Raw genomic sequence first — 114456 nt, 5'->3', positions numbered from 1 at the left:
TGTGTGAAGTTTGAATGTAATCAGGACATTTACCATGTTGTCATTGTCATGTGACCTAACCAGCGTCAATTGCGTCGCTTCACTGGCATTCACAAATCCTTTCCCGTGGCCTGATGGGATAGTAAAGTGTCCATCATATGCACACTTCAGAATCTTGCCTGAAGAAGTAGGTCATCCGGATACTTTGAGTACTGTGAATTCGGACATACTTCTTTTGTCACATACTGTTTTTCACCTACTATATAGTAAGGAAGTATGCGATTTCGGATGCAGCCATTAAGTAAAAACGTTTGTATTGGTCACACGACAAAGGTGGTCTGCAGTTTGTGACTCGGCTTATAAAATGCATAAAAAATACTCTCTTTTTTTGTGTGCATAATACATGCATTTTGTGTTGCATGTTTAATGTTTGATGTATGTGGGTTTGCATGTTTCCCCTGCCCTGTTTGCTTTGAATACATTAAAATGTGTTGCATTTATTTTGCAGCTGCAGCCCAGTGGTCTACATATAACCTGCTTTTCTATCACACACACACTATAAAAAATTTTAAACTGCCAACTTGTCAAGTCGGGTTTTCAGTCCAACAATGCTTATGGTATTACATGCCACTGCGGCATATATTAAAACATTTTTCTACTGATTTTATTGCTTTTCTTCCCTCCGGCAGAAACACACAGGCAGGTTTGCTTTTTAATGTTTATTAGCTTGAAATCCTCTTATAATTGATTCAAACTGTCAGTGCTTTTTTTTTTTTTTTTTTTTTTTTTTTACCACATCTCTCTCCCTCATTTAAAAAAAGCCTACCATCACCCATGTCAAGACACATACATCCAGTCCGATCCTGAAAGAGCTTCAATTTAAACAATAGAGCACACTCTCATTCCAGAGAGCTCACAGCTGCAGTCAGTCCTGTCATCAGCGCGTGTGAACCAACGGACTGCAATGAACGAGATGGATTGATTATGTGACCCCCTTCTGACCGGTGCTCAGTCATGTCTTTCTTCACCTTCTATATCATGGTCCCCCCTAACAAGCATATATATTATTCTGTCTATGTTTGTCTGTTTGTGCAAAAAACTGTAACAATAGCATGTCATAATGACATGCCTGGCAAAAATGCAATACATGATTGTGATTATGAGTCATAATGCCCAATTTTAATGAGCTCTATAGTGCTTACGCTTGCACAAGAATGCATTCATTAAGACTGAAGGCCTGGCTTCAAGTTGTAGAACCACAGCCTTGGTAAGAAGGTTAGCAGTTCTCCAAGGCACACTTTGATTGCCAATATAAACCAGGGCCGTAAGTAACCACCATAGACGCATCCCCCCACCCAAAACATTCACATTTACGGTCGATCAATACAGGTTTTTGATCAACTGATCTTGGTCCCCTAAATACATTTAACTTGGTCCCCTTAAAAGTGTTTTAAATGTTTTCTTTAACATTTGGCTTTCAGTCAGTGTGTGGGACTCTCATTCAGCTCATTCACTGTGTAACGCATCTGTAGTTCTAGAAGGCAGGGACGGAAAAATAACTACCATTGTGCCATTTTTTGCATATATTTCAGCACTGAAATTCACAGTTCAAAGCTGAAATCAAACAGCAGGATCGTTTGATAGCCTCTCTGATATAATGGCTGTGGCTCAGAACATAGCCATTTGGGCACTCATCTAACATATACACTCGTTTGGTGCCATTTATATGCAGCTCTATAGGTTTTGAGACACAGCTCAGCTAAAAACTCAGAAAGAGAGTCTCTCTCTCTCTCTCTCTCTCACTCTCTCTCTCTCTCTCTCTCTCTCTGCGCTCGGAGTTTGATCTTCAGTCAATGAAATCTGACTCTTCATTCACTCGTGTTCTAACCCTCGGAGGGAACAAATGTCAATACGAGATTATGGAGCAGATGGAGAACTTTCAATAGCGCTTTAATTTAATTTCAAGCTTTATCTGACGTCCTGATTGACAGTTTGGCACTTGGCGGTGTTGCGCGCGCGGCTTGCATGTACAGACGTTACACTCTCATTTTTGACTGTTTTAAGAGTCTTTAACGTGTTGAACTGATATGAAAACAGGACGTCTTTCCTCCGTCGGCAACCTCAGAATATAAAAGAGACAGCTTCGCGACATTTCGAGCCAGTTCTCTTCAGATACGCGCAGAAATGGATCTTGTGGGAATCTACCTGCTTCATCTCAGCTTTGCCGGTAGGTGATGTGCTGCATGCGCGTTTTATATTCTGTACTTACCAACATCAAAGTTCCGCCACAGAAAAGCTGATACAATGCTGAGAGTTTATTTACTTATTTTTTTATTATTTTATTTATTTTATTGGCTGTTCATTGATGTGCACTATCGTTTAGCACCGGCTTCATAGCAGTAGACTTTCGTTTGATTAATGAGAATTAATTGAACTGAATAAATATGAGCACGATAACCTGCTGTCTTCTCATTTGGATTTATGAATACATTATGCCTTATTAGTCAGCTAATGAAGTGTTTGCTCAGGTGTGAAAGGTTACTGCTTTTTGGCATTTGTCCTAACAGTCAAACATTACTCATAATAATATGATTTATAAATGGCCTGTTTTAATTTCAACCCACTAAAGCTATAACTTTTAATTGCTGCCATAGTAAAATCAAAGTAGTGGCAAAGTCACAACCTGTGGGCTACTAATAAGTTCATTGCACTTTTTAGACCGCGTTGAATTTAAGGAAATAAGTAGTTGTGTGAAGTTAAATAGATGAGAACAAAGATATTATGTTATCATAAAATGATAATTAATGCATATGAACATGTCACACTTAAGAGAGCACAGTCACTCTCTTACATCCAATAGAACATTGATATGTGTTCCTTTATAAAGGATGCAATGTGTTGTCAGGGAACTCAAATGTGTAGCCTCAGTTGATTGAATAGCCCGTGTGTTTTAGCAGATTGGATGTGTGCAACGAATGTCTCTGTGTTGCTGTTAATATAATTAGATTTTCAGGTAGACTGTCTTTTGTGTATGCGTGTGTCTGTGCGTGTGTGTGATATGAATGAGAGGATGTGTGGCATTATAACAAGTGCATTTGCATGTTTTGAAAAATTGATTCACAGATGAAAGCTTTGAAAAATGAATTCACAGATGAAACCACATGAAACATGGCCATGGCTTTGAAACAATTTTATTGTCCTTTAATATGGCAGTGTGAAACCTGACAAAAATAGGGTATTTTTCTGACTGGACTGGATTGCTGATCATTGGGTGATTATATTATAGATTTGAACACTGATTTAAGAGTTCATAGAAGAGCATATAACATAAAAAAAAAAAAAAAAAAAAAAAAAACATTTCTATTAGCTTTTTTTTTTTTTTTTTTTTTTGCATCTATTTTATATAAACCTTCTGATTTGTCTATTATCAATTATTCAATATCCCTCTGTCATTCCAAAGTCTATCTACAGTAAAACATGCCAGGCTGTTGTTAAATTCCTTAAGTTCCTAATAAATATTAAGAAATAGTGTTTTGAAATTATATAGAACGCTCTTGACTCAATTTTAAAGGACCATTTATGACTTTCATGTTTATTTCCATTTTAAACATAAAGTATGTTTATGAATTGTTTAATTCATCAAATGTAATTAAACTAAATGACTTAAAACAAAATTAATTATAAATAAATTCATAAAATTATCCCATGATGGGAACCCATAAAAGGTTCTTTATCCTCCTGGGACCCAGGAATAGACTTTTGTTCACTGTAGTGGACATTATATTTTAGTGAATTTCTCTGACATCATACATGTCACATGTCACTTGGGTGTCCTGTAAAGAGCACATTCAGGGCTTTTCAGAGATACCAAATGTTTGGAGGTTTCACCATGAAAACAACTTATCCTTGATCTTTAAAAATGTCTGACATTAATTTAGTGATCAAATGTAGCACTCTTATGGAAATATGATACTATATTGTAATTATAATTTAAATCAGACTACTTTTCAAATTGTATTTCATAAACCAACATCTCAGGAAAACATTTTGGGGTTTCAAATCAAAAAATTACTTTCTGTTACATAACAGGGCATTGATTTCATACATGTCCACTAGAGCACACCAGGACTTAAATCATGTTTATCAGGCGTTTTGGGAGACACAACAAGGGAATAAGGAAATAAGTTATACATCAATTTTCCTATGAAATATTAGATATTATAATAAAAATGTTGCTGATTATTACTCCAATTATTATACTTCTTTTTTCATTAAATGTTGCTCCAAGAACACATTACTGTGCACATTAGATACAGATACATTGCATTGAATGGGAATATTAATTTATGGCCATTTTACCCACATATTGCATAAAGTAAAATGCTGTATCAGTTCATTCCGTTATATCTTTCATAACATAGTTGGGAATCATCTTTATACAAATTTTTGTTAAAATAAATCCTGAAACCCTAACATTTATTGGTGATTGAAAAAAACAATTCCATTGTTTTTGTCTATACATATAATTTCATGTCATTTTAGTTTTTAAACAACTGAGTCCTGGTGTCCAATACAGAGGACATAACATAGCGTATGAATAAAATATAATTTTTCAAAAATGTGTTTTTTTTTTTTTTACCATTAGTTTCTTATGCTCTAATCAATGTGATGACATGAAAAGAAACTAAATTCAAAAACTATTTTCTTTCTGGGTCTCAGGAGGATATGAAGTGCCTGATGTAAACCCTTTAAGTTTCTAAAGAGAACTTTTTCTTTGAAGAGTGATACTTTTATAAGCAGCATTGGTTCTGGAAATATTCCTATTCATTTTCACTGCATTTCAGGTAATTGTTCAGTAAATAATTCTAAACCTTGAGCCAACCCGACCAGCTCTGAATCACATTATAACATTTGATTTGAAACATAAAAGTATTTAAATATCAGGAAAAAAGCCAATACTGTATAATTATGTAACATTTTACTGCTCATCATTGTGAATGATACAACTTACACAAGTAATAGTCATTAATTATTCACTATTCATTATTTTTTATAATATTGCGAAAACCCCCCATATAGATAGATAGATAGATAGATAGATAGATAGATAGATAGATAGATAGATAGATAGATAGATAGATAGATAGATAGATAGATTTATCTTTAGATTTTACTTTACTGTAATGTGACATGCCAAAATGCAATACGATATTCAATGAAATTTTCCTGGATTTATCGTTAAAAAAAGGGTATTTTTACTTCCCGAAGCCAACTGTTACGCTCTATTAATCCAGCATCCATCCTCCGTCCAAAGTTCGTTTTTATTTTCCATAGTTCCATTGAGCTTGAGTCAAGTCCCAAATCTGATTCCCTATTTTGAACATCAATCAAGACCTGTCTACCTTTTTCAAATCCTACATATACATTATGTGAACTTGTGAATAGAGGACTTAGCTCCAGTTTCGTATAGTAATTCCACTGTCACTCAAGGGAAGTGAAAGGCAGCAGTTTAGCCAAGGTGAAGATCGATTCATGCTCAGAGAGCTTGTAAATTAGGAACTCTATCAATGTCCATTAGCTCAGGCAATGACTGACATATGCTAATTCTGACCTTGTTGTTAACAGAATAATGCCATTATCAGCATTGACATGGACCTAGACCTGCAATTGAGCATTTATGGTTCAGGTTTTCATAGCTTCATAGCTCAGGCTTACTGAAATATACAGTTTAAAGCCATAATCAAACTGTAGAATTGTAGCCGACAGCTTAAAGTTTAGCCTTTCTCACCAGCCGACTGTTTCTCACTGTTACGCTCAGTGCCTCTCTCACTGTCTGACACCACATGCATAATCTGCACTCACACAGAAATATGATTCTTAATAAAGTGGCTTGCATAAACTTTTAGGCTTAAACAATGCCTTAGAGGAACCATTTTAGGGTCCCTAAAGAACCAGTTAACAGTTCTTAAAAGATCAACTTCTCTTAGTGTAAAGAACCTTTTAATCATTTAAATACCTCCTATAAAGACCTTTTGTGCAATGGAAAGGTTCTATGGATTTTTAAGGTTCTTCATGGAACCATAGATGCCAATAAAGAACCTTTATTTTTAAGAACCAAAATATTAAACTTATATATCATCCAATCAATGTGCTATTGACAAGGTTATTATTATATATATTTTTTTAAAGTTTAAACCATATTGATTAGTGGCTTCTAAAAGCACATCCCATCACTTCACTAACCACGTTTGGTCTGAGATTAGCTATGTGCCACCACTGATGTTGTCAAACTAAACTATTAAACTATATGCCTGCACATTTCCTTGCTGATTAGAATGCAGAACTTCAGAGACTTGAATCCCTGGTTGGTTGCAGTGTTAAAGTGTAAAGTCTAATGGAATACGGTAACACAGCTGTGTGATAGCAAAGTTGCATAGGGAGTGATGGCAGAGCATGGTATGCATTGATTTTATCTATATGACAAATGTGTAGGCCATTCAATGTGACAGACTAATGCTGCAAACTGCATAGAACTTGCACAGTGTATGTCTCTCTATTTTATTTTATTTAACAATATTTCACAGGAAAAACATTCACGAGTTCATTGTCATTGGTGGTGAAGAAGCTGTTCCAAGTTGAACTGTCAAGAAATGGCTCTGAATATTAATGGTTGATTTTCTCTGGTGAATAGATAGCCCTGACATGCAATTTCTATGAAAATTAGTAATTATTTAAAGTTGGCTTTGAACAAACCCTTAACCCACGTAACTCCCTCCCCTATTTGTGCTGCAGATATGAATGAATTGTGGGGCTTGTTGAGGAGACGAATGCTATTACTTTTCTGAGAGTAATGAGAATTATGCCTGATGGATGATAAAACTGATGGAAAAATCACCATAAGCTCATTTGAAAAACGTGCTTCTACCTACATTTCTGCAAATTCCCAAAACATAAATATACACACAATTCAATGCAGTTACCAGCTGAAATGAACACTAGAGGCGGTAAAACACCATACACTTTTATTCCTTTTCATGCAAATTATGATTACAGGGGCAGATTATTGATTTATAAAGACTTATTTTTGCATGGTTCCTTGGGCAATACTATATTATGACACCAAAACACTTTTGCCATTGTCTATGAGGTAAAGAACTACTTTTTGACATTTGCATCCCATAGCAAGCTCCATATGAATGACTTTTCTGACGTAGTAAACTTGCTTGGTAGCTCACCTGGTACAACATTGCACTTGTGATGCTAAGAGCCGAGTCCCGATGAAACAGCTCAAAGACTTGTAGAAGTAGCTAAAATGACATGGATGCTTCAGAAAATGTGTTTCTATCTCACAATAGCTTTTGTTAACAACACTATCGGTTAGGTTCAAGTTTGGGTTTAGTGTAGGTCAGGGGTGGCAAACTCAGTTCCTGGAGGGCCACAACCCTGCAGAGTTTAGCTCCAACTCTAATTAAACACACCTGATCCAGCTAATCAAGGTCTTCAGGATTACTAGAAACTTCCAGGCAGGTGTTTTTGGAGCTGGTTGGAGCTAAACTCTGCAGGACAGTGGCCCTCCAGGAACTGAGTTTGACACCCCTGGTGTAGGTGCTATATTACTTTCAAACACAATAGAACATTAACCTTTTAGCGCCACTCACCAGACATTTAATTTCCGGACTGCCGTGGTATATACAACTACCAATGTATTAAAACCTTACCAGATTCATTTTCATCTGTTATAAAACTGAACTTTTAGCAAAACTGAACATTTCACTTCGAAAGTGTCATGAAATGTGCAAGAAGCAAAGTAATATAATTTTGCAGAAATTTCGCCTCAGTTATGTTTTTCCAATGAGCTTGGGTTGCAAAAAAAATCCTAGATTTACATTGAAGAAGAGGGACCAGAGTCAAATCTAGAGACCAGAGTATCATAAGGTTAGGCTTATGACTTTATCAAATAGCCAAGCACCCAACCAACACCCCAAACACCTTAGCCTTTGCATGGGAAAGACTTCGTCCTTGTCCACACTAATACTTTTTCATTTGAAAACGCATCTTTTTCTTTCCGTTCTGGCCTTCCGTCCACACTGAGATGGCATTTTTATTCATGAAAACAAAGCTTTTTGAAAACGCTCTCCAAAGTGGATAAAGTTGTAGTGTGGACTGACAAAACTGAAGTATTTAAAACCGATGACGTAAGTTTAGTCGTGCGTGACACATATTGTACCAATAGATATTCATGTTTATACCGGTATGTGCCGGTATAACATATGTTATGTGCTATTCACACCGTTGCTAAAATATTTTACTTTGCACACTCTTCATATCACAGTCCTGCAAAGATGACAGAAAATTTACTCACATTTGCTGTCCTGCGGCAATACATGAGAGCAGTTGCGTTTTAGACCAAACATATGGTGACTAAGTGCGTCCTGGACGCATCAGTGAATGGTGAGATATATAATAAAATTATCCTGTCAGAAGAATTGTACGATAACTTTATTATTTATTTTTCCGTATCATCTCAGTGAGCCTTTGTGAATTTAGGGGAATTTAGCGTTTTCAGGCGTTTTCCAAAAGTTTCTCATCCACACTGAAATGTCGGAAAACGCCTTAAAACGCTAGTGTGGACGGAGAGCGTTTTTAAACGAAGACGCAACCGACATCTTCAAATGTATGCGGTTTAAAGTAGACGTAGCCTTTGTCACACTGTCTCCAGAAATTCATTTGATGGCTTTGGGATTTATCGATATACATATGTAAGCTGTAGGACATTAGGACCCAGTAGGAAAAAAGTAAGCTGTAGGACATTAGGACCTTCGTTGCTCAGCCGGCTATATAGTGTGGCCAGGTTTGCTGTAGGGTAAAGGAAAAACAGTGGCTGGCAAGGAGGATTGGAGAAGCAGCACAAGACCAACTGGACTTTAACCTCAAGACAATTGTTGTGTTTTTTTTTTTTTTGACCTGTTTTGTTTCTGGGCTCTGACCGAGCAGCTCTAGCAGCTACAAGCTTTTAATACCAGGCTTCAACAGGAAGCAGCAGCGCAACCGAATGCTGCGGCAGGACAGGGAGGGGTAACCAGTAGTCAGCAAGAAAGTTTAGTAAACCCAAGGTATGTCATTTTCCCACAAGGTTTTCAGGTAACAATAGTACTGGATGTCTGGGGGTTGAGGAGTGGGTAGAAGAAGTAGATGTTTAAATTCTAAACATATGACTTCTACTGAGCAGGCACTGTTTCTGTATGACCATCTTGATGAGGAGGCTAAGTCAGAGATCCGATTTCGTCCCACTGCAGATAGAAATTACCCTGATCGAATCCTGGCTATTTTGCTTGAAGCATTTGGTTGCCCTCAATCTTATATTGAAGCACAGAAAAAAAACTTTTCTTTACGTGAATTTTCTCATGCTGTAATGTCTTTAATGGAGGTAGTTGAGCTTAAGAATCCAGGAGGAATTCCTGATTCTGATTGTGTAATCCGTGATCATTTCGCTGAGTATGTTCGAGATAATATGCTTCGCAGAGAGTTAAAACGTCTCATAAGATCACAACCTAGTATGTCCTTTATCGATGTTCGCAGTGAAGCTCTGTGTTGGGCAGATGATGGATGATTGTGCGTATGCAGTGCATATTTTTTTCCGCACCCATGTTAACAGGTCAGAGCTTTCACACTGCACGCGGATGCAGTCCGGCGATCCGTTCCAGGTGCGGTGCGTATACAGCAGTGCAGCGATCGTTTCCGCACCGAGTCTAATTTTGCTGTGCTGCACGTGATGAATTAAAGTGACAGCGCATGTTTCGTGGTCAAAATGAACACAGATTGACCTGAAAATGTAGTAATTTCACCATAAATGCGTTTAATTAAATAAAATGTAGTAATCTCACCATAAATGTATTTAATTAAATACTACTTTTTTCACAGTCATCTTTTTACTTTAAGAACGGGGTAAAGCAAGGAAAACTACAATTTACCTCAACAAGGCGACATAATGAACAACACTTGTCTCATTCAAGGAGGTGGAAAAACAAGTTCTTTGTGACATGCAAGATTTATTGTATTAAAATTTAAATGCAAAAGAAAAGCATGAGAGTCGGCTGTTTTTGTCAATTTTAAGTTTTAATTTAAAATGTTTGCGATTTTAATATAAGTATGGTTAAATATTTGACCACTTGCTTGAGCAACTTAATATAAGTAGAAGTAATGCATGGAATAATAGGCCTACGTTGTTTAAATTGGGTTTAAACGTGCATACATCCATTAAAGAGTGTATATGTGTACAAAGAGAATCACAATGCTGACAAAACTTTTTTTTAATAAAAGTTGCTGTATAACTTCTGGATTTGAAATAAAAATAGCAAGTAGGTTTTTGTTGTACAGCCGCGGATCAGTTACGCACTGCAAACGCAGCATATGTGAAAGCACTATAGCGCGTGCTGCTCCTGCGCCGCACACGCACCGCAACACGCACCGCATACGCACTGCACACGGAGTATGTGTGAAACGGGCATTAGACGCAATTTTGCAACGTTTGTCCAACCCAGTTTGGCATGCTGCACCCAGTGGCCCTAGCACCCAGCCTCGGCGCTATCGGTTTGATTCAGAAGGCCAACCTATCTGTATGTGGTGTGGGCAGCCAGGTCATAAAGCTAGGCGCTGTCATAATCGGGAGGGGGCCATCAAGCAGCTGCGGCAGGGGAGGTTCAGAATGGGGCTGAGGGTCGGGGAGGAAATACTTATGCCATGGGGCCCTCGGGAAACTAGCTTCATCTAGTGCTCAGAGCCAGGCTCTAGATGGTGGATTGGGTGGCTCCTTTTTAACATCGACTGTACCTTCACATTCTGCGCTCATTGGCCAGTGTCCAGTAATGAAGGTTGTAATGGCAGGTATAGCTGTGCCATGTCTTGTTGATACAGGCTCAATGGTGTCAACTATTACAGAGGACCTCCTCGTTGTGACTGATGTGTTTTCCAAGTTTGCACAGGCATATCCTACATCAGACCATAGAGCTGAAACGGTCTTTCGCATTCTTACAGAACGATGGTTTTACACCTATGGTGTTCCAAAACGGATTCATTCAGACCAAGGATGAAATTTTGAGGGAGAGTTACTGAAACGCCTTTGTCAGTTGTATGGAATCGAGAAGTCATGTACTAGCCCTTACCATCCAGAAGGTAATGGGCAATGTGAACGGTTCAACCGGACATTGCACGATTTGTTGTGCACTCTACCCCCAGAACAGAAAAAGAGATGGCCTCAACATTTGCCTCAGTTATTGTTTGCTTATAACACCTCAGTGCATAGCTCTACAGGATTTTCTCCTTATGAGTTGATGAGTGGTGTGTGCACCGCTGAATCCACATGATTCAGAAGGGCAGAGAAATGTTGCTGCCCCGTTGGTATCCGGGCAGGGGGGTTGGGGTGGGATATTGCTGTGTATCACGTGTACTGGATTTAACTGTGGTTATTTTACCTGTGGTATTCTTCTCAACTTTATTTATTAAGAGTGCCGTGTGGTGTGATTAAATTCTGACACGTATCGGGAGGGTAACTCGGTACATGCTCTTAAACATTTGGTGTTTTGATTGAGGGAAGTTTCATGGGGTATTACATGTGTCTTTTTAATTGTTTATATTATTGAACTATTGTGAAATAAATGTATACTTTTGATACACCAGCTTCCATCTGCGTGCTTTAATTAGGGTGGCTTGCGTGAAACCAGACAGGCCTTTTGAGCTGACTATTTAATGGTATAAGCATTGGTTCTGGATATATTTAATTAGTAGTTTAGGGTGTGTAAAACGACCCCTGGTGGCCACACATATAATATAGATCTATGTTAAAATGTTGTGAAAAAGGCACTATCTCCAGAATCAATACCAATGTCCCTTGTCACATTATTCATAGAGTGGATAACAATTTTTACTGGCTGCACAGAGTAATAAGCCATACAGACATATTTATTGTTGCTGAAAGTGTATATATCACAGCCAGGGCCGCTGCTGGCCAAATGGGTGTCCTAAGCAGAATTGCTTTGTTGTATACCCCCTCCCCCATCTCCTCCAAAAGTTATGTAGGTTAAAATGCACACACACACACAAACACACACACACACACACACACACACACACACACACACACACACACACACACACACACACACACACACACACACACACACACACACACACACACACACACACACACACACAAAGTTAAGAGTCTATGATTGGATCATTATTGCAATGATTATTATGTTTCTAGCATGTTATATGTTTGGCAACAGTTCTTCTTCAGGCTCAAAGTGTGAAAGAATGGCTGGGAGGGAGCATGAAGAATCATTTTCACACATGAATTCTCCACCTCTGAGTCCAGACCTTAAATTCATTGAAAGGGTTGCATGTTGCATGTTCTACTGTTATGGTGCCTATATAATGAATTACACAACCAAGCAATGAAAAAAAGCTTGTAATTTAGACTGTAACATTGACTTACCTGTCAAGAAGAAAGTTACAGGCAACTTCAGCGTCCCTTTCAAAGTCTTTCAACTTCATTAGCTCTTTCCACCTGGGAAAAGCTAACCCGATATTTACCCTCGTTTTTTTAATTTGTTGGTCACGTTTCCTTTTAAATTACCGTGCAGTGCAGCCTTTCAAATTTGCCAGGCCAGGGACAAGCACCTCTCACTGATCTCCTTGTCCGTTTCAGCTGGTTTCAGTCACCACTGAACGAACACCGCTGGCTCTGAACGAAAACGTGTTGTGGAAACGCGTTGAGGTATGCTAGTGCTTTTTGTCCCTCTCTGCTATTATAGTTTTTCAAAATGGCGGAACGACATGGAAGCCTCTGTGGAACATGGACATGGAAGTAAATAAAGATAATAAATTCTTCGCTTACGAGGATAAGTCAGATCATTGGCAGAGGTAATTTTACACCAATGAGGACATATTTATGAATAAAGACATTGATTTTAGCTAATAAAATACTTAAAAAACCTTTAATTATTGGTACCTTTAATTATACTAATGTCTAATTAAAACGTCTACAAATGTATAAAACTGATCAGAGATCAGGTAAAACCCACAGACACTTGTTCATTGGTTCTCAGTGACTCCTCATGATTCATGGGTTGACAGAGATCATCGCCCCCAGCGGTGAAACATTGAAATTTCTAAGTGTTTCGAAACGTTTTGAAACAGTCATGACGTAATGAAGCCTCGTTTACTGAAATCACGTGACTCTGGCAGTTTGATACACGCTCCGAACCACTGATTCGGAACAAAAGATTCGTAAAGGTTTCAAAGCTTCATGAAGCAGTGTTTTGAAATTGCCATCACTACTTATTATTACAACTTATCTCATGCCTATGATGAGTCACGCAGGTGCTGGTCTACTCTGCAATGCTTGGACAACCCGAACTAGTCTAATATAGTCAGAATATGAACACTTATGTGTACCATAGCGATTCAGGATAAGACAAAATCACGGTTTGGAAAATGGATTCATGATGTACTCATATAATTTTTTTGTACATTTTGAACACACAAAAAGTTACGGACTACAGCTTTAAATAAAAACTAACTTTTGGTGATCAAGTAACCAGTAGATTATTTTGACAATTAATCGAGTAATCAGATTTTGGTAACAATTTATTTTAGAGTGTCATTGTTACACGTTACATGTAGTTATGACTAATGACTAAATGTAGTTAATGTAGTAATAACTATAAATTATGCATAATTACATGCAATTAAACCTAAACCAAACACTCATCCTAAACCTAACCCTGTAGTTAGTGCATGTAGTTAATTATTATTACTCAGTTCTTGAATGTATAATAACATTGTAACACAGACACCTTAAAATAAAGTGTAACTGATTTTCTTTTTTGTGGTAATAAAAATAGACCTAAGTGAACCTTAGCCTTTAAAGGGATAGTTCACCCAAAAATGAAAATTAGCCCATGATTTATTCACCCTGAAGTCATCCTAGGTGTATATGACATTCTTCTTTCAGACGAATACAATCGGAGTTATATTAAAAAATGTCCTGGCTCTTCCAAGTTTTATAATGGGAGTGAATGGATGTATGTCTTTGGAAGTCCATCAAAGCGCATCCATTCATGATTAAAGTGCTCCATGCGTCTCTGGGGGTTAATAAAGGCCTTCTGAAGCGAAGCGATGTGTTTGTATAAGAAAAATATCCATATTTAAAACTTTATCGACTAAAATAACTAGCTTCCGGCAGACGGCCGTACGCATCGATTTATGCCAAAAGAGTAACCCTTGAACTTGACGCACAACATAATGACGAACGCGGTTGCCCAGCCCTGTTTTTTTGAACCACGAGAAGTGTCAAAGCTTACACTACTCCTACATCCTACGTTATACATCGTCAAGTGTTACTCTTTTAGCATAAGTCGACTTGCGTGGGCCGTCTGCCGGAAGCTAGTTATTTAACCCTTATTTGCCTCTGGGGATTAGCCCTTGGACTAAATTCCCTGGTTCTGAGCCACAGCTGAAACTGTCTCATGTGCAGAAGGCCCAAAGGTACACCGTGGACACAGCTGCCATAAGACCTAGAAGAAGTGATGGAAAGTAATTTCCTGACCTAGCCTGATATCGCTCAGGATGTTTAAGATGGACTTGACACGTGCAGGGGACAGCTGTGCCCGTACCCCTAAATACATTGTCCTCTGGGCAGGAGAGAGAGCGCTTTTCTTGGCATTGAGTCTCAACCCCAGAGATACTAGATGAGCCAGGACCACATCCGATGGCGCAAGCTCTTAAGGCTGGGTCAACGGAGCCCAGGATGCCCTGGAATCGCAAAGGAGCCAGAGCTACATCCATGGATTTTGTGTATGTGTTGGGTAACAAGTCTAGGCCGAACAGAAGAACCTGATATTGGTAAGCTTCGCCCCCGAAAGCAAACCACAGGAATTTCCTTTGCTGTCGCTTTTTGAACAATCTCTCAATTTTGAACTTGAATGTTCTGAGAAAACATTTCAGACCGCGAAGGTCTAGGATAGGATGCAATCCCCCTTCTTTTTTTCTTTTTTTGGGAGCCAGAAAATAGTGGCTGTAATAACCTGACTGTCTGTCTGGGAGGGGAACATGTTCTATGGCCCCTTTGTTCAGCAGAGTTTCCAAGGAAGTATGTTTGGCAGTAGTTTCCACGCTGCTAAATTCTTCAAAAGGGGCACTAATTCTGATGCAATGTCTTTTGACGCAATGTCTTGTGACACAGCGTCTTAATGGGGGAATGTTAAATATCCTTTGTCCTGGGGAATGGCAGGAAGCAGCTGAATATAATTTTTTTTTCTGGAAATAGCTGCCCCCCAAAACACCAAAGGTGTCATGAGGGTATCGGGAAAGAGCTACTTAATATATTTTACGTGCCCCGTCCTCGGGGGGCATTTTTGTTCTTCTTTCTTTTTCAGCAGGTAAGCCTGGTACGCCTTCTATAGCATGCAGTGCAGCGCCAGCATGACCCACAGACTGAAATGCCTTCCCTACCAGCATGAATGTTGTTCTGCCCGGCTTGGTGGGGAGTTCTGACTTTTTAAGTGACAATGAGTTCCCAGGAGAGATAGCCCATGAGTGTCTCTTCCAACTGGGGCATCATTGTATAACCACGTGCCCTTGCTCCCACGATAGTCGAATAAGTCGATGTTGAGGTCACAAAGACACATGAAGAATAAGGTTTCCCACAATAAACAAGTTAAGTCGTCATAAAGGTCCAGAGAGACCATCGCTGAGGCCCCGCCTCCTGGCCCCCGGACACAAATCTGCTCTAGATTCAAGTGCTTGCTCATTCTCCACTTGTGCTCAAAAGATATGCGGAATGATTGAAAAAGACATGCTGCCCCTTGACTCGGAGCTGTCATTTTCTTAAATGAGCCGCCGCAATGTTTCAAATGAGCTTCTAATGCTAAACAAACGCCTTTATTTTCAACGCGATCACCTTGTACCCAAACCATTTCGAAACTAAGGAGCCATTTGTCCTCCGATTACATACAAGCTCCTCGGCGCCGCGTTTGCGGGACTCATGTTTAGCGCTGTAGGGGATTTTAAAAAAGTGACGTGAGTGGAAGGGCGGCGCCGGGAGAGTGTGTTTGTGAGCGGGAGGCAGAGCGGCAGAGAGATGCGACAGAGTTGCGAAATTGCAGGCGCGGCTCGAAATGGCTGTTATTTCAAATAGCGTAGCATATTTTAAACTAATCGGTTAACCGGTTTCAACCGGCTAATGAGGCTCAGTGGTCGGTCAAGAAAATTTTTTGTTTTCGCCATCCCTACTCCAGATGGCTATTTCGCCATTTAATTCCACAACTCACAGTGCTTTCACTCACCATGATTCTCTCTTTTTTTTAACTCTGTTCTGTTCGTTGTAGAGAAAGAGAAAGAGAGTGAGAAAGGCTTTATTCCTGCCTGACAAAACTCCTAACAAAAGGGATAGTTTTCAGAAAGAAGTAGCACACACGGTACAACTCTTTACCATGGTTCAAAACGCAATGCATAGCACATTAAAATAATTGAAATTATATGACATAAATTGCATTAGTATCAATCAGATACATTGGTGGTGGTCAAATTATTAACGACATTAAGCACGTTTAATTAACCTCACCCATTAACTTCAATAGCCAAAAATATAAAGTTTCACATGTTTGTGAACATATCTGAAAGTGATTCACGGGGTTCATCTTGGGCTTTATTTCTTTTTCGCTTCTCAGCGCCAGACAGTGGTTGTGTTTTCCCGAGCATAGTTGGGGTGCAAACATGAGGTGGGGGCGGATGCGTGTATGGCATGTCACGTGTGCTTACTGCTATCACCATAAAATGCATTTTTTTTATTATGTGTAACTGGTCCTTCTCCGGCGAACAGGTGCGCTAACAAGGACACTAAAGTCGCTAGTGCGCCTCTTGAGGCCAGGTGAGTGAGGTTTACTTGCACAGCTCTCACTAGCTACTGTAGCTTCTGTTACGTATGTTTATATTTATTTAAATTTAAATTTTTATATTTATTTTTATGTTTACGTACCACCCCTGGGAGTTGGTGTTCTACGCAAACTGCGTACTCAGAGTGTAGGGAGCACGGTACTGTGCACAGCCCTGCTAATACCTATACATGTACAACAACCTTTATTTATTTAGCATCCATACGATCAACAGCATTATGTGCTGCTATTATATATCTCATCTCATAATAATCAATCAAGCGTTTTCGCTGTCGGGCACTCCTCACTCACTGTGATGGCCCAATAGCCGATTGATTGCGATACTTATTGGACTTGATCCGAATGAATCATTTGGTTTCAAAATTGCCTTTTCACTTTCTGGGACACATTTTTTGTATTTTAGCAGCAGGGGTGGCTTTCAGATTTAACAGCGTATCATTTGCTCTGGCAGACAGGGGTTTTAAAAGTCAGAATGGGTTGTTACATGGGCTACCTATATACTGCCACCTCTATTCTGCTCTTATACTCAAACCTTTAAAACGGTTCTTATGTTTAATTATAGATGCTTTAGACCCCGCAGTTAAGCGGCCACTCTGCCATTCATCTAACGTCAGTCAGTTTGATGGTTTTGACCTTTCATGCTGACATTGTTCAATTCTTCACATTATCATCTGCCTACAATATTAAACTGTAATAGCTCCAAACAGTACATAATATAAGGAGTCAGATGGCACAGTTGAGAAATATAAGGTTCCCTGGTTAGGATTAATCTTTGTGGCAGGTCATTTAAAATGGTTGCTGAGCAGTGGAATGGAAATTAGCCCGCAGCCTGAAACACTGTATGTAGTGGGATATTTTCTTGGAATAAAAGGTTAGATCACTTTCCCCACCAGTCCTGTTAAGAAATTCAGGAGATGGCTCCAGGGTTAGATGACTACGGTGTCCTCTGAGGGCCAAAGAGAGGCTCATTAGTTGAGTGATTGTTGACAGGTTCCCTGGCATAGAGAGATTGACGGATAGAGTGCTCTCCTGGCGGACATATACGATGACTATGTTTGCATAGACTGCCATAATTTGGGCCATTTAAACAATTTTCACAAGACAAAATTGACATGTAGACATTTAATTGGACATGAAAGAGTAGTAAACATCCAATGAATTAAGATGGCACACAATGTAACTGACTTTCTAATGGCAGTGGGCATTTTGTTTCATTTTGACTACTCCAGATATGTTAGCTCAAAATGGACTCAAAATTATTTTATTTTTATTTTTATGGAATATTGCAGTATATACATCACAATAGGGAAAATGCCAACTTTACACTGTCCATGAGTGTTTCTTATATAGCAGCTAAGAGAGTTATGACAAATTTGGCATCTTTCACACTTCTAACCAACGTAATCTTACTTAATATTTAAATATTTTTTATAATATTTTTTCCTCTTTTGTACAGTCATAGAAACGCTGTCATGGATTTTTTATTTTGCTATTGGAGCAAATGGGAACGCAAAAATATATTTTTTGTAGTTTCCATTCACCAGAAATGTTCAGATTTTCACTCTTAGAACCCTGTAAATATGAAAAGAGTCCATTGGTCACTAATTCACATGAATTTGTACGATTTCATTAATACGTTTTCGTACGATTTTCTTATGGCCCACTGACTTAGGGTTAGTTCTACCAGAAAGACTCGGGAGGCAAGTATTGTAACAAGTATACATTTATTGACAGCCCAGCAAGCAAATGTTATGATATAAAGTTCTTTGGCGTAGGCCCCGTCCGTAGCTCGTCATCCGAGGGTACGGAATCTGTATTTCCTGCCTGAAGACGAAGGAAGGGGCGCAGCTGACCCCCTGGGAGGTATGGGAAGGGACCATCCTGGTGGTGGTGGGGAGGGACAAGATTTTAGGGACAAGTTATGGCAAGGGTTAGGTTTAGGGGTAGGGATTGGGTTAGGATTACATTTTCAGACAGGAATGTTGTTCCAGGATAAATAAAATATGTTGACCCAGGAACACGTCTAACTCAACAACATCAGGACGTACTAAGCTTTTACTGGAGCTTCAAGCCTACTTTTTTTTGTAAAAATCATGTGTTTCCATATAAATCACATTGAATACAAATTCCTACGAAATCACCACTTTGTAAAATAGTTACGTTTTCTCATGAGATAGAGTTGGTCTAATAGCATGAAATCAAGCATAGTGTTAGTTCTGGCAAGTCACATCAGTCAAGCTCACGTTAGCTGACTATAGGAAACCGAAGCCTATCTCAGCATCCCTATACGTATAAGGTCTATTCCGTATTATCAGCAGCTTCATTGCATTGCAGGAGCTAAGTACCTTCCTCCATCCCCAGCTCTTCCTCTTGTCCACAGTCAGGACTTGACCTTCTGATATCTTGATTTATGTTGTTACATTAAATTATTGTCATTAAGAACATTAATGATATCTGCATTAATGTTGGTTCTGTTCTGTTTACCCTAAGGGGGTTATCCCTGCTCTCCCTGCTCTTATCCATGCTAGGCTGCATGGATGGGCAAGGAGTTCTTGTCCAGAACAGAACCATACCGCCAATCCAAACTGTATGCTAAATGTCAGTCGTCTTTGACAGAATGTTGTTTAAATTGCAAGTCAAGTTTAAGATAGTTAAATGCATCTCAAGACTCCAGTATTGTGTTCCATTCAGTTTGTTGGCCCTACAGAGGATAAAGTGAGTACAGAAGATATGGATGCAGAGGCCTATAATAATGGCACCTAATATTATATTCAACACATAAATAAATGAAATATCTTTAACCTTTTATTGCACAAAACTATCAATCTCGTAGGCTCCAATAAATATCAGCACAAAACTAGAATGATGTGCCTCAGTGTAACCTGAGCACTTAGACCCACAAGGCTCTCTCTGCTCCCATGTTCGAAAGTTTATAATTAGATCAAAAATGTTGTGACTGTGAAATGTCTAGTTCACGACATCCAACTGTTTAGACCTTTTGTGCTGCAATTATTTATTGAAGCATTCATCTGACTGCTATGTTCTGACAGACGCCCGGGAGCGAGCAATAAACAGCAAGTCATAAAACAAAATCTCTCAGCAACACCTCACTAATAAACCTGTGGATTGTGCATAATAACAGGAACATTGATCACAGCAGGCGATTTGATGCCTGTCATTGTCTTTCCATTTAAAGGAGGTGAATTTGTACAAAGGCACTGCTTTGATGGTCATGGTGGTAGTGCTTTAAATGAGATCAATTAACAGACTAAGTTTCCTTAGAGTGTTTTACCATGCTGACTATTAGTACAACCCATTACCAGTGTGCAAACACGCTTTAAAGTCAGGATGATATGAAAATTCACCTAATCTGTTTTCTAAGTGCATGTTACTGAACATGTTGTAATCTCACTCATTTGATTAATCAACCATCCTGGCCCATCTCGACTTTCTATCCTAGTTTGTCTAGCATGGCACATACAGCAATCAGAGTATTTGGTAGAGCATCTTTGGTGTCAGTAATACTGCCGGATGCAGTCTGTTCCATGTAAATGCAAATATGAATGGAATGAAATAGGAACTTGAACTGTAATACACAAACAGCTCAGTTAGAAAAGGCCAGAAGTCTGAATATTGCACTGCATGTAAACGTAGCCGGCTTCTCTGTAACTTCAAATAGAGGGCTTTTGCTGTTTGACAGTGTAAGTGCCAGTTTAAGGCGAACAAACAACCGTAGCCGGAGTCTTTGCTGAAGCCTTATAGTACAGTGAACACCGGGGGGCTTATTTATTTTCAGCAGGATCTTTGGGATTCTGCCTAGTTCCAACTGCTGCTACGAAGTATTTGGAATACGAATTCAAAATAGTATTATATATTTTTTTTACGGATGGCCACAGTGGTGGGATCTTTAGATTTGGAAAAATATGTGATTGTTTTGATCTTTTCTGATCTTTTTTAAATTTTATTTAATATATATATTAAATATATATCATATAATATATTAAATAATATATTATTAAACTTATTGCAAGTCCTTCCTCAAGGTCGGCATCATCCACAGACAGGTCTTCTATTGTCAGCCATTGACCAGGAAGGGGAGCTTTTGTCTTTGGCTGGATCCTGAGGGAAATAATCTCTTGAATTAGATGTCAGGTCATTTTCTCAACAAGAGCCAGTCGATATTTCGGTAAAGGGGGCTCAGAGTCCGAAGGTCTTTTCTACATGTTTTCTTTTCTTTCTTTCTCTGTTTGGTGTGTGCGTTTGTCACCGCAGGTTAAATCCATTGACTGATTCTTGCCTTTTAGTTTTTCTCATGAAGAGCTGTTGTCTTCTTAGCTTCTATGGAGACCGTCTCCTGCATAGACTCCAACACAATCTTCAGCACATTCAAATTTTTCTAGGACACACTCTGACAATTTTTTTTTTTTTACATGAAACTATTTTAATGGCATCTCAGTAGGGCAGGCCTTTTATTTATAATATTTTATAGAGAAAAACACCCAATCATTTATACACAATCATTTTGTTTTGAGAGCAAAAAACATAGTGTTTCACCGCTGAGTTGGACTCAGCACAAGTCACAGAGGATCCATTTGCTTGCATGACACACAAATCAGTTTTTGGTTTACATTGTGATGTCTGATACATTTAATTTTTTTCCTCATATTTTTACCTTGGTGAATTAATATCAGGAATATTCAACATGCTACATGGTGTTCTGGAGTTTTTTAAGCATTAGATAAACTTGGTGGCAGTTAATTTTAGTTGTAGGTATAGGTTATTTGTATGCCTTTGATTAGAATCTCATATGTCATTTACATCAGCAAGGGCCAGATTTATAATTCAGTCTATTATTTGTATAATTATTTTAAAATTAATCATTTTAAAACATGACCAGTTTGAATCATGTGATTTGTTATTTACTCACCAGTGCCTATTTTACTAGCATTTGCTGCGAGGCAAGTGTCATTATTTTTACTCTGATTTCAACATTTATTAAAGAAATATTAAAATAACACATACAATTTTTATAAAAAACAAACAAATGCAATTTGCATCAATAATACATACATACAAACTCAAATTAAAATTAAATTATTAAAATATCTGATATAATCACAATATTCCTCTCTTTTCATTTTCACTTCCATGCAGATGCTTATCCTGGTTGTCAACCATGGTTCTAAAACAAAATATTTCTTATTTTTGGATATCAGCGAGAGAGAGAGAGAGAGAGAGAGAGAGAGAGAGAGAGAGAGCTGTAAGTGAGCTGGATAGCAGTGTAAGGAACTATGAGGACGTCAGTGGTAGAACAGTGATGGATGCGGTTGTCTGATCTCATTGTAGTCGCAACACAGCGTTTATGACAGCCAGAATGAATGAGCTCCTCGTGCTGAACAGCTCTTATACAGTACTCACACACTGTGAATGCATTATTTTCCTTTTAATCACTTACTTTCATAAGCATAAATTCAGGTTCAATACCTATGGCATTTAATTAATAACAGGCCACTCAGATGTTTACCCATATTTGAGGAGATGTAAATTACAGAACAGTAGCTTATCTGAAAGTGCAGGTACAATACAGTATGCAATTCTACTGCACAGCTGGGCTATACCACATGATATAGTTTCTAATGTCATATGAAGATTTTAGTTTTAAATTGGCCAATGTTAAATTGGAAATTTAATGAAGTAATCAATCTGCAGTGGTGTGGGACAGTGGTTAATAATCTAATAATAATAAGGTTGTACTGTAGGTTCAAACACAACAAGAGGTGAATCTATCACCAGTGTGCACTTGAGCAAGACACTTCACCTCAGTTAAAGGTGTAGTCATGTTTAACCACTGTTCACATTTTTTTGTCATTTTTATAGGATAGTGAATTTCTTGTGAAGGCAGATTTCTGCATTCAGATTTCGCAATGGGTTCAAATTAGTCATGTGTAATTTGCAGATTCGCCACGTTGACCGACAAAAAAGCTTCTTGATTTGAAAGTGACTTCTGTGAGTGTTGCTTCATACATCACGATTGACAATAGACCATTTTTTTATTTTTGCTAATGTGAAAAGGTCTGAGGAATGTACACACTGCTGTTTTCCATACAGCGGAACATCCAGGTTACTAATGTAACAATGTTCCCTGAAGGAGATGTTACGTCAGAAGTGAACTGACGAATTGGGCTCTCAGGTGAGATCCCAATTCGTCAGTTCACTTCTGACGTAACGTTGAACATGACAGACTGATAGGGAACAACGTAGTATAGCATATAGTCTGAAGCCACACGTTACATCTTGGGTGGATTTAGTTGGCAATAGTTTGTTTTCTTTAAACAAGACAGGCACATGAAAGGTCAGTGAACAAAATTTATGAATTGTGTCTACATGTTCATTCAATAGAATCTTAGCTTGGAGATAATTGTGGCCAAATTAAAGATTGTGTGGGAATCTGGGGAATCTGAAACCTGTGTGGTGCATGTAGAGTTTAACAGGTCACACAAACCTTTTAAATACATTTGTCCTCGGGTTAAAGAAAACTGTAGAATGTTTTGGATGGCTACCTCTCAGTTTTGTGCTTTGAAAATCAATAATTGAACACATGTAAAGGCGAATGCAGTTGTAAGGGAAAAGGAAGATTGTGTTGGCATCGACTAAACAGCAATAGCAGGAAACACCCCAGTATTTGAAGAGTGAGGAGACAGAATTTTTTCCTACAGTGCATTGACACTAGTAATAATGTAACTTCAATACATTGATGATTCAATTCAATACAAGATGAAGCGGCTGTAAGAGAATGAATTTGCATTTTCATTCAGCCCGTTGCGGTTTTTCTGTAGACCAAAGTAAAAATAGACTCACATTTTTATGCAGCATAAAGTACACACAGTATTGTAAATGTTGACCGATGTATCGAAAAGACTGGTGCATTCTAAAACTCGAAATAATAAAATAATTCGGGGGTAAAATACTGTTATACAAAAGCATTATTCACTTTGGATCTTTGGAGAGTTGGCACTTTGGAGAAAAAAACTATCCTTGAAGAGTTCTTATCTCAATTGCTCGGATGTTGAGGCAAGCCCGATATCCATTGAATCATGAATTCAGAGAGCTTATATATAACACACTAAATATATTTAACCCTATATAGCTCCCTTCGGTTTTACTCATTGATCTTAGGACACGGGGTCATTATGATTTTCGAGAAATAGACTTTTGAGCCTAATCTTGGGTTCAATGGAAATGTCACAGTACCTCATATTGCGGCAATGATAAAGGTCTGAGGAAGTGCATGCAGTCTTATTGTCCAATGTTCCAGGAATGGAAACAAACCATTACCAGTGCAGTTGACGGAAACCGGCTGGAGGGCACCTGCCTCGCCGAGATGCTGCTGGATTTACAGCATCTGCTCGAGTCAGGAAAAGGCTGCCACCTCTTCCCGCCATGTCATGATTAATATACCGTCTAGCTGTGCTCGCTAACACGCTGTACACAACAATATTCTTCAGTCATTGTTATGGTATGATGCTTCATTTTCTAAATCACACTTCAGTTTAGTCAACTATTTTATTGTCTTGCACTCTAAGAGAGTTTCCGTTCAAGGTCATCACACATAGAACTCTCATTTTGACGGTTATAAAAATGATTAGATTTTCTCAACATAACATTTGCACATTCATTGATGGCAGGTGCATCATCTCTGAGTTCTCGTGCCATTCTCCATGAGTGTTTGAGGGTTTCATTTGTTTGGAATTATTTATCCATATCACTGGAAAGCATGTTAGTCCATTATTGTGTCTCCTCCACTTTGTCACAATATAACTGTTCTTGTTGTACATTATAATTTTGTATCTCTTGTAATTAAAGACCCAATACCTTGCCTTGTACCATGGCGTGTTGAAGCTAAATTAGCTGGAGAAAGAGTATGTCAGTAAGCATTTGACAGTTCAGTGTGAACAACAGTGTTTAAAACTAGAGGCTCAGAGCCTAAGACTTGACTTGTTTGCTCCATATTAGAACAATTTACACACTCTGTCAATGGGAATTAGCTTTAACTTGAACTTAAACAGTCAAATGAAGCTAAGGCCATTTCTGACATCCCTATGTAGCCAACCTTAAAGACAGCTTGAAATAATAAATTCACCCTGCTAAGCTTCTTAATAGATGTATCAACTGTAAATAAAAATTACAAATGAGATCTTTCTAATAACTCAGTTCTTTTTCCTAGACAGTAATGAGATTAAATGGAGGGCTAATGGAGCAAATGCACATTTGTCTTCACTGGAGTTAAAGAAGATAGCTTTACATCACAAAACTATGCTCAGATTTGGCCAAACCCTGTAATCTAGTCAGATTTTATATAAATGTATAAAGTTATATAAACATTTTTAAATCAGCTTCTTCCAAAACCAATCTGAGCTATCCAAATTGTTTATTTTTGTAATTGTATATTCTTACTGATGTTTCTCTGAAACATCTGATACAAAGTTAATACATAGGCCTAGATGATGAAACTCATGAAGTCTCCATTAAAAATAAAAAGGTTTTCATAATCTATCATCAATATATCAAAACTCTCTCCGACTTTCTGCTGATGTAATCAAGGCCATGTGGGCAAAGTCAAAAACACTTCAATATCCAATTAAATTAAGACATTTTAAAATTCAGTCTGGGCCCATTGGAAAAATGTGCTTCTACCTATACATATAATTCAATGCACACTTGGTACAACATTGCACTTGTGATGCGTAGCGGCGGTTACGAGTCCTGTGAAGCAAGAGTCATAGGCCCTGTTTATACCTGGTATGATGCGTTTTGATCAATCGTATCACAAGTAGACAAGGGAGAAAATGACCCATTTTTAACTGGTATTTTAATCTGTCTTTTCTGTCCACTTTCAACCATTTCTTAATTTCTTCAGTCCTGATTTCTTCAGGGGAGGGTCTATGGGCAGGCCCTTTTTTTTTATTTTTATATCTTTCGATCTTATGGACAAAATAAGCTTGTGCAATTTACATATAAACATAGCCAGAAACGACGGAAAAGCAAACGGAGAGCATCAGCTTTTGTTTCTGCGCTGACAGCCGCGAGACCAGCCGGACGCTGTGAGTGTTTGTTAGAAATCAGGAATGGTGAGAGAACATCATGCTTGGTATGTATTTCGTGGGTCTTCAGCTGGCAATGTTTAAATCCTGTCTGGCTCGAAAGTGGACAAGTGGACAAGGTTTTAGACCATGTTTACTCCAACATTTAGCGTTGTCCATTAGTGATCTGATCAACCAAAATGCATCTTAATACCAGGTATGTCATGGTTGCTTCAGCAAATGTGTTTTTATCTCACATGTGCTTTTGCTTTAGAGAGTATCATTTGAATAAAACATTGACAGATTCACGTTCATCTGTTTAGGGTTAAACTGAACGCGCCTTTATCATCACTCACTGGATATTTCACTTTGAAAGTGTCCCGAAATGTGCAAGAAGGAACGTAATATCTTTATGCAGAATTTTTTTGTTGTTGCAGAAAACGTTTTTCCAATGAGCCTGGGTTTGCTACAATCAAGTCCTGCCCTGCATGGTTATTGTTTCACTCAAAAAATATATCACAATGTTATATATATATATATGATATGAAATATATATGAATGTTAAATATTGCGAATGCTGTTTCATGTGCTAATGAAGTTTCTCAGACTCACTTGCTATCAACATCTTATATCACATAACAGCTTAAACCTTAATACTGAGCAGCTTTATTTCAATTAATCAGCAAAACATTAGAGGGACATACACATAAATATAACTTTGATCAAAAGTCTCAGTACTTGTCATGTTTGTTAATCCTTTGACAGCCTTATCATGCAGCACAGTGAGGGGTGATGAGACTCATTGGCAGTCGACTTGGCATCCTTGCGCTGAAAAATGCATATGAAATGCGTGAAAACTTTATCTCCAGTATAACACGTAGCTGCAGAGGAGTGATGCCAGTGCCATATGTTTCAAAGAGTTAGAGAGGCATTTTATAAAGTAGCATATGCACCTGCTAATGCACATTACCTGCTGTGGCAGAGAGATACAGATGCTCTGTGGGCACCAAATGTGAAGTGGCAAAGAATCTCAGTAGATGTTCAGCTGGAGTGAAGAGTCAACATATGGTGCGATGTTTCCATCACACTGCCAGAAGACTGTGGGATCATTTTCACTCTGCTTTAGATACTCTCTAAACTTCCTCGTAATGAAATCGTCATTCTCTTCGAGAGTGAAATGCACTCTCTGTAGGCGTCAGTCTATACAGGACCCAACTGTCCTTTTACTGTCTCTAATGTGAAAGTTGGCAGATGAATCATATTTTTTTCCAGTCTGAAATTACAACAACATCTTTTAGCAACCATGTCTACTCTCTTCTCTCCACTGCGTATGTTCCATTAATTCAGAAATGGATTTTATCATCAAGAGATGAGCAATAGGTCTTAAACACTCTAGCTGGATGTGAGAGCTCATTTAAAATGTAACTGTACAAATCAGTCTCTTTCATACTTTGCATTATGGCAATACAGTACAGTGATTCATCAAGAGACACTCTTTTCTAGTTGCACCACATGACATTTAACAACCTGAACTAACCTGTCATAAAAATTATCTGATATTTTAAAAGACTTAGGTACATTGACACACCATTTACAAGGGTCCTCTCTATGACACTTTCCTGTTTGGCTATTATAATTTGATTATACCACATGACTGAAGACAAATGTTTTTTATCATAAGGAGTGAAGCAGTTAATTTTTTTCTAAGAAATAATTATATTACCCCTTAAATGCATGAATGTTTCGTCAATCATTACATATTCTGGTCTTTAGCGACCCAGATCTATATCTAACACAGATGGATCTCTACCTGTCGCAATAATATAAAACTCTCCTGATATTAGATGGACAATTACAGAAGAATAAAATAAAGCATATTTTGTTACCTTTTTGAGCAGGGAAGAGTTCAGTTTCAGGGCTCACAAAATTTCTAAATCGCTGGTAGCCCTTCGGGCAGGCACTCTCCAGATTTTGGTAGCCTGAAATGAATATTACTAGCCCATATAAAAAGACTACATTTTTAATGTAGAATATTGGTTAGGAGTCAACACAATGAATCAAAAACTTTTTCAAAACACAAGTATCAACAAATATGCATCTGGTTCTAACTGAACTGAAATGTGTGTGACCAGTATGGAACATGAATCAGTCTGTGTCGGTGGCTCAGCCCCCAATGAGGGTATGATAAAAAAATAATAATAAGTAACTCTTTAGTTTAGGGTTTAATGCTCACTATTAACTTGTTTCATTAACATGCAGATGGCAGGGTTTTTTCATCACTGAGGTCCCGAATGTGAGATATGCTAGTTAGGGGGGTTCGGGGGCACCCCGAGAAAATTTTGATTTCTCTGATCTACATATGTGCATTTTAAGATGTTTTGAAGGCCAAAAAAAACGCCCCTCCCTCTTCCTGGACTCCCTGTGAGTTCCCTGAGTGATTGTGCACTATATGTACCCCGGGCTTTCGCCCTTGGGTCTTTGGTGTCAGATCTCAGCATGCACGGCGTTTTGCATTGGGTCCCCTAGCGTAAGATATCTTACGCAGTACGAGAGACCTCTCGTAAGAGAACGTACTCGGTTAACCTCGGTTCTCTCTAGAAGAGGGAACGAGTACTGCGTATCTTGCCGTGCATGCACACGCTCTGGTTGCTTCGATGATGAAAAACCAGATAATAGCTGCCTGCGAGCGGTATTTATAGGCCTAGACCACGCCCATTTCGGCGGGACGTGACGCAGCGGGCGCGAAGTGCCCTGATTGGGTCTGGCGTCACGCCAGGCCTCGCTCGATAGGCTGCTGCAGTTGCCGCAGAGCAGCCAATAGGCGCGCGAGCTGTCTCGCCTATGTCTGCATGCTGCCGCAACGCGTTTTGCATTATTACAAAATTAAGGATAATTTTTGGCTTCAATATCTCGCGGAAAAAGGATTTTCCCCTAGCGTAAGATATCTTATGCAGTACTCGTTCCCTCTTCTAGAGAGAACCGAGGTTACGTTAGTAACCGAGTACGATTTATGAATAATTTTCTCAGATGCATTAATTTACTGAAAGCTACTAGGAAAGCTAGGTAGCCTAACTAAGTTTATTGAATTCATTCACAATATGTACACATTCATTATTGATCTTATTCCTAATACAGGGCCGTAGACAGGGCTTTATAATCAAAGAGGTCATACATTTAAGGTTATTAGGGGGTTTAAATTTTGTATTTCTCGGATATGTCCATTTCAAGACGTTTGAAGGCCAAAAAAGGATAAGAAATAGCTTTAAAACCATGTCAGCAGGCAGTAGATGATACCTGCTCTCACTTCTTATCCATCACTCTTTCTTTTTCTCTCAGTCTCCTCATCTTGCCATCTCTTCTCCCTACCTAAAGCTGAACTTTTTTAATTTACTGAAGGCTACAAATTGTATATTAATTCTCAACATGTACACATTCATTATTAATCTTGTGCCTATGATGAAAACGGCTTTGTTAATGCTAATGTCCCCTCACAATGACAGTAATTATTAGTCACATTACATAGGCCTATTTTCAGTTCCAAATGGCGAAATTCGACAAAAGTATATTCATTTGCCTGATTATTTTTGTCATTTGTTTCACATTTATGACCTAAAAAAGCTGTCAAATATGAAATGTTTAGTTTAGCTACTTACATCTTATCTCTCACTTGACCGTAAACTGAAGCGTCGAGTCGCTCTGCTCAAATTCACGCTCAGCAGCTTCTTGTGAACATAAAGCCCGCCTACTTTGATTTGATTGGTCATCTCAATATTCTGACATTGACGAGCACCACAGACCAATGAGACCCAGATGAACACACACACACCCTGTCCTCTCTGTTTCTGACGTGCTCGGCGCCGCTTCGGATTGAAGATGAAGAACGCGCTGAATCTGATTATAACAAGACTGAAGCGAACACTATTTCAGATAGCCCGTCGGGCAGGCTGGTTATGCATTTTGGTAGCCCGACTGGAAAACACAATAGCCCCGGGACGTCGGGCAGGCGATTTTGCGAGCTCTGAGTTTGAGCATATGTTTTATACCATCATCACTGTCCTCGTCAGAGCTCATTTCCCAGTACATTCAGCATCTGGCTCATATTCGCCATCTCAAACATATTCTCAAAACTATCATTTTCAACATCAATATTTTGATAGCTGACAGCTTCTTCACCAGATCCACCATCAAGTGACAGTGACACTAATATTTGATTGCATTCAAATATTAAAGGTATAGTGGAGGATTTTCTTTTTCCGGGTGGATCATCAAGACTATTGGTCCTCCTAGTTGTCAATCATTCTGGTGATATGTTTACGTAAGGCCGTCGTACGTGCTCGTCCCTAGATAGTTTTCGCTTTCTGCGCATGCGCACTTTCAGGTGTATATGTGTGGTGGGCTACGGTTTCAGCCATTCATTGAAGCTCGCCGTTCTCACTGGGTTTTTTCAAAATGTCTGAGGGTCGCAAGAGAAAAAGTGTCTACGAATTGTATGACAAGAAGAGAAATGTCTCTGAAGAAAGAAACAAGACCAGAGTGTTTTTGGGAGAATATTTCACACGCTGGCGTGCGCTAAAAGCACAGGTTGGGCTTCCCACTGATGCCTCAGTCGCGAAGTTTCTACTCGACAGGTAAAGTTTGGCATGCTATTTGGAGAAATCCATTTAAAATCACTGCTAGTAAAAGGTAATGTAAGCTATGATTAGCAATGCTAGCCCTGGCACAAGTCACGCACCGACAGCAACTTGTAAACAGAGCGTGCTCTCTCGTGCACACGTTTAATAGGCGTTCCCTCTCGGGAGCAGGTAGAGTGTTGCGCATGTGCATTTTTTTTAAAAAGTGGAGAGGGCGGTTCTTTTCTAAAATTCGGGAAAATCCTCCACAATACCTTTAATATTTTATTATTTAATTTACAATATACAAAAAAAAAAAAAAAGGGGGAAAACAGGCATTATTTATATATATATATGTTTTTCTTGTTATATTGTTTATAATGAATTGATTGAGGAATACTAAGAAGGTTGATGTCTAACTTTAAAAAAATAATGAGGAGGAGGGTAGTGAATAATGTCCCGGGTCACTAAAGACCCGAGGTATGCGTTTAAGGGTTAATAAAAAGCAATAATTTTTTTTTTCTTCAAGATTTTCATTCTTATAATGAGGCTTTTTTTTTTCTTCATTATGATATCAGGACAATTGTAAAATCTTAAATGTATTAATACATTTTGACAAAAGTAAAAACACTATGCTATTGCACACAACCTGGAAAAAAACACCTCTCTCTGTTGTATTTCCAAATAAAGGAAGAAGGATGAAACTTGGAGAGGTCATCCTTCTTTGGCTGGCACATATTTAATTAATGTAATTAACAAACTGATACATTTGTTGTTCATTTATATGTAAGGAAGAAACAAGTCTATCTTTAGGGAATAGTGATAGGATGCAGGTGATGAATGGCTGATGTTGAAAGAGACTGTGATGCAGAGTCGATAATCAGTGGGGCCAAATTTGGGCTAAAAATATCTGCATTCTGATGAAATAAAAGGTTTGAGGTCACTCTTATGTGACACTGATTTAATTTACATTCATCCTATGTCTTCAGTCTATCAGTGTTCTTCTTAGTGTCCTTTTGCCACTGCTGAAAGCAGGCTTTTCCTGTTTTCAAGCATTAGACAGCACTGTTCCCTTGTATACTCCTACAAAATGAACAATTCTCTCCAGATAATGCAAAGAAGGAGTCATGCCTCACTGATGGCGTGAAATGACATGACATTCTCACGTATGCTCAGTGTTCAGCAGATTTACACAGCCATAAGCACAGCAAGGCCGATCCTAGCCATCTCTTGACATCATGAGAAAAATGAGATGGCCTTGTCGGTCTTCATGACGAGACGCCATGAAATTACCTATTCTTAAATCATTACAGTAGCTGTAAATTAAAGCCCAGTAAGGACAGATGAAGAACATTTACGGTATTTAACAATATAAAGGAGTGCGTCAAAACTGTTGCTTTCCATAGTTAAAGTAATTATTGCTGAAAAAACAAAAAGTGCAATGGTGCAGTGATGGTAATGACTGTATTACGTTTTCATATATCATTGTATATGACGCACAAACACACACATACACACACACACACACACACACACACACACACACACACACACACACACACACAAACAAATGTTGTTTTTCCATGTTTAATGGCGACTTTTCATAGACACAATGGTTTGTATACTGTACAAACTGTATATTCTATCCTCTTACACCAACCCTAGCCCTAAACCTACCCATCACAGAAAACTTTCTGCATTTTTACATCTTCAAAAAACATCACTTAGTATGATATACAAGCTGTTTTCCTCATGGGGATCAAATAACGTCCCCACAAGGACAAGGATTTCAGATATTGCCATCTTTGTGGTGACATTTTGTCCCCATAATGTAGGGGTTTACCAGGACACACACACACACGCATAGGAATATGACTTGAGAAACCAAGACAGGAGTGCATTTAATTAGTTTCAGACCTCAGCTTCATTACTACGAGTGCTAAAGATTTTTGGGTTATATCTCTGGGTTTTTTTTCTGCATAAGTGCACAATTTTAGGCTTTGACTTCCAACAGAAATGCCCGAAAAAGGTTCAAAGAAATGGACAGACACAGATAGGTTGTATAGTTACGTTGTTCATATGCCCTGAATACCTGAAAGACACAGATGGAGATGGGTCTTGACATACTTTGCCCATCGCATAACAATCTCAAAACCTCTTTCCAGTGAAACACGCACATCATGCAAAGTGACCTACAGATGACCTGAGTCAGTCAGTTAGTGTAGATCAGACAAAGGAAAAAAGAGTCAGTAATGAGGGAGCACTCAAGTGCCTGCTGACAGTCTGAGCACCGTTCATTTAGCTTGTCATATTTTTCAATGCCAAACAAACTGCGTTCTCACATCGGCACAATGTTACTCTATAATTAGCTTGAATAGATGTTTTTGGATGTCTCACTACAACCTTCATAAAACTCAACCAAAGTGCTTTGAATCCTTTCATTTTTCATAATTAAACTTTCTGAAATATGATTAAAAGCTCATTGATGAACGTGGCTGAGTGCTTTAAATGTTAACCCTTAAAATAATGCAATGCATGTGCAGTAATGCTACTACAAACGGCTTATTATATGCATGCAATATAAGCTACTTTTGAACATAATGATACTGCTATTTCCTGAGCACAATGGATGTAAAAACTCACTTGATCAGTGCATATTTATATAGTCATGCCTGAATTCAGTGGAGAATCTAACCAGATGTAATCATGGACTGTTTATTCTCTCATTTCCTTCAGATTATCCTATTTAATTCGACAAGAATGTTGTCAGAAGTAATGAAGCGACACTATTTGGACATGATGTCACTCCTGAAGAATATTTGACCATTTGTTATGAGGTTTTTTTTCTCTGAAAGGCTTGTTAATTACATAGGATAACATTATCTCACCGCATATATGTGGCGTTATGCTGATGCACTCTCACGGCATGTATGAAGTGTATGCGAAAAATATAAACATTGTAGTTGCTGCTTATATTTTTCTTCTTATTTTCGTATATATTTCAACTTTTATAGCGACCCCTCGTTTTAACTCATTTTTTAAATCCGGTGAGAACAAATTCAGTAGCTTTTCCCTTCCACCCTCTTTCATTATTTTTTTTTATTAACTTCAAGAGCAGGAAATTATTCTTGATCATAATTTCCCCCTGGGAAGATGATTAAAAAGTGATTAAAAAGTTACTCTTACTTTCTGACCTGGCATTGATTACTACATTGCCTCTACATTGCCTCATTGATATGTAATGATTCATGTACAGTCAGATGTTCTTTGTCTATGTGCCATAAAATCAACCCAGTGACTAAATGGTCATCTTCACATTGTTTCTCTTAGTAGGATGAAATAATCTATTATTTAAACAGTGATTAAATTATAAATAGAAAGCGATCAAAGAACACTGCCTTTGCAATCGCTGGAGCTGTCAATTAAACAGCGCGAGTTTATCAGTGACTGAGTTCTGGACTCTTGCCAAAACTCTCGTTATAATCAACGACAAATCTCTTATTTACATCGTATTTGCACTGTTAGTAATGATGAAAGCATTCGCTAGTGTGCAGAAGTTGAGTTGCAATGATGAGATCACTGCATTCATGCGCTCAACATGTCTGTGATTGACTACAATGCTCATCAATGCAACCTTTCATGCCACAATCTAAATATGATGCTATAGATCAAAATATAATGCTATAATCAGTACTTTTCACGATTATTTAACCTTGAGAGCTGTAATAATAAAAACGTGCTAAAAGTTTTCAATAGAGTTCCACATGTAATATTTAGCTATTTCATTTGCAAAGATGTTAGCCAATCACAGCAGTGGACATTTACACTGAAGTCTCACAGCAGAAATGCCCCTTATTGGGTAGGAAAAATGCCTTTTATTTCTAAATTATGACAATTTTGTAAATGATGTAAAAATCATCCTAACATTATAAGTGCACCCCAGGAAACATTATAAAACAATAAAACAATGCAGTTCATGACCCCTTTAAAATAAACTCCAGGGTCAAATACTGCTTCGTAATAAACTAAATTAAAGCAATAAGTTGCATCAAAGGTTCTAACCTTCATGTTGTGTCAAACAAGTATTGAATCATTTAATATACATTTTAATAGCTCTGGTCTTAGCATACAATTTATAGTGACCATGTGCTTTGAATCTCTAAAAAGGACAAACAACATAAAAAAAAAAAACAGCATATGATGATTTGTGTAAAGAACAGATACTTGAAATAATAAACAGATAATAGAAAAACAGCACAAGTTTAAAACGACATGAAGGTGAGTAAATAATGACGTTTGTTAATTTGTTGGTACATATTCATTTTTGGGTGAAAAATCCTTTCATTTCTGCCTCTGGACCAGGTGTAGATCAACTGTCAGCACATTATGCAGCCTCTAATAAACAACCACAATACTATTAACTGCAAGACAGTTTTCTGCTTCTGATTTGCAATCTTTCTGGATGTTTTATGCAGCCTGCTGAACAGAGCGGAGGTTGACAAAGATCAATTTGTGACAGACCTCTGAGAGTCTCATTAGAACGAGCACCAATCTTTCTCATTGATGGAACACTTGCCATACACACAGCCCTGCCATCTTCTGCAGCAGTTGCCCTCGGTGCTGATGTCTGTCAATGCTTCACATTCCCAGCAGCTGCATTATCAAACATGCCAGCTCTGCTCGTGATGATTCAGAGGTGAAAATGGAATATCAAGGGTTAACTGTAGAAAACGGATATGCATCAGGGGTCATATGATTAAACATTGAGCTCATCATTGCAGTGTAAACAGACTGCAATAATTAGACAGCTGGAATTTTTTAATAATCAGACACCAAGAAATCAGCATGTAAACACAATTTTCCATGACCTGAATAATTTCGTTTTTGGAAAAATAATCTAATTATGATGTGCAAGTCTAATTCTTGGTGCATCTCATTCGTATGCGGTCATCCGGATGCTCTGTTCTTGGAAAAAGGGGAACCACTATAAAATAGCAAATCTGAAGGAGTTTAGAGAATGTGGATTGCATACAGCAGTCTGCAACTCACTCTATACTCAATGTAATTAATACATTTGCTGATAAATGTATTGCATTTAGCATTTTTTATTGATTCATTATTGTTTGAATTTTATTTAAGCTTATTAAATAAAGCTTATTTCAAGCTTCGAGGTTCTGTGTACTCTTCTGTAACAGTCCATCTGAAGGGCCCTTTTTTCTGAGTGAACTGTTACACACACAAATGGCAGTGACTAAACATATGACATTTGTCCTAGCACAAGCATTTGTCCTACAGATTTGAAATAAATAGGCTTGTTAACTGCTTGTTAACTTGTTAACTAACCACCGCCAGCATTTTAGATCATTTTTACAAAAGTTTCATGGCCCCCAGAATATTTTGTTGTTTGAATATGTGAAAATGCAATATATCAAAAGAAAAAAGAACCTCTGCTTATACAAAAAAGCGTTTTATTCTAGCTTAATGCATTTTTTTTTTTTTTTTTTACACTTGAATGTGGGTAAGTTTAATAAAAAAAGCAACATTTTGAGCAAAATGTTGAGAAAATCGACTACATCCAGAATGGATTCAGAACGATGATCAAAACACAGATGGAGTAGATCAAATAGGTCAAAGATCACACTACGCGTGTTTCTTTACAAAGAAACTTATTATATGATCTTTGTTCATTAATTAGATAAGTGTATAGACTGAACACATAATAGAAATGCACATCACAGTTTTCACAAATGTACGTTTTTGTTGGTAACATGGGGATGATTACGGTACCAACCAAAAACTTGCACGTTGAATTTAAACTTGCACCATTTTCAGGACCCCAAAAACGCTGTTGTCGTGTAAATGAATTGCCAAAACGCATAAAATGTTGTGCAAAGTGAAAAATAAGTTTACAAATCCCATAGATGTACAAAAAGAATGGACTTCTTAGCAATACCACTCAAAGGTAGTGTAAGACTGCAGAAACTGGAAGGACTGGAAGAGAGGGCTACTCTCTGAGAAAACAAAGGAAATTAGCATTTGAACTCTCTTGCTATATTACCATCCCCATTCGAGACACGATCACACTTGAGTTGATCACCTCCCAATTTACACATCATTCCCTTCACCCATCCCTACCTGAATTCACCCAAAAATCTATATGGTTTAATATGAACAATTATCATACAGTATTATACATGTTTGGTATCATTTGAAATGTCTCAGTGCGACTGGTACAAAGGTCTCATTCCCAAAGAAGTAAACCAAAAAGGTAAATAAGGTGTGGAGAGTTTAGAGATATCTTGTTAAATGCTGTGGGTGTGCCCCCATGTAAATCAACCTCTGTCCACAGTAAGTCTTGGACGGTGATTAATGCAAATTCCCACTGTGAACTTATGTTTACATTTGAAAAGAGGTTTCTGCCTTGGTCTGAGTATCTAAAGAGATGCTGAAGACGGCTCCTGGCGATTTGTAACTCAAATTAGCCTGCGATGCGGAGTGTGCACTCATGTATTTTATAATGTCAGGTTCGAATCTTCTCTGTTTATTCCAGAGAATTTGATGTTTTGTAGTTATTATCTTTGAACTGATTATGAAATTGGCATGATACATTTTCCTGTTTTCCCAAGTAGATTAAACGGATTCGTATGTTCCCGCAAGTTTTGTGTCATTTTAGTGATGACTAATATTTGGTACTAATTCAAGTGTACGTGTTTTGCCAAGACAAGAAGTGAATTTCCGTTTAGGGCAGCAAAAGTGCTGCTTGACCAACCTAAATCTGGTTGTGTCTTACCTCTGTTTTATTTTAATGTTACTTTAGATAAGCGTACGTGGGAAACCACCGGCATGGCCAATCCAAAGCTATTATAAGACAAGTAAAGTTGGTTGACTTATATCTGTAGTAGTGGCCATACCTCTACTGGAGTAAACGTTACTTTAATTTCAAGTGTATGCAATCACAGAGCTATACCAAAGTATCTTTGATTGTGTAAGCATGAATGCGACCGATCTCTGGTATATAGCAATTACCTCTGTTTAGTGACCGAAGCTGGCGAGCTTGTGATCGTGAGACCCACGTTAAACAAGGCGTGAGGACCTCTGAGCGACATAGCTTCCTAATATGAATGGGTAAAATATAAGTAAAGAGTTAAATAGAACAATCAAATGTATTGCTAAACTATTATATAATTGACCAATGACCAATTGGAAATCTAACCTAAATTCGAGGTTGTGATAAAATGGAGTCAGATAAAAGCTTAAATGGAATTAAATTACTTTGCCACGCGGAAAGACAGTAACACGCAGAGACCTTCACCCATTCTATTGGATGCCGCCTTTGGACCGATCTAGACAGGCTTACAGTAGCTGCAAAGCAACACTCTTACACCCATCCAAACACCCAAGCAATCACGTAGTGACATTCTAAAAACAACCTACCAACATGGAAGTAACTTTTGCAGGAAAGCACAATTTATATTTCTTCAAAACATTTTTGTTTTTAAAATAAGGCCATGAAGTTAGATTATTTGTAAACCTAGCCATTGTGACAATGTGAGTTTAACATGCACTCTTGTACATTGTACATTTGAAAACGTTTATCATTTACATTTTTGGCTAGTTAGTCCATTATACAACAAACCTCTAACTGTTCATAAGCCGAGTGCGGGTTACTCATGAGTATATTTGCATGATAAAGAGGCTGATTTCTGAGCTCAATTCTTACCGTCAATCAGCCATTAGAGGAGGACTGATGCTGGCCCTGTGTTTTTAAGGACATTAGTCTCTCAACCACACCAACGGGCAGAAAAAATTAGATGAGTCACGCTCTTGCTCTCCGCTCAGTGAAGGACAATATGCCGATAAGTTAATTGCTTCCAAAATGAACCAACAGGCTCTGTTGCTGCTGTAATGTCATCGTGCCTTGTCTTCAGATAAACGTCTTTTGTTGTGGGGGGTGTTGAGGCTTGACAAGTTATCGGTGCATATGAGAATCTGTCGACACCTGATTTTAACTAGACTTTTTTTTTTAATTAATGCTTGTTTTATAACTCAGGAGAATGGCTCAAATTAAACAGTTGCTCACTCTGTATGCAATCTCTTCTGAATACAAATAGAAGCTTCCCCACGTTTCTACTCTCTTGTGTTTTATATATATCCTGAGGGTATGAGAGGCTTTTTGTCAGTCTAGTAAAATGACAGTGAGATAGCGTGCATGTGGCAATTACACCAGAATGGATTAAGTATGAAATCTGCAAGTGTAACTTTATTCTATTATTCATTCCAAATTTCATAATCAATTTTTACTTTGCGTTTAAGGAGGATTCATCTCTATTCAAGCCACAAGGCATGCTGGAAGTGCAGATGCCAATGTTTCATTAATGCAGCCTGCAATTGCATGGCCCTGCATTACTAGAGCAGCCTGCCAATTTAGACAAAACCATCAAGTGTTGCCCTTTCTCATACCATCCCATTGTCTTTTCTGCAACAAGGATAAATACTCACTGTCAGAATCCAACCTCCCACCATCGCTAAATGACTGGAATGTTGCATTTCACCTTCTGAGGTAGTCAACTGTGTGTAACTAATTGCCATCTTTGTTTGTTCCTCTTTCACATGCCTGTTTTTCACGTTCTCTGCGGTCAGTAAATAAGAATGTGTTGTTTTGAGGTGTGATTGGGTGCATGCGCCCAAATTTTTTGGCAAGCAGCCTGGAACTCTGTTGGTGCAATTGTTTGAAGTGAACTTAGCCCTGCAAGTGAACCTATCGACCACCTGTAAATAACTCCCAGCATGGGCAATTGCAAGTTTTACAATGGATTATATTTGCTTTTTGATAGTCATCGTCCACGCAGTGTAGGTGTTTAGGGTTCAACTGAAGTGCAACACACAAAACAAGTTCACTTTGTTAGTCTGTAGTGTTAACTATTCAGATTTTAAAATGCTGTTTTTAAAATTCAGCTTTGCATCACAGGAATAAATTACATTTGAAAATATATTAAAATAGAAAAGTTATTTAAAATTTTAATAAAATTTCACAAGATTACTGTCACAATCACTACATTTCCCATCATCCTTCCTGGCCCTCACCTGCATACTCTTCCTCTGTTCATTTGTTCAGTTTCTTGTCACTCCTTCATTAGTTTGGTTCAGCTCTATCTTGTTGGTTTCTATGGTTACTGTCATTGAGTTAATTTGCCCCAACTGTGTCTTGTTTCCCTGATCTGTTCTCTGTGTATATAAGCCCTCTGTTTCTCCCTGTTCCTTGTCTTGTAACATTTTCTTTTACTTTAAGTTGATGTGTGGTTATTTTTCCTGGTGTTATTTCTGAATTAAAGTCTCCTATTGAATCTCCTTCATCGTGCGCTTGATCTCAACCACCTCACCCATAACAGAATACAAGACCGATAACAGTTTATTTTTTGCGGTGTTTTCTTTTTTGTTTTCCATCATGGACATTCCCGCTGTTGCCCTGCTATGCCTGGAGCAGAAGGACCGCTCCCTGGAGTCTAACAACAGGGATTTCTTGGAGTTGGCGTGCCTAACACACTATCCTGACCTGGTCCCGGGCACGCCTCCCAGGGAGCGGTCCTCGTGGAGATTTCGCTGCATGTGTGGAGTGGGTGTTGGTAAACAACAACTCTGCATTCACCATCGGCCTCGCAGAGCCTACCAACAGCCCTCCACCAAATCTAGAGTCTCGTCCCACTGAGATCCCCTTCCAGAGTCTTGTCCCGCTGAGAGCCCCCTTCCAGAGTCTCATACTGTCAAAAAAGACCCCTTCCAGAGTCTCGTCCCGCCAAGAGCCCCCTTCCAGAGTCTCGTCCTGCCGAGAGCACCCTTCCAGAGTCCCCTGTTCTTGCCCTTGTCCAGAGTCCAGAGGAAGTAGATTTAATAGACTTTGCTACCGATATACCCTGTCTTCCTCCATATGGTCTATCTGTCTGCCCGGAACTATCCATCAGTCCTGCCGAGCCTGAGCTTCTTCACGTCATGTCTGCCGAACCTGAGCTTCTTCACATCAGTCCTGCCGAGCCAGAGACCGTTCACGTCAGTCCTGCCGAGCCAGAGACCGTTCACACCAGGTCAGCCGTGCCTGTGTCTTCGGACAGATGGCTGCTGCACCTGAGGTATAGGTCCCCGGCCATAGTGGCCAGGCCGGGCTCCCATGGAAAGGCCACGAAGTTCCGCTGAAGGGTCGTCTCCGCCCTGGCCGCCTACACAGCCTGCTCCGCCCTGGTCTCCAGAGCTGCCGGCAACGCCCGCAGTCCCGCAGGGGAGTACTGTCACGATCACTACATTTCCCATCATCCTCCCTGGCCCTCACCTGCATGCTCTTCCTGTTCATTTGTTCAGTTTCTTGTCACTCCTTCATTAGTTTAGTATAGCTGTATCTTGTTGTTTTCTATGGTTACTGTCATTGAGTTAATTTGCCCCAACTGTGTCTTGTTTCCCTGATCTGTTCTGTGTATTTAAGCTCCTTGTTCCTTGTCTTGTAAAATGTTCTTTTACTTTAAGGTGATGTGTGGTTATGTTTCCTGGTATTATTTCTGAATTAAAGTCTCCTAATGAATCTCCTTCGTGCGCTTGATCTCAACCACCTAACCCGTGACAATTACTGTTTTACTGTATTTTTTTTAAATCAAATAAATGCAGCCTTGGTGAGCAGAGGAGACCTAACATTCAAAACCAAATCTAATTTATGGTATTGTACATCGTTTTGTAACTATTATTTTTTAATTATATTACATTATTGACTAGTCAATTGTAAAAAATAAAGTACTTTAATTTTTGATGCAATTACATCATTTGCAATGCTTCATGGGATAAGTAGTTCTAAAATTATTGTTTTAAAAACAAAGTCTGATTTGTGATTCATCTCAAAGCTGGTTGGTTGGAGTCTGAAAATGGCTATAGAGAAAAATTCTTCCAGAACCCAAGTGCAGTCGCTGTTGCACTCTATAGCTTTCGGAGCAGAGCAGCACAACACATGCATTCATAAACATGCAGTGACAAATCCTCAATCAGGCGCAATGAAACTTATCTGATCTCAAAGCAGCGACCAGGTATATCTGAGGAAATGGGGATGCGTAAATATGTTTGCAGCTGGTGATTTCATGTTTCTGTAGGGAACTGCATGCTTCTGTGCCTTTGTGTGAGATTATGAGAATGACATGCCTCATGTGATGTCAGCAGATAAATCACCATCCAGTGTTTTGTTGGAGGAAGTGAGCCGTGGGGAATAGGCATCTACTACTGACAAAATGCATGATTAAAGGAAGGCCACCGTGTTCAGTGCATCAGACGTGCTGATTAGCATTGGCTTTCCAGAGCTATCAGCATCATTTTATAACGGCATTTACAAGATTCAAGGTCTATTTTATGTGGACCGTTGGAAGACATTAGGTGGCCTTAATGTATTTTCCATTCTGCTTGTGTCTGATGCATTTTATCCCATTTTTGGTGATAAAATACTGTTGTTACTCGAGAGATAGGTATTTTTGTGTGCATGTTTATAGGAAACACTGAGACACCTTTGCTGAATGAGACAAGACCAGCCATTATATGCAGCGTTAGGAGCATACAGTTCACTGTGAATAATAGCTTTAATTATGGGTTTTCACAGATTGTTTGCCTGAACATTTGTTACAGGGTTCCTATGCCGTTTGGAAAAGTATGGAATTTTATTTGAGTAAGTTCCAGGGGTCTCATTTATAAAACTGTGCGTAGGAACCTTACTAAAAGTGTACGTGCGCCCGAAAGCCAAAAATGGCGTACGCAAAAAAATATTCGGATTTATAAAACCGTTCGTACGCCAGAACCTGCGCAGAATTCACTTTATAAATCCCAGTCAGCGGAAGATTGTGCGCACATGCGTCTCCACCCCGAAATAACCATATATGGAGCTTACAACGCCTAGTTTTACTATGCAGATCCTCATCTGCATATCATTTGCATATGATTATTCATCCACGTGATAACGTTTAACGGTACAAGACACATTACATTAATAAAAATCAAGTAGTTGTCTATCCTTGCCTTGTTTTTGAATACATAAATCAAATAGTGTAAAATACATTTCAGAGAAAGTTTTTCTCAATCTTTCCCACTGGCCGAAATGTATTTTTAATTTATATTTTTAATGGAAACAGATCGGCCTTGGGCATTATTTGCACGAAACTATTTTCTCAGACAGTCTGGTATTATCATGATAAGCAATTATCTCTGTGGTTAAACATTAAAGCACAGCACGCCACAGGAAAAGTGTTCAAAAACATTGCATCCACAACAAATATTTCTATTGACTGAATTTGAATATAAAAATGTTGTAACTTCTCAGTAATGATTTCATGTTTAAGTGCTTAACTCCATTAATTTGAATGGCATATTTAATCTAAATGTTTATACCAGAAGTAAAACATAGTTTAAATCAATATTTTATTTATTTAAACTGTTATTTGCGTCAGTTTCACTAAACGGCCTAGTGCGCTCGCTGGCGCGGACATTTAAGAAGGGATGGATATTTGCTTCAAGTGGCAGGCTTGGTGAGTGAAATTATATTTTGTATTATCTTTCTGTATATGTTTGATTTTCTGTCTAAAAGTGACCAAAAAGACATTTAACTGCAGCTCACCATCGGTGTCGCCAATTCCCTTTGTCTCCAGAATGTGCGTACGCACGGCTCAAAGTTTGCTTAAAGGTGCGCACATTCTCCCGTCAAGTTTGTTTTTTATAGATCACAACCTTTGCGTGGGAACTGGCGTACGTACGTTTCCAGCCCCGTTTTGTGCGTACGCACGCTTTATAAATGAGACCCCAGGTCTGGATAAGTATGGAAAAATCTTTTTGTTTCCAGACTATTACCCCTATTCAGTTTTCAAAAATTTTACATTAAGAATAAAAATGTTTTAAATGAAATGATCATACAAGCAGAGTGTTTCCATGGAAAAAGTTTAGTGATCCTTTAGTGATTGTCGAACACAGTTGAATAAATTTAAGGCACACATTTTCATCACGCAAAACTCTTTGTCTTTTACCAAGCAAGCCTTTTTTGAACCATCTAAATCAGACTGTACTTCGCCATTTGGTGTTCAGTGAACATCAAACTACGATTACAGTATCAAACCAATGTGTCAGAGGTGAATATGTGCAAGTTATGGTGCGTTCAAGTCATCTCGTATAGATCGTAATTACGAGTTGAACGCACTTGAACGCCACCACAATGTCGTAAATACCAGTGGGGAGCTCGGGATTTTCTCTAAGCTCCGATCTTTACGAGTTGGGGGCGTGTCAGTGATTAACATGGCGGAATACGTAAAGGTATTTAGCTGCGATATTGTCTGGCTTTTCTATTAACAGCGCAGTTAGCTAATCACCAACACAGAATATGATAGTATTATAATATAACTATGCAACATGTAACGATGAGTTGGCAGTGGCTTCATAAATTAATTAAAAACATAAAAATACAAAGTACACCTGATGTACATTTCTTTGTTCTTCATTTTCTAGAACAAGAGTTTAAGAACCTTACTGTATTTTTGTGTAATTAATTAAGAGAAAGTACTCCGCCATCTTGCTCCGACGAAAGTGACTTGAACGCACATGCCGTTATAAGCACGACTTCCCACCTCGTACGTACGAACTTCCCAGGAGGACTTGAACGCACCATTATAAAGCATTTTAGGTTTCTCATCATGTAAGACAGGGGTGCCCAATCCTGCTCCTGCCGATCAACTGTCCTGCACAGTTAATCTCCAGCTCTAATCAAACACATCTGAAGCAACCAATTAAGGTCTTTAGGATCACTTGAAAATTAATGCAGGTGTGTTTGATTAGGGTTGGAGATGGACTGTGCAGGACAGTCGAGCAGAATTGGGCACCCCTGATGTAAGTGCACCCCCCCATATGACTATGACTATGACTATATGTCGGAATACTAGAAGTGAAAAGGTTAGGGGAAAAAATGATTAAATATGAAACTTTTTTACTATATTGAACAGCAGATAAAATATCTCTTCTTTTCAGTGCTAAAGCTGCATTGCAGAGGAAGACGAGGACATATTTCCCCTGGAACTGACTTTTGGAAATTGCTTCTCTATCAAAACATTGTACAAGTAAATCTGTCTTTGCTCTGGGCTGTATCTCTGGTACACACAAATATGTGTGATGCGTTGCATATAGATTGGAACAGTTGTGATTCCTAAAATTTTTAAACACCTTAAAATGTTTTGCTGTCTCAATTTTCTAAGAGCAATTTATTTTCCTTTGATGTCAGTAAGTGGTTTTTGTGCCCAGTTGAGGAATTCTGTCTGTGCTGGTTTCTGCTAGTGCGTGGCATCTTGTCTTTTCGGCATTCTAATATTTAAATCCCTTAAACTTTTGATTGGCTGCTCTAAATTTAATATCATCTCTTTCGGTTTTGTGTGTAATGAAATGTTTTTGTGTGAGTGTCAAATTCTCTATCTGATTCTGTGTGCGTGACGTAAAGTTCAGGGATGTGCGGCTAGGCCGTCATTAGCCAGTTCCTCATATCTGAGCTGTGAATTCACCCTCATTCAACATTCATGTCTTTAAGTTTTAACGAACATTCATCATGCCTCAGGCTGCCACGTGCGTAAAATGTATCATTTGCATGACACTGACAATTGGCAAACAGGTTAATTATGTAGGTCTTAGATGGCTCACCATCTCCAACTAAAACGGTTGCTTTTAACTAAATAGACATATTAAACTGAAGTTGATATATAAAACTTAAAGCAATAAAAGTACTGCAGATCCTAACAAAACCTTGAAATCATTACATAAGAGCACTCAAGGTTAAAGGAGAACTCCGGTCAATTTTAACATTGAGCTCATTTTTTTGTACATTTGGAGTGCTGTCAGTACAGAGAACAACGACAAAAATCGGTGTTTCCTACACCGTGTTATCCTCTTTTTAAAATTTGCACCCTGTTGACTTCAATGGAGCAAGTTCATGGGTACTAAACCTATGCGCGTGAACTCGACAATCGATTACTGTGGACTTCGACCGAAAACAGGATGTAAATACAGGTATGTGCGCTGGCTGAATAAACATCATTTTTAATATATTTCTTTCACATCTACTGCAGTCAGATTCACCCGCGTTCACCCCGAAGGAATCACTCACATGACCTGTGCACTTGTAATGACACATCAAGGATGTTAAGAGGCTAAAAGCAGGTTTAAAACTTGCCCCATTGAAGTCAACAGGGTGCAAATTTTAAAAAGAGGATAACACGGTGTAGGAAACACCGATTTTTGTCGTTGTTCTCTGTACTGACAGCACTCCAAATGTACAAAAAAATGAGCTCAATGTTAAAATTGACCGGAGTTCTCCTTTAAGAGATAATGGGCCAGATTTACTAAACAGTGCAAATTAGCGTGAGAGTGCAATTCCAAAAAAGCGCAGATGGGAGTGTAAAGTTCAGCTCGTGATCAACTGACGACGAACACATTAAAGAACACAGACGCAGCTGGATCATTTCCATAATAACCAACGCAATGTACCAAGAGCAGCGCATATTAGCGCCTGGTTTAAAGGGGACACATCATGCCAAATGCACTTTTTTAGCCCTTAAATGCATTTTGTTGTATATTTGGAGTGTTTAGAAGTACAGAAAATATGAAATTATTCTCTTCAGGTGCTTCGTTGATATCTTTATATTCTGTTTTGGTCATATTTTTCAACCTGTTCCGATTTTTCTGTTATCTATGACGTTTTTTTGAACTATTACGTCACAGTATTTGCAGCGGAACTGCCAAATAAGGACATTGACTTCCGGCCCAACACTTTGAGCATTCCGCCATTTTAATTTCTCGCTGCAATTTTGTAGTCCAAGCTAAAGGATGCAGAAGTTACGAGAGGGTAAGTTAAAATGTTCGGTTGTTGGATGTAGTAACCCACACGCTTCATTACACCGTCTAATGTAGATAAACTGCCGCGCTTGTGACAAGGGCGCATGTTTAACTGAAAGAACAAGCAGAGAGAGAGACCCGGTCGCGCGCGCGCGCTCACTCTCTCTCTTCAGAGCCAGGCGAAAGTGTAAACAAGACTTCACCGTCTCCAAACTAGACGCTGTCTTGCTCTCTCTCCCTCGCACATATTAATCAAAATAAATCGACACGGTGGTAAAAGGTCGGAAGACCAAAGTTTCATGTGTAAATACAGTACACACCAGTGCGATACATCCATATGAAGACGTTGTTCTACAGGTTCGTTGTCTTCATTTTCATCTCGCTCCGGCTCCGACTCTGGCTCGAACATGTAAGGCTGGCTGGACAAGTCTTCCGTTGTTGACATTTTGTTAATAACGTGTGAATAAAAAGTTTCTGTGCCGCTAGATAATCGTATCTCTGCTATCAAACTACAAAAATGGCCGAACGGGGTGGAGTTGAACCTCTGTAACCTGGAGAGGGGGCGGGGTATGAAGTGTCTCAATTGTATTTAAAGAGACCGCACCAAAACGAGTTGCTCTCAGACGCACATCAGAAAAGGGGTAGAAAAGGGGCCTGTGGAGCTATAATAATGAAGAATTCAGACCCAAGCATTGCAGTTCCGCTTTATATAGACTACAAATGTATGATTTATATGTAAAAAGGAACAATTTAAAAGCATGATATGTCTCCTTTAAGACATGCTTTTTTAGGGGCCAGAAAATAATGGCTTGAATACCAGCAAATAGACTAGCGCAAACCTTAGTAAATCACCTTGCATGATTCATTTAAATACTCTCCTTCCATAAAATTTGCATCTGAAAGGGAAACTCCTACAAATACATATGCAATAAGGTCAGCCACAAAAATAACCCTGTCCATGCCTTTTCAGCGCTAATTTTTCACTGCATGTGTTTAGTAAATCCTGATATTCGTTTTTTAACGCCAAAAGAGGGTTTGCGCTGAGTTTACTGTGAGTAAATCTGGCCCAAAATGTCAACGAAAAATTAAACTGGTAAAAAGTAAAGTTAAACATAATGCATAATGCTGCTATCTGCCATTGGTTAAACAAACAGGTAGCCCCGCCCCAAACTCACACTATTTGATTAGACAACGTTGCTGTGTCAGGTTGGTTGGGATGCTCAATTTAGTTTGTTAGTTCCAGTGTTTACTTTTTCCACTTATTAAACTGGGACGAGAGTTGGTATTTTAACATTGGCAAAAATGACACATATCACCTTAGCCACATGAAACAGTTCTCTCTGTTTGATTGTAATTAAAATTACATTCACATTTGTAGAACAACATAATTTTCTTTCCTCACAGGGAGTGTCTGTGAAGGTATAAAGGGGCTCTGTTGGTGGCACCCTAACAGACTCCATTAACTTTCATTTTCACTGTCATCCATTCTAAAGTGGGTCGTTAGTTTGGTGCATCTGGGTAACTGATCGGCTAATCTGTCTTTGATTTATGTGCAAGGAGAAGTGAGGACTTAGCACAGGGCTCTGAAGGAATTGATTACTGACATGGTTAATTGGCTAAACCCACTGGTACACTGAGACAGGCTTATTGGAAATGTCAAATCAAGCACTTCATTTGCATTCATGATGTATGGTGTCTATTCTGGCTTCTGCCAATGCAGCATTAGCAGCGATGGAGAGAGGCTGTGGTTTCAGACTACCGTTGAAATCTCGGAACTGACCATCTTGTCTTTCCACTACTGCAGCTCTGTACGTTTATGGACACTTGATCACAGTGTTGGTTCTTTGCATGCTCACTTAAAATACCAAACATTTGGATAGATGACGGTGAAGTACACTATGTAATTTCTCACATCATTATTTGCCTCTTTATATTAATTAACTCGGTTACACTATATTTTAAGGTGTCATTGTTACAGTATAATTATATATTTAAGCACTGAGTAATATTAAGCAACTACTGTACATGTACTTACTATAGGGTTAGGGTTGGTAGGATTTGGTTGAGGGTTAGTTGCATGTAATTATGCATAATTTACTGTTATTACTATAGTAAGTACATGTAACATAATTATGTAACAAGGACACAGTAAAATAAAGTAAAATAAAAAAAAACTAGCATTTTTTGATAATTTTCACAAAACTTTGATGGCTCCCAGAATATTTGAACATGCAATATATCAAAAGCCTCGTTTTATTTTAGCTTCATGCATTCTTTTTTCAATCAACACTTGAATATGGGCAAGTTTCTTTTAAAAAAGCAACATTTTGAATGTCTGGATCGGATTCAGAACAATGATCAAAACATAGATGGAGTAGATAGAGTCCATCAACACCCCCAAAGCAGCACAGTCCTATGCCTCATCCTGGATCGACATTTCATTTGGTAATGTTAGGCAGTTTTGATTTATTGATTTTTATGCTGTTGAATGTTTGATGATCAGGTTATTTTTACCTGTGCATAAGCAATGCTTTTATCGCTTGTTTCTGCTTCTTTTTTCGTTAATGTTTCACTCTCAGAAAAAAAGGTACAAAAGCTGTCACTGGGACAGTACCCTTCAAAAGGGGTCTAATATGTACAGTACCATTTAGGTACTAATATGTACACGTTTGGTACCAATATGTACCTTTGAGGGACTTATATGGACTCTTTAGATACAAAGGTGTACCTTTTGAAAAGGTACCGCCACAGTGACAGCTTTTGTACCTTTTTTTCTGAGAGTGTTTGATCCGGAGATTCTCTATTTTTTTAGAAGATGCGTAACAGCGCCCCCTACCATATAACAGCGAAAACATGGATCGCCAGGAATTTCTGTCAATGGCAGGAAAGCGCTGTGTCATAAATGACGGAAAATTCCATTAATCGCGGGGAAAGAGTTAACATGAATTACAGAGCAACTACAGTTGATTCAATCTTACGATTGGACTTTGTATTCTAAACAACAACTATTAATATGCTTGTGATTTTTTTTTTTTTTTTGCATACCATATTAGTTTTTTTAAGGAATACTATTTGTAAATATGCATGGACTGATATAAGTCTTAAACAATTTAAAATATACACATTACACAAGAGTAACAGTTCTTAGTTCATTTCTAGTTAGACAAGGGTTGCCAACTTTATATACTAGGCTGAAGTGGGATTTGGATCACATGGGCTGAATAAATCACATGTGCCTATTTGACATGTGGTGAATGGAACGTATTGCCTGGCAGATCTTTACCAAACAGCCCATATATATATATATATATATTATAATAGAAACCTACATCTTGTTTGTCCACAGTTTTAAACAGCAAGATAATTAAAAAGCATTAGATTATAGAACAAATATTTAATGAAAATGGATATTCTAAATTATTGCACTCTTTGTTACTTTGTCTGCTTGACATGCTTCTTATGACAAATAGTTTTGTGAAATGGATATGCACATAAATTCAATATATGCCTCGTCCTGCTCGCCACACACTGCTTGTATGACCTCTGGTAAAGAACTCTCAAGTTTGGGAGAGCTTGGGTCCTGCACTTTTCCTAATGTAGTTTGATTTGTGGCCTCTTCCAAAAACACTTCCATCTCATTCTCTCCAGTAAGGCAGAAAGCTAGCTTTTATGGAAAGATATTTTCCATTGGTGCAGACTAGTCTGCGTTAGACCAGTCCAATTGAGAATGTCTGTTAGACCAATCATTTGCTGATTTATAGTGATTTATTTTGTGTTGTCTTTTTATTTGGTATGAGAGCATGACTGTGTGTGTCTCACATCAAATGCGTGATAGCTGGCGACTCTGAATTGGACTCATAAATGCCTCATGGTTCAGTGTGAGTCAGTTATGCGAACTCAGTAACAGCTCTGAGCGTTTCTTATTCAAACGGCTAAATCACAAGTGATGTTTTTGTGAGCCTGACTCAATAAAAAGAACCAGGTCATAAGAGTCATCGGACATGACGGCTCGTATTGTGTTTTAGTTGCCTGCTGTAAACATTGGTGCAAGATGATTTCCAAATTGCCAAATAATTACACGTAACCTTTAAAGAAGTCAGTTGAGTAAGTGAAAATAGTGAATGTTATAGTCTTTTAAAACTTTGAGTCGGATTAGTATGTGCTAACTTTGAAATCAGACTTTGATCAATAACTCCCTTGTCGGATTGGATCAGATATTGGTCAATGAGCCCATGCGGATTCGGGACAATATTTATCAGGATTGGGGTGGACACAGACTGTAGAATTGTTCCATTCATCTTTACAACAACAGGCCCACTTAGGGGTCTCTGAACAACAGGTTATCATTTTTAGAGCAATAGAACTCCCGCTGTGCAATTTTGCCTCTCACTTTTCACAATGGACAGGGTACCAGCTGCTTAAGAGATTGTGTTTGTGTTTGTTAGTGTGTTTGTGCGTGTGTACAAAAATACAGAAGCAAAAAGCTATGATTTGCTGGTTGAAAGCCCACAGGCTTTGATGTGCCGTGAATGACAATTATGAACTAAAAGAGAAGTGACTGTAGAACTTGATGGGTGTTTTTGATTGGCTGAATTTCCTGTGTCTGTACCTAACTGAAAACCTTATAATGGCTTTGTATTTTATAGTCAAATGTGAAGGTTTTGTGGTTGCAGTGATGTTAGGCTTCTGCTTAAGCTTTAGCAGGTTTTTAACACTAATATGACATTGTCATTGCGAATTACAAGATAAATAAATGCTATATGAAGGCTGTGAGTATACAAGGTCCTGGTTAAGCCCTGACTTATTTAAAAGAAGGCAAAAGCACCATAAAAATTGTTTATATGACTCCAAGTCCAAGTGTTCTGAAGATGATTTTTCTGATGATTTTTTGTATTTTGAAAATCTTGCCCTCTGGCAAAGCTCTCATATCACATTTGTCTGTATTTAAACTTGAGTAGGGAATGTTCAATACTGTCACTGTCAGCATTCAAGTATTCGACATCCATTTCAAGACAAAATGTCACGTTAGCTAACGAATAGTATTAGATTACATTATATGTTATGACTTGGCAGCTAACGTCATATTTTCACCTTCACACATCTCTCTCCACTCGCCTACCTAAGCACCTGAAAAGAGATTGCATGAATAGGCATTCACTGGAACCCGACAGGCAGAGAACATATTGGAAATACTGCATGGCCTGCAGGACTGCAAGAGTGTGAAGGACAAATATTGAATGAAACACAGCCTTTATTCAATAATACACACAACGGTTTAGTTTCTTCAGAAAACATCTTTGTTGAAATTGTTTTTCTTTATTTATTTATTCGAACACATAGGGTCTTGAAGTGTTTCAGGATAAAAATAAAAATATGTTAAGCTGTGTTGCCTGCAGCTGTGGTAGGGGTGTTTAAAATCAGAAATGTGCAGCTTTTTTGTTGTTGTTGTTTATCACTCATATTCCTTCTTCTGCACAAACATATACACAGATCATTTGGAGTTAATGTATGACTCATGAAGATCTGAACCATTCATTAATGATTACTGCATCAGCAATTAATAAAGATTAATTGATTAAGTAATACTGTATATGAATTGCTATTAATTTAAATGTACCATCATGTATTAATTCCTTAACATTAAATAATGGTGTAAATGAATGTGTTAATTACCACAATGAGTCGAAGCCATGCATTTCAACTTCCAGTTGTCTGCTTTAATTATTTGCAAAGATATCATTATGTTAGGACTTTTAGTTGATGATCTGTGAATTAGTTAAGCATGAATTAATGCATATTAGTGCACTTGTATTGTAAAGTGTTACCAATTTTTGTTTAAACTATTTCTTTTTCTTATGTTATGAAGTACAGAGCTGGCTTTACATGCTGGATGACATGAGCTGTTGATGACTTTGCACAGACACATTTAGTATGTGATTTTATAGTTTCATATTCACAAACTGACTGTAAGCGATGTGCCAGTCAATTCATTGCGATTTATCACATATATCAATATTTTCTTGAAATTCTAGAAATATTTTAATTTGTATGTGTAAATATAACAAACATTCCATTTATTTAGAATGAATGTAAACTAGAAGGAGTTGGTCAGCTGATTTATCGGAAAGATTGGTGAGATTGTTAACTTTATTTAACTTTAACTTTATTACCAAAAGATACACAAGAATAACTTAACACAACTGAATACCATGAATGATAAAGGAATAAAGTGCATAAGACGCATGAAATACAAGTGATTAAGTTGGACGTGGCTATGGCAGAGTTACGTTATGGAAAGATAAAGTGCTGTTTCTCTGAAACTAAGGTGAAGAACCTGATTATGCACCAAACAAATAAACAAAAGATTCTTTGTCCTTGCCCTGAAGTAGGTGCAGAAGGTCCTTAATAATCTGGAACATGCAGATGAAGGAATCTTGAAGTGAAGATTTGCTCTCCTGAGCTTAACCTTGTTGCAAATGTCTGTTTGTCTTCTGCCTCTCTGGGCCAGACACTCAAAACTTGTTCAATTTTGTCTCTCTGGCATGGAGACTCGGGACGTGCTGTAGTTGATACAGTCTCGCTGAACAAAGACTCAGAACGTAATGTTTTTTTAATGTCTCTTTCCTCCCATACTGGAGGCTCAGAACGTGGTCGTATCTTTTGCTGCCTCACAAGCTGTAGTAGATCCAGAATCTGTTGTTGTCTCTCAGGATGAACCGGTGTCTCAAAACTGTGCGGTGTATCTGTTACAGTCTCTTCCCTTACAGGACTGAGACCCAGAACTTGGTGGATATGTTTCCGTCTCTCCTTCGCAGGCCGGGACTCAGAACGAGAAGTGTCTGTTGAAAATATGGACACCTTTAACCTTTTTGCAATTTGGCGCTTCTCCATTCCAGTGCTGTGATTGGCTGCTGGTATCAGAGGGACACACACAGTGTGGCCCGCCTTTCTTTCCCCTGTGGAACTCATTTGCATAAAGCACACAGTTAGAAGTCTTTAAAGTGTCTTTAAAGTTCTACCAATGCATTTCACACTTTCCAAACCACGACCAGAATACCTTGGGCAGTATTCAAAAAAAAAAAGATTGAACTGTCCTGCATTTATTCATTTGTACATTAACAGCTGAATTTGTGTAAGATGTTGCAATACAAATAGCTGCCAGTGAGAATTCTTATTTCTCAGAATAAATATGAAATGTATGTGTGTAGTTTGCATCAGTTTTAAGGTTTCCAAACATAGTTATGAATGGATTTGGATGGATCATTATGATCTCTCTTTGTTTCACCCACTACTGCTGATCCTGAGGAATTCTTATGGCAGTCACAGGCCTAAATAAAGATGAAAAACCGCACTCTCTAGTTATATCTCATATATTTATTTATACCATGTCCACACAGACGCGTTTCAGCCTAAGCCATCATCGGTGTGTCACGGGCCTAAACCTTAGGAATTAGTCTCTAGATGGGTGAAGGGCACACTGTTAGAAAAATCTGTAGAAATTACAGTATTACTGGCAGCTACTTGCCAGTAACTTACTGTAGATTTAAATTGATGTTATTTACTGGCAACAATTTGTTCAAAATTAAATGAACATTAAACATTAACAAGTCTTTATCTTTACAGAATAAAACTAAAATAACAGCCTCATGCAAAGCATTCTGGGAACCAAAATCTGAAGGAAAAAAAACAGAAAAAGGTTGATGAAGATTTCTGGTTCCCAGAATGCTTTGCATTAGATTGTTATTTTATAATTTTATTCTGTAAAGACAAAGACTTGTTAATGTTTAATGTTCATTTAACTTTGAACAAACTGTTGCCGGTAAATAACATAAATTTAAATCTACAGTAAGTTACTGGCAAACAGCTGCATAACTACAGCAAATTTTTTACAGTGCAGAATCTGCATGTGGACCAAGTCCTGTCCTTCCCGGCTTGGTACCAGAGGTCGTCTTCTTGCTCTCTGAGAGGTGTCTGGCTGTTGTCCTAGCATCTTTATCTGATGGCGTTGGACAGTTTGTTTGTGTTAGTCCACCAAGATCCAATCAAAATGTAACAAACCTTTGTCCACTGTTTCGGAAAGAGAAGGGCCTGGCCATAATCTGTTCACCACAAGATTTTACAGAGTATCTCAAAGAAACTGCGTCATTTGAAGAGGAACCATAAACAGTTATATAGCCTTACACACACACTGCGCTGTGTAACTATACTAAACTCGATCTTCATGAGTGTCAGATTTTTGTGTAATGAGGAAAAAATATGACATTCATCACGGCGTGCAGTTCTAGTCATTAGAGCAGAAATGATCATCACACATTACAGAAGCCAGTCTCAAGGGCCAATTGTTCAGGGCTTAACAAACAAGCTTTTTACTTCACTCCCATATGAATTAGTTCAAACACGTCTCCCTCATGGCCACAATTTCCAGTCGTTAATGTAAATCTCGAATAAACAATGAAAAGGAATAAATTACACATGCATCAGGAACTAAAGTTAAGAAAGTAGCGTCCCTCATTAATATGCGTCCTAGCCTGGTGGAAGGAGAGGACAGGATTGTTTAATTGAAGTAATGAATTGTCTCGTTGTGTTTGGTTTGATCAAACTGTGGGTGTGTGTTTTATTTTTTTATTTTTATTTTTAAGACTATTCCTTCCCTAATCCAGCTCAGGCACTAATGTTGAACAATGCTCTAATAAGATATAGAAAGTCTCATTTTGCCTGCTGTCATGTTGATTTATTCTCATGTCTGTAGTCATGATACATTGCCTTCCCTGCCTCCACAAAACTCTCTGCATATGGTTGCATCTGTCAGAGAGCCTTTGAGTTTTTTGGGTACAAAATACCAGCCCACAGGTTCTGCTATTCCCGACTGAGGCTGAAAAACATCAGGCTATCACCGACAAGCACACAGATGAATGAAAAGCCATGTCAAAAACATGCAATGATGCTTTTCAACAGTGAGCTGTTAATTTGCTTTTCGATCCAAAAATGTGGTTGTGATTTTACTTCTTATTTGACGTTGTCATTTGTCCAAAACACTAGCACATGCATAAATCTGTTAGATGATGAAATAATGTATTTTCTCATTTTGTTTGAATTTAGTTCAGAGCACTTTTCTCATTGAATTTAATCAAGGGATTAACAGATGGTGTTGCAACCTGAAGAATATTTTATGTATCTGTCTGTATGTCATTTCAGGAAATGTGTCACATCACATCTATTCTTTTATTCAAATGCATTCATTCTGACTCTTTTAGCAATGCCAAGTTAAGCTTATCGTGTTTCTGACCTCAAATTGCAAAGTCATTTTGATTTTCCCAAGTAATATACAGTATGATGTATAAAATAAAAGCAAATGTGTTTGCTCATGCAAAATAGATGTCGGTAATTGGCTAAAAATCTACCATGCGTACCTAAATTTGAATAATATTTTAATTCAAAAGATTTATATGAATATTTATATCCCAAATGTATCACAATCAAATGTTTGTCAGACATTTTCCCAACTTTTCTGCAATTAAAATGGACTATTTTAGTGCTGTATGTATCAAAGTTATACTTCTCAATCCAGACAGTTTATTCATTTAACAAATACAGCATATGCATGTCAATATACAATTCAAGTAAATACAATTAACAAAGGGTTTACATAAGTAAACAAAAGCATATACAAACCCGGATCAGCAGGCTGTAGTTAGTAAAAGTGAATAATTACATTTGAACGGCAGATGGGATGTGATTGTATCTAATGAAGTGCAGGTGTTTGAGGGTAGCCTGTGAAACCTGATGGTTATTTGATAGGCGCTTTGTGTGGAAATGGAGATGTTTTTGTCTGATGGCCACTGTTTATGATGCTGCAGTACCACTTACCAGCCACTTAAACTTGAGAAGATGGATATTTCAATGTTGGTTGTTTGCTCTCCTAATGATATCAGTAAAGTACACTATACATTTAGTAAAGCACATCTGGCAAAACCAGATCCCTTCCTTATTAAATTTAGCCCATATCCTTTAGCTTTGCAGGTACTGCTTTCTGCGGGGAGAGACTGTCTTATAGCGGGGGACACCTGTTCCAGTGATGAGACCTGCAGCCCGCGCCTTCGGACCCTTCGCCAATGCGTTGCCGGGAACGGCAGCATGAAACTCGGCCCTGGGGCCCGCAGTCAGTGTGCAAATGCTGTCTCTGCGCTGTTATCCAGCCCTCTGCATGGCTGCCAGTGCAGAAGAGGCATGAAGAGAGAGAAAAACTGTCTCAGCATATATTGGAGTCTCCACCAATCTGGAATGCATGGTGAGTAACACAGCAATACCTTTCTTCGTATCTAAATGTCTTGAGGCCACCCTTGAGAAAGTAAACTATTTCGGAAAAAGTTTAAAGGAAGTTTCTTATTCTCACTGAGGTGTTTTTTAATGCATTAAAAACAGTAATATTGTGGAATATTTTTACAATTTAAAATAATTGTTTTCTATCTGAATATGGTTTAAAATGTAATTTATTCATCATCATTACTCCATTAATCAGAAATCCTTCTAATATGCTGATTTGCCGCTCAAGAAACATTTCTTATTATTATCAATGTTGAAAACGGTTGTGCTGCTTAATATCTTTATATACATTTATACATTATACATTTTTTTTTCAGGATTCTTTGATGATTGGAAAGTTAAAAAGAACATCATTAAAAAAAAAAAAAAAAAAGAAAGAAAAAGAAATCTTTTGAAACAATGTAAAAGTTTTTACTGTCACTTTTGGTCAATTTAATGCTTTAATTTTATTTATGCCCAGAACACATTGTATGATTATGGGTTGTCCCAGATGAAAGATGACCAATCCTGGCTTCTAAACAGTGGTCCTAAGCAGGGCTGGACTGGGACAAAAAATCTGCCCTGGCATTTTGGCCCACAATATGATCATAAACACCACCCATCTTTGCACGCTCTTAAATATATGCATACCAACTCCTATTCCTTAAAACCACTAATGCCATGTAATGAGTGAGTATAGGAACGAGTGAGAGTTAACAGATGAAATAAGTAAAAATTCGACAGTTGAACTATACTCCACAGTGATGAATCCTAAAACAAGCTGCAATGGCATAGCAATACCAGTGTTTCTCACAGGATTTGTGGTAAAACTGTGGTGGGTGGACCTCGGTTCTTCTAGGGGGGTTTGGGGGCATGCCCCCCCGTAGGAACATTTTGTGCATTTTAATGTTAAATTCATCAATCTGGTGCACTTTGAGAGTTCAAAATTAAAAGCTCCAACCCATATTTAGTGCAAATTAAACAAAGAAAAATTCAAACCTCTTTTAGTTACAGGGCCCTATTTTAACGATCTGAAACGCAAGTATCAAGCGCAAAACGCAATTAACTTTGTGGGCGGGTCTTGGGCGCTGTTGCTATTATACCGGCGGGATAAATGAATCTAAAATGGGTTGGTCTGAAGTAGCTTCATTGCTCATAGGTGTGGTTTGGGCGTAACGTGAAATAAACCAATCAGAGCGACATCTCACATTCCCTTTAAGAGCAGGCGCGCTTGTTCTATAGCGGATTCCTATTATAACGGCGGATTTGCCAGGCGCACGCCAGGAGCGCTTCACAGCCGAGGAGACCGACGTTCTCGTCAGGGCCGTAAAACACAGAGAAGTGACGTTGGGGATCTATCGTAATAATGTATGATTTTCAAAAATGAAAACTGCTGCTTCTGTGTAGATGAGAGAATCGAAGTGTATGCATGTTGTGCACACGCTACATTGATTAAGGCCAAGCATGCGCCCTTAAAATAGCATATAATAACATGCGCAACGCGCCACTGACTTTAAACTAGTTTTTTTCGGTCAGTGGTGGAATTGTTTTCTAAACCTGTAAAATAGCATGAGGGAACGTTTGCGCCGGATCATGCCTCCTCTTTGCGCTGAACCGCCCCACAAGTGTATTTCTTAGTTAACCGACGTGCGTCTGTGGAGGGAAAAGTCCACTGTGCGCGGGTGCAAAATAGGAATGATACATGCGTCGGTGTACAAAGTCAACTGCGCTGGGTGCAAGATAGGGCCCACAGTGTCTATTTGCATTACACCTACTACATAATAATAGTTATAATATTAATCCAATGACAGTAATAGCCATATTTTGTAAAACAAATGCACTAAAAAATAAAGGAAACTTTCATAATTAGTTTTGTACCAGTTTCTTGAAAGAGATAAGCACATGATCTTTTATTTTGACAGAAACTGCATCAAGCTTTTATTTTGGCGGAAAACATGGTTTACAAACGCCTCTCATTAAATTTCTAGTGAATTGCGGTAATCGTCAACTATGCAATGTGGAGATAATCTGTAACTGGGTTATGGGTTCCTACACTCGATCATGACATAGCTTAAGTGTTTTGAAAGTAGTTCTGCTTACCGCAGGGCAGGCTCTACACTCTCCTGATCCTCCTCACTATCATCATCATCATCTGCCATAGGAGCTGATGAAGGTCAGAAAACATATATTGTGACACATTTTACAGTGTCTGCTTTAAGGGCCTGTTTCTAATTTTATTTAATTTTTTACGCTATTTCTCTGCACAATCATTGCGTTTCTTCTCCATCTCGCAGACTATTTTGACAGATACACACTGACACTGCTGCACGCTCGCTCACTCGTTTAAAGTTGTGATTGGGCCAGCCCAGTGTCAATCAAGAAAAGAACCAATGGGTCGCTGATCTACGTGTTTCATGGGCTGATCTGTCAGAAAAAAACGCATTACCACTGCATTACACCGGCACAAACCCAGCGCCGCCAATTAAGCAAAACAAAACGTATGGGCCGCCGATGTAAAAAAATTTATGGGCCAAAAAAAAACAAATAATAATAATAATAATAATAAAAATTATGTATGATTATGAGATGTATCGGCCCAAAAAGCACATCGGCCCACCGGGAAAGTGCCCGGTATGCCCGATGGCCAGTCCAGCCCTGGTCCTAAGTCGTACATTAGAGAGGTTCAAAGACGGCTGTTGTCACGGTCTTGCAACCAAAGATGGCCTGCGATAATTTTCTGACAGTGTCATAAACTTAGCATAATCATCTCACAGTGTTACTGCTACTGATTAGCCAATAAAAATGCAACATGAAATGGCATATTGATTAACCCGACATGGCGCTAAAATATAAAACCACTTACCTCAAGCTCCATTTGCAAAATTGGCATGCCAAGTTGGCCTCTTTTCCCTAGCCATGACCGTGTCCAAATTCTCCTCTTTCGCATTCCTCCTTTTTTTTTTCAGCGCATTTCAACTCATTTCACCAATTGCCATGCTGATGACGTTTTATTCTTCTATATTAACTTGTGCCGTAGCCTACAATTCAATAGGTGTCATCATCGTACAGTCTACATACATGTTGTACCCAAGTTTATTAGATACATGTCATACAGCCTGATTTTTAATAATCACAGTCTAGAAGGCATAATAGGATAAGTGTATATAACCTAACCCTAATCCTATCCCCAACTGTTTATTGAAACAAAGCTTCAAAAGCATATAACTCATAAATTGTCATGGTATAGGCATCACAAGCATGAACAAATTAAAATATGACATATGACTGCCTAACAACACACATTCAGTATTGAGTAACTTGATCTGCCCTGATGAAGTGTGAACTACACTGGTATGCAGCAGTCATTTATATGTTGAATTCTTAACGCTGTCAACGACAGAATGGAAAATGTACATTAAACACAATGTTCTAGCCAGGCGCAACACAATAAAGCGGCAATCTATAAAATCTCGTAAAAATGTAATCGAAGTTGATATCCTAACCAACCGCAAGTTCCGCAACAGGACATTTTGTCGGTTGCCTGGTTTCTTGATGCATTTCTTGCCACGTCTAGCCCAGAGTAAAATCTCACTGGTATGTAGAGGTAAAAATAGAAACCCATTTCACACTTTTAAGAGCCCTTTAAAAATCACAGACAAAACATCTACTGTGATATAATTAAATATTTCAAGTTTCTATATTGGTTATAGAAAGTTTTAGATTTGTCAGAATACACAGCAACTTTTGAAATGCTGTCGTAGCGGTGGTGTATTGGTAAATTGTGGGATGGTTCTAACAACTGCTATCACGTCACACTGGTTAGGACTGGATGGATCTGGTTGCTGGACTCCACATGATCCCATAAAATATATTGTTCTCTATAAAACATTTAATATAGGATTTCATTTCTGAAACAAAATGTTTGTTCTTGCAGGGCTTAACCTGGTAGAGAACTATCCATATGAAGCAGTGCAGAAAGGCTATGACTTTGTCCGTCTGGCCTCCATCACCGCAGGTAAGATCTATTTAATACAATATGGCAATCTACTGCACAACCTGGCTTTTAAAATAACGCTTTAGTAATGCAAAACTTATATAACAAAGATATACTAACATATGAAAATGCTCTTTATTGAAAAAGAATGTAAAAGAAAAAAACGTTTGTAAAACCTTGACGTATATGTGAAGGAAGAAACACTTATTGCAGTGTGTGTAATCATATCCAATGCTTGAATATTTCAAACATTTCATTTCAATGTATGTGTCTTTATCTAGAGCCTTTTTGTATTGTGACTCACTAGAAAGGAGCTCAGGGATTAGAAAAAGACTTATTTAACAAAAAGTCATAGTTAGAAATAATAAAAAGAAAACACACACACACACACACACACACACTAACACACATGGACCCTATAGTACAATAATATTCACTTCAAATGTCATGGTTCCCAGAACATCTTATTAGCACGTGTGTTAGCAGTGTAAATGTGTCTCCGGTGGGACAGTCTCAGTCGTTGTGTAATAGCGTTGCTCTGAAACTTGTTTTCACTGTCATCTCCTTTAGTTATACCCTTGTTTTTGCTCAGCTGTCCTGTGGAAATTAGTCATAGAGTCTCAGTTTGTTTGTTGAAGCTTTGTATCTGGACTGGATTTTTCATCATCTCTGTAAGAATCATCAAAGCTTTTATCTGAATGATGTGGACAGACATTCTTGGCTCTTCTGTGATTATTAATCGTAATGAAATAGAGAGAGATTTCGAGAGCCAGCTGCTTATTTTCATTTTCCTCAGGTTTTACTGACCTCAGCCTTAGTTATTTACTGTGCTTTTGGATTAACATCAGGATGCAGACCATTCTGTTTGATGATGTTGATCGGAATGCTAAAATTATGCTTTAACGGCATTCCTTTTATTTTGCTCCATCTCCTTTCACATCAAGAGGCATTTCCTTTGGTCGTAATGAGTTTTGCTTCAGCGTAGTCTGTTTATTTGAGTTGTCTGAACCTCCTACATTACCCCTGCATTTCCTTTTTTCACAACATTATGTTTTATTACAAAGTTCAGGAGGAGCACGTTCAGATAATCATTTTAATCAGCGCGACATGTGGTATATATACAGCAGACTTACCTCTGTCCCACAACAGTTTTCCAGCATCCCACCACCACCCTATCTCCTCACTCCTAACTGTTCCTATCCCAGCCTGGGATGGGGAAATACTCTGAGTTCAGCCAAATTCCGACCTCAGAGCCCTCCCCGTCGGACAGCAGGCCAAATACGCATAACCTTTACTCTATCTGATTATATATAAGTGTGAACTTGTGAAATGTGCAAAGGTGATAGCCACAGAACATCTAGTAACCCAACAATCTTACAAATAAAGTTTCCAGTTACAACCAAAAGCAGAAGTTTTAGCACTTTGTAAAAACAAAAATCAAACATCTAAGATTTAGAGAATCATGATGAGAATAAAATAAAAAATTTACAGATGAAGTCATATCATTAAGAGATTAAAACAGTAAAAGTCTAAGAAAAAATGTCTTCGCATTATAAGACGAGTCATAATGACAATATGAGAATACTATAAATGCTTCATTCTCATAATTTTAACTCTTTTCGAAACATTTTATTCTCAAAACTTAAATCGCAATTTTACAGTTTTATTCTCAAAATATTACGGTAACATTTTATTATGATGGTCGCTTTTGAACATTCTGTTGACTATAAGTAACTTTGCAACTACATGTCAACTAACTCTCAGTAGAGTATTAGTAGACTGTCTGCTTAATATCTTAAACACTTAATTGTGATGCTCCTCAACAGACATTCTACTGACTCTAAGTAACTTTGCAAGTACGTCAACTCATTCTAACCCCAACCCTACCAGTCTACTAATACTCGACTAACACCCTAAGTTAGAAGACATGTAGGTGCAACGCTACTTCTAGTCAACAGAATGTGTTAAAGGGACCATCAAAAAAAGTGAAACCAATATTACTTTTTTTTAATATATTTTTTTTACTTTTAACATGACACTAAAATGCTGTTGCAGTTGTACAGCCTAGGCAGTGTTACTAAAAGTAAATACATATAAGTAAAAAATACATACAAATATAGAAAACAAAAAGACCCAAAATCAAAACACTGATTTAATGAGCCTAATGTAACATCAAGAACTTTCAATAGAACTATCTCAATAGAACCTTATAGCAACAGAAGACTGATCCAGCCAAAATTGGTCTTGATAAGAAGAACAAGGTGCTGCAAAGAACCATTGAAGTCTGATGTTTTGATGTATCCGACTCAAATCCATTTAGTTGTTGGTAGGCTGAGCAGCAAAAAGCCTGCTGTCAGCCCACATTCTTCAACTCTCATTTAAATACAAAGTTTCTCTCTGTTTTGATGCTTTCCCCATTTGTTCCTTTCCATTTTTAGTCCCACAACACCTTGTGAATTGAAAACGGCCACTCATCTCGACTCACTCTGTGCTGCTGTATGGTGATACTTATGCTGTCTGATTCACCTCATGAGTCAAAATGTCATGATGGACATGCAGTTTCACATCATCTTTTCATCCTCTTGTCATATGTCTATACTGAACATTATTTAGCTAAACCTTTGACCTGTGTTATAATATTTGAGACCCGATGAGATGGGACTAATCTCCAAGACCATATTTTCATGATCTTCGTCTTATCGTGAATTCGGGAGCATTTGGACTTTGAGTGCTTTCACACTAGAACTTTCGATGAACAGTTTTCCAAACTTCCGAGTCCGCTTCAGAAAGGTGGTCTGGGGTGTTAGTTCATGTGAACTCTGGTACGGGTCGCTGCTGATATTACACAATTGTACTAAATTGCAGAAGTGAATTTTTGAAGGCACACTATGTAAGACTTTGGGATTTTCCAGAGAAATAAGCAGTTTTAACCAGGACACGGACCATGTCCGTGTGTTGCCTATCAATGACATCATACCTGCGTTACCCTCGATTTCCGGTTATATTTTGTAGAAGCCATGGAAACACCAAAGAAGCTTTAATATATTATGTGTTTTATTAGACAGGTGATTAACTATTTGGATATATAAACATTGACAGAAAACTAATCATTGTTATACAGCTCAACACAGTTAGTCTTTTTGTTTAAATCTCGTTTTCTTAATTTACCGCGAGTACCAAGGCGTCATCAAGCTACGTCTTTGTTTTGAATAAACAACCTCTATAGTGGCGAAAAATTACATAGTGTGCCTTTAATGACGTATGATTCTGTAGAACTGTGTGTTTGTGGGTGTTCTCACTCACATTCCTGACAAGTGTGACTGATGCACTGCAAGCAGAGGAGAAATAGACTCCTGCATACTTTTGTAGAACATTTGTAGTACATTTGCGCCACATAAGATGCAAGGGCTATTCTGTACAGATTCTTTTAGACCAAAACCAAGCGTTCAAAAACCAAAGTATAAAAGTGAGGCAAGCAACTCTCAGCCTTCTCCTGCTTTGTTATTACATAGCAACAGGGGTAAACAGCTGCCACTTTAATGACAGAAATGCACAGCGGTTTGGACCCAAATATACCGTGTGAACACAATCTAATGGTAGCAGGGAGTGGGGGGAGCAATCAAACTCAGACCAAGCAATTGAATCAAGTGTGAAAGCACCCACACTGTCTGAATCATTCAGACCCTCTTCAGGTCTCTGTCTTGCCTTGGACTCGACCCTCTTCTTCTTGACTCTGACTCTACTCAGGTCTCGGCCTGGACACTGGTCCCGACTACAACCAGGGCCAGGTCTAGGGGGGAGAAAGGTGGTGACGATTTGGCTTTCTGATTTCCGCAACATAATTGGAATGTGATTTCAACCTAATTACAACCCCCCCCAAACTTTTGAACCTTTGATGGTGTAAAGTCTTGTCCACATTGCAGCCTATTCCAGCCAATAACCACCCATTTAGACAGGTAGAGACTCTCTGACTGACACGTAAAACAAGCAACCCAAGTTTTTTTTTGTTTTACTTGGTGCTTAGAAGCAAGTCTATCTGAAAATGAATCATAGCACAGTAATAAAAAATGTGGCAAAAATAATTTATTCTCCTCGACTGGCTGTACAGAAAACCAATTTTGTCATCAGAATTTTGGTTGATACTATGAGGATGAGACTAACTGTATATTAACTACACTGTGTGTCCAAACAGACCTGATTTTATCACTTCAGTCAGTCGTAAAGATTGAATTTGAGAAACATTTGAATTCTCCACAGATTCTGAGGTCGGTATGACAACAGTGAACCGCTGCCTGGATGCGGCCAAAGCTTGCAACATCGACGATGTGTGCCAGAAACTGCGCACAGAGTACGTGTCAACATGCATCAAGCCATCCACCAAGTCGGGTTTGTGTAACCAATCAAGGTGCAACAAGGCCTTGCGGCGGTTCTTCGACCGCGTGCCTCCGGAGTACACCCACGAGCTGCTGTTCTGCCCTTGCAGCGACATGGCCTGTTCGGAGAGACGGCGACAGACCATTGTGCCCAGCTGCTCCTATGAGGGAGAAGATAAACCCAGCTGCCTCTCCCAGATGAGGATCTGTAAGGCCGACTATGTTTGCAGGTCAGTTGCGGTGGCCTCTCCTCTCTTTGGGCTTGGACAGTCACGTACCATGTGGGCGGCGGGATTAAAAAACTCACCTTGCGTGCACTCTTTTCTCAGGCCAAAGAAAGCCTTGGCTTTTCCATAGCTGTCTAGAGAAAAGAGAGTACTCACGTATTACTGCCGATAAGAAAAGAGCTTTTCTTCACATTCCTTGTAATCCATATCTGTATAAATGGCCACCGGACAGACAAATTAAAGCTATGAGAGTGTTTTAGAAGTTAGGCTGGTAAAACCGTGCCAGATAAACCTCCATAATTTTGCATTAAATATTGACCAGAGCAAGTTAGATGAAGTCAGATTCAATCCCTTCATCAAGACTTTATTGACATATAAATGACATGTTATTCTGGATACTCAAGTAGTATACAGCAGTGTTACAGGCATTGCTTTTCTGTCTATCACTATAAATAACAGAAAGAAAACCATCTGTTGATGATTCATAGGTATTAAAGAGAGGATCTAATTAGTTCAGCTTTGAAAAATAATATTTGGTTGTGAGGTAGCATTTTTTCTCTTCCAATAGCTGATTAACCTGACTCAGATGCCTTAGTGAATAATGTCAAGAAAAGCAGCACGCAATGATTATGATGATGACTATTTATCAAAGTCGTTGTCATGATGTTGGCATTTAAACCAACTGGTTGGTCGCAGGTCGCTGGCAGTGCCATGGATAAAAAGGGGGAAACTTGCTGTAAAATGCAGTAAAATTGTGAATGATGAAAAATCAGTCTAAAAGTGGGGGAAAATGTTGCCCATATTGTTTTTACTTGTGTATGTGAAAAAATTTTGTTTCTGGTTTGGGATGCCATTTGATGTCCAGTTTAATTTAAAATTGTGAAGTGAAAAAACAGTTGAGAAGCAGATTGAGACCATGTTGGTGATCGTCTTCATGAGTATGTCAGTATGGCTGACACACTTATTAGGATGTTTCTGTGTACTTGGCTGCTGTCCATACATAACAGTTGTGCTTGTTCTTCAGGTCTCGTTTGGCCCAGTTTCAGTACGACTGCCAGCCAGAAGAGCAGTCTGCCAGCGGCTGCAAGCAGGGAAACTATGCAGCATGTCTTATTGCTTACACTGGACTGATAGGCAAGTAGTTTAAACGTGTATTCTATAATTGTTCTGCAAGTCAGTATGGCAAAGGATGTTCATGTGATTGTGGCTGTTCTTTTTCATGTCCATTAAAACAGAGCAAGGCATGTGTAATTAATTTAGAGTGTGATACCTTTGTTATTCCCTTGCTCAAAGAAACACAGGGACACCTGTGTGTCTGTGGTGAGAGACTATAAAACTACCCAGGCACTTTCAAAGTCATGGAGAGACTGATTTCACTTCCCAATAAAACATTGAAAGCAATATTTTTTTACGAGGCTTTTTGTTACATAAACCCTTTTTGTTTGTTTAGTTCTGCTTCACGCTCATTTGATATATATTGAGCAAACAGAATCCCCTATAAATAAATCTCTTTTTAAACAAAAATGTTTTATTCTGCAAACATACTTTTGACAGGAAATTTGATTTCGAAATTTATAATACATATTATTATAATACATATTAGTTTATATACTGTGTATTTATATTTTCATATATATAAATAAACAGTATATATATATATATATACTGATGGTATATATACATCTCCTAACAAGGCTACATATTAAGGTCTGGTAAATTAAGATGGCAAGCAAACAATCATTTCTTGTAATCAACATGTTGAATGCAGGAGAATTGGTCTGGAATAAAAATCAGATTTTTTTGGTCCCCATGAGGAAAGTAGCTAATAAATCATACTAAAATATGTTCTAATTTTCCTTTTTTTTGTTGTTGTTGTTGAAAGTTTTCTGTCAGGACTGTGATTAGGGTTAGGGTTTGGGTATAGAATATACAGTTTGTACAGTATAAATTCATTATGTTTATGTTTATGGATATATATATATATATATATATATATATACATATGATGTTTTGTGTATTGATCATGTTAATGGAAATCACAAAAGTCACCATGCTCACACAGGCCGTTTGGTATTGCAGGCAGCTCAATCACCCCAAACTACGTGGACAACTCCACATCCAACGTGTCTCCCTGGTGCTCGTGTTCAGCCAGCGGGAATCTGAGAGATCAGTGCAATGACTTCCTGAACTATTTCACAGACAACGTCTGTCTAAGTGAGTCAATGCTGCTCCTGTAAATTCGAGTCATGAACATCTCATATGTGAAAGGACGTTGCATGTGTAGTCTGGCATGAGATCTCTATGGTTATTGTTAGTCAATATAGTAATGTCAGGGCAGAATTGCAGGTTCTGTTTTAAATCCTTTGGTGCAACAGATTTATCACAGTCCAAAGTTTCTGAACTTTAAATTCAGAAATTAATTTTAAACATTACATGCATTAAAACAACATGTGCAGATTTTCAAATGAAGGCCACAGCTGTTGGCAATGAGGGAAAATGCATTTAAATTACTTTTAGCTGCCCATAAACTTTTTATTTCTTTAAAGTAGAAGTTTATATTAAAGTTGAATGTCCTTCACAGCAGCACATAACATTATCAAATCTCCTCTTGGTATTCACTGCACCATTAGTCATACATTCTCTGTTATACTGGATCGCATCAAACTAGTGTTCAGCCCCACTGCACAGAAAACCAAATGGTCAACCTGCCTCTCTCACACGACAGAACATTTCAGAAATCCCCAAATCGGTCTCTCATTGCTTGTATCCTGATTCTCCACTTAAGCAGAACCAGGGACATTTTTTTTAAAAACATTTGAAGATTGAAGAGTGAAAAAAGAATTTTTCAGATTGTCTGTTTATGGTTTGTGTTGGAATTTATTCAGTAACAGGGTTTATCCATGTAGGACTATGGAGCCCGATCTCACGGGAAAACGTACAAATTCTACGAGGTGGCTTATTCGTACGAATTCATACGACCTGACTCGTACGAATTAGTACGTTTTTTGCAAAATCGTACATATTTTACGAATTGGCCAATTCGTATGAATTCATACGAATGACCTACCCCTGACCCCGCCCCTAAACCTACCCATCACGTGGGTTTAGACAAATCGTACAAATTCGTACGAGTGAGGTCGTACGAATTAGTACGAATTAGCCAACTTTTTATCATTCGTACGAATTTGTACGAATTGGTCGTGAGATAGCGTTGGACTATGATAAGAATTGTAAAGATTAAATATAATAATTCTTGGTGAAAAAAGGGCTTGCCTTCACCTCACCCTTAACACCAAAGTAATGTTCTTGAAACCTGACAGAATAAATGGGCTTTACATAGATTCACAGATTTCCTATTAACTTATTTTCTCTTCTTTATATGAAGGTCACATGTTTTCTTGGTTTTGTACTTTTCAAACACCTTTAATTGTTAAAGGATAATTCCGGTAGAGTCTCTTTTCTGGTTTGTTTTGGATGAACTAGAGTGGTGGACACAGAAACTTTGACGATGAGTCCTGTCTCGACTTTTTGACTCGTTTAGAATCGCCTTTGACCGCTTCAGAGTGGCTGGCTACGGGCATGCACAAACATGTCCTTAAAACAACCCTTAACGTTAGTTTTCAAAACTGTGCAACTCGCCGAGTGGTTAGTGGTGTTCGTTGATGATTAAAAACAAATATATCGGCGCAATGTATGATTTCAATCCGTGTTATTTGCTATAGTGGAACTATTTTTTCAGATACCTCACAACTGCGTATAAACTTCCGCTCGATATTTGAGTCTGAAGCGTCTTTTCTGTTTCTGGTAGCGCAGTAATATCAACGAGCAATGAGTCCTCCAACAGAAATCAATGGGATTTTACAAAATGCCAAATAAATCACGACAGAAACTGTATTTCGCTACGCTACTTGTTTTGGAACATCAACGAACATCACTAACCACTCGGTGAGTTGCACAGTTTTGAAAACGAACGTTAAGGGTTGTTTTAAAGGGACTGTGTGTAGGAATTTCTCCCATCTAGTGGTGAAATTGTATTTTGCATTCAAACGAATATTGCTGTCCAGCGCCTCACTTTTTCAAATGCGCGTTGCATCTACGGTAGCCATTATGTACTAAAAAGCTATGACAGGATGTCTTATAATAGCACTTCGAGTTTTTCTTCAGGTGAACAGGTTTGTTATTTAAAACAAACTGAAACTTGAAACAACGAAAAAATGAATGTTACAGTATGAATTACTGACTGTGAAAAACATTAACTATGGTAATTAGTAGTAATGCCTTCTTTACTCGTTATATTTTTTGAAGTACGTGCATTGTTAGATATCATCATCATCAGAGCCTTCTCTACTTTACTCAATAGCTGCTATTCATCAAAGAGCCTGTTTAACTATAAATGTTCTACTGTCTATATAAAAAGTACACAACCAAGCAATGAAAAAAAAGCTTGTAATTAAGACCGTAACATTGACTTACCTGTCGAGAAGAAAGCAGGCAACTTCAGGGTCTCTTTTGAAAGCTTTCTCCTGCATTAGCTATCCCGACATTAACCACTGTTTTTGTAATCTCCGGTCACGTTTCCTTTTACGGTCTATTTTGGACTTTTTCGACGACGAGGACTCATCCTGTGACTCAGCATATGTATGAATGAACGGTGTATAAATAACCGTGCAGTGCAGCCTTTTAAACTTGCCGCGGCAGTGACAAGAGCCTCTCACTGCTCTGCTCCTCCGCTTCTGCTGGCTTCAGTCACGTGACGCTGGTTCTGAACGAAAACGCGTTGGCCTAGTACTTTTTGTCCCTCTCTGCTATTATAGTTTTTCAAGATGGCGGAACTACATGGAAGCCTCCGTGGACCTACCCGTCCCATGTATATAAAGATAATAAATTCTTCGTTTACGAGGATTAGTCTGATCATTGGCAGATGTATTTGTACACCATTGAGGGCATATTTATTAATAAAAATATTGATTTTAGATAATAAAATACCTAAAAAGCTACACATAGTCCCTTTAAGGACATGTTTGTGCATGTCCGTAGCCAGCCCCTCTGAAGTGGTCAAAGGCGATTCTAAACGAGTCAAAAAGTCGAGACAGGACCCATCGTCAAAGTTTCTGTGTCCACCGCTCTAGTTCATCCAAAACAAACCAGAAAGAGACTCAAAGTGCTAAATACCGGAATTATCCTTTAAGACATGAAAATCCATCGTTAAAATATTAATTGCACTTTTAAAACTATGATAATTTAGAGAAAGTGAACTCTGTTCAGTTTTAATGATTCTCGTATGCTCACCATGCTGTATTTATTTAATCAAAAATACATAAAAAAAGTAATATTGTGAAATAATACTACAATTTAAGTAACTGTTTTCTATTGAAATATATTTGAATTTATAATTTAAAAATGTAATGACAGATTACTCATTACTCCTTCAGAAATCATTCTAATATGATGAGTTGATGCTCAAAAAACATTTCTGATTAATATCAATGTTGAAAACAGTTGTGCTGCTTAATATTTTTTAATTTAAAAACGACAGCATTTATTTTGTAACAAAGATGTACTGTCACTTGTGATCAATTTAATGTGTCCTTGCAGAATAAAAGTATTTCTTTCAAAAAACAAACAAGCAAAAATCTTACTGACACCAAACAGTTGCAATTCAACTGGTGAAATGTGTGAGAGTTTGTTTTCTAAAAACGCACAGTGCCCATATAGAAGAAAACCTCATATATATGCACTATTTAGATCATCTGTTGCAGTTTGGCATCTGATGTTGAGCAGGCTAGAGACGTTTAAAAATGTGAAGAGCTATATACAGTGCAAAGCTCTTTCTGATGTATGTCAGAAGCCGCAAGCATTAATGAATCTCTGATTGATATCCAGCCCCCTCTCAGTCACACTTCTCCAGTCCCGTTCCTGCGTTTCTGAAGGCCCTTATGTATTATATATAGCAATTCATCAAAACAGTCGATTCCGCCGCAATATTCTGCTCAGTCCTGTTCAAACAGAGATCTCTTACATGAAGCAACTCCTCAGACAGCCAAATGGCAGCTCCCGGAGTGAGCGATGTGAGCGGATGAGAGTGATGTTTGGTCAAGCCACTCATCTGTGAGTTAATGAGAGGATGTGGAGAGGCAGGTGCAGCCGTGTGGCCTGAGCAGAATACAGAGCGCCCGAAAGCGCCAAGCACTTCTCAGTCCGGAATTCAAATAGGCGTCTGATAGCAGAAGCAGTTGCGGATGGAAATGGTGTCTGTTTCACTCAGAGCTGTGGATGTCTTGTCTGTTACATGAATAGGGAACGCTCTCCTGACGTTTGGGAATGGAATGGACTTCACGCCCACCCCCCCCCAACTGCTGCGGTTAAGTCCTGTGACGGACAGAGGGCCCCGGCGGACGACTCCTGCGTTTGTCACCATGGAGACCGAACAGAACGTTCTGAGCCCAGCTAAACCCACACAGGTGAGGGTTAGAGACGGAGAGCAGTTCGGTTTTTGAGCTGATAACTACCTTGATTGTCGTGTGGCTCCAAAAGACTTGGCTTCACACAATAAAGAGGTATTTCACCTGTGATGCTGAGAGATTGCACAATTGGGCTGATTTCTCTAGAGCTTTATGCCCTCATAAATTGGCAAATGGGGATTCTCTTACAGCAGGGGTCAGGAACCTTTTTTGACCAAAGAGCCATTTGTTCATTTCCAGTTGATGCATTTTTAGCAATATTATTTAAAAAAACAGGATTTTTTCCCCCAATAACTTGTTGGTTCCCATAGTAAAACCCATAGTCAACTAAAAACAAACAAATATGCAGCAACAATAAATAATAATTTACTAAATGTAATTAATTGTGCAGGGCTTTCACTGTGAGGTTGACTTGCCAAATGAGGAGCCTCAATCCTCTTCAGAGTTTGTGTGTGTTAGTGAGTGAAGAACAACGCACAGTGCTTACGTTGACTGTGTTTACATTATTACTCGCTAAGGCGGACATTTTGACATATTTCTATTTGACCGCTTAAGGCCGGGACACACCAAGCTGACAGTCGGCCGTCAGGCAAAGTTGGGCCGTTTTTGAGCATTTTTTTTGGTGTATTCCACACCATTGGCTCTAGTCGGACGCCGATAATGTTTTTTTGGGCCAATTCAACATGTTGAATCGGCGTTGGTAAGAGACAACTCTGATTGGCTGTTCAGAGACGAGAATAAAAGGTGGAACACTCTCCCCACCCTCATCCGGAATGCAGAATCCCTGACAACATTAAAAAAACAGCTGAAAACCCATCTCTTCCGTGAGCACTTAACTTCATAAAAAATAAAAAAAAAACTCGTATTTTGAGCACTTCTTGCGTTGTTGTTGTTTTTGCCTCTTCATGATGACTCGCTTAATTTAGTCCTAATTTGTAAGTCGCTTTGGATAAAAGCGTCTGCTAAATGACTAAATGTAAATGTAAATGTAAAAGCGAAAGTGATGAAAGCGAGCAAATGAGTCAAGACGTTACAGACAGAAGGCTGTTATAAGTTTACGTCATCTTACCTGAGCATTCGAATGCACAAATATTTTCATAATAACATGAGCCGACTGGAATGAAGATGATATTGATATTGATATTGATATGACACGATATGCACATGGGGCAAATATTGCTCCTTAATGGAAAAGCTCATTTCTGACCCTGTTGTAAATCATTTTGTTGGGTAATGCAAATGTAGTCTAGATTGCAATTCCCATTATAAACTAGACTGATAATACTTTCTCTTCTTGTTCTTCAGGACTCTGCAAAGGTGAGACTTTGGTCTGACTCCACCGCGTCCTTCGACACACACCAGAACTCTGCTCGAGCGTTTGCCGCGGCGTCGCTACCTGTCTGGATTTGTATGTTTCTTAGCATCTTGCTCAGCTGTGATGAGTAAACAGACTAAAGATTTTTGGGACATCTATTCTGACGGGCCCATGAGTTTGAACAGACTGGAACATGTTCAGCTATAGAGCTGAAGGAACCGGCCATACTGGCCTCATTTCTCTAACACTGAATTCATCGTGTTTTCTCTGTTTCTGTGGAACCGCCAGTAAAACCAACAGAATCTGAATTTGCAAGGCACTTTTGTAGAAATGAATGTGGTTAGTCAAACACAAAGGCCAGTGGAAAATGTACCTGTACATATGTACATAGCGTCACACAGAGTCAATATGAAACTGTGCTGTTCATTGAGAGTTACAGTGTAAAATCCAACATGTTTCTAAAGCCCAAATTACCTTCTAGCACTCCAAAATCAATTCTTGATGAAATGTGGAGCGGAGAGAAATGATATAGTTCTTTTATAGTTCCTCATGCATCAGTTCAACCATTTGGAGATCCCCTTGAGGAAAACAGGGATTTAATATCATTCTGTTCAACTTGACTGAAGAGAAGACATAGGCTATTTCTAATCAATAATGGAATGGTAATGCCTTTAGGTTGAAGTAAACAATACTTTTTCTCAAAGCTCATAGCACAAAACCAAATGCAGAATTTGCTAATTGGACATAAGCTACTTCAACTAAACAATCTTCAGATATTGACTCGAGACTCAACATTGTTCTGGCGTCATCGCAGCTGATCTCCTTTATGTATAATATGGTGTGTTTATAAGGAATCCCGGTGGTTGTGATTGTGAATATGAGGGCTGATGATGTGGGAACGGGGTAGGAGAGGCGTTTGAGGGGTCCCGCTCCAGCCCCTGGTAAGAAAGCCCTTGATATTTCTAAAGGAAGGCTGGGAATCTCATTATGGAACATTCTTTGGTTCATCATATGGCACTAATAAAAGATGCTGGTTCATTTAAAGCCTGTTGTTGTTCCTTTGTGACTCAGAAACCTTGAACAAACTGGCACAAAAATGTGGAAAAGTTATTCAGGTGAAACTCCACACGGTGTGTGTCTTTGTCAAAAACATGCTTGGGGCCAAATGTGTGGAGAAACGGTTATTCATAGCGAGAAGAGAAGCTATAGAGATTCCTTGTCCGACAGAGAGATAGTTTATGGCCAGGTAAATCAAGTGAACTGTGGCAGGGGGATTATTTGGATCTCAAGAAGGGAAGAACATTTTGTCAAAACTTGAGCGTGCTAAATCCATTAATTCCACAAAGATATTATTTCGGGGAACTCTAATAATTTTTCAGCAAGTGCCTCAAAAAAGTAAGTTAAAATGATTTGACTACCTACTTCTGATGTAAAATTTGACTGAGATAAATAGTTAAAAATAAAATGTACTTAATTTGATTAAATATATTTTAATTAAATATGTGTTTTACATTTATTCTTTAACAATAAATAATAGATGAAATTAAATAACAATAAAATAAGAGTTATTAGCTTAGCACGCATAACCTAAAAATAAATCTGAAATTTGAAATTTTGCCAGTTTGGCAAACTATAGTTTCTCTTCATCTATTGTCTCATTGGTTTTGGCATACGGGAATAATAAGCAGAGTGATGGTGTTCTGAACCAAATTCTGAGTGAAATAACTGCTTTCATCATGGTCTGTTACCCAATTGCGCAGGATATCAAGATCCTCAGACCCACATGGAAAAATGCTGCAGCCCGTCCTGGCCCTGTGCCCAGTTATAATGGAGCTTTTCCATTCCAATCCTTTTTAACACATTTTATTGATTAGATCCCAGACACAGATATGGATTTCTTAAATAAAAAGGCCCATATTCAAGCAAAAAATGATGGTTTATGCTCTTTTTTTTCTTTTAATTTCCTTTTCCTCTAGCTCATTTTCCAGTTTCATTAGAAATTAGTCTTCATTTATTCTTTTTTCAGCCTACAAACCAGTAAAACAAGTAGCTTCACATCACAGTCATAGTAATTCAAATATCCCTTATATTTATTGTGCAATATTTAAATGTTCTATGTGATGTACACTCAAAGTTTTTGTGGCTTATGTTGCACTCAGAGCAGCCCAACCATCATTTGCTTTGGCTGACATTTAAAAACCAGGTGCAACGGCGCAACAAGCACACTGCATCGCATTTTGGACTGGTTGCAAAATATTTATACCAAGCCCATATAATCACAGTGCTAGGGGAAAATCAATTAAATCTATTTGCTGAGGCATGTTAAAAGGAGTTCATTTAAAAAAAGAGCCAGAGGCCCCATCCCGAAAGGGCACAGTGCTATAATACAACCGAGCACCTCTCTAGCCTTCATCCTTCCATTTTCAATCCCAGACCGTTCATTGATCCACCTGAGTGTAGACCCACATCATCACGCAACGATCCATCTCAATATGATACCGACATCTCCATCAGAGGTAATTGTTGAGTACATTTATCTGAATATGTGTTGAAATGAAGTATTCAAGCATGTTCTATCTAGACAGCGATCCAGTGAGAGATCTGGGACGCAATTTCTTATTCTGAATAAACACCCTGTCACAGTGACATTATGTTTGTGTGGCTCCTGAGAACTACAGCAAAGAGCATAATGTCATTTCACAGCTTTTTTAAATGAGCTAACTTTCCATAAGTGTAAAATACAACAACATTTTTTAAATATTTTACATGCTACACAGTTTCACCCTCTGCTTTAAATAGAAATAGGCTCAGTGAATACAGAAGTTGACAGGTTATCGCTGACATTTATTCTTTTAAAAAACGTGTAAATCCCAGTACCCTTTACCATTTAAATCCATCTTTTGCTTCATAGAGAGAAATGTGAGTACTTCCGTAGCATGGCTGCACCTGTTTCATCCATCTCACAGTGAAGATGTCAAAATACTTGGGGTTTCTGAGTGAATGGCTGGCTAAGGTGTCCAACCTTCTGTCATCTCCTGTCTAAATTATGGTCTGTAGCCATTTCACGGTATTTACTATTTCATCATGGTAGAAACACGAGGATGTAATGTGTCATTACACGGAGCAAGGATCAGCTTCAAGATCTGAATAAATCCCCGCTGATGACGATTCCTATTTAAATTTGTGAACTTATATGAAGTCAAGCAAAATTGGATAGTAGGCTAGTGACTACATACATTTTAAGGTTGGCCCCTTTTTCCTTTTGTCTAATGAATGGGCTATACCATAGAGAACCTTAGTGGGGCGGCTGGCTTGGGCCCCTCCATCACAGTGCCAAAATTCCCTCCCTGAAAGATGGAAACTAAGTGTGGAAAAATGGAGGGGGGTGGTGGGGTGGTGGGGTCAATTAGGCCATGCTCATGGACTGCGCACACTAGCGAATAGCGAACATATTAAGCTCCTCATCAAGAGCGATCATAATGGAGTTCTGTTATGTATGAAGCATAAGAACGCAGACTTCCTACACATCTCAGATTAGCTCAGAAGATAACAACAGATGCATTGTCCTCGTGTAATCTGCAATTGGTGAGTTGCTACTTTGGTGGCTTAAGCCCCTGATTATTGTCAAATTCGCCTAATATTTGTGAAGATATTGTGTCAAGGTAAACTTTTTAATATAAATTCTTGCGCTTAATATAAATTCTTTGCCCTAGGCTAGGCTAGTGGTGATGAAAAAGAGGTTGTTTGTGATCTAAACATAGGCTAATGCATTAAACAGATGTCTTGACGCCTCGTCTGATTTTTCAGTTTTCCGCACCGCGTTTTAAAACAACATGTCAAGTTAAAACTTAAAGTTTTAAAAACACGTCTTGACACACTGCACTCTTTTCCATTTTGTTAGAATTTTTAAAAGCACAAACGCGTACATTCATTTAGCCAACGCTATCTCACGACCAATTCGTCCGAATTCATCCGAGTGAGAAAATGTGACTGATTCGTATCAATTCGTACGGTTTGTCTAAACCCCAGTGACGGGTAGGTTTAGGGGCGGGGTCAGGGGTAGGTCATTCGCACAAATTCATACGAATTGGGCAACTCGTAAAATATGTAAGATTTAGCAAAAATCGTACAAATTCGTACGAATTAGCCACCTCGTAAAATTCGTACAAATTGCCATGAGATCAGGTTGATTTAGCTCACTGCAGTTTTAAAGCCCTCATTATCTGTTCGGGCCAGTAGGTGGAAATGTCCCATATATCTATGGGATTGTCAGTCTGCAGTTAAAAAAAAAACGCTGTTGATCCAAAGCTTTGATAAGGTAATAATAAAGATGTTCAGAGAAATTGATGACACGCTTAATAACTGTACAGTTTACAATGTGACCTTTTAAATGTAGAGATTTAAGGTAAAAAAAAAACAAAAAAAAACAAAACAATAATAAAAAATAAAAAAATTTTTTTGATGCACTTAAAACATTTTCTTAGCACCCCCTCTGAACTGTTAAGCCCCCCTAAGCCCCCCCGAGAAAAAAAGACCCGAGTCCGACCCGACAGCATTTATTTTCTAACCCGATTACACCTTAACGTAAACAGCATTGACGTGTGCACAACCCCGCAGTCAGTCAGGAAAAATCCCGGTGTCCTGCTGACTGTAACGAGTGCGTGCAGATAGGAAGACGTAGACACAGAATATGAAAAAAATAGACAAAATAGTTCAACTTTCGCCGCTGAGCTCTGTGACAATTACCCGAGCGGCCAATAGAAACGGGGCATCCAAACAAGCGCGGAAAGCAAAATGGATGGTATTGTGTGTGTTGGAATTTCCGGAGCTATACAATACAAGCTTGCGGTTGTGAAGCTGTCATGGAGACATATCTCAATTCAAGCTGGCATGTCAGGTGCAGTCGCTCGCTTCTTAGCACGAGGCGGATACATATTTTGCTGCTGAACGAAAGGTGAAACAACAATCACATGACCAAACGTATAGAACTCTCGCCAAAAGTTTTAAAAACTCCGCCTAATTTGCTCTGGCCAGCGTAGCGCAAATCGATTTGTGTCTGAAGGGCTACGCTGAACCCAGCGGCCAGCGCAGCGCATTTCGCGTCCAGTCTGAAAGGGCCTTGAGACTGCTGGCCTTGCACTGCTGTCCTCAGTGTGCTGTAACGTATGGTTCTACGGTTCTGCAGTTGGTTATTATTGGCTCAGTCTGGCTGAGGGGGCGTGTCCCGGTGGGAAAGTGACGTAAATGCATACCCTCTATGGCGACAGGGAGTTGATACTTTTCCCCATGCAATTTTTTTTTTGCTGATCATTCAGCCAGAGGGTCTGAATGAGGTTGAAAATAATAATTTGTGTAAATATATATATATATGCAAATATTTTTTCAAATATATCGGTTTTTTTTTTTCTTCAAAACACTTTATTAACATTGTAAGTGAACCTCAAAAAACATATTTAAAATTTTTTTAAAGTCCGCGTGAACCGGAAGTTGCAAACGACTTTTCTCCAGTGCTGTGACGTATTTCCCAGTGAAAAGGAATATTGAACAGAGGGCAGGGTTTTACTCTAGCGCTCCTCCTCTCCATCTCTCGCTCATTACAGACTAACGATTTGAGGGGAGTGGTTAAGCGTTTCCCAAACCAAGCCGTCAAAACTATGTCATTAGGGAAGGTCCTCCAATGCAGAGGGGAGGGGCATTTTCAGATTTTGATTAAAGATTACGAAGCCCAAAAAATGTTTTCTGTGTTTTAACTTGCACGGATTAATTGTTCACCACAAGACTAGTAATATGCGCTAACAAAGTAAATAGGGTCCATTTTGATTTCAGTTGGACTTTAAACTCGTGCTAAAAGGACAGGTTACGTAGAAGTTTGTCCTCCTTTATTGGTTTTTTTTTTCATACATGTCAGATTTTATGTTTGACATTTCATTTTGATTGTTTTGGAAAAAGAGACGTTGCCATGAGCACTTGGAGAGGTTGTTTTGTTAGATGGTAAACATTTCACAAAATTCATAACTTGTTCAAAAATGTCAGCTCTTAGCTGTCCTACTTCTTTTCTAGATTCCTGCTGTACTCACAGAAGCTGAATCTTGGCAATGGAATAATCTCTGTGGCATCCTCATTTTTTCCAAAGTTCATCCTCACCTATGATTATAAATCCCTGCACGATCAATAAAAACGATTCTGCAGTGTGCTAGCAGGGTTTCGAAACCTTTTGCCATTATAACAGCATCCTAGCCACGCATGCACTGTATATCTGTCCGTCTCCTATGGATGTTGTCTGTCTTTTTCCCAGTGGTGTGTTTGCATTCAAAGGAGTGACTCACATACACAACTTCCATTATTTCCAAAGCCATCATTGGCGAAGAAAGAATTATGATCGATTTTTTTTTCCTCTCACTGCTGTAAACATTGTGACAAAGCTGAAAGCAAAGTCATGCTGCATGTCAACTTAATTTTCCTGGGTTTTTTTCTTTTCTTTAGGATAAAACAAACTGTTTTTGCTCAAAAGCTTAACTGTGCAACCCGATATAAGTGCCCACGTTTAATTATTTAGACTATTGTTGAAATCACCTTGTGTTTTGTGCTTTCTCGGAGTAGGTAATTAAAACCCCACAAATTGCAAATGCAAAGAAAAAGTGTGCTGCTTTCAATCTCTGTTGGCTAGAAAAAGACAATTACACTCTACATTATTATTGATGGATCTTTAAAAGGGTTCTGAAAAGGGTTATGACTTCTCATATAATGATCCCACCAATATACAGACTTTTATATTTCACCAGCCCAGCAGAGTAAATGATCTGCAGACGTACAAATATTAAGACCGTTCAGTATGCCAGGCTGTGATAAAAAAAAAAAAGAAGTAAAATCCAGAACTGCGTTTTCGCCTGTCAAATAAAGAAATAATGGATTGGACATCAGTAATTTCAGATGATTGGAGACGTCTCTGGAAATTCACAAATATATAACCATATGATTGCAGTTGACTTCACTTTTCAAATTTTATTTCAGGTAAATTCATTCTAAATGAATATATGACGTGCTGCTGGAATTAAGGCTGTAGCATTAGCACAAGCAAGAGTGCTTTTGACCAAATATGATTCAGCAGCAATCACTCTGAGCTGATTCAGACCAGCATTATTGGGAATGTGACATTGGCTGTTTCTCAATTCTAAGAACGCAAAAGCTGACTTGCGTTCTCATGGAGACCGGTCTTGCCAGGCTACCTTGAAAGAGTGAACTCGGAAGGACACGGTTTGTGAGAATTTAGATATGCTCACCTGACCATTCAGCACATATTAGTATTAGTATTTAATGTTGCGCTTTGTCAACATTAAGATTCTTTTAAATAGGCCAATGCCAATTAAAAAAGTACTGAAGGCTTTCGCTAGGTATTTATAACTTTATGCCAAACAAAAAGACAAATGTTTTCTTGTACAAGCCGTCACATATTTGCCAGCTTTTAGCATGAATCTCTTAAGGAAAAAGTTTAAAGTTTAAAAGCGTTGTCCGCTCGCTATGACTTCTGGGATTTTTATCAATTCTCTGCACTCAATGCATCCTCTATCAAGAATGCATCCGGGTTCTTTAATGCGTACTCTGTACTTGCTTTCTTGAGTAACGGAACTGGACTTTCACGGTTGATGACGTATTACGAAAACATAAGGACGCAAGATCGTTTAAGAACGCATATTGAGAAACGGCAATTGATTTTATGTAACAGTTAGCCGATAACACTTTACAATAAGGTTCCCTTTGTTAAAGGTACAATATGTACGAATTTTATATCAAAATATCCAAAAAACACTTGCACAGTGTTATATATTTCTTTCAATTGTGCACTTAAATTATCATAAATGTTTCCAAGAATTTGTAAATTCAGAGAAATCCACAATTTTAAATAGTGCCCATCCCTTGTCACTTGTCACCTATCAATGACGTAATATCCGCGTTATCCCTGGTTTTCGCTTGTTCTGCCATAGTAACCATGGTGACAGATGTGGACAACTGCGTAACGTCTAGCGGCACGCTCACGCTGTTGTTGTTTCGTTCAAACATTACGGACCAAGGCAAGCAGACTTTGGGACAAAAGGAGAAATAAAACAAAGATCAATATCGGCGTGGCGTTTTCGAGATGCTGAGAGCTCCACGTCCGCGACAAACTTCGACTTGACAGAGCTTCACGACTTGACAGAGACTCCACTCTTGCATGTACTTTATTAGACAGGTGAGCAAATGTACATAAAACGAATCATTGTTATATAGTTCAACATGTTGATCTAGCTTACTGCTAGTCTCACAGCCAACAAACTAACACATAGAATAACATTATAACTTTCAACACACTCAAATGCAGTTTAGTATGATAGTGTGTAGACCAAGTGAAACAGCGCTGTGTTACCTCACAATTTTAATTTTTAATATGTTGGATTCAATAGTATAGGTGTGAATACATTCTAACCTTTTCATTTTTAACCAATGTACAGTTGGAAATGGAATAAAACTCTAGCGTTTGGGCAACCGAACACAGATTTTCAACCCATACTGCTCTGTGACGTGACAACGGTTGCTTTGGCCAGGTGGTATTTATAGCATATGGGGCGAGAGTCGCGGGACGCTAGAATCTCTCTAGATTCTAGAGAGCATTTGATTAGACAGAAGATGTGATGAGAAGTCATAAAAATTCGTAATCCATTTTAGCAGAAGTGAGAGACTGTAAGTTTTGAATGCTTACATCTCCTAAATGCGTATTTTGTCATTGTTTTGGAACACACCAGCTTATTCATAACCTTAAGGCTAACATATTCATACTAAAAGCTAAAAAACTTACATTTTGATTTCAGGGGGCCTTTAATGTTAATTTCACTGTTTGCTACATTATTAAAATCTAAAGTTTTATCTGTTAATATTATTTAATGGACCTGAACTAACACAAACCAACAATGAACCGTTGTATATTTAGCTAACGTTAACAAAGATTAATAGACCTAAATATTGTAACAAATATATTGCTCATTGTTAGTTAATACTACTTATTGCATATTGAAACCTTATTGTAAAGTGTTACCAGTTAGCCTAAACAAACAAGATGTTCATATTGAGTAACACATGATTTTATACACAATGCTCACCAACAAATATTGTTCCAAATGAAGCCACAGCAGGCTAAATCGTCTTAGAGCAGGGATGGACAACTTCGGTCCTGGAGGGCCACTGTCCTGCAGAGTTTAGCCCCAACCCTAATCAAACACACCTGTTTTATTTCTGTAACATGGATTATTTTCTCATCCAATTTTTTTGAGGAGACACTGCCTCCCTTGCCTCCTCAGAGTAACGCTATGAACGCTATGGCTGTAAGAATACATTATACCTGCTCAACTTGAAATGTCATTTCCATTGCTTTTTTTGTGAATACTGGGAAGATCTACTTTTTCCAAAAATTTTAGTATTATTTCTAAAGCATCTCATGTGCATCAGCAAAAGCAAATTTGTTCTTTTTGTGTGTGTGTGTGTTCAACCTCATGCCTGTGATTGGAGATGTTTGTACAAGCTTCCACTTGACTGAACTTTAAAGAGAAAAGGAGATGAGCTTGATTGTCCTGGCCCGTGTTTCTTGTCCTGTATTCCTCTAGGGAGCCGTGTCCTGCTGCCCAGCAGCCCTTCCACATGAGACCTCAGGCACTTCTGCCCCATGCAGCCATTTCTCTGCCAATCCACTGGAAAAGAAAAAACAAAACATGGTGAACCCATTTAACCCTGTCCCAAATCTGGAGAGGAAAACAGGAAAACTAACAACCAGCATTAGTATTATGTACCTTATGCTCCATGTAGCTTAAACTCATTGAATGAAAGACAAAAATACTGCAGAATGTTCAATGCCCCCCCGTTCTGACCTGTTATTAACATCCATTTTGAGTAATCTGATTTTCATCAAAGTGGATATTATGGGCAGTTGTGGCCTAATGGTTAGTGATAGTGACTGGTAACAAGAAGGTTGTGAGTTCGATTCTCAATACTGGCAGAAAATGACCTTGAGCAAGGCACCCCTAACCCCCAATCACTCCCCGGGTGCTAGCAATATGGCTGCCCACTTCTCTGGGGGTGTGTGCACTAACTTGGATGGATACTTGACCTTCATGCATCACTTTACTAAATCCAGGGCTAAACATCCAGGGTATTTTGCGATCTGATCCATCAAACCACATTCAGAGTGACCACTTCACATTTGTAGTGTATGATAATTAATTACAGTAATCATTTATACAATCCTGATGCATCCCAGCAACATCAAAATACCACCTACTCAGCAGTCAATCAATGTACTTTGCTGGTTACAAAACATCAGATAAATGTCAGATTGAAAAATTTGTAAAAGCACTTATACCAACCTGATTTCAGTGCGTGGCAATTCGTATGTATTTTACAAGGTGGCTAATTCGTACAAATTCATACGATCTCACTCATACAAATTCGTAAGATTTTTGCTAAATCGTACATATTTTACGATGAATTCATATGAATGACCTACCCCTTACCCCGCTCCTAAACCTACCCATCACTGGTGTTTAGACAAATCATACGAATTCATACGAATTAGCCACCTCGAAAAATACGTACAAATTGGTCGTGAGATAGCGTTGCTTATACTGTATTATGCACATAATTTGACTGTATTATTTGACACCAACAAGAGCTTAACTAAAAGCGAATGAGAACAAAACTTAAACTGAATTGAGTTGGATAATGACTGTATTGCCATCTGTAGCCAGCTGCATAACTGAATCGAATTTGTTTCAGAACTGATGAACTTTGCAACATCAACAGAGTTATTGAACTGAATTAAATCTTCATCGACACTATTGTCTTCTGTAGAGATGCTTAAGTTGAACTGTGTTTGTTTCATAACTGAATTGAATCAACATTGAACTGAATTGAGCTGCAATGCCACTTCTTCTGTAAAGCTACTTTATAACTGAAATTGAATTAGTTTCATAATGGCCTAATTTTGAAGCATCATATTACTGTGCAGCTGCTTTGAAACAATCTGAAATAAAGTGCTTTTTTTTTTTTTTAGCTTTATCACCATACATAACACAGTGAGTGATGTACTCAACGTAGTCACGAAATCAGAGACCCTCCCCTCAAAATTCAATCACAAGTGGTCACGGCAGACACATTTGCGGCTTATGCAACTAACAGGTTTAAATGATGATCTAGCTCACCTTTCAACTTGTGAAAGATGACAGAACATGACAGAATATGAATGTTGATACCAGGGGCAAACAGGACCTAGGTCTTCATCACTTTGCATGTTACAAGACCACATGAAGTCAACATTTTTTAAGTTTTGTGGTGTTTAGTCTTAGTCTGTATGCTTTAAGGCTAGCTATATGTATGTATTTCTAAAAGAAACTGAGAAATTCAGTATTTTAAGTAGATTTACCTGTAAGCAGTATACTGTAAGGGTGGTTTCCCTTAGGATTGCCGGTTCAGGCTGCAGGATTGCCGAATGACTAAATATATCTATAAGATGAAGAGTTGCTTTCTTAAAAAATAGTCAAACCACGGACACATCTTGTCAATCTTGTCAAGAACTTGTACATTTCCTTTAGGATGGAAAAAAAACCTGTCATTGTGCCTATATTTAAATCAGGAAGTCAGGACTCTATATCGTCCAATATCTATTTGTACCTATTTTATCCAAAGTAATTGAGAAAGTTGTAGCAGCACAACTGGTTGACCACTTAGAAGCCAGTCAGCTCCTCCACCCACAGCAGTTTGGCTTTAGATCGGTTTATTCAACCGAAATTGCAAACTGCTGCTTTACTGAAAATGTGAAAAAATCCCTGGATAGGGGTGATGTGGTGGGAGCTGTATTCCTTGATCTTAAAAAGGCTTTTGATACAATCAACCATAGCTTGCTTTTAACTAAAATGCCATAATCTTCGCTCTCAATGGGCATACCACAGGGCTCTATACTTGGTCCTTTGCTGTTCAGTATTTTTATAAATGACTTACCATTAAACTGTTCAGGTGCCAGCTCTATGCAGATGATGCAGTTCTTTATGTACCCGCCAAGTCACCAGCTGGCTGCTGGTGTACTGTCTACATGTATGGCTGATGTCACACAGTGGCTCAATCAAAATCAGTTGGTGCTAAATCTTACAAAGACAGTGTCCATGTGTTTTTCTATTAAGAAACTTGATCTAAACGAAAGATTTAAAATTAACTTACAAAATAAAAAAAATACAAATAAAAAATCACTCTGTTACACAATTTAAATATCTTGGATTGGTCCTAGATCCTCAACTTAAATGTATTAAACATATAAAGAAAATCTCTAAAACAATACAAAGTAATCTTAACTGTTTTAAACTAATCAGAAACTATATACCAAAACAGGCAACCCTGCTGTACATGCATGCTATGGTCTTTTCACATATTTCATACTGCATGACAGTTTGGGTGCAAGCAGCTCCATCTGCAACAAAACACATTGGTTCACTTGACTTTACAATCAAGCAATACAAATTATGGATAAAAAGCCAATCTGTTACCATCACTGTCATATCCTCAATAAATATAATTTATTAAGCTTTGAAAGCTTCAGTAAATTATGTTTTCTTAAGTTAATTTTTAAGTGTATTCATAATTTAGCACCTGAGCCACTTAGCAAATTTATTCAAATACAGAACAGCAAAAGAGTTACCAGAAGCACCACAAATCATAACTGTACAACACCATACTGTAGGACAAGATTTGCACAGACAGCCTTTTCTTCTAAGAGCTGTAAGCTCTGGAATTCGTTACCATCTGACATTAAAATCATATCTGACTTAAAAAAGGTCACTTCCAGGCTTAAGTTGTACCTAAAGACAACCAAAACTGTAGACATTTTAAATATTGTCATTTTTCTGTTGGTGGGAGTGAGTGAGTGAGTGAGTGAGTGCGTGTTTGAAGAAATGTGAATGTTTTATACTTGTATGTATCTGTTTTATAATGTACTTAGAAAAGACCAAAAGGAGTTGAAAATTAGCATTAGCTATAAACTCTATATACTCTATATATCAGTTTCAGGATTTGTATTGTAACTATGTTTGACTGCATTGTCCCTGTTGGGGATCATGGTGTTAATGATCGGCAAGATTTGCCGCTTGCCAAGTCAAACACTTTCTGCTTCCCATAGTGACACTCGTTTGATGTTTGCGTACTTTATTGCGGACAAAGTCGATTAGGTGTGTAATTTCTCAGATGAAAATTTTTCATGTAGCAACCAGAATTACTGTTCATTCACTAGGTTTATGTGCTGCTTAATGCTCTTAATAGGTCAAAAAGATAGGTCAAGTTTAGATTACATGAAAGTGTTTTTACTGTTATAAAACATGGATTTGTGAGCATTAGCACAACTAAAAGTGTCAGAATAAGCACATAACAGAGCAGATCTTGTGCAGACGCTCTGGAGAAACTGTGCAGAATGAACCAGACGCATTGTGACAAACGACTGCATTCAAAAATACCACATATGGAGTGATTGTGCTTAAACTTATTCCGACACAATACCTGTTTGCTGGAATTTAGCAAACTCAAGGTCAGATGTGCCGTTGTGCTCAATGACTGCTGAAATGAGGTAACATTGGTTAATATACATGGACCAAATAAAAAACAGAAGGTGAGTTAAGAATATTTCAGCTCTTCAAAGCAGAAAATGCACAAATGGTTTCTGCTCACCTTCGAGAGGAGGGAACAGCGCTGTATTTGATGATTGTGTTGAAGTACTTCTCTCTCATTATATAACTGCTAATTGGAATGCACTCTGGCACAGACTTGAACAGACAAACAGGGATGAGAGATGTCAACAGCTCTCTTGATAACTAAAAGAGGCCCATGCAGCCAATAAATGCAGGAAACCTTTGTGATTAAAACCGTCCATAGATTGATAGTCAAGATGAGCGGCACTATTCAGATCGCTCACAGAAAGATCAGTAGGCAATTAAGGCGGTCTATTTTGGTTGCATACAGACGACACTTTGGTCTCTAAAAAGATTCTTGCTCCATGTCTAACTCTATGATATCTCTCTAATGTGGATAATTGATGTTAATGTGTCTGAATTTCAGATGACAACTTTATGATAGCAACAGGTTATTCTGAAAAGACCAGCTAACCGTTAGCAATCTCAATGGCAGTTGCTCAGTTGCACCCCAAAAGAAGTATACAGTCTGAAAATCTGACATCTTGGATGGTCTAATAATTCAGCACTTTTTTTTAGCTTTCACTTTTAATGGCTGTGAATGGGAAAGGATGCTTTTTGGGACCAGGGGCTATATTCACAACAGGTCAATGATCCCAAGAGTACCTCAAATTCCACCAAGCCTTGGTTGCAGAAGAAGTCCTGGAAGATTCTACAGTGGCCATCATAGTCACATGACCTGAACCCCATAGAAAATCTCTGGTGGGATTTGAAGAAGGCGGTTGCAGCACACAAACCCAAGAATATTACTGAACTGGAGGCCATTGCTTAGGGTTGGGCCGATAGACGATGCCATCGTCCATCGCGATGACTGACAGACATCACGATGTTGAGCCGGCATCGCGATACACCCCCCCATGTGATTCACCACAGCCAAAATAACGCTGTATGACAGATGTAGCTCTTTTATTGCTAAATATTAACAAACTTGCTTACCATGTCATCAACTATCTTCTATTCCGATTCTCAAATACGTGAAAGTGAGTTTGTTTTGCGTTTAAAACAAATGATCTCGATCTGTAAAGGGAGATGAGCGCCATCATGTTTGTTTGGGCCACAGTTCAGAGATTCATGTCTGTTGGATTTATTAAAGCACGTGAATTCATCAGTTTCTCCCGAAATACATGAAATTAATTGGCCGGTGAACTGGGAGAAGAGTAGAGTAAACTTTATAGTTACTCACACTGTGTATCTGATATGAATAAAACACATCATGCAAATTTGAATGGATTGTTATTGCTGCTTCCATAGACACCATGTATTTTACAAACTATAAATGTATTGTTTCGCTATAAATTATATGTATTTAAATGTCTGAAACCTAAAATAAACATTATGTGGTTATACACACTGAATAGGTGTGATATATGACAAGCGCTGAGCGCGTCCGTCTTTGGCTCAGCGCCAGCCATAGCGCGAAAACACAGTTTGAATCTGGCGGTTATATCACGTCACTGTACATTCGCTTCTTAGTGGTCAGATGAGATGTAGAGGAAAATATCTAGTGGCAAATGAGAATGTTAGATATTATGTAGAAGAGACTTATTGATCTTGAAACAGACCAAATTGTAAATTGCATTTAATATATATTTTTGAATAAATTAAGAGTCATGCGATTAAAAAAGAGTCATGCGATTGACCCATAAATTAACAGACTGTGTGTTGGTCGATTGTCGTGCGGTCTGAGGCCTCGAATATGACTTATTTAATAAAGTGCAGAATAGGATGAAGATATCCTGCCACATGATTTCTTGCCTTTTTTTATTTGCCTGTCCTTTTATTAAAATCTGTCATCTCAAGAATTCAATCTCAATTCTTTCTCTCCCTCCTCACCATGCAGCCACCCTCGTCCAGTGCATGTGGTCTGGCCGTATGTCAGTCAGTAAGCTGTCTATCACATGCGGTCCAGGCTATCCAGTCAGGCCTCAGGCATATACTCAGAGAAGCCTGGCTTTGCCTGATGGATTCCAAGAGCACGCCTCCCTCCAAACTTTCCTTCAGCTTACAGCAAGAGGCACTTCTGTCAGGAAAAAAAATAATGAGCAATGCAAACTCGCTTGACCTCCCTGCAATGAGGCAGATCCTTCTCCATAGACAACATTTGAAACACCACCAACTGCAAATGCAATAAAATCTTTTTTGATCTGCTTGTGTTGTTGAATATTTCCACAGATGCAGATCTCTGAAGCCGTTAGCTAAATATTTCTGCATCACTCCTTTTTTGCCCAACATAATAGTATTGCAAACCTTACGGAGTGGGCTGCAATCAGACCTTGTCCAAATGCAATCAGACAGGTGCTTCAAACACAATCAGGCAGAGATGTTAGTCATTAAGGTGCTAATAAGTATTCTTAAGTCCTGTAAGACCCACGTAGGTAACAGTACAGATCCTTCTCAAGCCATTACAGTGCAATCTAGATACTCTCTATGCAATTACTTTCAGAAGTACTGTGAATCAGTATTATTTCTGAGCTGTGCGTATGTCAATTTTTCCAGCCAGGCTGAATATGGACACTGTCCAGCATGATAAAACCGAGGTGCTCGGCCTTCCATTTGCTATGTAAATAAACAAGGTGTTGATGAGGGAGGCAGGAGCATGTGTGCTTCTCATGATGATTCACCTAAATAACAAGCAAAGGAAAGTGCATTTGGCAGGCATTTATAAACAGAAAACCACAAAGTTTATACTTCTCAAAGTGCAAAGACACTAGTTACTTTGCAAGCTCTTCTTGGTTATTGAGTTACTGCCCCCTGCTGCCCATCAGACACATCACATATGTTTTTGACATTTCTTTTTGGGTTATTTGAACTGTAATTCCAACTGCAGTTATTGCACAATGAGTTTTTTGTGCTAGCCAATTATTTTCACATTCAAGTACCACTTTAGCCTCTCCAGCTTATCACATGGTTAGTGAAATAAAGTGCTTTTGGAAACCATGCAACAATCTTTAAGTACACCTAAAATCCTGCTGCATGTCAATACAGCTCTTTTCCACCAACTCAGTGTGAGTTATTTACTTTGCTTTCTGGTCATGGGTTTTGAGATTCTCTAGGTGTGTGTTCATCAGGTGATGGTACATATTTTGATTGCAACATATGATTATATGAAAATCGGTGGTGCTTGAGGATTTTCTTGGGTTTCTAAAGGCTGAACGTGACCAGTCGTAAATAATTTGCATTTGCATTTAAAAAAAAAAATACATCTAATTTTCTTATCATTTTCATTCCCCATGGTGCATTTGTGTATGAAAATTTCAGTGTTAGATTTTTTTATTACTTAATTTTAAATGTATTACTTAACTTAATTATAAATTGTCATTTATACTATTATAGTATACTTAGCCTAATATTTGGATCTAGTTTTTTATAGTTTCATTTACATTTTAGTAATTTTACCATGTGTTTTGTCATTTTATTCTTTTTTTTTAACTTTTTTTTTATTTTATTCTTTTTTACATTTTTAGTTAAATATTTTTAGTTATTTAGTTATTTTTAGTTTATTTATTAGTGTCAAGGCAACATTTCTCATTTTCGTTAAGTTTCTATTAAAAAACATTTTAATCGTTTTTTTATTTTATTTTTTATTACTGAAACATTTTTGAATAGTTTAAGTTATAGTTCAAAATAACAACACTGGTTTTGAGGAATTCTATTGAAGCTTGTTTCCGCCTCTGCAGTCTGGCCACGGAATAATAATTTTTTATTTATTTTTTCTCTTGCAATTCCGAGTTTATAAATTGCAATTCTGATACAAATAATGAATGATAGCAAGAGTAACTTTGCTCCTCTACAACTAAGCAACAAAACAGCTTTTAGTAAAGGGTAATGTCAAACCTGCTGTTTATTTAATATCAGCACAAATAGACCTGCAGTCTGAATGTAACAATCATTCACCTATTATGTTTTTTGTGTGAGTCAGCACTTATAATAGCAATTTCTTTTTTAAATGATTTTTTTTTTTTTTTTATTGGGCACATTCCATCCACAATCTCTGAAAAGACCCAATATATTTTTTAGAGATATATCAACAAATGTCCAACAGTGTATATTTCCATACTGCGAGTCAGGACAGAATGACATTTAAAATTGATTATGAACATTATTCCAATTAGGCCACTTGTGGCAGGTCAGTGTTTGGCACAGTACATCTTGTACTCCAGGTCAGATTGAGCAGCCTGTGGAGAGACAATATTGGCAAACCTCACGGCTCTAATCAGTCCTCGTCGTGAGGCTAATGATAGTGAAACAAAGCCAAGTCCTAGAGCTGATAGACACTTCTGTCATCATTTTGAAGTTAACTTTGTTGCTTCTCTGCAATGAATCCCAAACAACTTTTCACAAAAAAAAAAAGGATAAAAAGGTGAGGAGGGGATATATATATATATATAATAGTGCATTATTATTCCTGAAATACTCAATGCATCATAGATCTTAAGAAATTGTACATAAAAAAAAATATTTTTATATTTTTGTCTGGTTTTCCAAAACAAATATCTAAACAGTCTTAAATCAAGATGCATTTACTTGAGAAGCAAAATGACACATTTCGTTTTCTGAAATATTTATCAAAATTAAGTGAGTGGCTTAAAACAAGAAAAAAAAAAGAAAAAAAAAGGGAAAAAAAATCTGCCAGTAGGGAAAGTAAAATAAACTCAATTCAAAAGGAAACCAAGCTTATATTTTTCTTATTTTGGCAGGTATTTTTCTTGTTTTAAGCACAAACTCAACTAATTCTGATACATTTGAGAAAATAGATAGATAGATTTCATAAATCCCCCTTCACGCTGATTATAGAGGTCTGATAGTGAGTCAGTAACTGAGGCAGTAACTGATAATGGTAAAGTGGGACACTGTTAGTGTAATCTCTGACAATGTAAAACTGCCCCTGTTAATACAGTGATGATCTTTCCCAAAAGTCTCTGTGATGTGAATTATTATTTTTTATTTATTTTGGCACATGAAATGGCAAACTCAGCATGAGGCAATAACGGTTTGCGTTATTTGCTTGAATTAGATTTGCACAAGTAATTTTTTTTTTTGTCTTGAGGTTTAAATCTGATGCTTTTAATTCAATGTAGTGAGAGCAGACAGCCTGTCCGGGTCTCAGGAGGGATTACATTCTCATATCATTTGATAGTCTGGATCATAGGGGTGTAGAGGGAGATAAATGACCTCTTGGGTTTCAGCTTTTCAATTTCCTTCCTGTGCTGCCCTTCCTGCAACTGTTGACCACACATTTTCTGTCTGGATTGAAGCCGGGGGCAGTTAGAAAAGAGTCATGCTCCTCAGAGCTGAAGCAAGGTTGCTGGTTTTGACTTTATATTAGGGGTGTAAAGGTACACGTATTTTTAGACTTTTTTAATTTATTTTTTTAGTATGGGTTGTTCAGTTCGTTGCCGAACCATTTAATTCTCAGGTAATGTTTAATATAACTTTTTATAAATATATAATATAAGTTATATTAAACATTGAGACACTGCATCTCTGGTCTGATGCTGGGGGACCCCCCCTAAGGGTCTTTAGAGCATATGTGAAAACACTTCCCACCAAATTGAATGGCGACAGTCAACATTATAAAACTGCAAACAGACATAGAAAATCCAGCAATTAGAATTGTACATATTCAAAGTGCATAGCTGACTGAACAGTATTTATTGTCTAAATAAAGCATTCAAATTAAACATTAAATCAACACATTAAGCATTAACCTTAACATTGTCATGTGCATTTGTTAATTATATTCCTTGTTTTAGGTAATGGCTTGTAATCACAGAATCCAAATTAGCCTAATAATCATAACAAAAGACCGCTAACATATTGCACAGTCACTTTATGTTTCGTTTTTAGCAACATTTGCATCTCTAGATTCATGAATTTACTGGTAAACATCTTAAACCTACTAAACATCATATTTGTATGACAAATAATAGCAATATACAGCCTTATGCGGGCCACCGCACGAGCCGCTCTTCAGCCATGACACTTCACAATGAACTCAACCCACCCCATAGACAGTATATAAACTGGACACAGCGTACCCCTATGGGGTATAGGTTTCAACGGAGAAAAGTGAAGTCAATTAGAAGCTGATGGTCGAGCGTACTGCACAGACTCAAACTGAGCTTGATGACGTAGATGTGACGTGAGCAACCCGTCTGTCTTCTAGTAGCTGTGCCAAGAGAAATCTGAATCATTCCCTTCCGAAACTTGCAGAGACGGAGAGTGTGAGTAGGAGGTGTCCATGAGCTAGGAGCAGGAGCAACTTTTGCTAAGTATTCTGATTAATTACTTTGTCATTTTGCCTCCACGTCCCCCCGATTGCCCGCAAGCTTCTCCTCCTGTCCATACGGTAATCTACTGTGCGACAGAGTCGCGTGGTTATGATGCAATCGTTAGCCTATTTTTACAAAAACTGCATCTACGGGGTCATAACGTAAGATACAAGGTAATGGAGCCTTTTATACATTGTCGTGTTTCTTTAGAAATAAATAATGGACAAATGGAGTCTTTAAACGCCTCAGATGTAAAGTTATTCGCTGTCAAAGTGACGCCAAAATGAATGGGAGTCAATGGAATGCTAACAGCAGGTGATGGTCCGCTAATCAATGGCGGCGCCCGGGGAAGCTTTTATGAAACCCTGCCCCCCTGACCCACCCAAGTCACCATACACAATCCTCGCCACAAGAGGGCACTTAAAGGTCAACATGTAACCAAATCAACCTTTCCTTACAATTAAACTGAACCATTACAGTTCTACTTTATGACTGACCCTGAGAAAACTCACTATCCTGATGAAGAGGAGTGGCAGCTCTTGGAGAGCCCTATTGAGCTTGAAGAGTTTGACCCTCCTTCACTCAAAACACTTCCTGGTTACAGGTACTGTAACACTTTTTGTACATTTTGTATTACTCAAAGCAACAAATGTGTTTAAAACTCACATGCCAAGCTCTTTGCATTTATGTTGGATTTATACATTTTTCTAGAAATGTTTAAAATTTAATGACTGAAAATAATTAAATGTAAATGATAAATAGTAACATTTCCTTGTCATAAAAATATTTTATTTTTTGCCTGTTGGTTATTGCAGGACTTTGGCAGTTTTGTAACTTAAATTAAATAAAAACGTATTTAAAAAAATGTAACTACTTTGAGGCTTTATTCTTTATTGCGATATTAAGTGCAGTGGATCTTTACATTTTATACATTATGCATCAGAAAATTAAAAACCAATTTTAATTCAGAAACTAAAAACATGCTCATCATAAAAGAGGTGTATGTTTGTTTTGCATCTGTTGTGTATTCTTAAAGAATCTACTAGAATGCGTTTCATGTCATTGATCCATCAATTGATGTACTGCTGTGAGTAATTGACACCTTTACCATTTATATGCCACAGAGGTGATAGTATTGATGAGTTTTTCTCAGCTTGTCGATTTCACCTATCAGATTTCCCAGCCTAGTGGCAATGAACTACAACAGCTGAGCAACTCCATCGGCTTCCTCACAAGCACTCAGCACAGCATGGAGCTCCGCCTCATGCCCCCAACGTCTGGCACAAATGAGGTCAGGGTTTTGCTCAACCTAGAAACACTTCCAAAACATTCAGCTGGATTTGTTCCTTCCAGTTGGAATGTCCAACACCCAAGGCCTCAGAAGAGCTGCCTGAGAATCCCTACATGTCCTGTTGCCTGCAACCAGACGCTATGAGTTTAGGACTCAAGCCTTGTAAATATGGAAATGATATCATTTTTCTAGAGTCTGGATCCCTTAAATGACTTATGATGTTGCATGTGTGAACTGAGCCATAAGGACCTAGATAAGACTTGACCAGATCAACTCATGTAACGTCCTCTACGCTTACCGTGGTTACCAGTGATTTATCTGTGTTTGCAAGAGACTGGGCGTATGCAGCAGACAGCTTCCTTCTTTGCTGCCCAGATGTTTATATTAACCTGAATGAGCTTTTTTCCGTATGGCCTCAGCAGTTCTTGTGGTCCTGGTATGAGGGCTTTGGAGGCCGGCGTCTCCAGGTTCAGCCATACAGAAGCTCTGGTTTAAACACAGAAAGGAAACTGCAACATCATCTTCCAGAGCCCTCAAGATCTAGACCATCATGGTGTTTTAACTAAAGAACAGTGCAATCAACCAGCAATTCTTCTTTCAAACCATGTCCCCTTCACTCACAATGAGAGCAAAGTCACAATCAGGATTGCCCTTCCTGTATGGAGTCTACAAGCTTGGTCTCTAAGGAAAAACATCCTTCAAGCTAGAATTCACCTTGCTTTGTGAATACATCCTGAAGAACACCTCAGCGAATAAAAGCCACCCATTCCCATGCACATACAAAGCCTGGAAGAAGGGCAATGTGCTGTTTGAACCTTGTGCAGGGCTGTTAGAGGCCTTGTCCTGGGTGAAATGTCATGTACGTGTCCCAAGTGCCCGACTAGTGAGTATGCAAGGAGATCAGAGAATGGATCTCCAGCACAGTAAGAGCAGGGTTTGGGAATGGACTGTGTTTACAGGCAGGGAACCACAGCGTTGAACTTGCTGCCAGCCAAAGCATTTATCTCATCTCATCTCCAATGAGATGGTCATCCTGATGTCCTTCAACGTGCTGGAGCCAGAACATGAGATATGACAAAGTTCTGCAAGTCTCATGAATTAATCCCAAAAGACACTTGAGACCCCTTAGTTGTAACTATATTCAGCATGGCTTCTCGTATGTTATCGCTTTACTATAATTGATAGCACATTTAAAATAAAAATCTTCATTAATATACAACAATCTATTTTACAATGAAATCCGGAGGGGGGTCCGGGGGGGTCCGAAAACCAGTCAGTATCTGGTTTGCCTCACGCAGTGCAACACATCTTCTTCGCATAGAGTTGATCAGGTTGTTGATTACAGTTTGATTGGTTCTTCATAGGCAAACCCTTCTGTTAATAGGTAGAAGCAAACTCCGTTTTCTTGATTACTTCATTGGTAAGTTTTCAACATCTGTCTAGTTAATTTCCCCTATTTGTTATTTTTACACTCACACACTCAAAGACACGAGTTTTCAACCAAAGGGTTTACTTTGGAAACATTTAAAGGGATAGTTCACCCAAAAATGAAAATTTTGTCATCATTTACTCACCCTCAATTTGTTCCAAACCTGTATGAGTTTGGAACAGATCTCGGTCCCCACTGACTTCCATAGTAGGAAAAAATATATACTATGGTAGTCAATGGGGACCGAGATCTGTTTGATTACAAACATTCTTCCAAATATCTTCCTTTGTGTTCAGCAGAACAAAGAAACTCATACAGGTTTGGAACAACTTGAGGGTGAGTAAACGATGATAGAATTTTCATTTTTGGGTGAACTATCCCTTTAAGATTCAAAAGCATATGAATGTTGTTCCTGCAAGAAAAATAAATGTTAGTTATAATTAATTAAAAAATCCATCACAGGGCTCTATAGCAATCCAAAAAAAAAAAAAAAAAAAAAAAAAAAAAATCCTGGGCCGTTTTTGTAATGACTTTTAAGTTATTGGTGTACAGTTAAAGTTAGTCCCCTCAAGGTCACACAGGTGTCCATCAGACTAACCACAGGTGTGTAGTTCATCACATAATATGAACAGTCCATTTTTTAAAAACAGTCTATGTCTTGTTTTATATAGTATAAAATCTAAAGAATTTTTATTTGTGAAATCATTTTCTGGAAGATACTGTTTGTTGCGATTTTGTTTGATAATTTATCTAACACAATTACATAACTTAAAGCTACAATATGTAAAAAAAATTCGCCGCTAGGGGTCACTAACCTCTTACAATAACAAAGGCGTAGGTTGATGACGCATTTAAGCGGAATTATGGATCTTGTCATCAAGCTGATGGATTTAATAATGTTTATGGATGAGTGAATACATTGATGTTTTTAACATGACTGTGGTATGAAGCAGCGTGCAATTGCTAATGAGAGACAGATATCAGCGCCACACGCGAGTCCCGCGGATATAAAGGAATAAGGACAATAAATTCTACTGAACTATACGCAAGTGCTGAATTACTACTCACACAGGTTAGTTTATTAGACGAATTAAACTTGTGAGGTAACGCAGCGCTGTTTCACTTGGTCTAACAGTTACACTATCATACTAAACTGCATTTGAGTGTGTTGAATGTTATTCTGTGTGTTAGTTTATTGGCTGTATGAGAATAGCAGTAAGCTAGATCAACATTAGAATAACATACAGATCATATTCTGACATTTCATCATGTTGAACTATATAACATTGATTAGTGTTATGTACATTTGCTCACCTGTCTAATAAAGTACATGCAACACTCTTGACAGAGACGCCACTCGCATCTCGAAAATGATATTGATCCTTGTTTTAGTCCTCTTTTTGTCTCAAAGTCTGCTTGCCATGGTCCAAAATGTTTGAACAAAACAACAACACAGCGTGAGCATAGGCGCAACCCAGTTGCAACCCCGGTGATTCTTTTAAGACAAGCCATAATGCTTTCCAGAATATATAGGACATCATGCACAGAGGCCTATGGTATGTCTGATATTGGGTCCAATAATTCAGAACCAGTATAATGAATTACATCCTGCTATGGTGTAGCAGCATCACAGCTCAAGTTATACCAAGCTTTTATTGTACAGAGGAAAAGGACATAATTAAATCAGTAAAAAGTTAAATAAAACTGTAACAAGCGGATATGGAAGATACCCTTGGGTATGTGTGTATGAGAGAAAGACTGAAACTGAACAATGTTGTGGCAAAGCCAGATCCAGATGGCATGCAGTTTGTCTAAATCACAAAAATCTAAATCGCCCCCTGTGTGATTGTCTGGGTGATTGCTTGCACCGAAAAAACTCTGTTTGATTCTGAGCTGCAAATTACAAATCCAAATAAACACATCAAACTACTTACTCATCCAAAATCACAGACATACAAGTAAGACATCTGATCTCTCTCACCTCTCTTCCATTTTTGATTGCGTGTGTGTCAACCTTGTGGCAGACCTCAGGGCTCGGGATTAGGTCCTTTTGAAGTTTTCTTCTGGACCATGGCCCATTTAATGTTTGTTTTCCTGAGGCAGTGGTTGACGTCTTCCTTGACTCTCCCTATTTTTTTATAGTATTCTTCATTAATCTAGGATAGAATATTTTTTCCTTTTTTTCAGACAGTTGGCATTTAGCCAGTGACCTCTGTTCATCTCTATCCATCATTGCCTACTTTTCAAACACAGAGCTCTTGATTGGCTCTTTTGTATTGACTGATTGAGGTCCTGCTGTCATTCTACATGTTTTGCCATCAGTGATTGATGACCCACCAATCTTTAACTTCCACTCTTTATGCAGAACTACACTGATAGCGTCTTCCTTTGGGATATCTTCAATCGGTCTTTGTTTGGATTGAGTCATCTTTGCAGCTTCCTTGCAATCGTGTTTGCTTTGTTGCTCATATCCCAGGGTCCGCCAAGAGGTCAGAGTGTAAACAGTGGTTTCCCCTGATGCCTCAGAGTTGCTGTTGTTCATTTTGTAGTTGTGGAGGTCACTGAAGGTGTAGAGGTTATTAAAGCCTTTCAGCACCAGACACGTGCAGGATGCCAGTAACCTCTTCTCTTCCTGTCCTTCACTGTTTGTGCTCCAGACATGAATGATGATAACTGTGAGGCTTGTTGAACAGAGGTGAGCTTTTACTTTTCTAAGGAATTATACTTTTTCACTAGCCTGGGTTTCCCCATACTGCCTTGCTCGCAGCGCGATTCTATTCACGCTGCTAGGCAGTCTGGACACCATGGGACAATTTTTCCCCTGAAAAAGGGAACCAATCACAGAACGGGGAGGGAGCAGCAAGATGATGACGACACCGAAGCAGTTTGTTTATATCAGACTCGACGTTACCTTCTACCCTCATGTTTATCTTTCACAAACGGTAATATTCGCTAAACGCCATCGTGTACAAATAAATCTTTGACCCATCGTCTTTTTCCTCGTCGAATTTCTCTCACTCTACATACGTCATCTGGTATAATTGAAGCGATTGGCTATGAGCTACATACAGGCGCATTTGATAGACATTCATAGCGCCCAATAAACGGCTCTGGGCATTCGTAAACCACGCCTCAAATACGAGAAAATGCGCACGTAGTTCCCAGACCAAGTCTCAATGAGACTTGGTCTGACGTTAGCCAGGCTACTTTTTCACCCGGTGGATGATGACAAGGGGGAAAATAAATCAAATAAGCTTGCACTGAAAGAGTGACTGAACCATAACTAAAGAATATAATGGAGGGCTATTTTGACTTGGGACAGTAAGTAACCACCTAGCAACTACCCATGAACACCATAGAAACTGCATAGCAATACAATAAAACTTACTCAAAAAAACTTGCTGTATGATAAGGTGCCTAATAAAATAATGTTTTATATGAGTGGTGCAGGTACAGTATGACAGCAGAACCCGGAAGACTTATTCGCCACTGGTTCCTTTGAGATTCTCCTATGTGGTTTTATAATGTGTTTTTTTTTTTTTTATGTGTAAAATAAGGTCTGTGGTTAACATAACTTGACCATAGTTTGACGTTTTGTTCTAAAACATGAATTACACACACCCACATCAAAAACATGAAATTTGAAGCAGTTATGTTCATTTTTGAAAACGTGTGTTTTTAAATATTAAATAAGACAGCTTGGGGTGTGAGTGCGTGCCGTGTACGTAGAACAAAATATCACAGTTTCGTCAAGTTGTTTACCTCAGATTTTATTTTACTCATAAATTGAAAATGTATTCGTTTTTATTCAGACTAACTATATATATCTATATATCATACATAATCATTTATTAAGGTGAAATGTGAGGTTTGAGGTTTAGCATTCCGTATCATTATCAGTTCATATTATTTGACCTGTAAAGTTGTTTAAATAGTAATTTTTATGGTCATCTCATCTATGTAGTTCAATTCTAATATCTGAATAGGCAAGCATTCACATTATCTTCAGACAAAGATCTGGAACAAAAATCTGGTTGTGTGTGTGTGTGTGTGTGTGTGTGTGTGTGAAATTATATACAGTGCAATTACAGGAAAAGCCTTAAAGTGAATGGCACATTGAAGAAATCCATAAGAGCATTACTGTGACAAACCCATGTTCTTGTCCTTACGTATATACCACACTGACAGATGCTCTCAGACATGTGTCCACTTACACACTACTCATAGTACTGTGGTTATCACATCTTTTCATGAAGGCACTTTGATAACTCCATCTCACTCACTGCATAATGAATAAATGAACTCCTAACAGGTATGGCCATTACTGGACTAGCAAAAGAGATCTCTGTATAGCTCACACACCCAGAATAGGATATCTTTCATGTATTTAAAGCTACAGAGATTGATTTTAGCTACTACTGCCCAAAAATCTAATATCTGTTTCTGAGGATACATAAATTGGTAATTATTTGTTTCAAGGCATCAGAGTAAGAGAGACATGCACATTTAAAGCTGGTGGTGAAACATCATTGAGATATACAGGTGGCTGACGAATTCTGATGATTTCGATACTATTAATATTATAGAGGTTGGAGCTAGTTGCTGCACATTTTACTCCCCTGAATATTTCTCAGGGTGGGTTTATTTTTGAAGGTCAGACAATCTGTTAAACTTCGAACTGTTATTGCATTGTCACACTATATGGGGTAATAACTTATTCAAATTTAAATGGTAAAACAGGTATAAAAACACAGAGGAAGCATTTGTGTAATTGGAGTTTTGACTCAAAAGCTTATAGTTACTGAGATACTGTATAAGACTTGTGACAACAAGCCCCAGTCTACCCTTTGTCCTGTTTTAGATACATAAACATATAATTTTAGTATTAAAACAACGTGGGATCTTTCTGAAAAAAATATTTTCCTCATACTGTATGTATCACAAATTAAATTGAATCCATTAAAAATACGAGTAAAATGTAAATGTAATGCTCAAACCTACATACCTTGTTTCAAGTACTTTTGACTTTGTGTAATGTTGTGTCCTCTTCTGAAGTGCTGGACTGTTATATACATGGAGCACTGGGCTGGGATGTGTAGCACTGGCAGAATGAGGGGATGACAGACCTAAAAATACTACAAAGCAGCTGATGTTGAACAGTACAGCACTTTCTGCCAATCACTGGCCCTTATGGGTCATCCTCCAGAAGACCAAAGAGGCCATGAGCACCAGAATAGTTGTAGAAATGTCAGAGAACATTAACATTTATGCATTCACCAGATGCATTTATCCAGAACAACTTAAATTGCATTCAATGCATTGTAAATGTACATATTTTAATTAGTGCTGTCCATTAAACGCGTTATTAACGGCGTTAACGCAAACCCATTTTAACAGCGTACATTTTTTTTATCGCGAGATTAACGTTCTTTTTGGCCTAGCAAACTTTGTGTTTTTTTTCACATGCTGTTGCAACAACTAGTAACGTTAGAAAAACGACAACACCACACCGGATCTAGCTAGACCGGAAACAAAACAACAGGCACGCCGCACACACTTGTTTGGGCTTGCGAGACGGCTAAAAGGGGGTCGCACACCAGACGAGAAGTGCAGCGCCACGTCTGAGTGTACACACCGGTGGCGCCATTCAGCGTCTGTCCGCGGCGCCCAGCAATGGCTCAGGAACTCAAAATCCTGCCGCGCCACAGAGTGCCATTTACATAGTTTTATATTAAATGTACATTTATTTGTCTCAAATCGTCGTTAATGTATATACTGACTTCACCCTGTGCTGCAATATACATTTAGTTTTACATTAATTTACAGAAATCAGATGCGTGGATTAAAACTGCTGATGTTATCGGATTTTCAGGTGATATTCTCAATTCATTCTGTTAACGGACGCTCTGAGGTAAAGTGTTCAGACTGCAGACTTAGCAACGATTGTATTTTGTACAGTACAATCATAACATAGTACAGACATTATCTTAATTCTATAATGTCCTTAAACATAACAATATTGCTGGCCATAAACTGAGAAAGTGCGCGTCCGGTGTGCGATACCTCGAGTTGTCCTAGACGCAACGCGACGCGGCGCTGCGCTTCTCGCCCGGTGTGCGACCCCCTTAACGCTACGTTTTGAGTGGATGGCGAGCGCGAGACGCCGAAATGGATGCCAACAAGATTCTGAATGGAAAGTTTACTTTTAAAAAGTTGCCAAATGGTTCCATTGACAAGACCAAAGTGACCACTTGACGAGAATGCGAATTCTCTGATGCGATTATTTGCTCCGAGTGTGAATGTTAGTGTGAAATTGAACACTACAGTATATGCCAATGTTGTTTTCAATAAATAAATAAAAACATTTGCACAAAGCAAGCCGATCCACTTTTCCATGTTGATAAGAGCATTAAAATGAGAAAAAAATTACTGGGACAAAAAGAAATCAAGGGACATTTAGAATAGATAAAAATGTGCAATTAATTGTGATTAACTGCGCGTTAACTATGACATTAATGCGATTAATCGCGATTAAATATTTTAATCGTTTGACAGCACTAATTTTAATCAGTTTTTGCTTTCCCTGGAAATTGAACCCATGCTCTACTGTTTGAGCTACAGGAAAATCTAAAGCTCATTTAGAAAGTTGAGACATCGGATAAATATTTCAGATTCCTCACAATTTCTAGGTCACTATTCAAGTAATATTTGTGAAACTGCTCAACTCCTTTGAACAAATGGCCAAATGTTCTTAATCTCACTGAAGCACAAGCTGCTCTTTGCATCTTTTCATCAGCATTTTTTTACACAGACTTGTAGAGTTCATGCAGCTCTTGTGCTGCTGTCATCATTAAAGCAGAAGTGAGAAACCAGAGATTCTAATTTTTGTTCTAAAGGGGTCATCGGATGCCCATTTTCCACAAGTTGGTATGATTCTTTAGGGTCTTCATGTAAAGTTTGTAACATACAATTCCTCAATGGTTGTGTAAAACCCAGGACCACTATCGTCAAATACGATTGAAAATTAGCATACAGTTAGGACTGGCGGTATGGTTCTGTTCTGGGCAAGAACTCCCAGTGCATCCATGCAGCCTAGCATGGATAAGAGCAGGAAAAGCAGCAATAACCTCCCTTAGGGTAAACAGAACAGAACCAACATGAATGATATCATTAATTAATTTTAATGTACAACATCATTAGAGAATTTTAGTCTGATTCAGGGGGAATCAGAATGCCAAATCCTGACTGATGAGATGAGGAGCTGGGAAAGTTCACGAGTTCACATCTACATATAATAGTACAATAAGTTTATGCGTATTTGGCGTGCTGTCCGGGGAGAGGGCTCCGAGCTCGGAGTTAGGCCCGAACCCAGAGTACTCCCCCCAGTTGGTAAGTGTAGATGGAACTGGAAGTGAGGAGATGGGGTGGAGGAGGGATGCTGACAAACTTTCAATGAACAGAGATAGGTCTGCTGTGAATTTATACTCTGTCATTGAGTTGATTACTGATTAATCTCCAGCTGTGCATAATTTGGTTAATTATCTGAACCTGCTCCTCCCGAACTTTGTTAATAAAACATCATAAGGAGAGAATTAGCTCCTGAGAAACGCGATAGCTGCTGATAATACTGAAGGAGCTTATATATGTATACGGTGATAGGCGTCGTATTCCCATAGGTAGAAGTGGATCAGCTGAGAGTCAGCTGATGCAAGAACTGGGGCACGTTCAAGTTCAAAACGGTGCGCAACGTTTTGCTACGGTTTCCGGGTTGAACGTCATGTTTCCTGGAAACGGCGTGCACCGGTGTGCAGTGGGGTTTGAGATACGTTTTCTCTTGTTTGGTGGGTGTGTCAGAACTGCAGTCCAATCAGCAGCAACATGTAGGCTATATAAAGCGTATTAAAGTGAACTCGCACAATGGGTTCAAGGAAAGTAATTTACAAATGTGTTCGATGCAGCTCGGTATACGCAACAACTGAGGATGTTAGAAGACATGTTTGTCGTAAAAATATAGGATATCAACATAATGATGTAGTTGTTTATATTTTTAGCTTCATTGCAAGTGTATGACATTTGGTATAGAAATAAACAATGGTAATTAAGTGCTTTTTTAATTAAGAAAGAAAATACAGGGTATTAAAACAGTATGAACTACAAATAAAGTCAGTATGTGAGGCTAAATAGATGTGTTTTAGTCTGAATTAGGTAAGATGTGTGCTTCCATTTCAGTTTCCACAAATCCCTTCACTCGATTGGGATGTTCTGTCTTTTTTTTTGTCACACTGCAATTCTGAGCACTCGCTCTTTGGTGTGATTATGGTTTTGATCATCTGCCTGGTTTCCTGGATTTCCCTGTTTGTCTGGGATTTGGACTCCATTGTTTGACCTGTGTTTTTGATCGTTTGCCTGTTATTTGAAATACGATTAACCTAATAAAACTGCACTTGGATCCTCAACCTGTGTGTTTCAGAATGGTTCATGACAACTATAGGGACTGTTTTTTCCGAAACACTGCTTTATGAAGATTCAAAACCTTTATGAATCTTTTGTTTTGAAACAGTGTTTCAAAGAGTGTATCAAACTGCCAAAGTCACGTGATTTCAGTAACCGAGGCTTCGTTACGTCATAAACGTTTCCAAACATTTAGAAATATCAATGGTTTGTCACTGGAGGGCGATGATCTCTGTGAAACCATGAATCATGCAGATTCACTGAGATCACCCCACAGCGGTGAACCATTGAACAAATGGGTTTGATCGGATCTCTGACCAGTTTTATAAATTTGTACATGTTTTAATTTGACATAAGTATAATTAAAAGGAATAATTTCTTAAATATTCATTTCTTAATTGTTTCTTATTGGCCTTAGCTGAGCAATCCATGGAACAAACAAAACAAGCTCTGATAAATTGATTAAATAACACATAATACACAGACACTTGATATTTAATCTTATTAGAAGATTAGTTAATTGCATTTGATAGATTTTACTTTCAGTAAAATACTTTGCGATGTGTTTGTAAAAGGTGTTTTTATGCATGTTTGGCCTGAGTTTTTATTGCATTTCCACTGTTCTGACCAGCAGGGGTCACCAGCGTAGATAGGTCTAATTGCAGAACCACACATACGTCACAACAGTATGAGGACAACGGCGCAACACTACGCTACCAGTCTCATGCCGGAAGTGGGCGGAGCAAAGTTATCTTCGTAGGTTTGCTTCATTTGGAGCATTTCAAAGTTAATGCTGGTAATTCCGCACCCATCCAACTGAAGCGCAGAGGTCTTCTGTTATCTGTGGTTCCTGAAAATGGGATGAAAGGTTCCAAAACGCGATAAATCCATTTTGATTAATTTGAGTAAAAATGTGTTTTCTTTACCAAGAAAGTGGCAAGATGAAAACCACTATTTTCTGTTTCAAACTTTCACATAGCATCTTTAGGTTATAATAACCTAAAAAATTCTAATCCAGATTTTGATTTTCAAAGATTTATTATAAAAACGTATAATTTCCCCCCAAAATGCAATAAATTCATGACGCTTTTTATTTTTTTATTTTTTTTTATTTAAAGTTATTTTTCATATTGAAACTGTTGAAAATACACAACAAAGTAAGTTGATCCACATATGACAGCCTCTGAACTTGGTCAATACTAATCTTATATACAGGCACTGGACTAAAAATGCATTCAATCAGCCATCACTAGGAAATACCTCCTGAACTTTTTTGATGGCGATCAGCTGTAAAATGGCTTGGTCCTGCTTGGTTTTCGTTGACTTTGAGTAAAACAATTGAAAGTTTTTCAAAAGATCCCCTGGGGTCAATGTGTCAGCGTGACAGAAGTTTGATGCTGTCGTGTGAGAACAAGCAACAGCCGGCATTTTTCCTCCTCCCGACTCCAGTGCCTCATCTTCTTAATCTCCTCATGTAAATGATTCGATTTCGATGGCTTTCACTTCTTCCCCACCGCAGAAACCACCACAGATTCGTCAATGCCGTCAAAATTATTATTTTTTTTGTTTGTATGTTGATCACAAAGTACAAAGGAGATAAGGAAATCTAGGAAGCCGGGTATATTCAAAGCGCCACCGTTACTGTTTATAATGTGTGGAATGGTGCGCTGTGATTGGTTGAGCGGATGTAAAGCATTCTGTAGAGAAGGGAGATTTGTCGCGGTTTGGAAAGAAAGGGAGAAAACATGACAGAATAACACGGTGGATATCGCATTTTACGTAAAATAAAAAATTTACTTTTCAATACCGACAAGATACAATACAGATTTTTTTGCGGGAATTATTATTATTTATTTTTTTATGCCGTTTATCGCGCTTTGGAACCAAACTCTTAAAATGCTGGAAGTGTCTTTAACATGCCTAGTGTTGTAGTCAGGATGTAGCATGTAGCCTATAATAAAGTTTCGAAACTCTGTTTTTTTCATGTCTATATATTTTATTAACAAAGTTCGAGAGGAGCACGTTCAGATAATTAAACCTAATTAAACTTAAACACATGTGGTATTCAGATAATCAAACCTAATTAGACACGAGTGGAGCACACTCTGTTAATCAACCCAATCAAGGAGTTAAGAGGTGTATATATACAGCAAACTTGCCTCCGTTTGGCCCTGCAGTAGGCTACCTTCCTAACATGTCAGAATCGAGCTCTTCCCGTTCGATGAAGACACTTTTGTCCTTCAGAATCAGGAATCTTTGCCGCAATCCTCTGCTGTTATCTCGCGGGCGTCAATCAAAAACACCGCAATCTCCTTCTGCATATTTCTCTAAACCGGACCATTTAATAATTCCTGCCATAGAGAAGTGGACAATAAGGCAATGCCGCACTCTTCACGCAAAGGAACGGGCCTTCCTCCAGCGTCAAGCCGCCGCAGCAGGTGTTACGAGTTTAAAATTGTGTAACTGGAGTATTTTTTTTATTGGGGTTCTCTACTCTCAGCTCTCCTAGATGAAAGCCCTGCAAAACAGAATCAAAGAGTTAGTGAGTGAAAGAGCGAACCGCCATCTTCGTCTCCAAATCTCTAGCCGTTTCTCAATACCAAGTACGCAAAGTTCGGACTTGAGTCCTTGGTAGTTCGGACTGGACAAGTTCGACTCAGGAGAACGAACTCCCGAGGACGGGAGGACGCAAGTCCGATAATTCCAGGGACGGACTGGGGCTAAAAAACAGCCCTGGACTTTCTCCCAAATAGGCCCATCATCCGGCCATTCGCCTCTAGCCGTGTGCGACAGACACTAGCCAGGATGTCCTGATACTAGGCTATGCCACAATACTGTAGCCTATCAGACAGGTATTCACAGCAAGTAACATCTCAAAACCAATGATGATAATTGGGGTTGTGTTTATTAATGAAGCCTCAGCCTTCAAATAAAAACAAAAAATGTACAATGCCATAAAATACAAATAATGAAATGTCACTGGCTACAGTAACCCAAATTACACAAACTTGTAATTATAAAACATATAGTTAGGCTACTGTATACCAGGGATCTCCAACCTTTTTGTGTGCAAGGGCTACATCTAGAAGGAATTTTTATTTGTTATACTCCAATATTTATTATACATAACATGGTGAAGCTTTTTTACTTTTCACCATCATAATAAAATATCTTGATATTCTGGTTCAGACTTAAAAGCGTTAAAAAAAAATCCTGATAAATTATGAAAATTAATTTTTTTGTTTAGTTTTTTTGGGGTTTTTTTTGTTGATTTTCTATAAACCTATTATACGTGTTATCAAAAACAGTAGCCCAAACATTTAGTATAAATATAAATGAAAAAAATAAAAAAAATAAACTGCCATAACTTCTAAACAAAAACATTACTGCATTACATTTAATACATTTATACATAACTGTATTAATATAACAGCATTTTTAATAGTTAATTCATAGGTTTTGGTGTGTAATGTATTCTAACTGGTTTGTTCTCGGAACAATGTTTCGCCTGTTTTATTTTTTTTTATTTTTTTTGCGTCAATATGTTGAGAATATCAGCGCTGTTTCATCTGGCTTTTTACAAGCTTAAATCACATAGTCATTTGTGGTTTATAATAGAGAGAGAGAATTCTGCGCTGAATTGAAATGCTTCTCGGTGGATCGCGCAGCTCTGTGTAATAATGTTCGCGTGATCGAGATCAGCTTTGTCCGCGATCGCTGTTTTTTGGGCCGAGCTGATAATGCGCTGCTCAGATCAAACAAGTTTTGTTCCGCTTTTTAAGCGTTTGCCATTTGATTTTTCTCATACGCAACGCAAATGACAGCGTACAATCAAAGAGAGTTGGGTAATTTTGTAGAGGCAAAAGTTCAAATTGAAACGTTTAGTTGAAAAGGTTGCAAAATTATACCATTTATTCGAAGTCTGGAACCCCGACGGCAAGTTGGGGCTATTTATAGAATGTGTTTAGCGGGCAACTCACAGGCACCACGCTGGAGACCACAGCTATTCAAATATAATGTAAGCAAATTTAAAAGTGCAGCCTTATAAAATGTCAGTGGCTATAGGCCGACTCTTCTTCCTCAGTTGTTGTTTTTTACACGTAGCATAAGTGATCATATTAGTGCCCCTGCTGTTGGCTGTTAATACTGCTTTATTAGACTTTTTTTTTTTTGTGCCGACGGCCCTCGGTTGGACGGCCGTTCTGGACTTTTCCAGAACGCACAGATTGTCAATCCGTCCCTGGATAATTCTGAAATGGAACAGCGGCGTTCTTGATAGCGTCGTCACTCAGCTTGCTCTGGCTACTCCGGTCATCTCTTTATGTATATCTAGGCTACAAATAAAACAAATGTTTTAAACCACCACTCTGCCTCTTTTCATTTTCATTTAAAAAAAATCTTAAACATAATGACCACACAAATGTGGTTCAGGCAACGCAATTGATTGTCTTCACTGCATATTTATAACACGAAATATAAAGCACAACCCTGACTCTTTGTTTTCATTTTAAAAATATGATAAATAAAAAATATTATAATATTGATCATTAAAACTAACATTTAGCAAAAAGAGACAGGGTTGTGTCATTTTATTTTATTATATATGTACATACAGTGAAGAGAATGTAGGCAACATGTATTATAAAATATTTTGTTTTAAATATATAAAATAAAATGACATAACCTTTTTTGTTAAATGTCAGTTTTAATGATCAATAATAGCCATTATAAAAGTATAAGTAGCCTAAAAGGTATAAGAAGCTATACAATAATAAAGAAAACGATTCAGTCAAACATAAGTCAGCTCTCTAGGCTACAACGTTAAAGTTAAATAGACTAAATAAAGCTATGACACTTTGCCTTCAGCTTAATGTTTTGCCAGGGAACAAATTATAGATTAATGAGACAAATAAAATAAATAAATAAATCGTCCGTTAGATAAACACAAGACGATTTATATCTCATGTTAAACCACTAGACTGGAGACATCCGAGCCAGCAGCAAGTCAGCAGCACTAGCCGAGGAAAGGCTGTTCTCGGCGGGGTACATGAGCGCTGAGCGCCCGATTGCCTGGTTCTCACAACTCCGAAAACGTCAGATAAAATTTTCAAATAGGCGCTATCTTTATAAATAAACCAAAGATTTGAGCTTTAAACATCTACATTCTCGCCTGAAATACTCTTAAAACTACATTTCGTGACACAATTACAGCAGTATTTTTAAATTATGCGGGGTTTCTCCTCTGCTATTGAGGCTTGCTGGTTGGTGTGAGGTGCATTCTGGGATACCTGGCTGTCTCAAGTCCGCACAAGTCACCTCTCGATGCATCCTTGGTAAAAGGGGCGGATCAAGAACACATCCGGGGATTTGAACTGGACTTGGCTAGATGTGAACTTTGAATTGGAACAGTACTTGGGCAGCAACTGATGACGTTTCACAAGTCCACAAGAACACAAGTACAGACAAGAATGCATATTGAGAAACGGCTTCTGTCTGAGAGAAGAGGAAGGCGTCCGTCACCTAGGCACCGCGGTGCAACGATAACCGCACTTTGGTTCCGCTTTCTTTGGTTCCCCCCTACTTTAATATTGTCTTACACAATAAAAGTTGAAATTCTACTAAACGCTGCGCTGGTTATTATTTTATCACATAAGGGTGTATCACAGACTCCCCAACAAATGAAAAGTGTCTCCTGACACAAGATATTCTGAACAATTTCACTCTTTTCAATTTCACACACACTTTTTTTTCTTTCAACAAAACACATTCCAACTCTCAATTAGTGTATCCTACTGTATATGTCCTATAAAGTGTGTGTTCCAGATCTCATCGGTGAGTGTATAATGTGTGTAATTGTCTTTAATGGTGTCTCATCCACAGTGAGCTGGGTACACAACAGGTAGGTAAGGGTATGGGGCGATGGACGGGGGTTGGAAGTGGTGGAGGTGTGGTGTACCGAGACACTGGTAAGTACACTGTACTGGCTGGATTCCAACTGCACTCACAGTGGGCCGCGGGAGATAAGCGGGTTGACCCAAGGATGGGTAAGTACACACATAACTTGGCCGTCTTTCTCTCATGGACTGTCTCAGTGGGATCTGATGTTCAGGTTGTGGTGTGGGGACATTGTTCTCTTGATGAACAGCATGCAGTTCCTCTTGAACGGTTGCAGGTTGAAGCTGCTCCATACCATGTTCATCCTCACTGGATGTCCCCTGTTCCTCATCTCTAACACTCTACCTGTCCTGTTCAGGTTCTACATGAATAGTTTCTCCCAGGTGGGTCTGATCCTGTTCAGATCTGTTTTGGAAGTCAGGAGTAACATTCGGCACAAGTAAGTAACTTCCAGCTCTTGGTTTCTCCATCGGTATTCGCAACCAGTAATGAGGCATGCCTTCCTCTTCCTCAGAGTCACTTATATCTGGGCCCGGTGTCTCATGCGTGGGTTTCGGGATGTCTGAGGCTCTCTTCTTTCGCTTTTGTGACTCAGCTGTGTTGGTGGTCGGGTTCGGAAGAGGCTCTACAGGTAAGTCGTTGACTTGCATCAGGAGGTTCCTGTGTAGAGTGCGAACTGGTCGGCCCCCCGCCTCCGGGCTTACTTTGTAGACAGGATTATCTCCAACCTGTTCTCTCACAATGTAGATAAGCCTACATTGGCCCAGTCAGCCCAGTCTGCGCTGGTGCTCATTTTCATCACTTATTATTTTCATGACTTGGCGAAGGATTTCCTCATCTGTGACTTGACTGTTTGAGATTTGAGGCCTCAATCTCTGCTGGAGGTCAGCATGTTTTGTCCCCAAACCCTGATAGATAGTATGGAGGAACACCTCCTGGATGGCCTTGGGATCATATGAAATGTCTGTACTGGCTTGTCGGGACTGGAAAAGTATTTTCTGCTTGAGCCCAATCATGCGGTAGAGAAACTGCTGTGGTGATTCTTGGTCTAATTGCCTGGCACACATCAATTCCTGGAACATCTCAATCGTTGCTTTCTCTCCGAGGTGAGACCTGAGGAAGCCTTTGAGTTCAGATACTGTAATTTAATCTTTGTTCACAAGCATATCCTTAAATGCCCCTGGTTTGATGATCCTCAACACCCCTCTGACTACCTCTGCTTCTGCAAAGCCCTCTTTCACTCCCTCGTTGATTTGTTTGCTGATATTGTTGTAATTTAAATCAGAGTTCTGATCACCAACCTGATCCCCATGTACTTTGAAGTCTCTGCGCTGCAGGTAGGAGAGGTCCTTCAGTATTACTGGTCTCTCCGAGATCATCTGTGGCATATAGTGTAACTCTGACTCACCCTGGTGGGGGTAAGTTGTGGGTGATGAGGTCGCTGTAGATTCACGTCGTCGCAGTTTCTCCCCCAGCTCTTCATACACTTGTCTCAGTTCTTCTAATGACTGTGTTGTTGTATTGGTATGAGTGTTAGGGTGGGGTTGTGTTTGCATAACTGTGCTGTTAGGGTGAGAATGAGGTTGTGATGCAGAGTTTGGGAATGTAGTGGATGGACTGTGACTAGGTGTGACATGTGTTTTACCATCACTAAATGCACCCACTGGAAAATTAACAGGAGCATCATCATTAATTACTTTACTTATCAAATCATTTAAAACCAACAGCTGACCCATTCCCTCATCCTCAAGTCCTAGTAAGGTGTCAGATTGCATGTAGGAGACGACATACTCCATGCAGCCCTCTTCATCATTTGGATTCAGCTCTTCTTCATGTTGACTATTGATTGCAATGTCTTTTGCAACCTGATAGATGTCGTTGCTTGAGAGCCTGAATAGTTGTTTCTTGATGCTCCATACTAAATCTTTACGAGTTTCTGACATGGTGTGTAGTCCTGATGTCCCCTTGTCGTTTGTGAGTTCAGTAAATCAGTAGTGTAGTGACTTAGTAAGTGGCGTGTGTGTGTGCGTGTCGACCTCCCGATCACAGGTGATATCTCCTGATACTGGTGTGCGATGATCACAGGATCAGCGTGTAGCCCTCTGGTAAGTACCGTGTGCTGGACTCAGGATCAGCAGTGCGGCTCCTAAGCGAGATGGAGATCCCTTTTCTCTTTGGTCTCCCTCCTCGGACACCCACGGGTTAACTCCTGGCCTGCAGCAGCGTCTTGTCACCTTGGTCGCGTGGTTCAAGTATCTCTGGATCTTCTCCCCCTATGGTTGTGATGAGGAGAGATCCCGGACGAGCCCCCACAGTTTGTTACGAGTTTCAAATTGTGTAACTGGAGTAACAAATGATTTTTTTTTATTGGGGTTCACTACTCTCAGCTCTCCTAGATGAAAGCCCTGGAAAACAGAATCAAAGAGTTAGTGAGTGAAAGAAAGAAACGCCATCTTCGTCTCCAAATCTCTGTCTGAGAGAAGAGGAAGGCGTCCGTCACCTAGGCACCGCGGTGCAACGATAACCGCACTTTGGATCCGCTTTCTTTGGTTCCACCCTACTTTAATATTGTCTTACACAATAAAAGTTGAAATTCTACTAAACGCTGCGCTGGTTATTATTTTATCACATAAGGGTGTATCACACAGGCCCTAAGTAAGCCGCGCCGCAGATTCAGTTCCGGCCAGTCCACACTCTCAACGTCTGCCAGGTCTACTCCATTTGTGCTCAGCTCAAAACCTTCTCGTTTTCCGTCTCTGGTTGAACTTCGCATCGCTTCAGTTGTTGAATCACGAGCCAATTATGCCATCTGGATACTCATTTTGATCGGGGAAAACGCGTTTTAAATCGTTTCTGTACAAATGATTTGCCGTCATTAACGCGATGCTTCCTTGTGGCATAAACTCACACATAAACAGTAGGTCGCACATTACGTGCAGACTGCACACAGAATCATTAAGAACCTATCGTCAACACTGTCCTGCAATTTATCTACAAAAATCGCTTAGAAACTTAAAGTTATAGCATAGATGTTTTTCTGATTCAGAAAAATAAATTCAAGGAGCACAAATTTATGCAAAGCTTTGTCTTTTACCATAAGTTGTCTCTTTTGAACTTCACTAAAATGAATACGCGTGTGCCACTCAAACCAGCAACAGATAAAGGAACAAACAGGAACTAAATCAGACTGCACTTTGCTGTTTGATGATCATCCAACATCCAACAATGATTACAGTATCAAACTGATGTGCCAGAGGTGAATATACGCAGGTTCTAAAAAGTTTTAGTCTTCTCATCATGTAAGCGCATGTTATCACTTCGAGAAACCAAAAAAAAAAAAAAAAAAAGAGAAAATAAGAACATTTTCAAACGTTTAATAATCGATCTCTCAACCCTGCACAGTTTCTGCTGCGCTCGGGATTCCAATTGCACAGGTTAAAACCATGGGTTCAGCCTTGTCCATTGAATTCTGGGCATTAACTTGGATACAGTTGATTTCCAGGCCTCACTGCACAAGGAAAATCGATAGGATATTTCTGATCTCGTCCACCTTCCCAGACAGTCTAAACTGTACTAAACGCAAACTGCTATCTTTACTCGCCCACTTAAACTTCAGATGCGCATAATCCTGCAAGGATTTCATCTCTCACTTATTCTTCTTCATGTCTTTGATTTACGCGCAAGAAGACGAGCATCGGCCCGCCAGGCCCCACTCTCCTCCTCCCTTCTCTCAGCCACACACCGTGGCTTTTCCAGACGCCTCATCCCTTACAACAATGCTCACTCCTCTCAACGAATGCCTTCCCCTTAGTGTGAGGTTGCCTCAGCTAATGGGGCAAGCTAAGCCATTTCATCCTGCCATCTCTAACTCTCCCCATTGTCCATGGCCTGCAGACCCTATAGCATTAGGATGCCTCCGCTAATGACGCAGACACAGATAACACTTCCTTTTCCTCCCACTGCCTCTAACCTTTTCCCCTACCAGTGGCCTACAGCTCCTTCAGCAGCACCTAGGGTGAGGCTCCGTCTCTGGCTAACCTTCTCCATATCCCTGCTCCAAAAGGAACTCAGATCTCTAGTAAAATTTCCTTCATTGCCACAGCAGTGGACTCCTCCCACAGGAGCTCAATTTCTCCAGGAGCTCTGTTTTTCTGGCCATTTTCTCCACTGCCGCAGCAGCAGTGATGTCTCCTCTGCTCCC

The 114456-nt window shown here is 38.5% G+C and overlaps 1 protein-coding gene and 1 pseudogene across 2 annotated transcripts; both read left to right on the top strand.

Moving 5' to 3' along the window:
• The first annotated feature begins 1827 nt into the window (after window positions 1-1827).
• On the top strand, window positions 1828-74210 carry gfra4b (GDNF family receptor alpha 4b). The gene is made up of 8 exons (XM_084431044.1): window positions 1828-2206; window positions 56510-56785; window positions 60734-60814; window positions 65051-65396; window positions 66418-66531; window positions 67477-67607; window positions 71691-71854; window positions 73160-74210. Exons 1-8 carry the CDS (start codon window positions 2164-2166, stop codon window positions 73298-73300), a joined length of 1296 nt encoding a protein of 431 aa, XP_084287170.1. The 5' UTR covers window positions 1828-2163; the 3' UTR covers window positions 73301-74210.
• A 19467-nt stretch (window positions 74211-93677) lies between these two features.
• LOC311304110 (kyphoscoliosis peptidase-like) lies at window positions 93678-95517 on the top strand (annotated as a pseudogene). The gene is made up of 3 exons: window positions 93678-93786; window positions 94314-94688; window positions 94791-95517. The product of its transcript is annotated as a kyphoscoliosis peptidase-like (transcript).
• Window positions 95518-114456: the final 18939 nt, after the last annotated feature.

This window comes from Rutilus rutilus (assembly GCF_951802725.1).
Source record: "Rutilus rutilus genome assembly, chromosome: 14".
NCBI classification, from domain to species: Eukaryota; Metazoa; Chordata; class Actinopteri; order Cypriniformes; family Leuciscidae; genus Rutilus; species Rutilus rutilus.
The sequence above is the reverse complement of the archived record's forward strand: the minus strand, read 5'-3'. Positions and strand labels throughout refer to the sequence as shown.

Excerpts from the sequence above, each read along its gene's own strand:
- gfra4b (XM_084431044.1), top strand. The coding sequence starts at position 2,164 with ATGGATCTTGTGGGAATCTACCTGCTTCATCTCAGCTTTGCCG. Across the intron at positions 65,397-66,417 it reads AAGGCCGACTATGTTTGCAG|GTCTCGTTTGGCCCAGTTTC; the intron begins GTCAGTTGCGGT and ends CTTGTTCTTCAG. Across the intron at positions 66,532-67,476 it reads TACACTGGACTGATAGGCAA|CTCAATCACCCCAAACTACG; the intron begins GTAGTTTAAACG and ends TATTGCAGGCAG.